We start from the raw sequence: 144,179 nt of genomic DNA, 5'->3' as shown, positions 1-144,179 counted from the left end.
ACCTCAAGAGGAGGACAAGGATCAAGGGGGAGATGAAGTTGATCAAGACAAGGAAGATGATAAAGAAATTCAGGCTCAAAGATCGCCACACCCAAGAGTCCATCAAGCGATTCAAAGAGATCACCCAACTCCATCCTCGGTGATATTTAAAAGGGGGTAACAACTCGATCTCGAGTCGCTCATTTTTGTGAACATTACTCTTTTGTGTCCTCTATTGAGCCATACAGGGTGGAGGATGCACTAAGAGGTTCGGATTGGGTGCTGGCAATGCAAGAGGAGCTCAACAACTTCACAAGGAATGAGGTATGACATCTTGCTCCACATACTAATCAAAATGTTGTAGGTACCAAATGGGTATTCCGCAACAAGCAAGATGAGCATGGTGTGGTGACAAGGAACGAAGCCCGACTTGTGGCCAAGGGATATTCACAAGTCAAAGGTTTGGATTTTGGTGAAACCTATGCACTCGTAGCTAGGTGTCGGGGACCATAATTAGGGGTACCCCCAAGACTCCTAATCTCAGCTGGTAACCCCCATCAGCACAAAGCTGCAAAGGCCTGATGGGTGCGATTAAGTCAAGGCTCGGTCCACTCAAGGGACACGACCTCGCCTCGCTCGAGCCCAGCCTCAGGCAAGGGCAGCCGACCCCGGAGGATTCACATCTCGCCCAAGGGCCCCCCTCAAGCAACGGACACACCTTCGGCTCGCCCGAGGCCCAGTCTTCGCCGAGAAGCAACCTTGGCCAGATCGCCACGCCGACCGACCGTATCGCAGGAGCATTTAATGCAAGGATCGCCTGACACCTTATCCTGACGAGTGCTCTTCAGTCGACAGAGCCGAAGTGACCGCAGTCACTTCGCTGCTCCACGAATCGACCTGACAAGAAGATAGCGCCGCCTCCGTCGCTCCGACTGCTGTGCCACTCGACAGAGTGAGGCTGACAGCAGCCAAGTCTGGCCTCGGGCGCCATAGGAAGCTCCGCCTCGCCCGACCCCAGGGCTCGGCCCCTGTCTCGGCCTCGGATGATGGACTCCGCCTCGCCCGACCCCAGGGCTCGAACTCAGCCTCGGCTCCGGAAGACGACAAACTCCGCCTCGCCCGACCCCAGGGCTCGGACTCAGCCTCGGCTCCGGAAGATGACGAACTCCGCCTCGCCCGACCCCAGGGCTCGGACTCAGCCTCGGCTCCGGAAGACAATGAACTCCGCCTCGCCCAACCCCAGGGCTCGGACTCAGCCTCGACTCCGGAAGACGACGAACTCCGCCTCACTCGACCCCAGGGCTCGGACTCAGCCTTGGCCTCGGACGACGGTCTCCGCCTCGCCCGACCCGGGGCTCGGACTCGACCTCGACCTCGAAAGACGGACTCGACCTCGACCTCGGAGGAGCCTCCGCTTCGCCCGACCCAGGGCTCGGACCAACCACGTCACAGGGGGGCCATCATTACCCTACCCCTAGCTAGCTCAGGCTACGGGGAACAAGACCGGCGTCCCATCTGGCTCGCCCCGATAAACAAATAATGATGGCGCCCCGCGTGCTCCATGACGACGGCGGCTCTCAGCCCCTTACGGAAGCAAGGAGACGTCAGCAAGGACCCGACAGCCCCGACAGCTGTCCTTCTGCAAGGCTCCAGCGCTCCTCCGACGGCCACGACATCACATGAACAGGGTGCCAAAACCTCTCCGGCTGCCACGACGGCATGTACTTAGGGCTCTAGCTCCTCTCTGCTAGACACACTAGCACACTGCTACATCCCCCATTGTACACCTGGGCCCTCTCCTTACGCCTATAAAAGGAAGGACCAGGGCTCTCGTACGAGAAGGTTGGCCGCGCGGGAGGACGGGCCGACGCGTAAAGTCCCTCGCTCTCTCCCACGCGGACGCTTGTAACCCCCTATTGCAAGCGCACCCGACCTGGTCGCAGGACAACACGAAGGTCGCGGGTTTCCCCTTTTGCCTGCCTCCTTTTTCCCCCCTTCGTGCTCCGTCTCGCGCCGACCCATCTGGGCTGGGACACGCGACGACAATTCCCTCGTCGGTCCAGGGACCCCCCGGGGTCGAAACGCCGACAGTTGGCGCGCCAGGTAGGGGCCTGCTGCGTGTTGACAAACAGCTTCCCGTCAAGCTCCAGATGGGTAGTCTCCAGCAACCTTTCCAACCCGGGACGGTGCTCCGTTTCGGAAGTCTTGAGTTCATGTCCCTCGACGGTGGCTACGACATGATACTCCTTCCTCCGTCGCGCGACAGCGACAATGGCGGCCGACAGCCTGCCCGCCGGCGGCGGAATCAACGACGTCTTCCCCACGTGGCGGAAGAACAACATTCGGGTTTGTCCCGTCGCCTCCCCCGCCGACGGAGGAGGAGGCGGGGCAACCGTGGCCAAGCAGGAGGCGGCTCCTCGTCGGCTGTCGAGCAAGTCGGCGGCACCGGCGCCCCAACGGGGGACACGTCGGGCTTCGACCTTGCGTCTGAGACGAAGACGAGCGTCGTTTCCCCGCAACACGCCAACTCCAAGCAGACGGGCGACGCCAGCACGCTCGCGAGGGACTTGCTGGGCGTCACCCTCGTACCTGAGACGACGGTGCAGTCCATCCCTGGCGCGACTCCGTCACCGCCTGTCGACCAAGAGGTACAGACCGATTCCCATCTCGTGCCTTTTGGATTCAGCTTCGACCCACCAAGCGATCTCGCTTCGGTGGAAGCCTTCATAGAGGCATGTACCAACCCTCCGGGGTACCATATGCGGTCGCCCTGGGATAGACCGACGGCCGTCTCGACCTACGGGCCCTCGGGTTCCGAGGAAGATGACGAGCCCGACTTTTGTTGGGATTTCTCTGGGCTCGGTAACCCCAGTGCCATGCGGGACTTCATGACCGCATGCGACTACTGCCTTTCCGATTGTTCTGACGGTAGCCGCAGCTTCGGCGACGAGGACTGCGGCCCAAGTCGTGAATGTTTCCACGTCGATCTAGGGGGTCCCGGCGAAGGCAACCATCTTGGTATACCGGAAAACGGTGATCCCCCTAGGCCTGCGCCTCGCGTTGACATCCTTCGAGAGCTAGCTGTGGTCCCAGTCCCTGTGGGGGGTCAGGACGCACAACTCGAGCAAATCCGCGAGATGCAGGCCAGGCTCGACGAGGGAGCAGGAACACTTGAGCCGTTCCGGCGAAACATCAGGCCGGGATGGGCAGACCGAGCTCCGGCTGGAGAAGCGCGTCATCTACCCCAGGGCATCCAGCACCGCATTGCCGACGACGTCAGGGCAAGGCCGCCACCGGCTTCCAGTGGGGTCGGCCAGAACCTGGCTGCGGCATCAATACTACTCCGCGCAATGCCGGAACCATCGACCCCCGAAGGGCGGCGTATCCAGGGAGAGCTCAAGAATCTCCTGGAGGATGCCGCGGTCCGACGGGCCGAAAGCTCTGCCTCCCGAAGGCAGGGATACCCCTCGGAGCATCACGCCGCGACTTCCCGATTCATGCGGGAAGCCTCGGTCCACACCGGGCGCACGCGCAATATGGCGCCTACAGCCCCGGGTCGCCTTGGCAACGAGCACCACCACCGCAACCGTCGAGCCCACCTCGACGAGAGGGTGCGCCGACGCTACCACCCCAGGCGTGGGGGACACTACGACAGCGGGGAGGATCAGAGCCCCTCGCCCGAACCACCTGGTCCGCAGGCTTTCAGCCGGGCCATACGACGGGCGCTATCCCCGACCCGGTTCCGAACCCCGACTACTATCACAAAGTACTCGGGGGAGACGAGGCCGGAACTGTGGCTCGCGGACTACCGACTGGCCTGCCAGCTGGGTGGAACGAACGATGACAACCTCATCATCCGCAACCTCCCCCTGTTCCTCTCCGACACCGCTCGAGCCTGGCTGGAGCATCTGCCTCCGGGGCAGATCTCCAACTGGGACGACCTGGTCCAAGCCTTCGTCGGCAACTTCCAGGGCACGTACGTGCGCCCTGGGAACTCCTGGGATCTCCGAAGCTGCCGCCAGCAGCCGGGAGAGTCTCTCCGGGACTACATCCGGTGATTCTCAAAGCAGCGCACCGAGCTGCCCAACGTCACCGACTCGGATGTCATCGGCGCGTTCCTCACCGGCACCACTTGCCGCGACCTGGTGAGCAAGCTGGGTCGCAAGACCCCCACCAGGGCGAGCGAGTTGATGGACATCGCCACCAAGTTCGCCTCTGGCCAGGAGGCGGTTGAGGCTATCTTCCGGAAGGACAAGCAGCCCCAGGGCCGCCAGCCGGAAGACGTCCCCGAGGCGTCCACTCAGCGCGGCGCCAAGAAGAAGGGCAAGAAGAAGTCACAAGCGAAACGCGACGCCGCCGACGCGGACCTTGTCGCCGCCGCTGAGTACAAGAACCCTCAGAAATCTTCCGGAGGTGCTAATCTCTTCGACAAGATGCTCAAGGAGCCATGCCCCTATCATCAGGGGCCCGTCAAGCACACCCTTGAGGAGTGCGTCATGCTTCGGCACCACTTTCACAAGGCCGGGCCACCTGCGAAAGGTGGCAGGGCCCACAACAACGACAAGAAGGAGGATCACAAGGCAGAGGAGTTCCCCGAGGTCCACGACTGCTTCATGATCTACGGTGGGCCAGTGGCGAACGCCTCGGCTCGGCACCGCAAACAAGAGCGTCGGGAGGTCTGCTCGGTAAAGGTGGCGGCACCAGTCTACCTAGATTGGTCCGACAAGCCCATCACCTTCGACCAGGGCGACCACCCCGACCGCGTGCCGAGCCCGGGGAAGTATCCGCTCGTTGTCGACCCCGTCATCGGCAACGTCAGGCTCACTAAGGTCCTCATGGACGGAGGCAGCAACCTCAATATCATCTACGCCGAGACCCTCGGGCTCCTGCAGATCGATCTGTCCTCGATCCGGGCAGGCACGACGCCTTTTCAGGGGATCATCCCTGGAAAACGTGTCCAGCTTCGGGACTCCCTCCAACTTCCGAAGGGAAACCCTCATGTTCGAGGTGGTCGGGTTCCGAGGAACCTACCACGCGGTGCTGGGGAGGCCGTGCTACGCCAAGTTCATGGCCGTCCCCAACTACACCTACCTCAAGCTCAAGATGTCGGGCCCCAACGGGGTCATCACCATCGGCCCCACGTACCGACACGCGTACGAATGCGACGTGGAGTGCGTGGAGTACGCCGAGGCCCTCGCCGAATCCGAGGCCCTCATCGCCGACCTGGAGAGCCTCTCCAAGGAGGCGCCAGACATGAAGCGCCATGCCTGCAACTTCGAGCCAGCAGAGACGGTTAAGTCCGTCCCTCTCGACCCCAGCAACGACGCCTCCAAGCAGATCCGAATCAGCTCCGAGCTCGACCCCAAATAGGAAGAAGTGCTCGTTGACTTTCCCCGTGCAAACGCCGAAGTCTTTGCGTGGAGTCCCTCGGACATGCCTGGCATACCGAGGGATGTCGTCGAGCACTCGCTGGATATCCGAGCTAGAGCCCGACCCGTGAAGCAGCCTCTGCGCCGATTCGACGAAGAAAAGCGCAGAGCCATAGGCGAGGAGATCCACAAGCTGATGGCTGCAGGGTTCATCAAAGAGGTATTCCATCCCGAATGGCTTGCCAACCCTGTGCTTGTGAGAAAGAAAGGAGGGAAATGGCGGATGTGTGTAGACTACACTGGTCTAAACAAAGCATGTCCAAAGGTTCCCTACCCTCTGCCTCGCATCGATCAAATCGTGGATTCTACTGCTGGGTGCGAAACCCTGTCTTTCCTCGATGCCTACTCAGGGTATCACCAAATCAGGATGAAAGAGTCCGACCAGCTCGCGACTTCTTTCATCACACCTTTTGGCATGTACTGCTGCATTACTATGCCATTTGGTTTGAGGAATGCGGGTGCGACGTACCAAAGGTGCATGAACCACGTGTTTGGCGAACACATTGGTCGAACGATCGAGGCTTACGTCGATGACATCGTAGTCAAGACGAGGAAAGCCTCCGACCTCCTTTCCGACCTTGAAATGACATTCCGGTGTCTCAAGGCGAAGGGCGTGAAACTCAATCCCGAGAAGTGTGTCTTCGGAGTCCCCCGAGGCATGCTCTTGGGGTTCATCGTCTCCGAGCGGGGCATCGAGGCCAACCCAGAGAAAATTGCGGCTATCACCAACATGGGCCCATCAAAGACTTGAAAGGCGTACAGAGGGTCATGGGATGCCTTGCGGCTCTGAGCCGCTTCATCTCGCGCCTCGGCGAAAGAGGCCTACCTCTGTACCGTCTCTTAAGAAAGGCCGAGTGCTTCACTTGGACCCCTGAGGCCGAGGAAGCCCTCGGGAACCTGAAGGCGCTCCTCACGAACGCGCCCATCTTGGTGCCCCCCCGCTGTCGGAGAAGCCCTCTTGATCTACGTCGGAAGAGGGGCATGCATTGCCCGTCCAGAGGCCAGTCTACTTCATCAGCGAGGTACTGTCCGAGACCAAGATCCGCTACCCACAAATTCAGAAGCTGCTGTACACGGTGATTCTAACGCGGCGGAAGTTGCGACACTACTTCGAGTCTCATCCGGTGACTGTGGTGTCATCCTTCCCCCTGGGGGAGATCATCCAGTGCCGAGAGGCCTCGGGTAGGATTGCGAAGTGGGCGGTGGAAATCATGGGCGAGACAATCTCGTTCGCCCCTCAGAAGGCCATCAAGTCCCAAGTCTTGGCGGACTTTGTGGCTGAATGGGTCGACACCCAGCTTCCAGCAGCTCTGATCCAACCGGAACTCTGGACCATGTTTTTTGACGGGTCGCTGATGAAAACAGGGGCAGGCGCGGTCCTGCTCTTCATCTCGCCCCTCGGGAAGCACCTCCGCTACGTGCTGCGCCTCCATTTCCCGGCGTCCAACAACGTGGCTGAGTATGAGGCTCTGGTCAACGGGTTGCGCATCGCCATCGAGCTAGGGGTCCGACGCCTCGACGCTCGCGGTGACTCGCAGCTTGTCATCGACCAAGTCATGAAGAACTCCCACTACCGCGACCCGAAGATGGAAGCCTATTGCGACGAGGTTCGGCGCCTGGAGGACAAGTTCTACGGGCTCGAACTCAACCACGTCGCCCGATGATACAACGAGACTGCGGACGAGCTGGCTAAGATAGCCTCGGGGCGGACAACGGTTCCCTGAATGTCTTCTCCCGAGACCTACATTAACCCTCAGTCAAGACCGAAGACACGCCCGAGCCCGTGAAGGCCTCGGCCCAGCCCGAGGCACCCTCGGCTTAGCCCGAGGCACCCTCGGCCCCCGAGGATGAGGCTCTGCGCGTCGAGGAAGAGCGGAGCGGGGTCACGCCTAATCGAAACTGACAGACCCCGTACCTGCAATATCTCCACCGAGGAGAGCTGCCCCTCGACCGAGCCGAAGCTCGGCGACTGGCGCGGCGCGCCAAGTCGTTCATCTTGCTGGGGGACGGGAAGGAGCTCTACCACCGCAGCCCCTCAGGCATCCTCCAGCGATGCATATCCATCGCCGAAGGCCAAGAGCTCTTACAAGAAATACACTCGGGGGCTTGCGGTCATCACGCAGCGCCTCGAGCCCTTGTTGGAAACGCTTCCCGACAAGGTTTCTACTGGCCAACCGCGGTGGCCAACGCCACTAGAATTGTCCGCACCTGCCAAGGGTGTCAATTCTACGCAAGGCAGACCCACCTGCCCGCTCAGGCTCTGCAGACAATACCCATCACCTGGTCGTTTGCTGTGTGGGGTCTGGACCTCGTTGGTCCTTTGCAGAAGGCACCCGGGGGCTACACGCACCTGCTGGTCGCCATCGACAAATTCTCCAAGTGGATCGAGGTCCGACCCCTAAACAGCATCAGGTCCGAACAGGCGGTGGCGTTCTTCACCAACATCATCCATCGCTTTGGGGTCCCGAACTCGATCATCACCGACAACGGCACCCAGTTCACCGGCAGAAAGTTCCTGGACTTCTGCGAGGATCACCACAACCGGGTGGACTGGGCCGCCGTGGCTCACCCCATGACGAATGGGCAGATAGAACGTGCCAACAACATGATTCTGCAAGGACTCAAGCTGAGGATCTACAATGACCTCAACAAGTTCGGCAAGCGATGGATGAAGGAACTCCCCTCGGTGGTCTGGAGTCTGAGGACAACGCCGAGCCGAGCCACGGGCTTCACACCGTTCTTTCTAGTCTATGGGGCCGAGGCCATCTTGCCCACAGACTTAGAATACGGTTCCCCGAGGGCGAGGGCCTACGACGACCAAAGCAATCAAACCAACCGAGAAGACTCACTGGACCAGCTGGAAGAGGCTCAGGACATGGCCTTACTACACTCGGCGCGGTATCAGCAGTCCCTGCGACGCTACCACGCCCGTGGGGTTCGGTCCCGAGACCTCCAGGTGGGCGACTTGGTGCTTCGGCTGCGACAAGACGCCCAAGGGCAGCACAAGCTCACGCCTCCTTGGGAAGGGTCGTTCGTCATCGCCAAGGTTTTGAAGCCCAGGACATACAAGCTGGCCAACAGTCAAGGCGAGGTCTACAGCAACGCTTGGAACATCCGACAGCTACGTCGCTTCTACCCTTAAGATGCTTTCAAGTTGTTCGTACACCTCATTCGCATACAAAGTCTAACCATCAAGGAAGGGTCAGCCTTGCCTCGGCAAAGCCCAACCCTCCCTCGGGGGCTAGAAGGGGCGAACCCCCTCTGCGTCAAAATTTTCCTCAGAAAAGGTCTTTCTGCCAGAACGTCTTTCGTGCTTTTCGACTACTTCGAAAGTGGGATCCTGAAAATGACAGAGTACACGTAAGCAGCCAAGGCCGACCGAGCCGAGGGACTCCTACGCCTCTGGGATACGGATACCTCACTCATCACCTTCTGCGATAAGTAACTCACGCTCGGATAAGCGATTCCGCTGACCGAACAAGTCTTAATGTTCGGAAACTTTTCTGCCGAAACGATTCTTTGGGCCTTCTCGACTATATCGATAACAGAATCCTACGGACGAGTAAGAGTACACATAAGCGGCAAGGCCGACCGAGCCGAGGGACTCCTATGCCTCCGGGATACGGATACTGTCGGTGTTTTGGGTCCGACTGCACACCCGGGGTTGCCCCTCAAGGTGTTTTAGGAGTAGGACGGTGTCGCCAACTGTAGCTAAATGGTTCGTGCCCGATGCACGAGGAGCAATGGACAATGTTTACAGGTTCGGGCCGCTTTGAGATGTGTAACACCCTACGTCCTGGCGAGTATGCTTTGTGTAATGGGTTACAAGGTAGCTCTCATAAAGAGTTGAGGTGGGTGGCAGAGTAATGGGATCGATCGTTCTGAAGGGGTGCCCCCTAGGCCTTATATACTCGACCGTGAGGCAATACATGTGGATATGCACCTAAAAGATAGTGAACCGTTTTTGTCTATCTTCCTATGATTCTGCCGACTTATCCTCGCCTGGTTACGTCGTACGGGGCTCCAGCGCGGGAAAGTCGGATCTTCTGTTGCGGTCGTTTGCTCAACGCTGTGGGGCCATCCGGGCTTGCACCAACCCGGCCTTATGTCGATCTGCTTCTCTGGTCACTCCTCCCCAGGCCCATGAAGGAGTGACCTTACGATTTATTGGGCCCTTGGGCCTTTCGTGAGGTCTTTTATCCTTCTAGTGGACCCGAGGGATATCTGTCCCCCACAAGCCCCCGATCTTCGGGCTGATTTTGAGATAATCAGCCCAAAGATCCTAGGTCCAGCTTGCAGTCTTTGTTTATGATGAGAAATGCTTTCCAAGCAGTTTGGCAAAAACGATTTTTTACCATCTCCTCCTGCTTTGATCACTCGTGGACTGGAGCCTTGTTTCATGCTTGTGCCTTAGAAGTCGGCATTTCATATTGTAGGACCCTGAACTTCATTGGGTGTAGCCCCCGAGCTTCGAGTGGATTTTGGAAAATAATCCACTCGAAGGTCTTCATCAGAAATCTTGCCTTCAGTTTTGTCTTATGCCTTGGAAACTGGCGTTGCTTTCTCTCGAAATGGTGATTTATTGGGTGCACCGGAGGTGCACCCAATGGGTGTAGCCCCCGAGTTCGAGTGGGTTTTTGAGGATAATCCGCTCGAAGGTCTTCATTTCGTGTCTTTTTGCTGAGAGTAACCCTTTCTTTTTCCGAATGCCTTAGAGGTCAGCATTATGTCATCAATATTATGCTTTAGAGGTCAGCATACATTTTGTCTTTTGCAGCCGAGTTCGCGATCCGCCCATATCTTGCTAGGTGGTGTAATTTACTTGCTCTGCGACTGATTGGACATTTGATGGACGTTCTCTGGCTAGTCTTCACGTCGCTTCTGTCGGTCAGATTTTGTACTTCACTGGCTATATTTGGCTTTCCTCTGATCCTTACTGATATCTCATTTTTGTCTTGAGGTATTCATTGCATGCCCTGCACGGATGTGACAGTTTTGAAAAATATACTGATAATTCCTGGGCGTCCCGCCCCCAATGGGTGTGGGCAAGGGACGGCTTGGTACGCTGAGTGTTTTAGCCGGCTACTTCTGAGTAGTAATGTGATGTGACGGCGGGTGTAATCATATCATTCGCGTTGTTGACTGGAGTCCCAATGGGTGTTGCGTTGCGTGAAACGGCGTCAGCCGCCTGACGTGTCTTCAGACGGGTTGAATTGTGTATTGAATGCTTCGCGACTGTTCAGTGACCATGGTTGGAGGTGAGCGGTTGCCTTCTTCTTCTATAAATAGTGTCTTTGCCTCTCTGGTTTTTTCACATCTCTTGCTGTTCTCCGCTGCTTGCTTTCTTCCTCTCCTTGCATTTCCACCATGGGCAAGAACAATGTAACACCCTGAATTTGGGGGTATAAAATTTCTTTGCTCATATTCACAAATTCAGGTGTTACTTCCCTTTCTCATCCTTCCTAATTCTTTTCTCTCTCATTTCTATAGGAGCTAAGTGCTTATTTTACTTGTAGTTATAGTTTATTATGTTAAACCCTAAGGGAGTATGAATTGTTGCATCATGTTGAACCCTAGATTTCACTTTTGTTTGGTGCATAATTCTCAAAAAGTCTAATTTGGATTTGGGGCTCATTTGAATTTGAATCAAATAGAATAAGTAAAAAGAAAAGGGGAAAAACAATTCAGAATAAAAGAAAAAGGCAAAGCAGCCCACTTACCCGCCCTCCTCGGCCTTTCGGCCCAGTCGGCCCACCTCGCGCGCGCACCTCTCCCGCCTCCCTCTCTCACTGCTCGCCCGGCCCCACCTGTCGGCGCTGCCGCTTCCCCGCGCGTGCCCGCTCCCTCCTCTCTCTCTGCCCGTGGGCCCAACCCGTCAGCCCCGCTTCTCTCGCGCCCGCACCCGCTTTCTTCTCTCTCTCTGCGTTGCGGGCCCGGCTTGTCAGCCCCGTCGTCCCCGCGTAACCGCCGCCGAGCTGCTCGCGCCCGCCTTCCCCGCGCCCACGTCGCGCGTGGGACTCGCCCCACCTCGCCCTCGGCCACTTATGCCCCGAGCCCCCACTCGCCCTCACCCTCTCCCCCCATTTGCGCCCCAGTAGACCCTCTTTCCCCCTCGCTGCGCGCACGCAGAGCGCCGCCGCCATAACCCCGCCGTCCCGAGCTCGGTTCCTCGTCGCCGTTGGAGCTCCGCCGCGCCCTTAGCCCCGGTGAGCTCCGCCCTGACGTCCGCAACCCGGAACGCGCCCCAATTCCCTCTCCCCCTCCCTATTTCTCTCTGCCCGCGCTCACCCGTCGTCCGCCGTGCAGCCGCCACCGTCGCCCCGGGCCACCGTCGCGCCATTCCCGCCGCCGAGGAGTCCCCGGAGCCCGCCTTGAGGTAAGGGACCTCTCCCGCCCCTATCGCCCTTTGTTTCGCTCTCTGTTGCGTTTGATTGCTCGCCGGAGTAGAGTAACCCCGCCGTCGAGCCGCCCCGCCGTGAACCGCCCCCCTCCGGTGCCTCTGCCCCGACCCAGACCCCACCAATGGAGTCCCCGTGCCCTCCCCGACCTCCCCGACCACTCGGATTGCCCCAGAGCCCCGCCAGTCGCCCGTGCCCCTCGTCTCCGGCGAGCCCTTCGCCGCGGGGACGAGCGCCGCCGCCCCAGCTAGCCGTAGGGAAGACCCAGGCCGCCCATCCGATCTCCGCCGTTCAACCCAGATCGGGCGGCCCTGATTCAACTCGCCCGGACCTAATCCTGGCCGTCCGCCAGCGATCCAGCGGCCCAGGCCCACTACCCCCTCACCCCGTCTCTCTGCCCGCTAGGCCCCACTTGTCAGTCCGCCCGCGCGCGCTGCCCGCCCGGTCCCGCCTGCCAGTCGCCCGCGCCCGCGCTGTCCGCCCGGTCCCGCCTGCCAGTCGCCCGCGCCCGCGCTGTCCGCCCGGCCCCGCCTGTCAGCCCCGCGCCCGCGCTGTCCGCCCGGCCCCGCCTGTCAGCCGCTCACGCCGCCGCGCGCCCGCGCGCCCGCCGCGGGATCTAATCCTAGCCGTCGATCTGAGATCCAACGGCTGTAGGCGCCCGATACCCCTTCGCCCGCGCATTTCTTAAAGAGCCCCCCTGTTTTCTGGAAATTGCGCCCGCCGTCCCTGGTTTCTCGCAGTTAAGCCCCTGGCCCTTTTATTTAATTCAAAATAAGTCCTTAGGGTATAATTTTAACCCCTAAACTTGTAAAATTCATAACTTTGCCATATGAACTCCAAATTAGGTGCTTCAAATTGCAAAATGTTCATAATATTATTATCTATCTGTTTATGCAATGTTTCCCTGCTGTTTCCATGTATTAATTAATAGCTAATCACTAGGATAGGATTAAGGCTATTGAAACCTTATTTAAGATAATTGGAAATGAGTAGACTTTAATAAAAGTTGGATTACTTAAGTTTATGGACTTAAACACTTAAGTTTAGAAACTTAAACCAGATAATTATTTAATCCCACCACTAACTTAGACCTGACTAGTAGATAGTGAATCACTTTGTGTAGCCCTCTACCCCAGACCTAGGGAACACTAGAGTGCCTATCCCTTTTCTGTTATGAACTTGTGACCCCTCTCTGCTGCATATGTTTGGTATATTGTTTTTGTTTGTTATTTTCCCAAGTGCATAGTGTGAATGATTGCTTTGCGTAGACAGCGAGCAGTCTGTGTTTCCCGAGGCAGTTGCAGAGGAAGTCCCTGAGCAGCAGTTTGGTGAAGGCAAGTGTCCTCTGTCCCACTATGTCCTATTCATTTATAACTTACTACCCCGCATTACTTACTTGAAACCTAAGGATTGACTAGCTTTACACTTTACTTTGTCCTTGATGACCTTATGGGCTATTATGGTTAGCACTTTGCTATTGCTTTAACTTAATCAATGAACATGATGTGGCTATTTATGATACTGTTATCCTGTTGATGTTGATGATCTTGTGATACTCTAGGGGGCTCAGGCTGTTTCCTGAGTACCTCTCCGTAAGGACTGGTTCGTTGAGAGACCACCCGGGATAACAGTGCAACCATGAGGGTGAAATGGGATGCCCTTAGCTGATTAATTGGATGAACTAGAGGTGTAGTTGCTTAGCCGTCGTGCCGTCAATGGGGTCCAGGCACAGTGCTTGCTCTGCCGAGGCTGAGTGCCGAGGTTCTTTCGTTTTGCTCTTTGTTAGTCACTCTCCTGCGGGGAGGGGTACTGTGTTTATCAAACTGGAGAAACCTAACGGGCAGCTATGATCTCTAGGGAATCTTTGTAAAAGCTACGTAGTGATGCCCTGCCGGACCACCTAGGTAGTGGTCAATGGGGATTAGCTCTCCCCGGGTAGAAAGGGAATCATGACTCATGGGTAAAGTGTGCAACCTCTGCAGAGGGTAGTGAAACTGGTATATCAGCCGTGCTCACGGTTAAGAGCAGCCTTGGGATCCTCTTTGATTAGAGATACAGATGGTTCGAGATTCAATGGTTATGATATGGTTTTGGTTCGACTATGATGATGATGTTCCTCGATGAGGAAATGGTTTACGGATTGGTTAATGCTAAAATCTGGCTTCTACTAATGATAAATACTTGACCAACTAAAAGCAACTGCTGGAGCCTAACCCCACATAAAGCTAGTCCACCTCAGCCAAACGGGACATTTGCTGAGTACGTTGATGTGTACTCATCCTTGCTTTACCACAAAACACCAGGTTGTCTGCATTGTAACCACTGCTCAGGAGAAGGCGAAGCCGTGGAAGGAGACTTCCAGGAGTTCCAAGACTACGATGAATTCTAGGTGTGGGTTGGCGGCAACCCCCAGTCAGCTGCCTGTGAAGGCCTTATCTTTACTGCGTTTCGTTTAGCACTTTGATTTACTTGTTAAGACAATGACTATGTGGATGTCTATGACTCTATGATGTAATAAGTACTCTTTTATGTTATTATTCGAGCATTGTGTGATGATGTTCATTTATGTAATCGCTGTGTACGTGAGTTCTGATCCTGGCACGTACATAGTTCGCATTCGGTTTGCCTTCTAAAACCGGGTGTGACATAAGTGGTATCAGAGCCCATGCTGACTGTAGGACCGCTGACCTAGAGTAGCACTGGTCGTACTAAGGACTATTGACCCTTCCCCTCACCTTGACATCTGATGTTACTTCAAAAAGTCGGTCACCTCGACCAACCCTATAATTTACTATCTATCTATACAATGCCTTGTTAAAATTTTTATCTTATTCTGTCTTTGGTTTATTCACTTGTCATATTAGTTCTGCTCTTACTCTTATGCTTACGGTGTCTTTTGTAGATGGCTCGTCTTAGACACACTGCACGTAAGTCGGTGATTCCTTTCCTGCCGTCTCGACTTGCGGAGCGTCCTCTGCACCGCACCGTGTCCGGACAGTCGAGTCACCTGGAGAGGCTGCACCACCGCCTGCGTGAGGAGCAGGAACGCCGGCGCCAGCACGGAGAGCAGCAGGGCTCTTCCTCCTCACCCCAGCAGGAGGTGGAGACCGTGAGGCCCCGTTCCTCTGTTGCCCAGCTGGAGGCGCCCCTTGTTCCACCGCGGGACGTCCCGGCTGTTGGAGGAGCTGTTGGAGGAGCTACTGGAGGAGACCCCGACGACGACGACTCAGACCACAGCACGGAGTCCTCTGAGCCGCAGGAGGCGGAAGGATGGGTCGCCCGACCCATCACCCGTGACGCCGCTCGCGGTTGTCACTTCCACGACACACTCGACACCTTGCTGCGCCAGGCTTTCGACCGGCACTCCTGGTCGATCGAGTATCGTTGTGTGGTCTACCAGCACAGTCGCGGGAGGTACCCGGACCGCTGGGAGGCTACCTGCCTAGTTCGCCGTCCGGAGGATGACCTCCGGGGTGCGGAGGCCGTTTCGGAGCACTATTCCATCTCCGAGAGGGACACTGCAGAGGCAGCTATGCAGGATGCAGCACGACGTGCACTCTCTCAGTACTGTTCTTTGTTCGGTGGCATGGCCGACGGTCTTAACCTTCGGTACTACCCCCGCCGCCCTACTGGTGTAACACCCGGTTTTAAAGGGACAAAACCGGGTGCATCTCATACATGCGCCAAGAAGACAACATATATAATAACAGAGTGTATAGAGATAAATGTCATAAAACATCAGAGTACTTATTACATAGCGGAAGTCTTATTACAAAATAAAATAATAAAGATAAAGCGAACTAAGGATCGCCGGCGCCAATGTCGACCGAGACACACCACCTAGATCAGATCGAACTCCTCAGTGTTAGGCGGCTCCTCTTCGACCACCTGCTCTTCTCCTGTGGGGGGGGTGTGAGACAGCAAGAGTGAGCTCACATACGTTCATAGCTCAACAAGTCGTGGGGAATAATGTGGCATGAACTCACCAAAGGTGGGAGTTCATGTAGTGTAAGGCTAATCAATGGAATAAAGGCTGAGGCTGAGCATTGCTTTTATAAGTTGGTCAAAATTTTATTAGCAATTACTAAGTGTAAGTAAATACCAAACCTTAATAATAATAAAGAAAAGTAATAGTAAAATAATCCCAAATGCGATGCAAATGTCAAATTGAATTTAAGTTCCATAATTAATCATGTGAGGGTCCGAGCCGCTCATGACCGTGAGCACGGCTAGTATACTAGTTTTACACTCTGCAGAGGTTGCGCATCTTTACCCACAAGTCGTGTATCCCATGTTGCCTGGGTTTGCAAGGCCCTTAGACACTACCGAGGTGAATGGCTAGGGATCCACTACGAGGCCTTTACAAAGTTCCACTAGCTTCCGAAAACCCGCTACAGTTTATAGGAAGATCCAGTACAGGGTTCCTGGCTGACAGCCATCGCAGCAAAATCAACCAGGGACCTCCCCGCACTGACCTCTCCCCTACTGCCCTTGCCCCTTTCGGGTAAGGTAGTCTTCCACTAGCTTTCCTAATTAGTCAGCCAAGGGCGTCCCATTATACCCTTGTGGTAGCACTGTTTTCCCGGGTGGTCGCTCCATGTTCCCATTAATTTAATGATCTTAACATGAACAATAATAATAACAAGTTAATAACAGAATAATCATGAATAGTGTATCTCCATACCCAATCCACATAAAGCAATAGCAAGTACTACCCAAAAATATTTCAGGGGTGAACAAGGTATAGAGGTAATCAAAACTGGGGTAACATAAAGGCTCCCATCAAAATTATCCTATGCAGATCATTAAAATTAATAAGAACATGGCTGGGAAAGTAAGTGATCAAGGGCACAACTTGCCTTCAATGAGCTCCTGCTCAGCTATCTCTACCTGCTGCTCACCAGGATCCTCAGCAACGGGCTCTTCTACTCGCCACAATACAAACAAGCACAGGATATAGGGAAAATTAACATTACACCAAGCATGTAAACAAAATATACAGAAATATTCTACATATTAAAATAAAATCCTAGGAACAGGAATCATAATTTTTGGAGTTATAGATTTTAAGTTATGGATTTTCAAAGGCTTTATGTGTTTAAAATAGGATTAAGTGTGAAATAAATTTTCTTACTATTTTCATGACATAACAGAGGCTCTAGGTGATAGATAATTAAATTACAAAAATTTAGAAAGTGGAATGGCTCAATTTGGAGTTAGTATGAATTTTCTATGAATTTATAAAGTTCTAGCAATTATTTTTCTATTAAAAATCTATTTAATAATCATTTTCTCTGGTTTTATTATGCTCTGGACTGGGCCTCAATTAATGTGAAACGCAGGGGGCTCGGGGTAAGAATCCAGAGACCCAGCGCATAGTGCCAGAGGATGGCGGGTTCTAATTCTGGCAAGTGGAGGGACTCTTTAGCTAAATGGCACCGCAAAGGGGGTACGGGTGGCCCAGGTCCGCCCGATCAACATCCGACGGCAGAGATTAGACTTAGGATTCATCGAATCGGTACGCACTGGCAGCCATTGGATCAAAGTTGAACGGGCCCGATTTTAAAGTCCCGCGATTGCTTTTCACCCGTCCGATCTGGATGGATGGTCCGGATCCAATCCACCGAAACGTTATCACCCCATCTAATCTACACCGTTGGGCATGAATCCAACGGCACACCCCACATCACCCTCCCCCGCACAAATGGCACGGCGACGCAGCCGGTCTACCGCGGCGGCGGCGGAATTACAGGGTCCCATCCCCCACCCGATGCCCTAACACGCGCAACGACGATAGGAATACCTACGGGACGAAGCGGTGAATCAATTAGGATAGGTATTACCTGTTGATTGGGTCGCGAAGGGGGCCGGCCACGGCGTGGGGCGGACGGTCGCCGCCGAACGAAGTCCGGTGAGAAATTCCAAGGCGTCGGAGCACGATTCGTCCACGGAAAGTAGTTGACCACCCTTCCCGAGACCGGGCGAACCCAATTGGACACTCTACGTGAGTACGGTCGCGTAGAGCTCGAGATTCTAGTGCGGCGGCAACTATGGGTTCCTCACTGGCGGCGGCACTCTCTCCTACAATGGCGGCGCAGGTTCTCCGCGCAATTCGAGGTAGCGTTGGCTTTTGGTATTGACTGCGGATGCTAGGGTAGCACGACCGGGCACCCAGAAGGTTTTTATGCCACGGTCGCAAGGTCCGCTCCCGTTTTTCTCGCGAGGTGGGCGCAACGACCAGCCGAGGAAGGAGGCGATCCTGGCATGCGGGGCCCACCTAACAGCGTAACACTTCGCGCGAGTCACAGGGAACGGCTGGGCGAGATACAGGCTGACCAAGCGGGTCCACAACTCAGTGAGTCGCGCGCGCCCCTTCCTGGCATCAAGCGACTGATCAACGGGGCCCGCACGTCTGTGTAACAGAGAGGTGCGCAGGCGCGTGGGAGGCCGACGGGCAGGGCCCACTTGTCGGCGCCATAACCTAGTTGGGCTGCGCGGAAGTTGGTCATATGGGCCGATTTGGTGGCCGCCGGCCCAGTGATGGTTAGGTCTCTTTTTCTTTTTCTTATTTTTCCTTTTTGCCTTCTTTCCTATTCAAAATTCAAATCATCTTCTAAGTTTAAATTCAAATTTCTTTGTGACAAATACTATTTCACATTAGTTGTTTGTTTTGAACATATCAACTGTGATGAAGTAATTTTAATGATAATTTTATTTGTATTGAATAATATTCCTTTCTCTTCTCTATTTTCAAGAATTTCTTTTAGGATTTAATTTTCCCCTTTTTGGTCTTTATTATTTTCTTGTTACAAAATGCACACAAAAATAAAATATTCAGCATGATGCAAGGATTTAGTAGCATATCTTTTTATTAATTGTTTTTGGGCATGGTGTTCACATATGATGATGCACAAAGATCAAACCCACATAAAGAGAAGTTGTTCCTCTACTGGTAATATTCCTAGCAATTACAAAGTGGGTGTTACAAATCCTACCCCCCTTACAAATAATCTCGTCCTCGAGATTTAAGAAGATCTAGAGAAAAGGTGGGGAAAATCTATACGAAGCTCTTCTTCTCTTTCCCAAGTTGCTTCATCTTCACCGTGGTGACTCCATTGAACTTTGCACATCTTTATAACCTTATTTCTCGTAACTCGAGTCAAAGTATCTAAAATCTTGACGGGGTACTCAGCATAAGTCAAATCCTCTTGAACACTAAGGTCCTCCATTGGTAACTGTTCTTCAGGCACCCTGAGACATTTCTTCAGCTGAGATACATGAAAGACATCGTGAACATCCACGAGATGATCCGGTAACTCCAATTGGTATGCAACCTCTCCCACTCGCTTTAAGATTAAGAAGGGTCCAATAAAGCGAGGGGACAACTTTCCTTTGACTTTGAACCTTCTCATGCCCCGGAGTGGTGACACCTTCAAATAGACATAATCTCCCTCTTTAAACTCAAGCAGTCTTCTCCGGGTATCAGCATAACTTTTCTGCCTGGATTGTGCAGTTCTCAAATTCTCCCTTATTTGCTGAACTTGTTCCTCTGCTTCTTGTATAATCTCAGGTCCAAACAACTGCCTTTCACCAGTTTGATTCCAATACAAGGGAGTCCTGCACTTTCTGCCATACAAAGCCTCAAACGGTGACATCTTCAAGCTGGCCTGATAGCTATTATTATATGAGAACTCCGCATACGGTAGACTCTTATCCCAACTACCACCATGCTTAAGAGCACAAGCTCTTAACATATCTTCCAGTACTTGGTTAGTCCTCTCAGTCTGCCCATCAGTCTGTGGATGGTAAGCCGAACTAAAATTCAATCTCGTATCCAATGACTCGTGCAACTTCTTCCAATATCGAGAGGTAAACTGTGGTCCCCGGTCTGACACAATCTTCTTTGGCACACCATGTAGGCAGACAATCCGTGCCATGTACAACTCTGCTAACTTGGCTCCTGAATACGTGGTCTTTACTGGAATAAAGTGGGCTACCTTGGTTAGCCTGTCCACAATCACCCATATAGAATCATAACCAGCAGACGTGCGGGGTAATCCAACAATGAAGTCCATGCCAATCTCTTCCCATTTCCACTCAGGTATCTTTAGTGGGTGCAGTAGTCCGGCTGGCCTCTGGTGTTCAGCCTTAACTCTTCGACACACATCGCACATAGCCACATGTGCAGCCACATCTCTCTTTAGTCCATACCACCAATACTTTTGCTTTAAATCCTGATACATCTTAGTGCTCCCAGGGTGGATAGAATAAACTGAATCATGTGCCTCCTTCAATATGGTTTCCCGAAGACTATCGATATCGGGAACACAGATCCGATTCTTGAACCATATCGTGCCTTGCTCATCCTCTGTGAACTCTGGGCCTCTACCCTCTGTTATCAGATCCTTGATCTCCTGGATTTTGGCATCACCAACCTGACCTTTACGAATTTCTTGCTCCAAGGTAGGTTCCAATTCAATAGTAACTCCTTCCGTATGTGTAACAATTCCCAGGTTGAGCCTCTCAAAATCCTTTGCTAATTCATCAGGTAGCTGGACAACGAAAGCGGAGTGAACATGCTCCTTCCGACTCAAGGCATCTGCAACCAAATTCGCCTTGCCTGGGTGATAGTGAATCTCCAAGTCATAATCCTTAATGAGCTCCAACCAACGGCGTTGCCTCAGGTTGAGATCCTTCTGAGTGAATATATACTTCAAACTCTTATGGTCCGTGTATACTTGGCACTTAGTTCCCATAATGTAGTGTCTCCAAATCTTAAGTGCATGCACAACTGCTGCCAGCTCTAAGTCATGAGTGGGGTAGTTCAATTCATGCTTCCGCAACTGACGAGATGCATAGGCAATCACATGACCATCTTGCATAAGCACACATCCAAGTCCTTGGCCACATGCATCACAGTAAATATCAAATCCCTTCTGCAGATCTGGCATAATCAATACTGGAGGTGACATCAATCTCTCCTTCAATTGATCAAAACTCTCTTGGCATTTCTCATCCCACTTGAATTCTTTCCCTTTCTCCAAAAGCGATGTCATGGGCTTAGCAATCTTAGAAAATCCTTCAATAAATCTCCGATAATATCCTGCGAGTCCCAAGAAACTCCGAATCTCAGTAACTGTAGTGGGCACTCTCCACTCCATAATCTCCTTTACTTTAGCAGGATCCACAGCTATTCCTCCATTAGAAATAATATGACCAAGGAATGGCACCTTGTCAATCCAAAACTCGCACTTGCTGAACTTAGCATAGAGTTGATTATCTCGTAACTTCTGTAGCACCAACCTTAGATGTAGCTCATGATCACTTTCATTCTTAGAATAGATAAGAATATCGTCGATGAATACCACGACGAATCTGTCCAAATACTCCATAAACACCTTATTCATCAAATTCATGAAGTAAGCTGGTGCATTGGTTAGTCCAAATGACATAACAGTAAACTCATATAATCCATATCGAGTCGAGAAAGCCGTCTTGGGGATATCCGATGGTCTAATCCTCATCTGATGGTAACCGGATCGGAGATCAATCTTCGAGAATACTCTAGCACCTCGCATCTGATCAAATAAATCCTCAATATGGGGCAACGGATACTTGTTCTTCACCGTAACATCATTAAGAGATCTATAATCCACGCACATCCGTTGCGATCCATCCTTCTTCTGCACAAATAATACCGGCGCTCCCCAAGGTGAGGAACTCGGGCGAATGTAACTGGCCTCTTGTAACTCCGTCAACTGCTTCTTCAGTTCCTTCAACTCCTCTACGGACATTCTATATGGCCGTTTAGAAATAGGGGCGGTTCCAGGTAAGAGATCAATAACAAACTCAACTTCTCTATCAGGTGGCATCCCTGGTAACTCCTCTGGAAAGACATCCGGAAAATCTCTAACCACCCGGATGTTATCACCAACAAACTCCTCAGGCATAAAGAACATTGCACGCATGGATGAGGAGGTTACTGCAATATTAACTTGAAATCTTTCTCCTTTAGTGGTAGTAAGTTCTATGGTACCTCTACCACATGCTATAACGGCCTTTGCCTTTCTTAGCCACGACATACCAAGGATCAGATCTATACTGCTTGACTCTAATATTATAGCAGTAGCTCCAAAATCTCTACCCATAATGGTTAATGTCAATCTACGTGTCATTTGATTCGCCTCAACAGGCCCTTTAGGTGTAATTACTATCAGGGGTTTTCTCATATTTAGCAGTGGTATTTCATTTGTGTTGGCATATCGAGCAGACATGAATGAATGTGTAGCACCAGAATCAAATAATATGGTTGCAGGAATTGTATTAACATAAAACATACCAATTACGAGGTCCCCACCATCAGGAGTATCATCAACGCTGACTTGATTCACCCTGGCTATAGAATATCCCTTGCTAGGGGTCTGTTGCTTGTTCTGAGCTGGAGTAGTAGCAATCCTCTGTGGGCAGACATTTGCATAATGACCAATCTTCCCACACTTGAAACATTGAGTGCCCGGACTCTGTCCTGCAAACTTTGTCGGGGTGCCCGTGGGAGTAGCCTGTCGAGGAGGTGGAGTCCTCAGTGGTGATTGCTGAACTGGGCGTGGTCCTCCGGGTCGAGTCGGTGTACCCTGTGGTGAACTGTAGCGAGGACGAACACTGCTGCTACCCTGTCCCTGTGAGATAGCCTTCCTCTTCAAATCACCCAGTTGAACACGCTTGTGTTCAATAGCAAGAGCCTTATCCAGTAGCCTCTGAAATGATGGAAAAGTGTGTGCCACTAGAGCATACTGCAGCGGTCCATTAAGTCCTTCAATAAAATGCTCCTGCTTTCTCTCATCCTCAGCAACTTCCTCTGGAGCATATCTCGACAGCTGAATAAATTTATCTCTGTATTCGCTGACTGACATACTTCCTTGCTTCAGCGACAGAAATTCCTTCTTCTTGATCTTTATCATCCCAGCTGGAATATGGTAGTTCCTGAACTGCGTACTGAACTCTGCCCAGGTAATAGTATCCGCAGCATCATGGGCAGCAGTATAAGAATCCCACCAGTCAGCAGCAGGACCAGTCAGACGTCCAGAAGCATATAAGACCTTCTCCCGATCAGTGCATTGTGCAATATTCAGCATCTTCTCAATTGACTTCAGCCAATCATCCGCGTCCAGTGGATCAGGTGAGCTAGCGAATGTAGGTGGCTTATGACTCATAAACTCCCGGTGCTTATCACGAGGTGGAACCGGTGGTGGTGGTGGAGGCAGTGGCACTTGTTGCTGTTGTTGCTGCTGTTGCATTTGTTGCTGCAGTTGCTGTTGTTGCGCCCTCCTTTCTTGGCGTATCTCATCTCTCTCCTGGCGCAACTCCTGGCGTATGTCTTCTCTTTCCTGACGCATCTCTTGGCGTTCTTGCTGCATCTGGGCACGCATATCAGCCATAGTGTCCGCCATTTGCTGCATCACCACCATCTGAGCAGCAACCAGTGGGTCAACTCCGCCTGGTGGAGGATTAGGGGGATTCATCTCTGCAGGCTGCGGCTGAGGTTGTCTATAAATTCTTCGAGTGTGTCGGTTAGGAGGCAAATCAATTCCACCACCCCTCCTGGTATTGACCATCTGAGTTAGATACATATGGTAAGAAAGAGCAGTAGACAAGGCAGTAATTACAATCATGTTACTTTGGGGGATTTATTAGCTAAGTAGATTAGTGTGTCACCTACTAAAGCTAATACAATACCTTATAGTGGTACATGCTAAGATGTCCATTTATACTATTTCAATCAATCAAAGAAGCAAATCAGGCATTGATCATCAGAACAATCAACCAACATTCTTAAATATAGAAAATAGTTTTGATTTGGTCTTAGGCCTCCTATCTCTTAAAATATCATAGGGGTAGGGATTCCAAGGTGTGAAATCCATCTTGTCTAAGAGTAGAAAAGATAAGAGTAATCAGAGTATGACAGCAAAAGGTGAGACAGGATCAAGATAAGATAAGTATAGAAAGAATCAGAGTAAGATAAGTAGGTAAGGGTTTGTCCATTTCTATCTAGGTTTCGTCCTACAGTCAACATTTCCTCTAATACCACTTCTGTAACACCCGGTTTTAAAGGGACAAAACCGGGTGCATCTCATACATGCGCCAAGAAGACAACATATATAATAACAGAGTGTATAGAGATAAATGTCATAAAACATCAGAGTACTTATTACATAGCGGAAGTCTTATTACAAAATAAAATAATAAAGATAAAGCGAACTAAGGATCGCCGACGCCAATGTCGACCGAGACACGCCACCTAGATCAGATCGAACTCCTCAGTGTTAGGCGGCTCCTCTTCGACCACCTGCTCTTCTCCTGTGGGGGGGGGTGTGAGACAGCAAGAGTGAGCTCACATACGTTCATAGCTCAACAAGTCGTGGGGAATAATGTGGCATGAACTCACCAAAGGTGGGAGTTCATGTAGTGTAAGGCTAATCAATGGAATAAAGGCTGAGGCTGAGCATTGCTTTTATAAGTTGGTCAAAATTTTATTAGCAATTACTAAGTGTAAGTAAATACCAAACCTTAATAATAATAAAGAAAAGTAATAGTAAAATAATCCCAAATGCGATGCAAATGTCAAATTGAATTTAAGTTCCATAATTAATCATGTGAGGGTCCGAGCCGCTCATGACCGTGAGCACGGCTAGTATACTAGTTTTACACTCTGCAGAGGTTGCGCATCTTTACCCACAAGTCGTGTATCCCATGTTGCCTGGGTTTGCAAGGCCCTTAGACACTACCGAGGTGAATGGCTAGGGATCCACTACGAGGCCTTTACAAAGTTCCACTAGCTTCCGAAAACCCGCTACAGTTTATAGGAAGATCCAGTACAGGGTTCCTGGCTGACAGCCATCGCAGCAAAATCAACCAGGGACCTCCCCGCACTGACCTCTCCCCTACTGCCCTTGCCCCTTTCGGGTAAGGTAGTCTTCCACTAGCTTTCCTAATTAGTCAGCCAAGGGCGTCCCATTATACCCTTGTGGTAGCACTGTTTTCCCGGGTGGTCGCTCCATGTTCCCATTAATTTAATGATCTTAACATGAACAATAATAATAACAAGTTAATAACAGAATAATCATGAATAGTGTATCTCCATACCCAATCCACATAAAGCAATAGCAAGTACTACCCAAAAATATTTCAGGGGTGAACAAGGTATAGAGGTAATCAAAACTGGGGTAACATAAAGGCTCCCATCAAAATTATCCTATGCAGATCATTAAAATTAATAAGAACATGGCTGGGAAAGTAAGTGATCAAGGGCACAACTTGCCTTCAATGAGCTCCTGCTCAGCTATCTCTACCTGCTGCTCACCAGGATCCTCAGCAACGGGCTCTTCTACTCGCCACAATACAAACAAGCACAGGATATAGGGAAAATTAACATTACACCAAGCATGTAAACAAAATATACAGAAATATTCTACATATTAAAATAAAATCCTAGGAACAGGAATCATAATTTTTGGAGTTATAGATTTTAAGTTATGGATTTTCAAAGGCTTTATGTGTTTAAAATAGGATTAAGTGTGAAATAAATTTTCTTACTATTTTCATGACATAACAGAGGCTCTAGGTGATAGATAATTAAATTACAAAAATTTAGAAAGTGGAATGGCTCAATTTGGAGTTAGTATGAATTTTCTATGAATTTATAAAGTTCTAGCAATTATTTTTCTATTAAAAATCTATTTAATAATCATTTTCTCTGGTTTTATTATGCTCTGGACTGGGCCTCAATTAATGTGAAACACAGGGGGCTCGGGGTAAGAATCCAGAGACCCAGCGCATAGTGCCAGAGGATGGCGGGTTCTAATTCTGGCAAGTGGAGGGACTCTTTAGCTAAATGGCACCGCAAAGGGGGTACGGGTGGCCCAGGTCCGCCCGATCAACATCCGACGGCAGAGATTAGACTTAGGATTCATCGAATCGGTACGCACTGGCAGCCATTGGACCAAGTTGAACGGGCCCGATTTTAAAGTCCCGCGATTGCTTTTCACCCGTCCGATCTGGATGGATGGTCCGGATCCAATCCACCGAAACGTTATCACCCCATCTAATCTACACCGTTGGGCATGAATCCAACGGCACACCCCACATCACCCTCCCCCGCACAAATGGCACGGCGACGCAGCCGGTCTACCGCGGCGGCGGCGGAATTACAGGGTCCCATCCCCCACCCGATGCCCTAACACGCGCAACGACGATAGGAATACCTACGGGACGAAGCGGTGAATCAATTAGGATAGGTATTACCTGTTGATTGGGTCGCGAAGGGGGCCGGCCACGGCGTGGGGCGGACGGTCGCCGCCGAACGAAGTCCGGTGAGAAATTCCGAGGCGTCGGAGCACGATTCGTCCACGGAAAGTAGTTGACCACCCTTCCCGAGACCGGGCGAACCCAATTGGACACTCTACGTGAGTACGGTCGCGTAGAGCTCGAGATTCTAGTGCGGCGGCAACTATGGGTTCCTCACTGGCGGCGGCACTCTCTCCTACAATGGCGGCGCAGGTTCTCCGCGCAATTCGAGGTAGCGTTGGCTTTTGGTATTGACTGCGGATGCTAGGGTAGCACGACCGGGCACCCAGAAGGTTTTTATGCCACGGTCGCAAGGTCCGCTCCCGTTTTTCTCGCGAGGTGGGCGCAACGACCAGCCGAGGAAGGAGGCGATCCTGGCATGCGGGGCCCACCTAACAGCGTAACACTTCGCGCGAGTCACAGGGAACGGCTGGGCGAGATACAGGCTGACCAAGCGGGTCCACAACTCAGTGAGTCGCGCGCGCCCCTTCCTGGCATCAAGCGACTGATCAACGGGGCCCGCACGTCTGTGTAACGGAGAGGTGCGCAGGCGCGTGGGAGGCCGACGGGCAGGGCCCACTTGTCGGCGCCATAACCTAGTTGGGCTGCGCGGAAGTTGGTCATATGGGCCGATTTGGTGGCCGCCGGCCCAGTGATGGTTAGGTCTCTTTTTCTTTTTCTTATTTTTCCTTTTTGCCTTCTTTCCTATTCAAAATTCAAATCATCTTCTAAGTTTAAATTCAAATTTCTTTGTGACAAATACTATTTCACATTAGTTGTTTGTTTTGAACATATCAACTGTGATGAAGTAATTTTAATGATAATTTTATTTGTATTGAATAATATTCCTTTCTCTTCTCTATTTTCAAGAATTTCTTTTAGGATTTAATTTTCCCCTTTTTGGTCTTTATTATTTTCTTGTTACAAAATGCACACAAAAATAAAATATTCAGCATGATGCAAGGATTTAGTAGCATATCTTTTTATTAATTGTTTTTGGGCATGGTGTTCACATATGATGATGCACAAAGATCAAACCCACATAAAGAGAAGTTGTTCCTCTACTGGTAATATTCCTAGCAATTACAAAGTGGGTGTTACAACTGGCAGCACGGAGAGTGTGGTTGTCTCACCTGTTGGTGAGGCTAACCCTAGGTTGAGCAGCACAGTCAACCTAGTCGCAGTGCTTAACACGGAGCTGGATCACTCTCTGGACGAGCTAAGCAGGGCTCGAACGGAGATTGCGGAGTTGCGTGCTGAGTTGGCAGAGCGCCATCACCAGGAGGGTGGTTCTCCCGCTCCTGTTGGGACTCAGCACCCATACCGCTCACCGCCACGTGGTCACCACACTTATGGTTCCCCTGTCTGTAAGACCAGGATAGATTTGGATCCTTAGGTCGTTAGCGTCGAAGTTTGCAATAATTCTTAAGTCAGATGTCTCAGTCTTAGGTGGTCAGTTTAGTTTGCTTATCAGCTGCTTCTGTTTAGTTTAGTTTGCTTATCAGTTGCTTTCATGCTTGTTATGATGAACTTGTGCTGGATTTGGATCTTTGTAATGACTGTAGCCAATATGTGGGTTTCCCCTGCAGTTTGGCTTAGCTAGTAATGTTAATGAAGTCAGTTGTTTAGTTGGGAAACCATTTACTCTTACTTTCCTTTCTTATCTGAGGAGCTGTGTTGAGTCATGAATGAGGATCAGTGAAGCTCTTTGTTCACTCAGTGTCATGAAGAGTTCTGCTTTCTCTTTTCTTATGCTGAAGGATTGTAAGATCAATGCTGATGTATGAATGTCTTCCACAGATGTCTGACAACAGGCGCCGATGCAACAGACGTGCTCAGCTAGAGCAGCATGACCAGCAGGAGGAAAATCAGAGGCAGCCTCCCCCACCACCCCCGATGTCAGTGGAGCAGATGTTCTTGATGCAGACCCAGGCAGTGCAGGCCATTGGGCAGACTCTGGCAGCCATGCAGCAGGCTCAACAGCAGCCCCAACCCCAATTGCAAGTGCAGATGCCCTAGATGCCACGGGATAAGCGTGGTGAGTTCATGAGAGGGCACCCTCCTACCTTCGCCCATTCTGCTGACCCCATGGATGCAGAAGACTGGTTGCGCGCAGTGGAGAGGGAGCTGCGCACCGCCCAATGCGACGACAGGGAGAAGGTTCTGTATGGTCCCCGCCAGCTGAGGGGAGCAGCCCAGTCCTGGTGGGAGTCCTACCTCGCCACCCATGCTAACCCTGAAGCCATCACCTGGGAGGAATTTAGCGAGAGTTTCCGTCGGTACCATGTGCCAGAGGGACTGGTGATCGTGAAGAAGGAGGAGTTTCTGGCTCTGAAGCAGGGACCCATGTCTGTTAGTGAGTACAGAGACAAGTTTCTGCAGCTATCTCGGTATGCACCTGAAGACGTCAACACTGATGCTAAGAGGCAGTACAGGTTCATGAGAGGTTTGGTGGATCCCCTGCATTACCAGCTGATGAATCACACCTTCCCCACCTTCCAGCACCTGATCGACAGGGCAGTTATGACTGAGAAGAAGCGTAAGGACATGGAAGATCGGAAGCGCAAGATGAGTGGACCCCAGTCCGGAGGCATCAGCCGTCCACGTTTCTCAGGCAGTTCATCTCAGCAAGGCAGACCTGGTCACCCACAGGGATATCAGAATCAGAATCAGCGTCCGCATCAGCAGCAGTTTCAGAGGCAGTACCCGCAGCAGCAGCAGTATCGTCAGAACAGCCAGCAGGGAGGTAATCAGTATCAGAAGCAGAACAACCAGGCACCTCGCCTTCCTGCCCCAGCAGCGAATCAGAGCAACCAAGCAGCCCCAGCACAAGGAGGAGGCAGAGGATGTTTCCACTGTGGAGATCAAGGCCACTGGGCGATGCAGTGCCCAAAGAAGACGGCTCAGCAGCAGACCAACCCCAATGCTCCAGCAAGGCAAGGTGTACTGCAGCCGGCAGTAGGCAACCGTAACCAAGCGTACAACCGTGGAAAGGTGAACCACTTGGAGGCCGAAGCAATCCAGGATGCACCAGATGTGGCAGTAGGTATGTTCTCAGTCGAATCTCATCCCGCGAAAGTGCTATTTGATACTGGTGCAACTCATTCTTTTGTCACTGCAACATGGGTAGAATTGCATAACATCTCAGTAGAGGCAATGATGCCACCCATGAGGATTAATTCGGTTGGTGGCAAGGTGCAAACAGATAAAATATGTTCAAACATAATGGTGGAAATAAGGGGGATAGGATTCCCCAGTGACTTAATAGTAATAAACACCCCTGGGATAGATGTCATTCTAGGGATGAACTGGTTGATGAAGTATGAAGCAAATGTTAGTTGTGACAAGAGGACCATAACATTGAAATCCCCGTCAGGAGAAGAGGTAGTGGCCGAGCTAAGGATGCCTAAGTCAGAAGAAGGAGTCTGTCATCAGATTTCAGTTGATAGTAAGGAGCCCAACCCGCTCGAGGCTATCAAGGTTGTGTCGGACTTTCCGGATGTGTTTCCCGAGGAGCTAACGGGCATGCCACCCGAGAGAAAGGTCGAGTTTGCCATAGAGCTTATCCCTGGTACCGCCCCCATTTCAAAGAGAGCCTATCGAGTGTCTGGACCAGAATTGGTGGAACTCAAGAAGCAGATAGACGAGATGTTAGAGAAGGGTTACATCAGGCCAAGTACCTCGCCTTGGGCCGCTCCAGTGTTGTTTGTAGAGAAGAAGGATGGTACCAAAAGGATGTGCATAGACTATAGAGCCTTGAATGAAGTCACTGTCAAGAACAAGTACCCCCTGCCAAGGATAGAAGATTTGTTCGACCAGCTCAGAGGTGCCAGCGTATTCTCGAAGATAGATCTGAGATCAGGTTACCATCAACTCAGAATCCGACCCTCGGACATACCGAAGACAGCATTCATCACCAAGTACGGGTTATATGAGTTCACAGTTATGTCCTTTGGTTTGACAAATGCGCCAGCCTTCTTCATGTACCTGATGAACAGTGTGTTCATGGATTATCTAGACAAGTTTGTGGTAGTGTTCATCGATGATATTCTCATATACTCTCAAAGTGAGGAAGATCATGTAGAGCATTTGAAAATGGTATTGCAAAGACTTCGAGAGCATCAGTTGTATGCCAAGTTGGGCAAATGCGAGTTCTGGATTCATGAAGTCTTATTTCTGGGTCACATCATAAACCAAGATGGGTTAGCAGTGGATCCAAAGAAAGTAGCAGACATCCTGAACTGGAAAGCACCGAAAGATGTTCGTGGGATCAAGAGCTTCATTGGAATGGCTGGGTATTATAGGCGTTTCATTGAAGGTTTCTCGAAGATTGCTAGACCAATGACAGCATTGCTAGCGAAGAAAGTTGAGTTTAAGTGGACCCAAAAGTGTCAGGAAGCATTTGAAGAACTGAAGAATAGATTGACTACAGCCCCTGTGTTAGTCCTGCCTGATGTTCACAAGTCATTCTCAGTGTATTGCGACGCTTCGTACACCGGATTGGGATGTGTGCTAATGCAAGAAGGAAGAGTGGTAGCATACTCATCTCGACAGCTGAAGATCCATGAGAAGAATTACCCCACACATGACCTGGAATTGGCAGCAGTGGTTCATGCTTTGAAGACCTGGAGACATTACCTGTATGGGCAGAAGTGCGACATCTACACAGATCATAAGAGTCTGAAGTACATATTCACCCAGTCAGAGTTAAACATGAGACTAGAGATGGCAACGGGTACCCGAAACCCGCAAACCCGATGGGTTTTACCCGGTATAGAGGCGGGTGTGGAAGCATTTTATCACCCGCGGGTACGTTATTGGACAAAATCATATACCCATCGGGTATATCGGGTACGGGTTCGGCTGCGTAGTACCCATACCCGTCTACCCGTGGGTAATTTCTACCCGTCAATTCATATACACAGGCGGACAGGCCAATATACACATGCAAGCAGGCTAAGTGGCTGACAAGTGGGCCTCAACTCAAGTTGTGCGTGACGTTGGATTCCTGGCCTAAAACGCACGCGACTACTTCAGCCTTTGGAGTGCCCATGTGCCTGTCAGCCTGTGCTACGCCGCTTCCGTCTGCGGACCAGTCAAGGCGTCAAGCAAACTGCAAACAGGCAAACAGCAAACCCTAGCTCGCTCTCCCCAAGCCCCAACCCACGCCGCCGCCGCTGGCTCTCCGCTCGGAGCCTCGGACGCTCGGTCGGCAGCTCGGTGCTCGCTCTCCCAAAACCCCAAGCGCCAGTCGCCCAATCCCCAACTCCCCATGCTGATTGCTGAGTCGCTGAGCGCCTGAACGGCGGAGGCATCCTGCTCCTGCATCCATGGCGGTGACCAATGACACCACAAACGACGACGGCCGGTGATGCTTCTTCTTGAACCTCGTTCCTCTTCCTCGTCTTAACCTTGTAGCTCCGCATGACCGCATCTTCGTCTCGCCCTTTGCTGACGCCCCGCCGTCCCAAAGGGACGCCGCTGCCACTTCGACCGAGCACCACCTGCCGGATCCGAAGGACAAGAGCAGCAACGGCGACGGAGACCCAAAAGCACCTGCTATTTCTTCTTCGTCTCCTGCGCTTCCTACTCCGGCAAAGGACGGCGCGGGTGTGGGCAAGCCAAAGGGTGTCACATTCGCTCCTGGAGGTCGACACAACGTAAAGGCTGGTGCTAGTCGGCCTCATCGGTAAGAATATTTATGTGTTGTTAGTATTTTTTTGATTGATGGAGGTCGACAGATTTGTATGATATTTAGTTGTTAATTTCTACAGACTGAGAAAAATGTCTACAACTAGTGGGAGTGATGGAAGCAACCAGAGTCAGTGTCCAGCATCTGAAGCACCTATGCAAGAGTCACCATCTGTCACTGATTCTATCAACGATTCAGAGCCAATTGATATAGACGATGAGGATGAAGAGGACGAAGATGTTGTAGCTGGGTCCAAGAGGAAACGAACTTCAGCAGTTTGGAAAGAGTTCACAGAAGTGCGGATTGGAGGCAATGTACATGCAAAATGCAACTATTGCTCCAAGAAGCTTTCAGGATCATCAAAGAATGGGACTAACCACCTTCGTCTCCATTTAAAGTCTTGTGTGCAAAAGAAGATCAAGGTTAATGGAAAGACCATGGCACAGGCTTCTTTGAGGTTTGGAAAAACAGATGCTGGGACAGTTTCAGTTGAGAATTACACCTTTGATCAAGACATAGCTAGACAAGAACTTAGTGCAATGATAGTACTTCATGAGTACCCCTTAAGCATGGTTGACCATGTAGGTTTCCGAAGGTTTGTTGGTGCACTTCAGCCACTTTTTAGGATTGGGACAAGGAACACTATAAGGTATTAGAGTTGTGACTTCTAGTTGTACTTCTAGCTAAAATGTATTTCCTAATGATTTTGCTTTTGTTCTAGATCTGATATTATGGCACAATATGAGTTGGAGAGAAAGAAAGCAATTGAGTATATGGCTGGAATTCAATCAAGAGTTGCTATCACCACTGACTTATGGACCTCTGATAATCAAAAAAGAGGTTACATGGCTATTACTGCTCACTTCATTGATGAATCTTGGACCCTTAGAAACATTATCATGAGGTGATAATAGTCTTATAGATTTGATTGCTTGTCATATTTTCCTTATTTTGCTTGTTTCTCATATGTTTTCTTATTTTGTAGGTTCATTTATGTACCTGCTCCTCACACCGCTGCAGTCATTGGTGATGAATTATATGAATCCTTGGTTGATTGGAATCTTGATGAAAAGATATCCTCAATTACTCTAGACAACTGCACCACAAATGATGCGGTAATCCCTATACTTGTGAGGAACATTGGAAAGCATAAGTTGTTAAATGATGGTAAATTATTACACATGCGCTGTTCTGCGCATATTCTTAACTTGATAGTAAAGGATGGGTTAGAGGAGTTGAAAGATGCAATTGAGAACATCCGTGACAGCGTAGCTTATTGGACAGCCACACCTAAAAGGGTTGAAAAGTTTGAGGAAATAGCTAAGTTTGTCAAGGTTGTTGGCAAGAAAAAGATTGGACTTGACTGTAGGACTAGGTGGAATTCTACCTTTAGCATGCTAGAAAGTGCATTGCCCTACAAGGTTGTTTTTGTTAGAGCAAGCCGTGTAGATAGACAGTACACATCTTTGCCAACTGAGGAGGAGTGGAAATTTGCAGAGGATGTTGTGGAAAGGCTTAGGTTGTTCTATAATATCACTGAACTTTTTTCTGGGACAGATTATGTCACAGCTAACATCTACTTCACTAAAATTGCTGAGATTAGAAAGAAAATTAGGCAATGGTCGACTTGTGGCAACCCATTAGTGGAAGCCATGTCAGCTAATATGGTAACCAAGTTTGATAAGTATTGGACTGACATACAAGGGTTAATGGGCATTGCAACTCTTCTTGATCCCCGATTCAAGACCACAGTGTTGTTGATTTGTTATGAGGATTTACTTGGAATATCGGGTCAAGCATGTGAGGACAGTGTTAATGATGTTAAGAACTTGTTAGCTGACTTGATGCGTGAGTACCATGTAGAAGAGGATTTAGAGGGCAGCCAAACATCAACTCCTATAGTTAGCAACAATGATGACTACTTAGCTTCCATTAGTGCACGTGTTGCAAGTAGGAAGCCAGCAAACATGGGGTTTAAATCAGAATTGGACCGCTACTTGGATGAAGAGATGTTGAGCATGCAAACAAAAAACTTTAATGTGTTGGATTGGTGGAAGGTGGCGGGAACTCGATATCCCACTTTGAGGATGATTGCAAGGGATATATATGCTATCCCTGTTACAACTGTTGCTTCGGAGTCAGCTTTCAGCACCGGGGGTAGAGTTCTTAGTGAGCATCGTAGCAGGCTCACTTCTAAGATGTTGGAGGCTCTCATGTGTTCCCAAAACTGGCTTCGGAACAAGTACAAAGGTATACAGTTGGTTTGTTGTAGTCTGTAGAATTCATATTTTATTTATACTCATGCCTGAAAACTTATACATTTGTGTTTCTAGTTGATGATACGAGCAAGAAACCTGCTACCTTTTGGTCTTGTCTCCAAGACATACAAGAGGGCCTTCAGGTTATTCTTTCTAACTTGTCCTTGTTTGATTAATTTTGTGCCTTCACTGCTAACTAATTCTAAATTTGTTCATGTAGGAGCTTGCCCTTTGAATCAATAAAGTCAAGTCTAAACTCTAACAGCCTATTGCCTGCTTGCTGCAACGTCGATGATGTGATTGGTGTCATGGTCACATGTTTTTTGGTGCATGAAAAACTAGTTCTTTTGGTAGCCTGGTAGGCTGGTAGTGGTAAAGTAACTTTTTTGGTGCATGAAAAACTAGTTCTTTTGGTAGCCTGGTAGGCTGGTACTGAACTACTGATGCCTGTAATGAAATATCTGTGATGCACTGATGCCTGTAAGCTGCAACTTTTGAACTTATGGCTTGTAATCATGTGACTATGTGAGGCAATGGCGTGGCAGTGATTTGAACTGATGTCTTATACTTTTGCTACTGTTTTTTACCTAACTTAATTAATCTGAATCGGGTGGCTGCCGGGTATGGGTTACCCGTCGGGTAACAATACCCACTCGGGTACGGGTATGGGTAAACATTTCTACCCGCAACCGGGTATGGGTATTGTGTCGGGTATATTTTTTTGTCGCGGGTGCGGGTATGGAAAGACAATACCCGGCGGGTACGTACCCGTTGCCATCTCTACATGAGACAGCGAAGATGGTTGGAACTGATCAAAGACTATGAGTTGGAGATACATTACCATCCGGGCAAAGCCAATGTTGTTGCAGATGCTCTGAGCAGGAAAAGTCAAGTCAATATGTTGGCCTCGCACCCAATGCCGTATGAGTTAGCCAAGGAGTTTGACAGACTGAGCCTCGGTTTCCTGAATAGTACGCAAGGAGTGACAGTGGAATTAGAGCCCACCCTAGAGCGGGAGATCAAAGAAGGGCAGAAGGATGATGAAAACATCAACAAGATCCGGCAGCTGATCCTAGAAGGAAGAGGCAAAGACTTTCGAGAGGATGAAGAGGGAGTAATCTGGTTCAAGGACCGATTGTGTGTTCCCGACCTCAAACTTATTCGGGAACTAATCCTCAAGGAAGCTCATGAGACAGCTTACTCCATACACCCTGGAAGTGAGAAGATGTACCAGGATTTGAAAAGAAGGTTTTGGTGGTATGGTATGAAAAGGGAGATCGCAGAATATGTCGTCATCTGTGATAGCTGTCAGAGAACCAAGGCAGAGCATCAGAGACCCGCCGGATTGTTGCAGCCATTGCGGATTCCTCAGTGGAAGTGGGATGAGATCGGGATGGATTTCATAGTTGGCCTACCTCGTACCCGGGCCGGCTACGATTCCATCTGGGTGGTTGTGGACCGCTTAACAAAGGTGGCCCACTTCATACCTGTGAAGACGACATACACCGGAGCAACGTTAGGTGAGTTATACATGTCACGGATAGTCTGCCTTCATGGTGTGCCGAAGAAGATAGTGTCAGATCGAGGAACGCAGTTCACCTCTCATTTTTGGCAGCAGCTACAAGAAGCTTTGGGCACGCATTTGAACTTCAGCTCAGCTTATCACCCGCAGACAGACGGTCAGACTGAAAGAACTAACCAGATCCTTGAAGATATGTTGAGAGCCTGTGCGTTGCAAGACAAGTCAGGATGGGACAAAAGGTTACCTTATGCAGAATTCTCCTACAACAATAGTTACCAGGCCAGCTTGAAGATGTCACCGTTTCAGGCGCTCTATGGACGGAGTTGTAGGACTCCGCTGCATTGGGACCAGCCTGGAGAGAGACAGGTGTTTGGCCCCGACATCTTGCTGGAAGCCGAAGAGAATATCAAAATGGTTCGGGAGAACCTGAAGACAGCCCAGTCAAGACAGCGAAGCTATGCGGACAGAAGGAGGAGAGAACTGAGTTTTGAAGTGGGAGACTACGTCTATCTGAAGGTGTCACCTATCAGGGGAGTCAGAAGGTTCGGAGTCAAAGGCAAGCTAGCACCCCGGTACGTCGGACCATATCAGATTCAAGCCAAGCGTGGAGAAGTGGCCTACCAGCTCGACCTACCAGAGAGTTTGTCAGCAGTGCACAATGTGTTCCATGTATCGCAATTGAAGAAGTGTCTGCGAGTACCAGAAGAACAGTTGCCAGTGGAGGGTTTGGAAGTCCAGGAGGATCTGACATACATAGAGAAGCCAACGCAGATTCTGGAGTTTGCAGACAGAGTCACCCGGAGGAACACCATCAGAATGTGCAAAGTCAGATGGGGTCACCACTCGGAGGATGAAGCAACCTGGGAACGAGAAGATGACCTGAAGGCCAAATACCCTGAACTCTTTGCTGACCAACCTTGAATCTCGGGGCGAGATTCTTTTAAGGGGGATAGGTTTGTAACACCCTGAATTTGGGGGTATAAAATTTCTTTGCTCATATTCACAAATTCAGGTGTTACTTCCCTTTCTCATCCTTCCTAATTCTTTTCTCTCTCATTTCTATAGGAGCTAAGTGCTTATTTTACTTGTAGTTATAGTTTATTATGTTAAACCCTAAGGGAGTATGAATTGTTGCATCATGTTGAACCCTAGATTTCACTTTTGTTTGGTGCATAATTCTCAAAAAGTCTAATTTGGATTTGGGGCTCATTTGAATTTGAATCAAATAGAATAAGTAAAAAGAAAAGGGGAAAAACAATTCAGAATAAAAGAAAAAGGCAAAGCAGCCCACTTACCCGCCCTCCTCGGCCTTTCGGCCCAGTCGGCCCACCTCGCGCGCGCACCTCTCCCGCCTCCCTCTCTCACTGCTCGCCCGGCCCCACCTGTCGGCGCTGCCGCTTCCCCGCGCGCGCCCGCTCCCTCCTCTCTCTCTGCCCGTGGGCCCAACCCGTCAGCCCCGCTTCTCTCGCGCCCGCACCCGCTTTCTTCTCTCTCTCTGCGTTGCGGGCCCGGCTTGTCAGCCCCGTCGTCCCCGCGTAACCGCCGCCGAGCTGCTCGCGCCCGCCTTCCCCGCGCCCACGTCGCGCGTGGGACTCGCCCCACCTCGCCCTCGGCCACTTGTGCCCCGAGCCCCCACTCGCCCTCACCCTCTCCCCCCATTTGCGCCCCAGTAGACCCTCTTTCCCCCTCGCTGCGCGCACGCAGAGCGCCGCCGCCATAACCCCGTCGTCCCGAGCTCGGTTCCTCGTCGCCGTTGGAGCTCCGCCGCGCCCTTAGCCCCGGTGAGCTCCGCCCCGACGTCCGCAACCCGGAACGCGCCCCAATTCCCTCTCCCCCTCCCTATTTCTCTCTGCCCGCGCTCACCCGTCGTCCGCCGTGCAGCCGCCACCGTCGCCCCGGGCCACCGTCGCGCCATTCCCGCCGCCGAGGAGTCCCCGGAGCCCGCCTTGAGGTAAGGGACCTCTCCCGCCCCTATCGCCCTTTGTTTCGCTCTCTGTTGCGTTTGATTGCTCGCCGGAGTAGAGTAACCCCGCCGCCGAGCCGCCCCGCCGTGAACCGCCCCCCTCCGGTGCCTCTGCCCCGACCCAGACCCCACCAATGGAGTCCCCGTGCCCTCCCCGACCTCCCCGACCACTCGGATTGCCCCAGAGCCCCGCCAGTCGCCCGTGCCCCTCGTCTCCGGCGAGCCCTTCGCCGCGGGGACGAGCGCCGCCGCCCCAGCTAGCCGTAGGGAAGACCCAGGCCGCCCATCCGATCTCCGCCGTTCAACCCAGATCGGGCGGCCCTGATTCAACTCGCCCGGACCTAATCCTGGCCGTCCGCCAGCGATCCAGCGGCCCAGGCCCACTACCCCCTCACCCCGTCTCTCTGCCCGCTAGGCCCCACTTGTCAGTCCGCCCGCGCGCGCTGCCCGCCCTGTCCCGCCTGCCAGTCGCCCGCGCCCGCGCTGTCCGCCCGGTCCCGCCTGCCAGTCGCCCGCGCCCGCGCTGTCCGCCCGGCCCCGCCTGTCAGCCCCGCGCCCGCGCTGTCCGCCCGGCCCCGCCTGTCAGCCGCTCACGCCGCCGCGCGCCCGCGCGCCCGCCGCGGGATCTAATCCTAGCCGTCGATCTGAGATCCAACGGCTGTAGGCGCCCGATACCCCTTCGCCCGCGCATTTCTTAAAGAGCCCCCCTGTTTTCTGGAAATTGCGCCCGCCGTCCCTGGTTTCTCGCAGTTAAGCCCCTGGCCCTTTTATTTAATTCAAAATAAGTCCTTAGGGTATAATTTTAACCCCTAAACTTGTAAAATTCATAACTTTGCCATATGAACTCCAAATTAGGTGCTTCAAATTGCAAAATGTTCATAATATTATTATCTATCTGTTTATGCAATGTTTCCCTGCTGTTTCCATGTATTAATTAATAGCTAATCACTAGGATAGGATTAAGGCTATTGAAACCTTATTTAAGATAATTGGAAATGAGTAGACTTTAATAAAAGTTGGATTACTTAAGTTTATGGACTTAAACACTTAAGTTTAGAAACTTAAACCAGATAATTATTTAATCCCACCACTAACTTAGACCTGACTAGTAGATAGTGAATCACTTTGTGTAGCCCTCTACCCCAGACCTAGGGAACACTAGAGTGCCTATCCCTTTTCTGTTATGAACTTGTGACCCCTCTCTGCTGCATATGTTTGGTATATTGTTTTTGTTTGTTATTTTCCCAAGTGCATAGTGTGAATGATTGCTTTGCGTAGACAGCGAGCAGTCTGTGTTTCCCGAGGCAGTTGCAGAGGAAGTCCCTGAGCAGCAGTTTGGTGAAGGCAAGTGTCCTCTGTCCCACTATGTCCTATTCATTTATAACTTACTACCCCGCATTACTTACTTGAAACCTAAGGATTGACTAGCTTTACACTTTACTTTGTCCTTGATGACCTTATGGGCTATTATGGTTAGCACTTTGCTATTGCTTTAACTTAATCAATGAACATGATGTGGCTATTTATGATACTGTTATCCTGTTGATGTTGATGATCTTGTGATACTCTAGGGGGCTCAGGCTGTTTCCTGAGTACCTCTCCGTAAGGACTGGTTCGTTGAGAGACCACCCGGGATAACAGTGCAACCATGAGGGTGAAATGGGATGCCCTTAGCTGATTAATTGGATGAACTAGAGGTGTAGTTGCTTAGCCGTCGTGCCGTCAATGGGGTCCAGGCACAGTGCTTGCTCTGCCGAGGCTGAGTGCCGAGGTTCTTTCGTTTTGCTCTTTGTTAGTCACTCTCCTGCGGGGAGGGGTACTGTGTTTATCAAACTGGAGAAACCTAACAGACAGCTATGATCTCTAGGGAATCTTTGTAAAAGCTACGTAGTGATGCCCTGCCGGACCACCTAGGTAGTGGTCAATGGGGATTAGCTCTCCCCGGGTAGAAAGGGAATCATGACTCATGGGTAAAGTGTGCAACCTCTGCAGAGGGTAGTGAAACTGGTATATCAGCCGTGCTCAGGGTTAAGAGCAGCCTTGGGATCCTCTTTGATTAGAGATACAGATGGTTCGAGATTCAATGGTTATGATATGGTTTTGGTTCGACTATGATGATGATGTTCCTCGATGAGGAAATGGTTTACGGATTGGTTAATGCTAAAATCTGGCTTCTACTAATGATAAATACTTGACCAACTAAAAGCAACTGCTGGAGCCTAACCCCACATAAAGCTAGTCCACCTCAGCCAAACGGGACATTTGCTGAGTACGTTGATGTGTACTCATCCTTGCTTTACCACAAAACACCAGGTTGTCCGCATTGTAACCACTGCTCAGGAGAAGGCGAAGCCGTGGAAGGAGACTTCCAGGAGTTCCAAGACTACGATGAATTCTAGGTGTGGGTTGGCGGCAACCCCCAGTCAGCTGCCTGTGAAGGCCTTATCTTTACTGCGTTTCGTTTAGCACTTTGATTTACTTGTTAAGACAATGACTATGTGGATGTCTATGACTCTATGATGTAATAAGTACTCTTTTATGTTGTTATTCGAGCATTGTGTGATGATGTTCATTTATGTAATCGCTGTGTACGTGAGTTCTGATCCTGGCACGTACATAGTTCGCATTCGGTTTGCCTTCTAAAACCGGGTGTGACAAACAACAAACGCAAGCGCGAGCCGACTCCTCCATCAGAGGACTTTGGCGACTCGGAATACTCAGAGGAGGAGTTCTCCTCTGAGTCCGAGGGGTCTCCGGCTCCTGTCTCTCCCCCAGCATCGTCCGATGACTCGGACGACTCTCAGGGGATTGCCACGGAGGTCTGGACTTACATCCGGGCCGTCGAGCGCTCCGGGCTCGAGGGCTCGGATGAGTCGGAGTACTCCTCGGACGAGGAGGACTCGTCCGAGGAGGACGGCGAAGGTGACGACGACGACGACGACGACGGAGGCGACGACAGCGACGACGGTGACGGCGGCAGCAGGGGCAGCAACGGCGGCAGCAGGGGCGGCGACGGCGGCAGCAGCAGGGGCAGCGGCGGCGGCGGCAGCAGCAAGGGCAGCAACAAGGCCAGTGGCTAAATGCCACTGGTTTTTAGATATTAGAATAGATTAGAAGTAGTATAATGAAATAATGTAGTAGTATTAGTAGTGTAGAGTAGTATAGTGTAGCGTAATAGTAGTAGTAGGGGAGTATCAACTCATAATGAGTTGATTTGTAAGTATTGTTACTTCCCTTAATGAAGAATGACTTTGTCTCCTCCTGCGCCAATTACTTTGCTTCATAGTAAATTGTCTCTTATTTTGTGAAGTTGATTCATTCGGAATAGTATCTAAATAACTCGGGCATCATATCGCCGCCTCAGGGGTGATGGCCGAGCTATTATTGTCGACCTTTATGCATTTGAAATAGAGTCCGAGTGACGACGAAATCATGTCAGCGCCGGAATGACTGTTGACCACGTCGGCGATCTTAGAGGTGATAGCCGAGTGACTTGTGATGACGCCAGCGTTTTTTAGAGATAACCGCCGAGCGACTGAGGACATCGTCGGCGTTTTAGAGATAGCCGCCGAGCGACTGAAGACATCGTCGACACTTTAGAGATAAATGCCGAGCGACTGGCGGCATTATCGGCACTTTAGAGATAAATGTCAGGCGACTGGTGATAACGTCGGCGTTTTAGAAATTGCCGCCGAGCAACTGAAGACATCGTCGGCGCTTTAGAGATAAATGCCGAGCGACTGGTGATAACGTCGGCGTTTGTTGGGGACTTGTTCTCAAGTGCTATGAGTTAAGAACAAGGCAACACAGAAAATGTTAATCGTTAAAGTCCTTCGTCCTTCGAAGCATTATTTCCCCTCAGGATATAATGGCTTATGGACGAAGGTTATGAAGGACGTACCTTCATAAATTCATTAAACAATGACGAAGGATGAAATATAAAGAATATAAAAGACAACATGAACAATTATATATTATTATCAGGCTTAAACAGAAATATCATTGAATTACAAGTGTACCTTCAATTGGAAGGAGTTGACAGTACAAGCGTGACACAAAAAGCAAATGCCAAGTCAGCCTGAACAGTACGGGGGTACTGTTCTCCTATTTATAGGCACGGGACACAACCCATACAAAATTACATTCATGCCCTTTACACTTGATAATAATTCTATAGTAATCTGTCGAGGTTTAAATAGCCTTTTCATCTTTAAGTCGGTTTCACTTGTTGCTACCACGCCGAAGCTTTCTTGCTCACACCTTCGGCTCTGTATCAACCTTCGTATTACTCTGGTCTACTGTGATGCTGACTTGAATCCGAAGATACCTGTTCACACATCATACTCCAGAAATACTGTTAAATCATGTTTTTGAGGACCTTCGGATGCCGAAGGTCCCCAACAGTAGCCCCTCGCAATATTAATTTGTTTTAAAATAATAAATTTAGATTGCGACATGGACGAAGGCTTTACGCCGAAGGTCCGAAAAAACACCTTCCCTTTGCTAGAATAGCAACATTCACTGACAAGCGGGGTCTTTCAATTTTCAACGCTCTTGGCGTATAAATACGGCCATACCGCAAACTCATTTGATACGCTCTCTGGCCAACTGCTCCCACTCACTCAATTTTTAGCTCTTGTGAACTAAGATTTGCTAAGCTTTTAGTTTTGAAGCTTCGGCTTTGAAAATAGTTTTTTAGCATCTCCGAAGATGTCCGAAGATAAGAAGACTGCTGCTGAGACGAAGCTGAGCCTCGATGAAGAGAAAAATTTGGGGTTTCTTATAGCGATGTCAAAGACCAACACAGAAAAAATCACCAAGGAGATTCTGGAAGGTTTGTCTGAGGATACTGGTGACAGCGACAGCTATGATGTGGATAGTGGTGGTGAAGACTCCGAAGATCGTCCCTGGCGACCAAGCCATTCAGTTTATGGTAAATCAACTATCAAAGAAAGTCATCTTGTCAATATGAGAGGAAGGTATTTCCGGGATTTGTCCATTGTGAGGGCGGACGAAGGGGAAAAAACTTGCCCACATCCCGAAGAGAATGAAGTCGTAGTGTACCGAAGCTTTTTGAAAGCTGGACTGCGATTTCCCTTGAGCAGCTTCGTTGTGGAGGTACTGAAAATATTCGAAATCTATCTGCATCAACTTACCCCCGAGGCAATTATAAAGCTGAATATCTTCGTGTGGGCCGTGAGAAGCCAAGGTCTGAAGCCTGATGCAAAAAGCTTCTGTAATATACACGAATTATCATACGAGACAAAACCTTGGGGTAAGGAACAGTATCACAATAATTTTGGCTGCTACAGTTTCGTTTCCCGGTCCGGGTCAAGTTGCCCCGTGCCAACCTTTCGGAAGAGATGGCCCGGCGACTGGATGACAGAATGGTTTTATGTGAAGAATGATCTGACAATACGAGAAGATATCAAGGGTATAATTATGCGCCCTATTTGGCAAAGCTTCGGCCTTCGGAGGCCGAAGGTTGAAATGAATGAAGCTGCCGAAGAATGCCAGAGGGCCTTCGGCGCAGTCTGCTCTTTCATTGGAACAAGAGACTTAGTACAAGAGCATATTGCCTTCAGGGTATGGCCGCTCGCGGAGAAATGGGAAATGCCACAAGAAACCGTAAAAGAGGCCGACGAAGGTGGACTTATCAGGTTGAAGTACACTTTTAAATTTGGAGATAAATTCGTTGAGCCAGATGATGACTGGTTAAAAAGTATTGAAAATTTAAGTGATGAGCTGCTTGGGGCTTATTCGAAGGCCGAAGACACTGCAATGTCAGCAGCTTTCGGAGGCCGAAAAAAGAAGAGGCTGAATCGGGTATTTGATGCAATCGGGTTTGTCTACCCTGACTATTGCTATCCCATCCGAAGGCAGAAGAGAAAAAACACAACCTCTGCAAAAGAAGAAGCTGCAACTGCTCCCAGCGAGCCAGAACCGAAGAGAAAGAAGATAAAGGTCCTTACACATCGGCCGCGTTATATTGAACCAGCTTCGGTGCCTGAGTTTACCGGAGAAACTTCTTCGGCCACCGAAGCTGAAAAACCAGCCGAGCCAACCTTGCTGCCAGAAGTCGCAGAAACGGCCGAAGTGCCAACAAAGATAGAATTGGAACAATCGAAGATTTTGTTATCAGAAACGAAAGAGAAGGCTGAAGCGCCGTCCACAGAAAAAATGGAAGAGGTAAAAGAAGCAACTGAGGGATCCAAAACATCAGAAGTTTTGAGTCCCGCAGCAAACATTGATACAGTAAAAAATCAAAAAGTGCCAGCAGTGACTCCAAAAAGAAAGAGAATGGCTAATGTGCTAGATGTACTGGAAACGATCAAATCTTCAAGCACACCTCCGAAAAGGGCTGCTGTCATTCCTGAAACAACAACTGAAATTTCTGGTTCTAAAGCTCCAGGGCAAGAGATTGAAGCCGAAGCTGGGCCCTCAGAGCCTGTAAAGATAAAATCCTTGGAAAGTGAGGCAGAAAAAATAACAAAGCCAACTTTTGTTGAAGAAACCGGTGTCATTGCCCCCGAAGCATCCTCGAAAGTTCGTGATTATATTTTTCGTCATGCTTCGGGGAAAAAACTATCAGAAAAAGAAGAGCAAGAGTCCCAGCACTACGCCCAAAAACTGAAATATCCAAAGGGGGCGTTAATATTCAATGGCAGTGGAGAAGAAGACTTCTTGTATTGTCTCCCCGACAGCAAGGAAATTTCTGTCTGTCGGGAGATGAGCAGGAGCTTCGGATTCCCAACTTTAGAAGACGGGCTCTCGGTGCTGTCAAAGAACGATCTGGCCGACAGCCTAGCTTACAATAGCTTAAAGGTGCGACAAATGAAATCCTTGTATTTTTTGTTGAGTCCAAAATTTTTCGTTTGTTTAAACCTATTGACGCAGACATATTTCTCTTTGCAGGGCCTGATACTTAGCAATGCCCTCAGGGCACAGAAAGATGCTGAAGACGAAGGGTGTTCTATAGCCCTGAGCAACCTTCATTCCGAAGTTATTGAACTGAGGAACGAAGGTCTCGAAAAAGATAAAATGTTGTACTCATTGATAAATAAAATAAAGGAGGACGAAGCTGCTTTTAAAGGTCAAGCTGAAGCTCAGAAGCGGGAAATTGAAGATCTTCGGAAACAACTGGCCAGAGCCAAGGAAGAACGCATACTTGAAGAAACAAAGCGAGAACTCAGCGACCAATGGGCCGATCACCTAGAAATAACTGTTGAAGAGCTTCGTTCGTCCAGAAAGAGATGCTATAACAAATCTATAGATTGTGTTAAAAAGTTAAAAGCTAGCTTCGCCAAGGTTGGCGCCTTCTCAAGCGAAGAAAACTTTACGAGAGGCAATCCCGAAGGTCCCATCGAATGGATCGACCACGAAGCTGAGGCCTTTGAAGAAATTTTAAATAGCCGAGGAGATATATGTGCCTTCTCTGGTGCCAGAGGGATTGCCACCATCTTAGAGAAGAAGGGCTGTGAACATGTAAAAATTTTAGCACAGTCCGAAGCTGCTTTGTCCTTTGAAGATGCAAGAGATCCTTCGGCCGAAGCTAGTATAATTGGTGGAAAATTTTTTACTGATATCTGGGATAATGGTGGCCGAGAAATGGCCGGAGAAATTATTCGAAGAAGTGAAAAGGGCATTCACGATGCTAGAGAAGTAGCTGAGGCTGCTGAAAAGAGCGCAGAGGCCGAAGGTCAATTAGGTATTAACTAATAGTTTTTATTGTGTTGTAATCTTTAGGCTTTAAGATTTGTTTGCGATTTGTAATAGCAATGTAGCCGTATCCTGTCTTACTTCAGATCCTGCTAAAACGTCTTCGGGCCCTCAGCCGAAAGGAGACGACGAAATTAAAAAGATGGCTGAAGATATTATGGACGAAGTCATCAATCGGCTCCTGAACGAGGCTGCAGAAGTCGTTTTGAGAGAGGATTAAGTATTTTTGTGAAAACTTCTGAAATGTAATATACTGTAACATTTTGTAACCCTAAATGTAATATACCTATTTTTGTTAGTCAATTCTTTACGATGCATGAAACTTTACACGTACCGCTTTTGAGTCTTTGACGAAAAAACACCTTCCCTTCTTTTCATGCTTCGTGAAGAAGAATTTTTCTTTGTCACAACAATATCCAATATTCTGATGAATAATATCCAGGCTTCGTGAAAATATTTTCCGAAGCTATACTTCCGAAGATCAATGATGTATCCTTTTGTGACTATGATTTCTCCCTTTTTTCAAAGCGTTCTTCTGTAAATTGATAATGTGTCCACCTCTTGTGCCATGTGCAAAATGATGTATGATGCTTATGTTATGTGAAATGATGCGATGATGTTATGTCATGTGAGATGATGTTTATTCCGAAGATACATACGCATCCCTGCAATAACACACAATCTTTTATAAGCCTCCCTTAGGAGCTTCTTCGCCTTTTACTTCAGCGGAATCAGCGTTTATTTTTCGCTGTAAGCCTCCCTTAGGAGCTTCTTCGCCTTTTACTTTCAGCGGTATTCGCGTTGACTTTTCGCGCTTCGCCTTTTACTTAGGCGGTATCAACGTTGACTTTTCGCTGTATGCTCTGCATTCCCTTTGGAACGACTTTGGAGCAGAAAACTTACACTGCGCTCCCTTTGGAACGACTTTTTTGTGACTTCGGCAAACTTACTCTGCGTTCCTTAGAACGACTTTTCGTTGCTTCGAAGAATTTTCGATAGTTCGAAGGTCCTCTTTGTTATCACAAGTCTTTGAACTTTAATCAATATAAGCCTGTGAAGAAAATATATTTTCCTTGTAGGATTCAACGAAACTAATTACATGAAGTCTAAACAATGTCCTTTATTACAGAAAATAAAACTGAATGAAAAAGATTGCTATTAAGGTAGGATATTTGTCAATAGATGTGCTTTGACTCTAGCACAGTGCTATTGACTGTACGAGCTTCGGACTGCTCTCTGAAGTCCCTCTGGTGTGGGGCATACTGGCTCCCTTCTGGCTGCTGGCCTTGTTGCAACGGAGGTGGAGGCGGAGGCTGTTGCCAAGAAGCTTGAGGCTGACTCGCCGAAGCAACAGAAACTGCAGGATGATTGCCCACATATTCTGGAATGTAGGGCGAATGATACGAAGCTGTATGCATGACCTGCTTCGGCTGAGCTTGTTGTGCTGTTGCTTCAGCTATTTCCTTTTGCTTCTGAATAGTAACATGGCACATCCTGGTAGTATGGCCTTTGTTCTCACCGCAGAATAAGCAAAAGATTCTTCTCGGTTGATCGCCAAATCTTCCTCCAAAGCCCCTGGCGCCTCTGCCTCTTGGAGCTGGTGGTCGGAAGGAGCTTTGCTGTTGCCCCGAAGCCTGTGAGGAGCATTGTGGCCTTTGCTATTGGCTTCCTCTATCATCATTTTGTGTAGAGTTATGAATTGATCTCACATGCCTCGGGTAGAACCTCCCTCCGAAGCCCCTGGTCATTTCAGAAAACCTGAAAGCCTCCTCCCTTCTTTGGCGAAAATCATTATCGGCCCGAATGTACTCGTCCATCTTCTGGAGCAGCTTCTCCAAAGTTTGAGGAGGCTTCCTGGCGAAGTACTGAGCTGACGGTCCTGGCCGAAGCCCCTTGATCATGGCCTCGATGACAATTTCATTGGGCACTGTTGGTGCCTGTGCCCTCAAACGCAAGAACCTTCGGACATACGCCTGAAGATATTCTTCGTGATCCTGGGTGCACTGGAACAGAGCCTGAGCAGTGACCGGCTTCGTCTGAAATCCTTGAAAGCTAGTTAACAACAAATCCTTCAGCTTCTGCCATGAAGTGATCGTTCCTGGTCGAAGGGAGGAATACCAGGTTTGAGCAACACTTCTGACAGCCATAACGAAAGATTTGGCCATGACTGAAGCATTGCCACCATACGAAGATACTGTTGCTTTGTAGCTCATCAAAAACTGCTTCGGGTCTGAATGGCCATCGAATACGGGAAGCTGAGGCGGCTTGTAGGACGGAGGCCAAGGTGTAGCCTGCAGCTCAGCGGACAGAGGAGAAGCATCATCAAAAACAAAATTTCCATGATGGAAATTGTCATACCAGTCATCCTCGTTGGGAAAACCCTCCTGATGAAGGTCTTGGTGCTGAGGCCTTCGGTGTTGCTCATCCTGAGCAAGATGACGAACTTCTTCAGAGGCTTCATCTATCTGCCTCTGCAGTTCAGCTAGCCTGGCCATCTTTTCTTTCTTCCTCTGTACTTGTTGATGAAGCATCTCCATATCTCTGATTTCTTGATCTATCTCGTCCTCTGGTGGTGTCGGGCTGACAGCCTTCCTTTTCTGGCTTCGGGCCTCCCGCAGGGAGACTGTCTCCTGATTGTGATCCAGTGGTTGCAGAGCTGCAGCCCCAGTCGCTGAAGCCTTCTTCGGCGCCATAACGAAGGTTTATGATCGCCGAAGGTGTTCAAAAAACTCAGAGTGGAAGTAAGTTCACCGGAGGTGGGCGCCAATGTTGGGGACTTGTTCTCAAGTGCTATGAGTTAAGAACAAGGCAACACAGAAAATGTTAATCGTTAAAGTCCTTCGTCCTTCGAAGCATTATTTCCCCTCAGGATATAATGGCTTATGGACGAAGGTTATGAAGGACGTACCTTCATAAATTCATTAAACAATGACGAAGGATGAAATATAAAGAATATAAAAGACAACATGAACAATTATATATTATTATCAGGCTTAAACAGAAATATCATTGAATTACAAGTGTACCTTCAATTGGAAGGAGTTGACAGTACAAGCGTGACACAAAAAGCAAATGCCAAGTCAGCCTGAACAGTACGGGGGTACTGTTCTCCTATTTATAGGCACGGGACACAACCCATACAAAATTACATTCATGCCCTTTACACTTGATAATAATTCTATAGTAATCTGTCGAGGTTTAAATAGCCTTTTCATCTTTAAGTCGGTTTCACTTGTTGCTACCGCGCCGAAGCTTTCTTGCTCACACCTTCGGCTCTGTATCAACCTTCGTATTACTCTGGTCTACTGTGATGCTGACTTGAATCCGAAGATACCTGTTCACACATCATACTCCAGAAATACTGTTAAATCATGTTTTTGAGGACCTTCGGATGCCGAAGGTCCCCAACAGCGTTTTAGAAATAACAGCCGAGTTAGAACGGGTTGTGTCGACCACTTTGAGGATAATAGCCGAGTGATGATGTGGCCCGCCGGGGTTTTAGAAGTAACCGCCGAGCGACTGAGGACATCGTTGGCGCTTTAGAGATAGCCGCCGAGCGACTGAAGACATCGTCGGCACTTTAGAGATAAATGCCGAGCGACTGGAGGCATCATCGGCACTTTAGAGATAAATGCCAGGCGACTGGTGATAACGTTGGCGTTTTAGAAATTGCCGAGTTAGAACGGGTTGTGTCGGCCACTTTGAGGATAATAGCCGAGTGATGATGTGGCCCACCGGGGTTTTAGAAGTAACCGCCGAGTGACAACGTGGCCCACCGGTGTTTTTAGAAGTAACTGCCGGGTGCTGACTGGGCGCTTTTGGAAACGGTATCTGACTCGGGAATATCCCGTATGCACTGCGCTTTTCAGCCGCCTCCGCTTTCCGTGCCCTAGTTCTTGCTTTCCTGCCTCCAGATCCTATCTACAATTCGGCTCCCGCTCTGTTCGCCAGTAGAGTTGAGATGGCGCCCAAGCGAAAGGCCTCGAGTTCATCCGCTGTGGTGATTCTCCCCATCGATCCCAACAGCCAGTTGCCTTTCGCAGGTAACCATATGTCTGTTGTCTCCGAGCCTGACCTTCTCCACCTCATATCCATCGAGGTCCTTCCCCCGAGGGAGCTTTGTTCTTGGCGTATTTGCCATGGGGTCGCTGTCCCGACAGAGGATACCCACGAATCCGTAATTTATGTTCCTTTTCTTCTTCGCGGTCTCGGTCTTCCCATTTCTCCCTTTTTCCGCGGCCTCCTTGATTTCTATCGTCTTAATTTGACCCATCTGAATCCCAATTCCATTCTGCAAGTTTCCATTTATGTTCATCTGTGCAAAGCTTTTCTTGGCGTCCTGCCACATTTTGGATTGTGGAAGTATTTGTATCACTATCGCCCTGGAATGGCCGGGGGGCAGCATCAGCTGGTTGGGGGTGCTAGTTTAGAGATGCGCCGTGGGAGGAAGTCTGATTATCTTGAAATCCCTCTCAAGGACAGTATTAAGGGATGGCGCTTGGAGTGGTTTATCGTTGAAAACCACGGAAATTCTCTCCCCCCTCTCTCGGGGAGACAGTCGAACGTTCGTACTCCGAGTTGGACCGAGTCCCCCACAGATCAGGAGGTGGCTGAGGCTGGGGCTTTGCTAGCTGAAGTTGGATTGCTGAAGGAGAGGGGTCTGACTGCAGAGGTTGTGGTTGCTGATTTTGTTTTCAAGAACATTCAGCCGTTGAAGGACAGGGCTTACCCGGCTTATCTGTACCGAGGCCTAGCTGACTCAACTCAGGTTACCAACAGAAAAATTCCCTCCGTAGACTTGGTGAACCGACTTGAAATGATTCTTAGAGGCAAGGTATTAAACGTTGGTGCTCCAGTGGCATACTCAGCCTGGAACCTGCCTCCTTCCAAAGCCTTCACTCATTTTGTTTCGAATCCACCTGTTGTTGATGGCAGTTTGGGCCTTAGAGTGCGACCCTCTGCTGAAGAAGTTAACGCTTTGGTTGCCTCGCTCGGGGAAATTCCTGATGAAGAGCGGCAAGTCCATTTTGAGGTACCTTTGGATCCTAGTGACGCAGAAATAAGTGCTATGCTTGATTTGCTGGCTGAGGACTCTTCTGATGCTGCTCCTGCTGGGACGTTGGTGGTGGCACCTCCCCCAGAAACTGATACAACCTTCGATATTCAGAAGCCTGTCAGTGCTCGCTCGAGACGCCCTTCCCGAGCCAATCAACTTGATCCTCCTGCTGACGAGCAGAAAAAGAAAAAGAGACATCTCCGGCGAGTATCTAGTTTGGATCGGGATGTTGGTCCTTCGGTTCCTGCTGCTGAAGAAGTGCCTATTCCTGAATTTACTGATGCTGACCTCAATGGGGGTGCTCCACCTGCTGCTGACCCCAATGGGTGTGCTCCACCTGCTGCTGACCCCAATGGGGGTGCTCCATCTGCTGCTGACCCCAATGGGTGTGTTGTCTGTGTTGCTGATGAAAACGACGGGGAGGAAGAAGATGAGGTCCCTTTGACTCGAAAGAACAGTCGGCAGTATGTCGCCAGCGGGGAAAGTAGTGGAGTTCCTTCTCCTGCTCTGTCTGCTCTCAATGGTCTACAAGAGTTGTCCCTGGCAAACTTTGATCAGACTCTTGAAGATATGGTTCCAGAAGACCTGCTATCAGAGCCAGCGGATGATGGTGTGATGGAGGTTTGTGCTGATGTGCTCGACGCCGGGTTGGGATCATCCCGGGCAGCGTCCCGCGCCTCGTCGACCTTAGAGCGCGGTCTCGAGGGTCAGGAAACTGACTTGGATCGTCTTGCTCCCATGGAAGTAATTGAGGGACCCTCAGCCTTAGAGGCGGCTACTGCGGAGAACTTGGTCCTCAAGGATGGTGTTGACACTTGCCCAGCCCCCGAGGATGTTGCCGGGGATGACTAGGCTCGGGTGGGAAACACAAGCCACTGCCCAGCCCCCGAGGGTACTGTCGGAGATGATCCGGCTCAAGTGGGTAGCGCAAACTATAGCCCAGCCCCCGAGGGTGTCCGAGCGGGGTCTCCCTCTTGTACTTCCATGGATGTTCACGCAGGATCTTCTCCGCGCTCCGATTGCATGGTGGTAGCCCAAGCTTTGGGCCAGGGAGTCGCTTTAGAGGCTAGCGCTCCCGCTGACCATGTTTTGGGCTCTGTTGATGGTACCGAGTTGGTCCCTGCTGGTTCATTGCAAGCTGCTTTGGGTGGCGACCTTACGCCAGGTCATCAATTGATTTCTCACGATTTGGGAGTCCCTTCGTTCTTCTCCAATCTCCAGGTACTGTGGTATATTCTGGCCTGACTTTTACACCATACGAACTGCTGCCAACACGCTCATATGTTCTCCATACCAGGCATTGGTGGACGGAATGGCTAGTCAGCTGAGGTTGCAAGGTGCTTCTGTTCCAGAAGGAGCTTCATCTCTGGCACGTTGGAATCCAGTGTTGCTCCAACATCGTGTCTCTGACTTGGAGGCGACGAATGCTGGTTAATACTCTTTTGCTTCTCTTTGTCTACCTTGTTGAACTGCTTTACATTTTGACTCTTTTTGCTTGATTGTCTCTTGCTAGATATGGCTCGGCAGATTTCCATTCTTGAAGAAAAACATTCTCAAGGTCAGGCTGAACTGGTCCAGCGGTGTTCTGATTTTGAGGAAAAGTATTCTCAAAGCCAGACTGAACTGGCCCAGGTCTCTGCTGCTCTAAATGACGCTAAAACGCTGAACTCTGCTCTTCGTGCTCAGCTTGATTCTGAAAAGGTGACTTATGAAACTGTGCCTTGTATTATTGTGTTCTTATTGCCCGCTTGATGTTTGAAGGAGTTGATTCTTGTTTGCAGGAAGAAAAAAGTGCCCTTGTCGCTTCTCACGACAATCTTGACAGACTGTATCGTGATTCTAGCAACTCGTTGACCATCCTGGAGAGAAGTCATCGCTTTACCATGGAGGAGTTAGACAATCATCGTTGCAAGCTGCAGGAATCCACGGATGATGTGATCCGGCTCAGGCAGTTGATATCGGCTAAGGATGCTGCTATCAAAGAACTCCGCGCTTCCAAGAAATCCATCGCCCAAGAGCTAGAGACTGCTCAATTGGCTGCCAAAGTTGCTGAAGAAACTTCCATTACTCTGAGAGCTCAGTGCGACAGAGCCATGGATAAAGCCATTCGCGCAGGGCGAATTTTGATGAGGAGACCCGGCGTGGTTGTTCCTGAAGACATAAGGGCTGACGTGAACGCTGCTCCTGATTCCTCAAGTCGCCCTTCTTCGTCGGTTGCTCCTGAGAAAGATATTGCAAAATAGAGAAACATTTTGCATGCTTTGAGCACGCGGTTAGCATGATCGAATATTTGTTAGAAGACACCGGTTCAGCATTTGAATGATATTGTTACTCCCCTATTGTTTCGGAATTCGACAGTACGTAAATTTGCAGTAGTAAAGTGCTATGTGATGGTTTTGGAACTTGTTTATGGGATATAGAAGTCACCCCTATATGAGTATTCGTAAGCATGCAAAATCGTCTTAAGTCGTTGCTGACTTGAATCGATCGCTTTTGTTAGTAGGGCATAGTGGTCACCCCGAGTTAAGTAAGCGCGAGCATGTTGCACCGCCTTAAGTCGTTGCCGACTTAAGCCGATTGCTCCGTTAGCAGGGCATAGTGGTCACCCCGAGTTAAGTAAGCGCGAGCATGTTGCACTGCCTTAAGCCATTGCCGACTTTAAGCCGATTGCTCTGTTAGCAGGGCATAGTGGTCACCCCGAGTTAAGTAAGCGCGAGCATGTTGCACCGCCTTAAGTCGTTGCTGACTTAAGCCGATTGCTCCGTTAGGTAGGGCATAGTGGTCGCCCTGAGTTAAGTAAGCGCGAGCATGTTGCACCGTCTTAAGTCGTTGCCGACTTAAGCCGATTGCTCCGTTAGGTAGGGCATAGTGGTCACCCCGAGTTAAGTAAGCGCGAGCATGTTGCACCGCCTTAAGTCGTTGCCGACTTAAGCCGATTGCTCCGTTAGCAGGGCATAGTGGTCACCCCGAGTTAAGTAAGCGCGAGCATGTTGCACCGCCTTAAGTCGTCGCCGACTTAAGCTGATTGCTCCGTTAGCAGGGCATAGTGGTCACCCCGAGCTAAGTAAGAATGCAAGTCAATCATGAACAAACTGAGTATCTTTGAAGCCTTTTTTTATTGATGACACGTTTCCTGTTTTACAGAGTACATCGTTGTCCCGATAGCTTTTGAAATACGGCTAAGGATAAAACTTCCTGAGGTGTTCTATGTTCCAGGAGTTCCCAATTTCTGTGCCGTCCATTTGAGTGAGACGATATGATCACGGCCGAGTGACTTCTGCTACTATGAATGGTCCTTCCCATAAGGGCGATAACTTGTGCCGTCCCTCCCCCGTTAGAATTCGGTGAAGGACGAGATCTCCTACTGAAAAGGATCACTGTCGCACGACCTTGTCGTGATAGCGTCTCAGAGTCTGCTGGTACTGTGCTGCTTGAATTATTGCATTCAGCCGCTCTTCTTCGAGTACATCGACATCTTCCAGCCTGGTCGCTTCGGCCTCTGTTATGCTTTCAAAGATCAACCTTGGCGCCCCAAACTTGAGATCAGCAGGCAGTACTGCCTCTGACCCGTAGACCATGAAGAAAGGAGTGTTTCCATGCAGGGCTCGACTAGGTTGAGTTCTTAGGCTCCAAACGACGTAAGGCAATTCCCTTATCCACTTTCCTGCGAACTTCTCATTTTTATCGAAGACCTTTTTTTTGAGTGCCTCCAATATCATCTCGTTAGCTCGTTCAACCTGCCCGTTGGCTCTCGGGTGTGCTACCGAAGCATACTTGACCTGAATGCTTTTTTGCTCGCAGAAATCAAAGAACTCTGAACTTGTGAAGTTGGACCCCAAGTCGGTTATGATACTGTTCGGTATTCCAAACCTGAATATTATGTCTTGTATGAATTCCACGGCTTTAGCTGAGGTTAAAGAAGCAATGGGTTTGAACTCTATCCATTTAGTGAATTTGTTGATTGCTACCAACACGTGAGTGTATCCTCCTTGAGCTTTCTTGAAAGGTCCAATCATATCTAGCCCCCAGCATGCAAAGGGCCAAGTCACCGGTATGGTCTGCAGTTGCTGTGCTGGTAGATGTTGTTGTTTCGACAAGTACTGGCAAGCTTCGCACCTCTGAACTAACTCGGCGGCATCACTTTTTGCCGTTGGCCAATAGAATCCCGACCTAAAGACCTTCCCAACTAGTGTCTTGGACGCTGCGTGTATTCCACATTGTCCAGCATGAACCTCCTCCAGAAGTTGCTTCCCAGTAGACGATAGAATGCATTTCATGAAGATGCCTAATGCGCCCCTTCTGTATAGTGTCTCCCCAATGAGTGTGTAGTGAGCCGACTGTCTGGCGATACGCTCGGCTGCATTTTTATCATCTGGCTCCTCTTCGTTCTTTATATATCTGATGATCGGCCTTCTCCAGTCATCAGAGCTTGACTCTGGTTGATTCACGATATTACACTCTTCTGCCTGGTCCATTGAGATGCTTGGTTGTGGTATTTCTTGTACAAAGACTCCGGGTGGGACCTGAGTTCGACTAGATCCTAGCTTGGACAATACATCGGCTGCCGTGTTTCGATCTCTTTCTACATGATGAAATTCCAGGCCTTCAAATTTATCTTCTAGTTTTCGGACGGCAGTGCAATATTTTCCCATTGAATCATTCGAACAGTGCGAGGTCGAAATTCGATGTCATGAGATCCCAATTCGCAGGCCCACTTGGCTATTCGACCAATGGCTTCCTTGTTGTGAAGGATGTCCCCTATCGGAAAACCAGTGACTACTATGACTTTGTGGTCGTCAAAGTAGTGACGTAGCTTGCAGGCAGTTAGAAGTACTGCGTATAATAGCTTCTGAACTTGAGGATACTTTTTCTTCGAGGGACCCAGAACTTCACTAATGAAATAAACAGGATGCTGCACTGGGTAGGCATGTCCTTCTTCTGCTCGCTCGACTACCAACGCGGTGCTTACCACGTGAGTCGTGCAAGAGATATACAGCAGCAGGTCTTCAGCTAGTTGAGTTAATGTGGCTCGCCTCGGTGGTTTCAGTACTGGTGGGGTTGTCAAGAATTTCTTCAGCGCATCTAGGGCTTCCTGTGCTTCTGAAGTCCACTGAAACTTGACCACCTTCTTGAGTAGCTTGTAAAATGGTAAACCTTTTTCTCCCAGCCTGGATATAAATCTGCTCAGGGCTGCCATACATCCAGTAAGTCGCTGAACCTTCTTTTGTGATCATGGAGCTTCCATTTTCATGATAGCTTCAATCTTATCCAGGTTAGCTTCAATTCCCCGGTGGCTGACAATAAATCCGAGTAGCTTCCCTGCCGGTACCCCAAAGACACATTTTTCAGGATTAAGCTTCCATCGATATCGCCGCAGACTATTGAAAACCAGCTGTAAGTCTTCGATGAAGTTTTCCGAGTTCTCTGTTTTGATTACTACGTCATCCACGTAGGCTTCCACACGCTTGCCTCAGTGATTGGCTAAGCATGTTTGAATGGCTCTCTGATAAGTCGCTCCAGCGTTTTTGAGGCCAAACGGCATGGAGGTATAGCAGAAAGCACCGAATGGAGTGATGAACGCTGTTTTTTCCTCGTCTTCCTTTGCCAAACTGATCTGATGATATCCAGAATAGCAATCCAGAAAAGACAGCACAGAACATCCAGCAGTTGAGTCTACCACCTGATCTATCCTAGGGAGCCCGAAGGGATCCTTTGGACAATGTTTGTTGAGATCTGTATAGTCGACGCACATGCGCCAATCCACTTTATTCTTTTTGAGTACAAGAACAGGGTTGGCTAACCACTCGGGATGTAACACCTCTCTAATAAATCCGGCCGCGACCAAGCGAGCCAACTCAGCGTGAATGACCTCTCTTTTGTCGGGCGTGAAGCGACGTAGTTTTTGACGGATCGGCCTTGCCTGGGGGTAGACCTTCAGTTTGTGCTCGGCCAGTTCTCTCGGGACTCCCGGCATATCCGCAGGTTGCCATGCGAATACGTCCTGGTTGTCTTGCAGAAACCGGACGAGCGCGCCTTCCTATTTATCGTTCAGGCTGGAGCTGATGATGGCAGTCTTGCGTTCATCAGCAAACCCCAGGTTGATCCTTTTAGTTTCTTCAGTCGGTCGCATAGAGGTCGCGGCTTGAGCTTCGTTCGTCGGTGCCGTAAGGTCTTCCTCAGGCTTAGAGTTCGCCTGCGCTGAAGAAGTCGCCGATGGTTTGGTGGTGAGGGCTGCTTGGATGGCCACTCGGAAACATTCTGCGGCGCCTTGGAAGTCAGCACGCACAGTTATGATTCCTTGTGGCCCTGGCATCTTCAGTATCATGTATGTGTAATGCGGGATGGCCATGAATTTTGCCAATCCCGGCCTCCCGATGATGGCGTTGTACCCGCAGTCGAAGTTTGCTACTTCGAACCTCAGGAACTCGGTTCTGTAATTCTCCGGAGTTCCGAAGGTGACGGGCATGTAGATGTGGCCCAGCGGGTATTCTCCTTCGGTCGGCACGATGCCAAAGAAAGGAGTGTCCAACTCGCGGAGTTCTTTGAGGTGAACTCCCAAGCCTTGGAGTGTCCGGGGGAAGGTGACGTTGATGCTGCTTCCCCCGTCCACTAACACCTTCTTCACCCTGCTCTCTCGGATCACCAGATCGACGAGGAGCAGGTACTTGCCTGGGTGGTCGAAGTTGAGCCATTGATTTGCCCGAGTGAAGGTAATCGGGTGCTCCGAGCATCGGTACGGAGCGGGAGGACCGGTGGTCGCCACCAATATCTGGCGATCGTTGAGCTTTTGTTGTCTTCTGTTCTCCAGCGATCCGTGTCCGCCGAAGATGATGTTGACCTCCCTATCAACGCGTGGGAAGGCTCCTCCTTCCCCCTCCTCCTGCTGCTGGGGTTGTCGTGGTTCTTCTGGTCCTCCCCGCGGCGGAGGAGGAGGTAGAGGTTGGAAGGGTCGGCCGTGTCCGATGGAGTGCTTGAAGTCCCTGCAGTTCCGCAGGGTGTGGCGCATGTCCTTGTGGTACGGGCACTGGGCGTCGAGGATGTCGTCCAGCGTGCGCTCGTCTCCGCGAGGTCCTCCCCGGGCACGAGAGGCAGGTGGTCCAGCGGCGTGCACCTCTTCGCGAGGTCTTTTCTCCCAGCGTTTGTCGGGTTGCTGGTTCGCGTCGCGTCGTGGCGCTGCTGGTGCGGGCTTCGCTCCCCCGATGAGGTCCTGAGCTCGCTCGTTGGCGGTGATGTAGAGGTCGGCTTCCCGGAACAGCTGCTCGGAGGTAGTCGGCGCTTTCTGCAGTATGGCTCGGACGAAGGCTGAGTCGTTGGATCCTCTGTAGAAGTCCTCAATCACGGCCGCTTCCATGACCTCGGGGATACGATTTCTCATGGTCTGGAACCTTTTGAGGTACGACCGGAGAGTTTCGTCCCCCCGGCGCTTGATGGATTTGAGGTCCCATGGTTGCGCTGGTTTGTCGGAGAGGGACTAAAAGTTGGCGGTGAAGCATCGACTAAAGTCGCTCCAGTCGTCGACGCAGTGTCGAGGTAGATGTCATAGCCATTGTAGTGCGTCTTGCCCGAGGACAATGGGAAAGTATGCAGCCATCACGTCCTCGGATGCTCCGGCGGCTCGGGTGGCAGTGGTGTAGACGGCCAGCCAGCCTCCTGGATCCTGCTTAGGTTCATATTTGTCGACATTGGATACCTTGAAGTTAGGGGGCCACTGAATGGCCCTAAGGTGTGGAGTAAGGGCTGTCACTCCACACGTGTCCTCCTGTCGTCAGGGATGATGTCTGTCCCGGGGAGGGGAGTAGTCGTTGTGATTCCTCGACCGACCCCGGGTTGTACCGCCAGTCGAGGCCGTTGCTGACTTGGTTCTGGTTGCCTGACTCCGAGCTGGGATGCCATGATCCCTGTCGTACTCCTCCCGGCGGTGGATCTCGTTCTCATGCCGTCGTTCACGCGAAGCGTTGATGGAGCTTCGCGCGTCCTGGCGACTGTTGATGGCGTGTCGTAGATCGTTCGGCGGGTGAGCGAGCGGTAGAAGATGGTTGGCTGCCTGGGTGAACAGTCGTCGATAGCCCTCGGCGTCGGGAGTCCGAGGGAGTCCATCAGCTATCCGAGCTAGTATCCCTCCGACTTCACTCGGTGTGTTCATGGCTCGGGCGAAGTTGGGATTCAGGTTGCGCCCGAAGAGTGGATTTTCCCGGCGCTGCCTTGCGTCCTGCTCGGCTTGTTACTAAGCTCGTCGGCGATCACGTCGGCGGGAATTCCTTCGTTCTCTGAAGACGCGTTCCTCCAGAGTTTCTCCTATCTCCGAGACCTCGTCCCGCGAAACAGGTTGCTCCGGATCCCGTTCTCCGGCCTCATGATGCCGCCGAATGTTCCGGCGCCGGTTTCTCCGCCGGCGGGATTCCCGCTGAGGTGGTTCTTCTCCAGGTGCGGTCGCCTCGTCGTCGGAGACGGGGGGCGACTCCACTCTTCCGATGAAGAGGATGTCGGGGGTAGAATGGTGTGGCGGTCGTGGCGATCTTCTTCCTGTTCTCCTTTGAGGGCGGAGGAACGGAAAGAACGACTTGCTTCCTCCCGGTCTCTTTCTTCCTTGCGATCTGTGTCCATTCTTTCGTCGGGGAAGTAGACAATGGAGTTCTCCGGGTCAGTGGGCTCTCGGCCCCTGGCTTGCCGAGGGCGATCTTTTTTCGGAGCGCTGGAGGTTGCGCTTTTTCCTTCCTCACCCCGATATTCTCGGAGCGTGTTGGAGTGGACTTCTTTTTTGGCGGATCAGTGATGCGGTGTAGAGTTCCCTCTTCATCTGCTATGGATGAGATCGTTCCAAAGCAGAATATGGATCCGGGACGGAGGGTGATCTTACGGTGGAAGGTGACAGCCATTGAGCTAGCTTGGATCGGCGACACACCCCCTACCTAGCGCACCAGCTGTCGGTGTTTTGGGTCCGACCACACACCCGGGGTTGCCCCTCAAGGTGTTTTAGGAGTAGGACGGTGTCGCCGACTGTAGCTAAATGGTTCGTGCCCGATGCATGAGGAGCAATGGACAATGTTTACAGGTTCGGGTCGCTTTGAGATGCGTAACACCCTACGTCCTGGCGAGTATGCTTTGTGTAATGGGTTACAAGGTAGCTCTCATAAAGAGTTGAGGTGGGTGACAGAGTAATGGGATCGATCGTTCTGAAGGGGTGCCCCCTAGGCCTTATATACTCGACCGTGAGGCAATACATGTGGATATGCACCTAAAAGATAGTGAACCGTTTTTGTCTATCTTCCTATGATTCTGCCGACTTATCCTCGCCTGGTTACGTTGTACGGGGCTCCAGCGCGGGAAAGTCGGATCTTCTGTTGCGGTCGTTTGCTCAACGCTATGGGGCCATCCGGGCTTGCATTAACCCGGCCTTATGTCGATCTGCTTCTCTGGTCGCTCCTCCCCAGGCCCATGAAGGAGTGACCTTACGATTTATTGGGCCCTTGGGCCTTTCGTGAGGTCTTTTATCCTTCCAGTGGACCCGGGGGATATCTGTCCCCCACAGATACCTCACTCATCACCTTCCGTGAAAAGTAACTCTCGCTCGGACAAACAATTCTGTTACCGACAAATAAGTCCAGATACTCAAAACGAGGGGAAAAGAAACACAGCTTTACAACACAACGACGATATGTTTGGGCCTCGGCGGCCGCAGAAAACATACGCACACTACAAGATAAACCGATCCTGCAGGCTCGGACCTTGACGGAGAGGGAGCAGCAGCACCCTCGGCGTCAACTCCACCTTCGGCGAAGTCCGACCGAGCCTCGGACGGCAACGCGGTCGGAGGATCTCCGCTCTGAAGGACGACGTCAGCACCACGCCCGGGCCATCGCCGCCAGGGTCTCCTCCAGGAATCCGGCTCGAGCAGACGGCTCGGCCGGCCTCCCCGAAGCCTCAGCCAGCTGTCCCCCGAGGACATCAGCCCGACTCTTGGCCTCGGCAACTCGACTCCGGCGCTGGTCCCGCCAGTGGACGACCCGACCAGGCTCCGGCCGACGAAGTCCTCTTTTCGAGCCAACTCTGCCTCTGTCCACACTGACACCGCTGCCTCCGGCTTCGGCTCATCACAGAGCGACTGAGGGTTCCTTTAACTAAGCAAGAGAAGCCTCGAGCGGCAAGGCCGACCGAGCCGAGGGACTCCTACGCCTCCGGGATACGGATACCTCACTCGTCACCTTCGCACGAGGCAACTCACACTTGGTGAAGCGGTTCAGTTAGCCGACAGGCGAGTCCTAGTGCTCGAAATGAGGAAAAAACACGACTTCATGCCAAAAATACATACATGTTCAGGCCCCGACAGCCATAATGAACAGACACCGGCACTCAAGGTGCCATTACAAACGGAACTCCAGTTCCACCTCCGCAGGTACGAACAACCCCCCACGTTGGAGGGCCTGCGGAGCAACAGAACGCCGACGAGACTCCAGGTGGCTCACCGCCGCCAGCTCCGGCAGTAGCAACAACGACTTCCGCCCCAGGCAGCCAAACAGCAGCGGCGATGACCTCAGGGCAGACGCTGCTGCGACAAGGCCCTCGCCTGCGTCCCCGCCCAAGGGGCGAGGACGTGCAGAAGGCCGTAGATTTGGAGGTCAGTCCGCGGGTGGCACCGGCTATCTCGTCGGCGGAGAAACCTCTTCCGGCTGACTCGGTGGGAGGTGGCACCGGAAGCAGCGCCGAAGCCGTTCAGGCCGGAGAGCCGGACACGCGGCAGCTGCCAGCGCCACGAACGGCGAACGCCCTTCCCCCCGATCACTGAGGGAAGGAGCGGGCCGCTGCCCGCGCGGAGACAGGCCCCAACTCGGCGCACTCCCCTCCCCAGCACTGATGATGAACATCCTTGAAGCTGAGGGAGGGGCAGAGGCCGCAGCCCGGCTTGCTTCTCCCCACCCTGGAACTGGTGGTCACCGTCTTGGGTGACCACCGTTGAGGGGATGCAGCCGGGCTGCCTGATGAAAATCCTTGAAGTCGAACGATGGCTGAAAGGTACCAACTTCCGCGAAGTTGCGTTCCTCCAACGACGACAAGGCGGAAGAACCGCGGGCGCTCCCCATCCGGGGGCTCGGAAGGTGGAAGGACGCGAGGCATGAAGGGAGTGCGAAGACATGGTTGCCTTCCAAGGGGGGCACCCTCCTTTTAAAGGCGACTCTCCCCACTTGCGTCCTCAGCCGTCGCAGACTGAGTCTTCTCCAACACGCTCCAAGGTCTTCCCCCTACGACACGGGGGCTGGGCCCCACGCGTCATGCATGCTGGTCCAGGACAGAAGGAGCCAAAACCGCCGTGCGCGGTGCGCGCAACTACCCAGCGGTTACAAGCGCTCCTCCACTTTCGCCCAGACCAGCGGGTGAAAGGGCGGACCGCCATGCAGGCGGCATGCAACCACACCAAGGGGGCACACCCTTTCGACTTCGACGCGTCCAGCATGCAGGCCCAGGCCCACACGTCATGTAACCGGCGCGCCAGTTACTACGTGCAAGAAACTGCACCGCCACTCACGCCAGTACCGCGCCTTCTCAACTACGGAACCAGTGTCGCGACTCGAGGCAACCCTGCGCATGACCCGACAGTGCCAACCGAGCACATCGGTCATGGGCCAGTCAGCCGCGGGAGAAGGCGCGACGGTCGATACGACCAGAAGTGGGCCGACAGTAATGGCGGTGGCAGGCGGGCGGAAGCAGCAGTCAAGTCGTCAGCAAGCTCACGTCCCCTCCTGGGACAGCGAGAGAACCCTCTCCCACGGCATGAAGACGACGCGCCCGTGTTCCGTTCCTCGAATGGCTCGCGCACGCACAACGGCTACCCCGCGAACCACTCGTCTCGTCGCATTAACTCTGTGGCAGGGCATGCGGCACCTTTGGCAGGCGAAGCAGGCGACGCTTCACCTCCGCCATGATGACCGCGTCAAAAAAGGTGCGCCACGTCGTTCGATTTCATATCCTTTTCCACTTCCTCTTTCTCTCTCTTGCTACAGGGACCGGGAAAGGGGATACTCCGAAAGGGATCCTTCTCCGCGAAGGAAGCGGGCCCCGAGCCCCCCTACTGATCAGAGGTTCGAAGGCTGGCCCCTCGGAAGGGTTCAATAGCCGCCTCAGAGCACTTGGGCTCCGCGCCCACTACTGGTCAGAGGTTCGAAGGCTGGCCCCTCGGAAGGGTTCAACAGCCGCCTCAGGCCACTCGGGCTCCGCGCCCACTATTGATCAGGGGTTCATAGGCTGGCCCCCGAAGGGTTCGACAGCCGCCTCAGACGCAGAGCGAGGGATGACCCTGGGTACGTTCGATACATAACCAAGGCTCGGGCTACGCTCCCGAGGTACCCTAGGACATTTCCGAGACCAATGGGAACGATTTTGTAACGGAATTCCACCAGAGGGAGGCATCGAGCCCTCGGACCCCGTCAAAAGGGGACCGGGTCCGGCAAATCACCCGCATGTACTTTTGGAGCGCGCCTCCAGGCCACTAGCCGACCCCTAACGAATGGGGCACAGGCGTCCACTCGGATCACCCGTTAGCAACTCACTGGAGACACCATGTTCGGCGCCCTCCGAGGGCAACATGGCGCTTTCCCCCTCCTCCTTGCGAAAAGGCGACGCAGGGGCGTATGTAAAAAAGTCGAGTCTGTCCTTGACCGTCCTCTCGCTCTGTGCGGAGGCACGGGGGCTGCTCTCGCAAACCTGGCTCCGGCCAAACCGTTGACAGCGTCAACATACCAGCCCGAGAACTTGGGACTCGACCGTGCACCCGGGCTACGACCAGTTCGCATGAGGGAACAACCAGACCGGCCGAAGCATCACGAAACGCGCTAAGACCTCGAAGGAGTCAAATCACTCCTCCGAGGCCTCAGGGGCTACACCCGGCGGGTGCGCTCGCGCGCACCCACTGGAACGAAATGCAACCGAGAAAGGTCGGTCCCCTTGCAAAAAAGTGCGACAAAAGCCTCCAAGCGAGTATTAACACTCCCTTCGAGGCTCGGGGGCTACTGTCGGGGACCATAATTAGGGGTACCCCCAAGACTCCTAATCTCAGCTGGTAACCCCCATCAGCACAAAGCTGCAAAGGCCTGATGGGTGCGCTTAAGTCAAGGCTCGATCCACTCAAGGGACACGACCTCGCCTCGCCCGAGCCCAGCCTCGGGCAAGGGCAGCCGACCCCGAAGGATTCACGTCTCGCCCAAGGGCCCCCTCAAGCAACGGACACACCTTCGGCTCGCCCGAGGCCCAGTCTTCGCCGAGAAGCAACCTTGGCCAGATCGCCACGCCGACCGACCGTATCGCAGGAGCATTTAATGCAAGGATCACCTGACACCTTATCCTGACGAGCGCTCTTCAGTCGATAGAGCCGAACTGATCGCAGTCACTTCGCTGCTCCACTGACCGACCTGACAAGAAGACAGCGCCGCCTGCGTCGCTCCGACTGCTGTGCCACTCGACAGAGTGAGGCTGACAGCAGCCAAGTCCGGCCTCGGGCGCCATAGGAAGCTCCACCAAGCTCCGCCTCGCCCGACCCCAGGGCTCGGCCCCCGTCTCGGCCTCGGATGATGGACTCCGCCTCGCCCGACCCCAGGGCTCGGACTCAGCCTCGGCTCCGGAAGACGACGAACTCCGCCTCGCCCGACCCCAGGGCTCGGACTCAGCCTCGGCTCCGGAAGACGACGAACTCCGCCTCGCCCGACCCCAGGGCTCGGACTCAGCCTCGACTCCGGAAGACGACGAACTCCGCCTTGCCCAACCCCAGGGCTCGGACTCAGCCTCGTCTCCGGAAGACGACGAACTCCGCCTCGCCCGACCCCAGGGCTCGGACTCAGCCTTGGCCTCGGACGACGGTCTCCACCTCGCCCGACCCGGGGCTCGGACTCGACCTCGACCTCGGAAGACGGACTCGACCTCGACCTCGGAGGAGCCTCCGCCTTGCTCGACCCAGGGCTCGGACCGACCACGTCACAGGGGGGCCATCATTACCCTACCCCTAGCTAGCTCAGGCTACGGAGAACAAGACCGGCGTCCCATCTGGCTCACCCCGGTAAACAAATAATGATGGCGCCCCGCGTGCTCCATGACGACGGCGGCTCTCAGCCCCTTACGGAAGTAAGGAGACGTCAGCAAGGACCCGACAGCCCCGACAGCTGTCCTTCTGCAAGGCTCCAGCACTCCTCCGACGGCCACGACATCACATGAACAGGGTGCCAAAACCTCTCTGGCTGCCATGACGACATGTACTTAGGGCTCTAGCTCCTCTCTGTTAGACACGTTAGCACACTGCTACATCCCCCATTGTACACCTGGGCCCTCTCCTTACGCCTATAAAAGGAAGGACCAGGGTCTCGTACGAGAAGGTTGGCCGCGCGGGAGGACGGGCCGACGCGTAAAGTCCCTCGCTCTCTCCCACGCGGACGCTTGTAACCCCCTACTGCAAGCGCACCCGACCTGGGCGCAGGACAACACGAAGGCCACATGTTTCCCCTTTTGCCTGCCTCCTTTTCCCCCCTTCGTGCTCCGTCTCGCGCCGACCCATCTGGGCTGGGACACGCGGCGACAATTCACTCGTCGGTCCAGGGACCCCCCGGGGTCGAAACGCCGACACTAGGCTTGAGTCAATTTGCATATTACTTGCCTATGCTACTTACCATGGCTTTAAGCTTTATCAAATGGACGTGAAAAGTGCCTTCCTCAATGGACCAATCAAGGAAGAGGTCTATGTTGAGCAACCTCCCGGCTTTGAAGATAGTGAGTACCCTAATCAAGTTTACAAACTCTCAAAGGCGCTTTATGGGCTCAAGCAAGCCCCAAGAGCATAGTATGAATGCCTCCGAGATTTTCTTATCACTAATGACTTCAAAGTCGGAAAAGCCGATCCTACTTTATTTACTAAGACTATTGCAAAAGATTTGTTTGTATGCCAAATTTATGTTGATGATATTATATTTGGGTCTACTAATAAATCTACTTGTGAAGAGTTTAGTAGGATCATGATACAGAAATTCGAGATGTCTATGATGGGGGAGTTGAAGTATTTCCTAGGATTTCAAGTCAAGCAACTCCAAGAGGGCACCTTCATCAGCAAAACAAAGTACATTCAAGACATACTTACCAAGTTTGGAATGAAGGATGCCAAGCCCATCAAGACACCCATGGGAACTAATGGGCATCTGGACCTCGACACGGGAGGTAAATTCGTAGATCAAAAGGTATACCGGTCGATGATAGGATCTTTACTCTATTTATGTGCATCTCGACCGGATATTATGCTTTCCGTATGCATGTGTGCAAGGTTCCAAGCCGATCCTAAGGAAGTTCACCTTAGGATCGTAAAAAGAATCATGAAATATTTAGTTTATACACCTAAATTTGGTCTTTGGTACCCCAAGGGATCCACTTTTGATTTAATAGGATATTCAGATGCCGATTGGATAGGGTGTAAAATTGATAGAAAGAGCACATCAGGGACTTGTCAGTTTCTGGGGAGATCCCTGGTGTCTTGGGCTTCAAAGAAACAAAACTCAGTAGCTCTTTCTACCGCTGAAGCCGAGTATATTGTCGTAGGCCATTGTTGTGCGCAATTACTTTGGATGAGGCAAACCCTCAGGGACTATGGCTACAAATTGAGCAAAGTCCCTGTCCTATGTGATAATGAGAGTGCAATCCACATGGCGGATAATCTCGTTGAACACAGCCGCACTAAGCACATAGACATTCGGTATCACTTTTTGTGGGATCACCAACAAAGGGGGGATATCGAGATAGCTTATGTTAGCACCAAAGAACAATTAGCCGATATCTTTACCAAACCATTAGATGAGAAAACCTTTACCAAACTTAGGAATGAGCTAAACATTCTTGATTCTCGAAATTTTGATTGAAACACTGCACACATAGCATATTTATATACCTTTGATCATATCTCTTTCACTTTGGTACAAATGCATAACTCTCATTATTTATGTACCAAGGCTATGACTAATGTGTTTTCAAGTGTATTTCTACTAAGTCATAGATTGAAAGGGAAATGGAGTCTTCGGCGAAGACAAGGCTTCCACTCCACTCTATCGGTATCATTTACCCTTCGCCGTCACTCCACTCCAAATTGGTATAATCTTCACTCATATTTCATTTACCAATGGGGAGAAAGTTTACCAAAGGGCTCTCAAAAGACTCTGTTTTGGCGATTAATGCCAAAGGGGGAGAAATATTAAGCCCAAAGCAAAAGGACCGCACCACCACAAAATTCAAATTTTCAAGAATTTATCAAATTGACATCAAATGAATTTGATCTCTTTCAATTGATATATTTTGGTATGCCTACTTTCAAAATTGGTATCTAAAACCCTCTTGGAAACTAAGAGGAGAATTTTATTCAGGGGGAGTTTTGTTTAAATCAAAGGAAAAGCATTTGAAACAGGGGGAGAAAATTCAAATCTTGAAAATGCTTCTCGAAATCATATTCATATACCTTTGACTATTTGCAAAAAAAGACTTTGAAAAGATTTTCCAAAATAATTTGCAAAAACAAAACAAGTGGTGCAAATGTGGTCCAAAATGTTAATTAAAAGAAAGCAACCATGCATATCTAGTAGAAGTAAAATATTGGTTTAATTCCAAAGCAACCTATGCACTTACCTTATGCAAACTAGTTCAATTCTGCACTTATTTATTTGCTTTGGTTTGTGTTGGCATCAATCACCAAAAAGGGGAAGATTGAAAGGGAAATAGGGTTAAACCTTTTTCTAAATGATTTTGGTGGTTGAATGCCCAACACAAATAATTGGACTAACTAGTTTGCTCTAGATTATACATTCTACAGGTGCTAAAGGTTCAACAAAAACCAATAAAAAGAACAAGTTAGGGTTCAAAAAGAAAGGAGCAAAAGAAACCGAACTGAACCCTGGTCTGGCGCACCGGACTATCCGGTGCACCATCGAACAGTGTCCGGTGCCGAGGGCCGTACGACTTCAAACTTGCCACCTTCGGGTTTCAGGAGAGCCGCTCCACTATAATTCACCGGACTGTCCGATGTGCCACTGGACTGTCTGGTGCACCAGCGGAGCAACGGCTAGACAGCGCAACGGTCGCCTGCAACGTGAACAGTGCGCGAACAATTCGCGCAGAAGTCAGAGCAGCCGCCAGAGGCGCACCGGACAGTGCACAGTACCTGTTCGGTGCGGCACTGGACTGTCCGGTGCCACATGAAGACAAAGCTCCAACAGTCGAAACCGTCAGAACCCTAACGGTTGGGTGACGTGGCTGGCGCACCGGACACTGTCCGGTGCGCCCAACGACAGCAGCCTGCCCCAACGGTTGAATTGGTGGTTGGGGGCTATAAATACCCCACAACCACCACCACTCCAAGCATCCAAGTTTTTCAGACATCTCATTTAATACAAGAGCTAGTGCAATCAATACAAGACACAATTCAAAAGAATCAAAGCCTCTCCAAGTCCCAAATTCACTCCAAACTTCTAGTGACTAGAGAGAGTTTTTGCTCGTGTTCTTTGAGCTCTTGTTCTTTGATCACTTTCTTCTTCCTCATTCTTGTTCTCTAAGTGACTTGTAATCAAGGCAAGAGACACTAAGTGTTTAGTGGTTCTTGCGGGGTCTAAGTGACCCATTTGATTAAAGAGAAAGCTCACTCGGTCTAGGTGACCGTTTGAGAGAGGGAAAGAGTTGAAAGAGACCTGGTCTTTGTGACCACCTCAACGGGGACTAGGTTCTTTGGAACCGAACCACGATAAAACAAATCACCGTGTCATCCGCTTTGCTCTTGGTTGATTTGTTTTCCGTCTCTTCCAGACTTGATATCCGTTTTAACGCTAACCACGGCTTGTAGTTTGTGGATTAAATTATAAATTTCAGATTTCGCCTATCCAACCCTCTCTAGGCGACTTTCAACTCAAATATAACTATTGGTTATTTCTAAACAATAAGCTATGTGTGGTCTGGTGGTTAACCCCAAATTTCTAAAGCAGGGAGCGTGTGTTTGAGTGCTCGATGTATACTATTTTTTGCGCGGTGTGGTCGAGGATGAAGTCGCGGTATCACCAGGTGTCCACGTTAGCTTTTTAATAGATTAGTATATATATATACTTAAAGCACAAGTTTCAACGGTCGTTCCATGTCATTTTTTACAAATAACCCCTCACATCTATTTAAAGTTAACCTACCGATCCCCTATGCGTTGCCAACCTTCATGTCCTAGGCTGCTGACCGTGCCGGGTCAGCCCGTTGGGCCATTTGGTTAAATCAACGTAAAATGTTAAAAAATGGTCTCCTCTGCGCAGCCAACCTCCACGTCCCAAACCACACCTCTGCATATAGAGGCCCAAACGACGACCCGGCACGGGCCCGCTAGGCCAGGCACGGCACACTGGCCTGTTGACCGTGCCGGGCCAGCCTGTCGGGCCATTTGGTTAAATCAGCGTAAAATGTTAAAAAGCGGTGCAGGAGGTGGGAGACACTGGGTGAAGTTGTCTAACCAATAGAACATCATGCTCATGTGTTTATAATATTGAATATAAATTGTACATATATATATGATTTTTTGTAAAATAAAAAAATAATTGTGCCGGACCAGCACTACGGGCCGAGGCTACGACCCAAGGACCACACGACGCTCGTGCCGGGTTGGCCCAGGCACTATTAAATGGGTCGTGCCTTGGGCCGGCTCGCTAGACACGACCCATTTGGCCATATATACCTCCGCACCATAATGATGGTCCTCGTCTCAGTTGCCACCACCTCGTTCACCATCTTGCTTCTTTTCTCTCTCCTCTCATGCCTCCACCTCCGCACCACCACATTCTCGACAGAGGGCGTAGGAGCAGGCGCCTACTCCCCGTATTCGTCCGACACCAGTCCTGATATCGACTCGCGTAGTGGCTATTGCATGTCCACGATGACGTTTCATATCATGCGCGCACCATCGTTTTTGCCATCGTCAGACATCCCATTCGTCTTCTCGGCCTTAATCCTGTTCTTCCTCCCCAACCTGCTGCCCCCGCCCACGGTCGCAGCCGTGAGCCGACCGACGCTCGTCGATGTGGGTATGGGGCAAGTTGGTCATGCTCCTGGCCATTCTCCGTGCGTGTCGTCGAGGAGGGCATGGTGGCGTCTGCCACATTTAGGTTATCTTGGCAATGAGGAGTCTGGGTCTAAGATATTGGACAACCAAGGCCCGTAGCGTGACAGCAGTCAGCATATGCTGTGGAGTTGGTGATGGTGTTGTGTCGCTTCGACGGGTCCAGGGTTGGGAAGACACTCGCATTCTCTCGCCCTTCTCGGACTGATGCCTGGTGCGGGTGCCTCTCGGTTTGGAGCTGCTCCGGCTGGGTTTCTTTCCCCGCTTGCATGCTCTCTCCTTATATGTATCTAGCGATATACTACCTATGTCGCCTCTAGATGCTCAGGTCTTCGTCGTGTCCTTCTCTAGCAACAAACAAGTATGCCCGCCTCTTTCCTTCCCCTCCTACTCTACGAAACCTTGGAAGTGGGGGAGACGATGGATGGGGTCTCTGATTTGCTGCCTATGGTACCCGTGCGTTCATAAAAAATATTATGCGAAGAGCAGAGACAATTAATAAAAAAATTGAGATCTTTTTGGTGGATAATTTATGTGGGTATTATTGTGAGCCGTCGTAACGCACGGGCAACCGACTAGTATATATATATATACTACTTAAAAAGATAGTGTAGGTGTCCACACCTGTGTGGTGCACGGTTCTGCCTCCCACTCCCACCCCGCGACATCATCTGCTTCGCTCATTCCCACCGCTCCCCTGACATCGTGCCCCCTTAATCCCACTCTCCCCTCCCTCAGTCCTCTCGTCCCTCCTCCCGTCCTTCGATAGCACGCCACCGACGGCTGGGAGTGATTGGTGAAAGTCGCCTAGAGGGGGTGAATAGGCAAATCTGAAATTTATAAACTTTAAGCACAACTACAAGCCGGAGTTAGCGTTAGAAATAAAGTCGAGTCCGAAAGAGAGGGCGAAAACAAATCACAAGCAAATGAAGAGTGTGACACGGTGATTTGTTTTACCGAGGTTCGGTTCTTGCAAACCTACTCCCCGTTGAGGTGGTCACAAAGACCGGGTCTCTTTCAACCCTTTCCCTCTCTCAAACGGTCACTTAGACCGAGTGAGCTTTTCTCCTCAATCAATTGGGACACTTAGTCCCCACAAGGACCACCACATAATTGGTGTCTCTTGCCTTGATTACAAATAACTTGGGAACAAGAAATGGAAAGAAGAAAAGCGATCCAAGCGCAAGAGCTCAAAGAACACGGGCAAAACGCTCTCTTCTAGTCACTAATTGCTCTGAGTGGAATTGGGACTTGGCGAGGCTTTGATTCAATCTAATTGTGTCTTGTATTGAATGCACTAGCTTTTGTATTGAATGTGTTGGCTGAAAACTTGGATGCCTTGAAGTGTGGTGGTTGGGGGTATTTATAGCCCCAACCACCAAAGTGGTCATTGGGAGGGGCTGTTGTCGATGGGCGCACTGGACAATCCGGTGCGCCACCGGACACTGTCCGGTGCGCCAGCCACGTCACCCAACCGTTAGGGTTCGACCGTTGGAGCTTCTGACAGCTGGGCCACCGGATAGTCCGGTGGTGCACTGGACAATCCCTGTTCACTGTCCGGTGCGCCTTCTGGCGCCTGCTCTGACTCTGCGCGCGCTGTCCGCTCACTGTTCACGCACTGTTCACTTTTGCAGACGACCGTTGGCGCTGTTAGTCGTTGCTCCGCATGGCACACCGGACAGTCCGATAAATTATAGCGGAGTGGCATTTCCAGAAACCCGAAGGTGGCGAGTTCGGAGTTGATCTCCCTGGTGCACCAAACACTGTCCGGTGCGCCAGACCAGGGCAGCCTTCGGTTGGTTTTTCTCCTTTTTATTTGAACCCTTTCTTGGACTTTTTTATTGGTTTGTGTTGAACCTTTGGCACCTGTAGAACTGACATTCTAAAGCAAACTAGTTAGTCCAATTATTTGTGTTGGGCAATTCAACCACCAAAATCATTTAGGATAAGGTTTGACCCTATTTCCCTTTCAATCTCCTACTTTTTGGTGATTGATACCAACACAAACCAAAGCAAATATATAAGTGCAGAATTGAACTAGTTTGCATAAGGTAGGTGCAAAGGTTACTTGGAATTAAACCAATTAATACTTTCATAAGATATGCATGGATTGCTTTCTTTCTTTTAATATTTTGGACCACGCTTGCACCACTTGTTTTGTTTTTGCAAATGTTTTTGGAAATTCTTTTTCAAAGTATTTTGCAAATAGTCAAAGGTAAATGATTAAGATTTCGAGAAGCATTTTCAAGATTTTGAAATTTTCTCCCCCTGTTTCAAATGCTTTTCCTTTGACTAAACAAAACTCCCCCTTAATGAAATCCTCCTCTTAGTGTTCAAGAGGGTTTTACCAATTGAGATAGAATTTCTTAGAGGAATACTAATTTCAAAGATACCAATTAAAAAACATTTAAAAACTTAAACTTGTTTCAAAAAGATTTTCAAATTGGCGTGGTGGTGTGGTCCTTTTGCTTTGGGCTAATACTTTCTCCCCCTTTGGCATGAATCGCCAAAAACGGATACTTTGTGAGTGAAATATGAGCCCTTTTTAAATTCTCTCCCCCTTTGGCAAACAATATATGAGTGAAGGACTATACCAAAGAGAAGAGCGATGCGGAGTGACGGTGAAGGGTAAATAATACGATGGAGTGGAGTGGAAGCCTTATCTTCGCCGAGGACTCCATTTCCCTTTCAATCTATGACTTAACATGAAATACACTTGATAACCACATTAGTCATAGCACATGAAAGAGATATGATCAAAGGTACATAAATGAGCTATGTGTGCAAAGTATTAATCAAAATTCCTAGAATCAAGAATGTTGAGCTCATGCCTAAGTTTGGTAAAAGTTTTCTCATCTAGTGGTTTGGTAAAGATATCGGAAAATTGTTCTTTGGTGCTAACATAAGCAATCTCGATATCCCCTCTTTGTTGGTGATCCCTCAAAAAGTGATACCGAATGGCTATGTGCTTAGTAAGGCTATGCTCAACGGGATTATCCGCCATGCGGATTGCACTCTCATTATCACATAGGAGAGAGACTTTGGTTAATTTGTAGCCATAGTCCCTAAGGGTTTGCCTCATCCAAAGCAATTGCGCGCAAGAATGGCCTGCGACAATGTACTAGACTTCGGCGGTAGAAAGAGCTACTGAATTTTGCTTCTTTGAAGCCCAAGACACCAGGGATCTTCCCAATAACTGACAAGTCCCTGATGTGCTCTTTCTATCAATTTTACACCCTGCCTAATCAGCATCTGAATAACCTATTAAATCAAAAGTGGATCCCTTGGGGTACCAAAGACCAAACTTAGGTGTATGAACTAAATATCTCAAGATTTGTTTTACGGCCCTAAGGTGAACTTCCTTAGGATCGGCTTGGAATCTTGCACACATGCATACGGAAAGCATAATATCCGGTCGAGATGCACATAAATAGAGTAGAGATCCTATCATCGACCGGTATACCTTTTGATCTACGGATTTACCTCCCGTGTCGAGGTCGAGATGCCCATTAGTTCCCATGGGTGTCTTGATGGGCTTGGCATCCTTCATTCCAAAGTTGGTGAGTATGTATTGAATGTACTTAGTTTGGCTGATGAAGGTGCCCTCTTGGAGTTGCTTGACTTGAAATTCTAGAAAGTACTTCAACTCCCCCATCATTGACATCTCGAATTTTTGAATCATGATCCTACTAAACTCTTCACAAGTAGATTTGTTAGTAGACCCAAATATGATATCATCAACATAAATTTGGCATACAAATAAATCATTTGCAATTGTTTTAGTAAAGAGAGTAGGATCGGCTTTGCCGACTTTGAAGCCATTAGCGATAAGAAAATCTCTTAGGCATTCATACCATGCTCTTGGGGCTTGCTTGAGCCCATAAAGCGCCTTAGAGAGTTTATACACATGGTTAGGGTACTCACTATCTTCAAAGCCGGGAGGTTGCTCAACATAGACCTCCTCCTTGATTGGTCCATTGAGGAAGGCACTTTTCACATCCATTTGATAGAGCTTAAAGCCATGGTAAGTAGCATAGGCAAGTAATATACGAATTGACTCAAGCCTAGCTACGGGTGCATAGGTTTCACCGAAATCCAAACCTTCGACTTGTGAATAGCCCTTGGCCACAAGTCGGGCTTTGTTCCTTGTCACCACACCATGCTCATCTTGCTTGTTGCGGAAGACCCACTTGGTTCCTACAACATTTTGATTAGGACGTGGAACAAGATGCCATACCTCATTCCTCGTGAAGTTGTTGAGTTCCTCTTGCATTGCCAACACCCAATCCAAATCCCTTAATGCGTCTTCCACCCTGTATGGCTCAATAGAAGACACAAAGGAGTAATGTTCACAAAAATGAGCGACACAAGATCGAGTGGTTACCCCCTTATGAATATCACCGAGGATGGAGTTCACAGGGTGATCTCGTTGTATCGCTTGGTTGACTCTTGGGTGAGGCGGTCTTGGACCCTGATCTTCTTCCTTGTCTTGATCATTGGTATCTCCCCCTTGATCATTGTCCTCCTCTTGAGGTGGCTCTTCTTGCTCTTCATTTTCGTCATCTTGAGCTTGATCCTCATCTTGGGTTGGTAGAGATGCTTGCATGGAAGATGAAGGTTGATCTTGTGCTTGTGGAGGCTCTTCGGATTCCTTAGGACACACATCCCCAATGGACATGTTCCTTAGCGCGACGCACGGAGCCTCTTCATCATCTAGCTCATCAAGATCAACTTGTTCTACTTGAGAGCCGTTAGTCTCATCAAACACAATGTCACAAGAAACTTCAACTAGTCCAGTGGACTTGTTAAAGACTCTATATGCCCTTGTGTTTGAGTCATAACCAAGTAAAAAACCTTCTACAGCTTTAGGAGCAAATTTAGATTTTCTACCTCTTTTAACAAGAATAAAACATTTGCTACCAAAGACTATAAAATATGAAACATTGGGCTTTTTACCGGTGAGGAGTTCATATGATGTCTTCTTGAGGATTCGGTGAAGGTAGAGCCGGTTGATGGAGTAGCAGGCGGTGTTAATCGCCTCGGCCCAAAACCGGTCCGATGTCTTGTACTCATCAAGAATGGTGCTCGCCATGTCAAGTAGAGTTCTATTCTTCCTCTCCACTACACCATTTTGTTGTGGTGTGTAGGGAGAAGAGAACTCATGCTTGATGCCTTCCTTCTCAAGAAAGCCTTCTATTTGAGAGTTCTTGAACTCCGTTCCATTGTCGCTTCTAATCTTTTTTATCCTTAAGCCGAACTCATTTTGAGACCGTCTCAAGAATCCCTTTAAGGTCTCTTGGGTTTGTGATTTTTCCTGCAAAAAGAACACCCAAGTGAAGCGAGAATAGTCATCCACAATTACAAGACAATACTTACTCCCGACGATGCTTATGTAAGCTATCGGGCTGAATAGGTCCATGTGGAGTAGCTCAAGCGGCCTGTCGGTCGTCATGATGTTCTTGTGTGGATGATGAACACCAGCTTGATTCCCTCCTTGACATGCGCTACAAATCTTGTCTTTCTCAAAATGAACATTTGTTAGTCCTAAAATGTGATCTCCCTTTAGAAGCTTATGAAGATTCTTCATCCCAACGTGGGCTAGTCGGCGATGCCAGAGCCAACCCATATTAGTCTTAGCAATTAAGCAAGTGTCGAGTTCAGCTCTATTAAAATCAACTAAGTATAGCTGACCCTCTAGTACTCCCTTAAATGCTACTGAATCATCACTTCTTCTAAAGACAGTAACACCTATATCCGTAAGAAGACAATTGTAACCCATTTTGCATAATTGAGAAACAGAAAGCAAGTTATAATCTAAGGAATCTACAAGAAAAACATTGGAAATAGAATGGTCAGGTGATATAGCAATTTTACCAAGTCCTTTGACCAAACCTTGATTTCCATCCCCGAATGTGATAGCTCTTTAGGGATCATGGTTTTTCTCATAGGAGGAGAACATCCTTTTCTCCCCAGTCATGTGGTTTGTGCACCCGCTATCCATGATCTAACTTGAGCCCCCGGATGCATAAACCTACAAAACAAGTTTAGGCCTTGTTCTTAGGTACCCAAACGGTCTTGGGTCCTTTGACATTAGAAACAAGCACCTTGGGTACCCAAACACAAGTCTTTGAGCCCTTGTGTTTGGCCCCAACATATTTGGCAACTACTTTGCCTGATTTGTTAGTTAAAACATATGAGGCATCAAAAGTCTTAAATGAAACAATAGGCTCACTTGATGCAATAGGAGATTTCTTTTTAGGCAATTTGACATGAGTGAATTGCCTAGAACTAGATGCCTCACTCTTATACATAAAAGCATGATGAGAGACAGAGTGAGACTTTCTAGAGTGAATTCTCCTAATTTTGTGCTCGGTATAACTAGCAGGATATAAAATGTAACCCTCGTTATCCTGAGCCATGGGAGCTTTGCCCTTAACAAAATTAGACAATCTTTTAGGGGCGTTAAGCTTGACATTGTCTCCCTTTTGGAAGCCAATGCCATCCTTAATGCTTGGGCGTCTCCCATTATAGAGCATGCTTCTAGCAAATTTAAATTTTTCATTTTCTAAGTCATGCTCATTAATTTTAGCACTAAGTTGAGCTATGTGATCATTTTGTTGTTTAATTAAAGCTAGGTGATCATGAATAGCATCAACATTAATGTCTCTACATCTAGTACAAATAGTAACATGCTCAATGGTAGATATAGAGGGTTTGCAAACATTTAATTCATCAATCTTAGCATGTAACATGACATTTTTATTTCTAAGATTGGAAACAATATCATTGCAAACATTTAAATCTTTAGCCTTAGCAATTAATTTTCATTCTCAATTTTAAGGCTAGAGAGTGATGCATTCAATTTGTCAATCTTAGTAATCAAACTAGCATTATCATTTCTAAGACTAACAATTGAATCATCACAAACATATAACTTCTCAACCTTAGCAATTAATTTAACATTCTCATTTCTAAGGTTGGAGATTGTGTCATGGCAAGTGCTAAGCTCACTAGTTAATTTTTCACATTTTTCTACTTCCTGAGCATAAGCATTTTTAACCTTAACATGCCTTTTGTTTTCCTTAATAAGGAAGTCCTCTTGGCTATCCAAGAGTTCATCCTTCTCATGAATAGCTCCTATCAATTCATTTAATTTTTCTTTTTGTTGCATGTTGAGGTTGGCAAAAAGGGCAAGCAAATTATCTTCATCATCACTAGAGTTATCCTCATCACTAGATATTGCATATTTAGTGGAGGCTCTAGATTTTACCTTCTTTTTGCCGTCCTTTGCCATGAGGCACTTGTGGCTGACGTTGGGGAAGAGGAGACCCTTGTTTATGGCGATGTTTGCGGTGTCTTCGTCGGAGCAGGAGCCGGTGGAGCTCTCATCGGAGTCCCACTCCCGGCATACATGGGCATCGCCGCCCTTCTTCTTGTAGTATCTCTTCTTTTCCCTCCCCTTTCCCTTCTTGTCGTCGCCCCTATCACTATCACTAGATAATGGACATTTAGCAATAAAATGATCAAGATTACCACACTTGTAGCAAACCTTTTTGGAACAGGGTTTGTAGTCTCTCCCCTTCCGTTGCTTGAGGATTTGACGGAAACTCTTGATGATGAGCGCCATCTCCTCATTATCGAGCTTGGAGGCGTCGATGGGAAGCCTACTCGACGTAGACTCTTCCTTCTTCTCCTCCGTCGCTTTGAAGGCGACGGGTTGCACCTCGGGTGCGGAGGTGGCGCCTCGCTCGATGATTTGTTTGGAGCCTTTGATCATTAATTCAAAGCTCACGAACTTTCCTATAACCTCCTCGGGAGACATTAGCTTGTATCTAGGATCACCACGAATTAATTGCACTTGTGTAGGATTAAGAAAAACAAGTGATCTTAGAATAACCTTGACCATTTCATGGTCATCCCATTTTGTGCTCCCGAGGTTGCGCACTTGGTTCACCAAGGTCTTGAGCCGGTCGTACATGGCTTGTGGCTCCTCTCCTTGGTTAAGCATGAACCGATCGAGCTCCCCCTCGATCGTTTCCCGCTTGGTGATCTTGGTCACCTCGTCTCCTTCGTGCGCGGTTTTGAGTACGTCCCAAATGTCCTTGGCACTCTTCAACCCTTGCACCTTATTATACTCCTCTCGACTTAGAGAGGTGAGGAGTATAGTAGTTGCTTGGGAATTGAGATGTCGGATTTGGGCGACCTCGTCCGCATCATAATCTTCATCCCCTATGGATGGTTCCTGTGCTCCAAATTTAACAATGTCCCATATGCTTGAGTGGAGTGAGGTTAGGTAATACTTCATCATTTCACTCCACCTACTATAATCTTCACCATTAAAAGTCAGTGGTTTGCCTAATGGGACGGAAAGTAAAGGAGTATGTTTAGAAATGCGAGGGTAGCGTAGGGGAATCTTACTAAACTTCTTGTGCTCATGGCGCTTAGAAGTGACGGACGGTGTGTCGGAGTCGGATGGAGAAGGTGATGAAGAATTGGTCTCGTAGTAGACCACCTTCTTCATTTTCTTTTTCTTCTCGCCGCTCCGATGCGACTTGTTGTGTGAAGGGGATCCCTTCATCTTGTTGCCGGACTCTCCTAATGGAGCCTTCCCGTGGCTTGTAGCGGGCTTCTCGCCGGTCACCATTTCCTTCTTGGCGTGATCTCCTGACATCACTTCGAGCGGTTAGGCTCTAATGAAGTACCGGCTCTGATACCAATTGAAAGTCGCCTAGAGGGGGTGAATAGGCAAATCTGAAATTTATAAACTTTAAGCACAACTACAAGCCGGGGTTAGCGTTAGAAATATCGTCGAGTCCGAAAGAGAGGGCGAAAACAAATCACAAGCAAATGAAGAGTGTGACACGATGATTTGTTTTACCGAGGTTCGGTTCTTGCAAACCTACTCCCCGTTGAGGTGGTCACAAAGACCGGGTCTCTTCAATCCTTTCCCTCTCTCAAACGGTCACTTAGACCGAGTGAGCTTTTCTCCTCAATCAATTGGGACACTTAGTCTCCACAAGGACCACCACACAATTGGTGTCTCTTGCCTTGGTTACAAATGACTTGGGAACAATAAATGGAAAGAAGAAAAGCGATCCAAGCGCAAGAGCTCAAAGAACACGGGCAAAACACTCTCTTTTAGTCACTAATTGCTTTGAGTGGAATTGGGACTTGGAGAGGCTTTGATTCAATCTAATTGTGTCATGTATCGAATGCACTAGCTCTTGTATTGAATGTGTTGGCTGAAAACTTGGATGCCTTGAAGTGTGGTGGTTGGGGGTATTTATAGCCCCAACCACCAAAGTGGCTGTTGGGAGGGGCTGTTGTCGATGGGTGCACCGGACAGTCTGGTGCGCCAGCCACGTCACCCAACCGTTAGGGTTCGACCGTTGGAGCTTCTGACAGTTGGGCCACCGGACAGTCCGGTGCACACCGGACAGTCCCTGTTCACTGTCCGGTGCGCCTTCTGGCGCCTGCTCTGACTCTACGCGCGCTGTCCGCTCACTGTGCACGCACTGTTCACTTTTGCAGACGATCGTTGGCGCTGTTAACCGTTGCTCCGCATGGCACACCGGACAGTCCGGTGAATTATAGCGGAGTGACATTTCCAGAAACTCGAAGGTGGCGAGTTCGGAGCTGATCTCCCTGGTGCACCGGACAGTCCGGTGCGCCAGACCAGGGCAACCTTTGGTTGGTTTTTCTCCTTTTTATTTGAACCCTTTCTTAGACTTTTTTATTGCTTTGTGTTGAACCTTTGGCACCTGCAGAACTGACATTCTAGAGCAAACTAGTTAGTACAATTATTTGTGTTGGGCAATTCAACCACCAAATTCATTTAGAAAAAGGTTTGACCCTATTTCCCTTTCAGTTGGCCTTCGCGGCCTCCGCCGGCGCGGAGAGCTTCTCCGCCGGCGGCGTGACGGGGAGTCCTTGATTGGCAACAACGTCGTTCGTTGGCACGGGGGTGCTGTTTGTGCGCAAGCAAGCCACCTGGCCAGCCGCCTCGTTCAGAACATCCCAGGGATTCATCGGCGGGCGCTCTAGTGGTGGCCGCACAAAATCGACTGCGATGAGCCGACCAACACCTCCGCCTATCACACGATGCGACAAGGGGGATGACGATCAGAGCTCAGCGAAATCAAAAACGGAAACCTGCAAACACGGCACCAAATCAGAAAAGGTGACCCACATTTGCAAGGGAACCATCCCCCTTCCCATTGCCGACGACGAGCCCAACCAGGCGACGCGGGAGGTCGTCCGCCCCTTCCTCCTCCTCGTTGCTCTCGCTCCTGGTGGCGACCGCCGCCTTCTCCTCCTCGGAGAAGAAGTCGTTGTCCAGGAACTCGTCTGGAAGCCAGAGCTCCGCGCCGCCACCAGTGGGCGGGTGTGGGGGATAGATATCCCCCGGGTCCACTAAAGGAGTAAAAGACCTCACGAAAGGCCCAAGGGCCCAATAAATCATGAGGTCATTCCTTCGTGGGCCTGGGGAAAAACAACCAACAAGGCAGAGCGACGTGATACCAGATTGGTGCAAGCCCGGATGGCCCACAACGTCGAGCGAGTAAATCGCAACAGAGACTCGACTTTCCCGCACTGAAGCCCCCATGCAACGGAGCCATGCGAGGATAAGTCGGCGAGGGTTACGTAGGGATAAACTCAAGAGGTTCACTACCTTTTAGCTACTTGTTGTTATCATATCCACATGTACTGCCCCACGGTCGAGTATATAAGGCCTAGGGGGCACCCCTTCAGAACGATCGACTCTATCTTACTTAGCCACCCACAACAACTCTCTGTGTCTTCAATCCAGAGAGCCCTCTTGTAACCACGCTCACATACTCACCAGGACGTAGGGTGTTACGCATCTCTAAGCGGCCCGAACCTGTAAATCTTGTCCACTGTCCCTCGTGTGATCGGCACGAACCATTTTGCTACAGTCGTCGACACCGTCCTACTCCTAGAAACACCTTGAGGGGCAACCCCGGGTGTGCGGTCGGACCCAAAACACCGACAGCTGGCGCACCAGGTAGGGGGTGTGTCGACGATCCAAGCTAGCTCAATGGCCGTCACCTTCTACAGCAAGATCACCATGCGTCCCGGATCCGTATTCTGCTTCGGGACAATCTCATCTGTAGCGGATGAAGAGGGAATTCTACACCGTATCGTGGATCCGCCGGAAAAGAAGTCTCCTCCAACGAACTCCAAAAATGCCGGAAAGGCGCCACCTCCAGCTCTTCGGAAAAAGATCGTCTCCGGAAAGTCAGGGGCCGAGGGCTCGCTGACCCGGAAAACTCCGCTGTCTACTTCCTCGACAAAAGAATGGACACGGATCACGAGGAAGAAGGAGACCAGGGAAAATCAAGTCGTTCTTTCCGTTCCTCCGGCCTCAAAGGAGAACAGAAAGAAAGTCGCCACAACAGCAGCACCATTCTACCCCGACGTCCTCTTCATCGGGAGAGTGGAGTCGCCCACTGTCTCTGACGATGAACCGACCGCGCCCGGAGAAGAGCCACCTCAACGAGAATCCCGCCGACGGAGGAACCGACGCAGGAACGTTCGACGACATCACGCGGCCGGAGAACGGGATCCGGAGCAGCCTGTCTCGCGAGACGAGGTCTCGGAGATATGAGAAACTCCGGAAGAACGCGTCTTCAGAGAACGAAGGAACTCCCGACGACGTGATCGCCGGCGGGCTCAGGAACAGGCCGAGCAAGACGCAAGGCAACGCCGGGAGAATCCGCTCTTCGGGCGCAACCTGAATCCCGACTTCGCCCGAGCTATGAACACGCCAAGCGAAGTCGGAGGGGTACTAGCTCGGATAGCTGATGGACTTCCTCGGACTCCCGACGCCGAGGGATACCGACGCCTGTTCACCCAGGCAGCCAACCATCTTCTACCGCTCGCTCACCCGCCGAACGATCTACGACACGCCATCAACAGTCGTCGAGACGCACGAAGCTCCATCAATGCTTCGTGCGAACGGCGGCATGAAAACGAGATTCGCCGTCGGGAGGAGTACGACCGAGATCATGGCATCCCGACTCAGAGCCAGGCCACCAGGACTGAGTCGGCAACGGCCTCAACTGGCGGAACCACCCGGGGACGGTCGAGGAACCACAATCACAACTCCCCTCCCCAGGACAGACATCGTCCCCGACGACAGGAGGACACGTGCGGAGTGTCCGCTCTTACTCCGCGCCTTAGGGCCATCCAATGGCCTCCCAACTTCAAGGTATCCAATGTCGACAAATATGAGCCTAAGCAGGATCCAAAGGGTTGGCTAGCCGTCTACACCACCGCTGCTCGGGCTACCGGAGCATCTGAGGACGTTATGACCGCGTATCTGCCCATCGTCCTTGGGCAAGATGCGCTACAGTGGCTACGACATCTACCCCGACACTGCATCGACGACTGGGGAGACTTCAGTCGACGTTTCACCGCCAACTTTCAGTCCCTCTCCGACAAGCCAGCGCAACCGTGGGACCTCAAATCCATCAAGCGTCGGGGGGATGAGACTCTCCGGTCGTACCTCAAAAGGTTCCAGACCATGAGAAATCGCATCCCCGAGGTCACGGAGGCGGCCGTGATTGAGGACTTCTACAGAGGATCCAACGACTCGGCTTTCGTCCGAGCCATACTACAGAAGGCGCCGACTACTTCCGAGGAGCTGTTCCGGGAAGCCGACCTCTACATCACCGCCGACGAGCGAGCTCAGGACCTCATCGGAGGAGCAAAGCCTACACCGGCAGCACCACGACGCGACGCGAACCAGCCACCCGACAAACGCTGGGAGAAGAGGCCTCGCGAAGAAGTACACGCCGCCGGACCGCCTGCCTCTCGCGCCCGAGGAGGACCTCGCGGAGGCAAGCGCACGCTGGACGACATCCTCGACGCCCAGTGCCCATACCACAAGGACATGCGCCACACTCTTCGCAACTGTCGGGACTTCAAGCACTCCGTTGGGCATGGCCGACCCTTCCAACCTCTACCTCCTCCTCCGCCGAGGGGAGGACCGGATGAACCGCGACAACCTCATCAGCCGGAGGAGGGAGGAGGAGGAGCTTTCCCACACGTCGACAGGGAGGTCAACGTCATCTTCGGCGGACATGGGTCGCAGGAGAACAAGAGACAACAAAAGCTCAACGACCGCCAGATACTGGTAGCGACCACCGGTCCTCCCGCCCCATACCGGTGGTCAGAACATCCGATCACCTTCACTCGGGAAGATCAATGGCTCAACTTCGACCATCCAGGCAAATACCCGCTCCTCGTCGATCCGGTGATCCGAGAGAGCCGGGTGAAGAAGGTGCTAGTGGACGGGGGGAGCAGCATCAACGTCACCTTCCCCCGGACGCTCCAAGGCTTGGGGGCTCACCTCAAAGAGCTCCACAAGTCGGACACTCCTTTCTTTGGCATCGTGCCGACGGAGGGAGAATACCCGCTGGGGCACATCTACATGCCAGTCACCTTCGGAACTCCGGAGAACTACAGAACCGAGTTCCTGAGGTTTGAAGTGGCGAACTTCGACTGCGGGTACAACGCCATCATCGGAAGACCGGGATTGGCCAAATTCATGGCCATTCCGCACTATACATACATGATACTAAAGATGCCAGGACCGCAAGGGATCATAACTGTGCGCGCCGACTTCCAAGGCGCCGCAGAATGCTTCTGAGTGGCCATCCAAGCAGCACTCACCACCAAGCCGTTAACGGTCCCCTCCACACTGGCGAACTCCAAGCCTGAGGAGGACCTCGCAGTACCGGCAAACGAAGCTCAGGCCACGACCTCTATGCGGCCGACCGAAGAAACCAAGCGAATTAACCTAGGGTTCGCTGATGAGCGCAAGACAGCCATCATCAGCTCCAGCTTGGACGACAAATAGGAAAGCGCGCTCGTCCAGTTCCTGCAAGATAACCGAGATGTATTCGCATGGCAACCTGCGGATATGCCGGGAGTCCCAAGAGAACTGGCCGAGCACAAGTTGAAGGTTTATCCCCAGGCAAGGCCGATCCGGCAAAAGCTACGTCGTTTCACGCCCGACAAGAGAGAGGCCATTCGCGCCGAGTTAGCTCGCTTGGTTGCGGCTGGATTTATTAGAGAAGTATTACACCCCGAGTGGTTAGCTAACCCTGTTCTTGTACTCAAAAAGAATAAAGTGGATTGGCGCATGTGCGTCGACTATACTGATCTCAACAAACACTGTCCGAAGGATCCCTTCGGGCTCCCGAGGATAGATCAGGTGGTGGACTCTACCGCCGGATGTTCTATGTTGTCTTTCTTAGATTGCTATTCCGGGTATCATCAGATTAGTTTGGCAAAAGAAGAAAAGGAGAAAACGGCGTTCATCACTCCGTTTGGTGCTTTCTGTTATACCTCCATGCCGTTCGGCCTCAAAAACGCTGGAGCGACCTATCAGAGAGCCATTCAAACATGCTTAGCCGATCACTGGGGCAAGCGTGTGGAGGCTTACGTAGATGATGTGGTGATCAAAACAGAGAGTTCAGAAAACTTCATCGAAGATTTACAGCTGGTTTTCAACAGCCTGAGAAGATATAGATGGAAGCTCAATCCTGAAAAATGTGTTTTCGGGGTACCAGCAGGAAAGTTGCTCGGGTTTATCGTCAGCCACCGGGGAATTGAGGCTAATCCAGATAAGATTGAAGCTATCATGAAGATGGAAGCTCCTCGGTCACAAAAGAAGGTTCAGCGACTTACTGGATGTATGGCAGCTCTGAGCAGATTTATATCCAGGCTGGGAGAAAAAGGTTTGCCATTTTACAAGCTACTCAAGAAGGTGGATAAGTTTCAATGGACTTCAGAAGCACAAGAAGCTCTAGACGCACTGAAGAAATTCTTGACAACACCACCAGTACTGAAACCACCCCGGCGAGCTATGTCGACTCAACCGGCCGAAGATTTGCTATTGTATATCTCTTGCACGACTCACGTGGTAAGCACCGCGTTGGTAGTCGAGCAAGTGGAAGAAGGACATGCCTATCTAGTACAACATCCCGTCTACTTCATCAGTGAAGTTCTAGGCCCCTCGAAGAAAAAGTATCCTCAAGTTCAGAAGCTATTATACGCAGTACTTCTAACTGCCCGCAAGTTGCGTCACTACTTTGACGACCACAAAGTCATAGTAGTCACTGGTTTTCCAATAGGGGATATTCTTCACAACAAGGAAGCCATTGGTCGAATAGCCAAGTGGGCTTGCGAGCTGGGATCCCACGACATCGAGTTCCGACCTCGCACTGCCATCAAAACTCAAGCACTAGTTGATTTCGTATCAGAGTGGACAGAAAAGCAAGTACCGGATAATCCAGAAACCGCAGAAGTATGGCGAATGTATTTTGATGGCTCGTTGAAGCTGCAAGGAGCAGGAGCAGGGATTCTCTTCACCGCACCTGGAGGCAAACACCTCAAGTACGCCCTCCAGTTGCTATTCCCGGCCTCTAACAATGCAGCCGAGTATGAAGCTTTGATACACGGATTGAACATCGCCATATCACTGGGCGTCAAGAGATTGATGGTATACGGAGATTCTCTGGTAGTCATCAGCCAGATAAACAAGGAATGGGATTGTTCAAGTGATTCAATGGGAAAATACTGCGCTGCCGTCCGAAAGCTGGAAGATAAATTCGAGGGTCTAAAATTTCATCATATAGAAAGAGATCGGAACACAGCAGCCGATGTACTGTCCAAGCTCGGATCCAGTCGAACTCAGGTCCCACCCGGAGTCTTCGTGCAAGAAATTCTGCAGCCGAGTATCTCAATGGATCAAACAGAAGAGTGCAACATCATAAATCAACCCGAGTCAGACTCTGATGACTGGAGAAGGCTGATTATTAAGTACATAAAGAATGAAGAAGAACCAGACGACAAGAACTCGGCAGAGCGCATTGCCAGGCAGTCGGCTCACTATACACTCATTGGGGAGGAATTGTACAGAAGGGGCGCATCAGGCATCCTCATGAAGTGCGTTCTCCCGTCCACTGGGAAGCAACTTCTGGAGGAGGTCCATGCAGGGCAATGTGGAATACATGCAGCATCCAGAACACTAGTCGGAAAGGTTTTCAGGTCAGGATTCTATTGGCCGACGGCGAAGAACGATGCAGCCGAGTTAGTTCAGAGATGCGAAGCTTGCCAATACTTGTCAAAGCAACAGCACATGCCAGCACAGCAACTACAGACCATACCAGTAACCTGGCCTTTCGCATGCTGGGGACTGGATATGATTGGACCTTTCAAGAAAGCTCAAGGGGGATACACTCATGTATTGGTGGCGATTGACAAATTCACTAAATGGATAGAGTTCAAGCCCATTGCTTCTTTAACCTCTGCTAAAGCCGTGGAATTCATACAAGACATAATATTCAGATTCGGGATACCAAACAGTATTATCACTGACTTAGGATCCAACTTCACCAGTTCAGAATTCTTCGACTTCTGCGAGCAAAAGAGCATTCAGATCAAGTACGCATCTGTAGCACATCCAAGAGCCAACGGGCAGGTTGAGCGAGCCAACGGAATGATATTGGAGGCACTCAGGAAAAGGGTCTTCGATAAGAATGAAAAATTCGCAGGAAAGTGGATAAGAGAGTTGCCTTATGTTGTTTGGAGCCTAAGAACCCAACCTAGCCGAGCCCTGCATGGAAACACTCCTTTCTTCATGGTCTATGGGTCGGAGGCAGTGCTACCTGCTGATCTCAAGTTTGGGGCGCCAAGGTTGATTTTCGAGATCATAGCAGAAGCTGAGGCCACCAGGCTGGAGGACATTGATGTACTTGAGGAAGAACGGCTGAATGCGGTAATCCAATCAGCACGATACCAGCAGACTCTAAGGCGCTATCACGACAAGGCTGTGCGGCAACGGTTCTTTTCAGTAAGAGACCTCGTCCTCCGCTGAATTCTAACGGGGGAGGGACGGCACAAGTTATCACCTTTATGGGAAGGACCCTTCATAGTAGCAGAAGTCACTCGGCCCGGATCGTATCGCCTCACTCAGATGGATGGCACAGAAGTTGGGAACTCCTGGAACATAGAGCACCTCAGAAAATTTTATCCCTAGCTGTATTTCAAAACTGCTGGGGCGACAATGTATTCTGTAAAGTGGAAATATGTCATCAATAAAGAGAGATTTCAAAGATACTCGGCTCGTTTACGATTGACTTGCATTCTTACTTAACCCAGGGTGACCACTATGCCCTACAAACGGAGCAATCGGCTTAAGTCGGCAACGACTTAAGGCGGTGCAACATGCTCACGCTTACTTAACCCGGGGTGGCCACTATGCCCTACAAACGGAGCAATCAGCTTAAGTCGGCAACGACTTAAGGCGGTGCAACATGCTCACGCTTACTTAACTCGGGGTGACCACTATGCCCTACAAACGGAGCAATCGGCTTAAGTCGGCAACGACTTAAGGCGGTGCAACATGCTCACGCTTACTTAACTTGGGGTGACCACTATGCCCTACAAACAGAGCAATCGACTTAAGTCGGCAACGACTTAAGGCGGTGCAACATGCTCACGCTTACTTAACCCGGGGTGGCCACTATGCCCTACAAACGGAGCAATCGACTTAAGTCGGCAACGACTTAAGGCGGTGCAACATGCTCACGCTTACTTAACTCGGGGTGACCACTATGCCCTACAAACGGAGCAATCGGCTTAAGTCGGCAACGACTTAAGTCGGTGCAACATGCTCACGCTTACTTAACTTGGGGTGACCACTATACCCTATAAACGGAGCAATCGACTTAAGTCGGCAACGACTTAAGGCGGTGCAACATGCTCACGCTTACTTAACCCGGGGTGGCCACTATGCCCTACAAACGGAGCAATCGACTTAAGTCGGCAACGACTTAAGGCGGTGCAACATGCTCACGCTTACTTAACTCGGGGTGACCACTATGCCCTACAAACGGAGCAATCGGCTTAAGTCGGCAACGACTTAAGGCGGTGCAACATGCTCACGCTTACTTAACTTGGGGTGACCACTATGCCCTACAAACGGAGCAATCGACTTAAGTCGGCAACGACTTAAGGCGGTGCAACATGCCCACGCTTACTTAACCCGGGGTGGCCACTATGCCCTACAAACGGAGCAATCGACTTAAGTCGGTAACGACTTAAGGCGGTGCAACATGCTCACGCTTACTTAACTTGGGGTGACCACTATACCCTACTAACGGAGCTATCGGCTAAAGTCAGTGGTGGCTTAAGCCGGCGCAACATACTCGCGCCTATGTAATTCAGGGGATGACTTCCATATCCCGCCAACAAATTTCATAATCATTATGCGTCATTACCACAAATTTACGAACCAATAAATTCTGATACAATAAGAGAGTAATTATGTCATTCGAATGATAAATTGATGTCTTCTAACAAATACTCGATCATGCTAAATGCGCGCTCGGAGCACGCAAAATGTTTCCCTATTTCGCAATGTCTTTTTCAGGAGCGACCGACGAAGTAGGACGACTCGAGGAATCGGGGGCAGCATTCACGTCAGCCTTTATGTCTTCAGGAACAACCACGCCGGGTCTCCTCATTAAGATTCGTCCAGCACGAATAGCCTTGTCCATGGCTTTATCGCGCTGGGCTTTGAGAGTAGCCGCAGTTTCTTCGGCAACTTTAGCAGCCAGCCGAGCAGCCTCTAACTCCTGGGCAACGGATTTCTTGGAAGCTCGGAGTTCTTTGATGGTGGCATCCTTCGCTGATATCAATTGCTTAAGGCGGGTCACTTCGTCCGCAGATTCTTGCAGCCTACAACGCTGATTGTCCAGTTCCTCCATTGTAAAGCGGTGACTCCTCTCCAAGATTGACAGCGAGCTGCTAGAATCACGATACAATATGTCTAGATTGTCACGAGAAGCAGCAAGGATACATTTTTCTTACTGCAAACAAAAAATCAACTCCTTCAGAAACCAAGCGAGTAATAAGAGCATAGCAAGGCAAGGCACGGTTTTGTAAGTTACCTTTCCAGAGTCAAGCCGAGCATGAAGAGAAGAACTCAGGGCATTGGCGTCATCCAAGGCAGCGGAGACCTGATTTAATTCAGTTTGGCTCTGAGAGTACTTCTCCTCGAAGTCAGCGCACCGTTGAACCATTTCAGCCTGATCTCGGGAATGTTTTTCCTCAAGAATTGCAATCTGCCGAGCCATTCCTAGCAAGAGGTAATCAAACAAAACGAGGTCAGAAGGTAAAACAGTCCACAACAAAGGCGAAGAGAAGAAAAAGGGCACTAACCAGCGTTAGTTGCCTCCAGCTCGGATACACGACGATGAAGTGACACTGGATTCCAACACGCAAGAGACGAAGCCACTTCTGGGACGGAAGCACCCTGCAATCTCAGCTGGCTGGCCATCCCATCTACCAAAGCCTGATGAGAAGAACAAATGAACATCATGACAAAAGTTCATGCAACATAAAGAACAAGCTAAAATACAGCACAGTATCTGGAGGTTGGAAAAGAACGAAGGGATCCCCAAATCAGGAGAAATCAGCTGATAACCAGGCGCAAGGCCACCACCCGAAGCAGCTTGTAACGGACCAGCAGGAATCAGTTCAGTGCCTTCAACAGAGCCAAACGCCCGATCAGTGGGGACGCTGCCCTCTAAAGCGCCTCCCTGGTCCAAAGTTTGGGCTACCACCATGCAGCCAGAGTGTGGAGGTGATCCCGCGTGAACGTCCATGGAAGTGCAGGAAGGAGACCCTGCTTGGGCACCCTCGGGGGCTGGGTCATAGTTGGCACTGCCCACTTGAGCCGGATCATCCCCGGCAACACCCTCGGGGGCTGGGCAGTGGCTTACACTCTTCACCCAAGCTAAGTCATCCCCGGCGACATCCTCGGGGGCTGGGCATGTGTCAGCACCATTCTTGAGGTCCAGGCTCTCTGCAGTAACCACCTCTAAGGTTGACGGGCCTTCAGCCACTTCCATGGGACCAGGACAATCCAAGTCAGCATCCCGACCCTCGAGATCGCGCTCTAAGGTCGACGAGGCACGGGATGACCTCAACCCAGCATCAGGCACGGCAGTGCAAGTCTCTGTTGCATCATCATCCACTGGCTCTGATAACAAGTCCTCTGGGACCATATCCTCAAGAGTTTGATCAAAGTTGGCCAGGGACAATTCTTGCAGACCAATGAGGGCAGACAAAGCAGGAGAAGGAACTCCACTACTTCCACCGCTGGCGATGAACTGCCGACTGTTTTTCCGAGTTAAAGGAGCTTCATTTTCTTCCTCCTCATCTTCCACAGTGACAACACAAGTAGCACCCCCATTGGGATCAGCAACAGACGGAGCACCCACATTGGGATCAGCAGCAGTTTGGGTACACCCATTGGGGTCGGCGTCGGTAAGTCCAGTCGCAGGCACTCCTTCAGTAGCAGGAACTGAGGTACCAGCGTCCTCATCAAAACTGGATACTCGCCGGAGGCGTCTTCTTTTCTTCTTTTGCTCATCAGCAGAAGGCTCAGGCTGATTGGTTCGGCTAGGACGCCTCGGGCGAGTACTGACAGGTTTCGGGACATCCAAAGTTGTATCAACCTCTGGAAGGGGCACCACTGCCAACGTACCAACAGGAGCAGCGTCGGAGGAATCCTCAGCTAACAGATCAAGCATGTCATTTATGTCCGCATCACTAGGGTTCAGGGGCACTTCAAAATGAACCTGCCGTTCATCATCAGGAATCTCCCCAAGTGAAGCAACCAAGGTACTGACTTCTTCAGCAGAGGGTCGCACTCTAAGGCCCAAATTGCCATCAGTCACAGGCGGATTTGACACAAAAAGGGTGAAGGCTTTGAGAGGAGGCAGGTTCCAGGCCGAGTATGCCGCTGGAGCACCAACATTTGACACCTTACCCCTGAGGATCATTTCAAGTCGGCTTACCAAGTCTACAGAAGGAATTCTCCTATTGGTAACCCGAGTTGAGTCGGCCAGCCCTCGATACAGATATGCTGGATAGGCCCTATCTTTCAGTGGCTGAATGTTCTTGAAGACAAAGTCAGCGACCACAGCTTCAGCAGTTAGACCTCTCTCTTTCAGCAGTCCAACTTCAGTTAGCAACACACCTGCTTCAGCCACTTCCTGATCTGTGGGAGACTCGGTCCAGCTCGGAGTGCGAACGTCTGGCTGTCTTCCCGACCGGGAGGGGAGAGAATTTCCATAATTATCAACTATGAACCACTCTAGACGCCATCCCTTAATACTGTCCTTAAGGGGAATCTCAAGATACTCAGTTTTCCGCCCGCGGCGCATCTCCAAACTGGCACCTCCGACCAACTGATGCTGTCCCCCGGCCATCCCAGGGCGACAATGATACAAATACTTCCATAAGCCGAAATGCGGCAGCACGCCAAGAAAGGCTTCGCATAAGTGAACGAAAATGGAGATTTGCAGAATGGAATTAGGGTTCAAATGGGTCAAGTTAATGTGGTAGAAATCAAGGAGGCCGCGGAAAAAGGGAGAGATGGGAAGACCGAGGCCGCGGAGAAGAAAAGGAGCGTAAACTACAGACTCGTGGGTATCCTCTGTCGGGACAGTAGTCCCGTGGCAAATCCGCCAAGAACAGAGTTCTCGCGGAGGAAGAACCCCGATGGATACGAGGTGGAGAAGTTCAGCTTCGGAAATGATGGACATATGGTTACCTGCGAAGGGCAACTGGCTGTTGGGGTCGATTGGAGGGATCACCGCAGCAGACGAGCTCGCAGTTTTCCTCTTGGGCGCCATCTCGATTTTTACCAGCAAACAGAGTAGGAGGCGAATGGCAGAGAGGATTCAGAAGCGGGAATGCAAGAACTAGGGCACGGAAAGCAAAGGCGGCTAAAAGCGCAGCTCTTATGGGATATTCTCGAGCCAGATACCGTTTCAATAGTGCCCAGTCATCACCCGGCGGTTATTTCCGAAACCCCAGCAAGCCACGTGGTCATCCGGCATTTATTTCCAAAAAGCCGACGCGTCACCTCATCACTCGGTTATCATCCTCAAAATAACTCATGCGGCCGGCTATCACTCGGCGTTGACTCTAAAACGCTGATTTCATATTCAGTTGCTCGGCATTACTTCTAAAATGCCGACGTCGACCTTCAATCACTCGGCGTTGACTCTAAAACGCAGATTTCATATTCAGTTGCTCGGCATTACTTCTAAAATGCCGACGTCGACCTTCAATCACTCGGCGTTGCCTCTAAAACGCTGATTTCATATTCAGTTGCTCGGCATTACTTCTAAAATGCCGACGTCGACCTTCAATCACTCGGCGTTGCCTCTAAAACGCTGATCTCGTGTTCAATCGCTCGACATTACTTCTAAAATGCCGACGTCGACCTTCAGTCACTCGGTGTTGCCTCTAAAACGCTGATCTCGTGTTCAATTGCTCGGCATTACTTCCAAAATGCCGACGTCGACCTTCACTCACTCGGCGTTGCCTCTAAAACGCTGACCTCGTGTTCGATTGCTCGGTACTACTTCTAAAATGCTGACGTCGACCTTCAATCGCTCGGCGTTGCTTCTAAAACGCCGATACTGACTACAAGATTACTCGGCAGCTACTTCTGGAAGCGTCAATGTGATGCACAAGTTATTCATCTACTGTCTCAAAAGAATCGGTTCTATAATCAAGGAAAGCGAGTCATCAAGAAGAGGCCAACGTCATTCTTTCATTAAGGGAAGACAATGAGCTTACAAATCAACTCTTTGCGAGTTGATGCTTCCCTACTATTACTACATTACATTACTACTACGACTATACTACACTATACTACTCTACATTACTACTACTACTATACTACACTATACTACTCTACATTACTACTACATTATTCTAACTACACTATACTAATATCTAAAGACCAGTGGCGTTTAGCCACTGGCCTTGCTGCTGCTGCCACCGCCACCGCCCTTGGTGCTGCCCTTGCTGCTGCTGCCTCTGGTGCTGCCCGTGCTGCTGCCGCCTCTGGTGCTGCCCTTGCTCCCGTCGCCGCCGCCGCTGCCCCCGCCGCTGCCGCTGCCGTCGCCGTCGCCACCGTCGTCGTCGTCACCGTCGTCGTCGTCGTCATCCTCGTCCTCGCCGCCGTCCGAGTCCTCCTCATCCGAGGAGTACTCCGACCCATCCGAGCCCTCGAGCCCGGAGCGCTCGATGGCCCGGATGTACGTCCAGACTTCCGCGGCAATCCCCTGGGAGTCGTCTGAATCATCAGACGACGCCGGGGGAGAGACGGGAGCTGGAGACCCCTCGGACTCGGAGGAGAACTCCTCCTCCGAGTATTCCGAGTCGCCGAAGTCCTCCGACGGAGGAGTCGGCTCGCGCTTGCGTTTGTTACTCTTGCCCATGGCGGAAGCAGACAGGAGAGAAGAGAAGGATGCAGTAAAGAACAGCGAAGATGTGTGAAAAAACCAGAGGAGCAACGACGCTATTTATAGAAGGGAAAGGCAACCGCTCACCTCCAACCGTGGTCACCGAACAGTCGCAAAGCATTCAATAAGCGCTTCCACCAGTCTGAAGACACGTCAGGTGGCTGACGCCATTTCACGCAACACTACACCCATTGGGACTCCAGTCAATAGCGTAAAGGATATGATTACACTCGCCGTCCCATCACATTACTACTCAGAAGCAGTCGGCTAAAACACTCAGCGTACCAAGCCGTCCCTTGCCCACACCCATTGGGGGGACGCCCAGGAATTATCAGTATATTTTTCAAAACGGTCACATCTGTGCAGGGCACGCAGTGAATACCTCAAGACAAAAATGAGATATCAGTAAGGATTAGAGGAAAGCCAAATATAGCCAGCAAAGTACAAAATATGGCCGACAGAAGCGACGTGAAGACTAGACAGAGAACGTCCATCAAACGTCCAATCAGTCGCAGAAGCAAATAAATTGCACTACCTAGCAAGATATGGATGGATTGCAAACTCGGCTGCTAAAGACAAAATATATGCTGACCTCTGCAGCAAAATATTGATGACATAATGCTGACCTCCAAAGCATAATGCAAATAACTTCATGCCAATTTCTACAAACGAAAGGGATGAATTTCAGCAAAGAGGCACGAAAGGAAGACCTTCGAATGGATTATCCTTAAAAAATCCATTTGAAGGTCGGGGGCTACACCCATTGGGTGCACCTCCGGTGCACCCCATGGATTATCATTTCAAGCCAAGATAGTGTCGACTTCTAAGGCGAGGGACAAGATTAAAAAACCAACTCTCAACCAAGATGCAGGAGCACAAATGGAGATAATTTCTGGGGAAGACCTTTGAGTAGATTGTTTTCTAAAATCTACTCAAAGCTCGGGGGCTACACCCATTGAGTAGATTGTTTTCTAAAATCTACTCAAAGCTCCGGTGCACCCAATGAAGTTCAGAATCTTACAAAATTGAAATACCGACCTCTAAGGCACAAGCATGAAACCAAGCTTCGGTCAAATGAGTGATCGGAGCAAGAGAAGACAGCAGGAAGACTTCTTTCTTCAAAAACACCCGCAAGTTGGACCTAGGATCTTTGGGCTGATTACTTCTAAATTAACCCAAAGATCGGGGGCTTGTGGGGGATAGATATCCCCCGGGTCCACTAAAGGAGTAAAAGACCTCACGAAAGGCCCAAGGGCCCAATAAATCATGAGGTCATTCCTTCGTGGGCCTGGGGAAAAACAACCAACAAGGCAGAGCGACGTGATACCAGATTGGTGCAAGCCCGGACGGCCCACAACGTTGAGCGAGTAAATCGCAACAGAGACTCAACTTTCCTGCACTGAAGCCCCCATGCAACGGAGCCATGCGAGGATAAGTCGGCGAGGGTTACGTAGGGATAAACTCAAGAGGTTCACTACCTTTTAGCTACTTGTTGTTATCATATCCACATGTACTGCCCCACGGTCGAGTATATAAGGCCTAGGGGGCACCCCTTCAGAACGATCGACTCTATCTTACTTAGCCACCCACAACAACTCTCTGTGTCTTCAATCCAGAGAGCCCTCTTGTAACCACGCTCACATACTCACCAGGACGTAGGGTGTTACGCATCTCTAAGCGGCCCGAACCTGTAAATCTTGTCCATTGTCCCTCGTGTGATCGGCACGAACCATTTTGCTACAGTCGTGGACACCGTCCTACTCCTAGAAACACCTTGAGGGGCAACCCCGGGTGTGCGGTCGGACCCAAAACACCGACAGCGGGCACTCCTCCGCCATGAACGACACGCCGCTCTGCATGCTCGGACGGACTGGGACCGGCCACGAACCTATGAGTAATTTAGCGCCCGCTACTGTGGCCAGAAATTGCCACTGGAAGAAGAAACAATAATGGGCACACGGACGGACACGATGATGGCTCCTCCTACCACCTCCTAAAACTCCTCCCCCTTCTGCTTTGCGTGAGGTGAGAAGGTAGGGGACCCGGGCGGTGAAACCCCAGGGATATCAGATTTTGTTATCTGCCCCGACCAAAGCTGACGGATGGAGAGGGGGACAGGCGGCCAGCGCAGCGATAATGTCGAAGGAGAAGGACGGCGAGAGGCCTTGCGGAGTGGAGGGAGGTGAGGTGGTCAAACTGCTTCTACCGGCTCTAGACTCTAGAGATATGCAGGTGGATTATAAAGCACAGCGAGGGGAGAGATGTGATATCCTGGCCCCTGGGATGGCGATTTCCTGGCCCAAGGCTTAATATAATTAATAGTGTAATCATATCAACAAGGTGCATCTTCTTTTTCAGAAGACTATCTCAAAAGAACCTCCAAGTTAAGCGTGCTTGGCTTGGAGCAATTCGGGATGGGTGACCGACCGAGAAGTTTTCTCGGGTGCGCATGAGTGAGGACAAAGTGCGCACAAAAAAGACTTGTGTTGGTCTTTGAGGATGATATATGATCCTAGAGAGCTGCCAGGAGTAAGTACCGTTGGTCCAGAGATTGGATGGGGTGTTACAAGTGGTATCAGAGCCGAATCTCGAGGTTTCACGGGCGTGTGTGGGCTAGGGGGTTCGGGTATATGGCACATGGCGCATGTGGGCCCGGATTGGTCACATGGCATGACATATGACGACACTAGACACACATACGTGGCTAAGAGGGGAGGTTCCTGGATTGGGGATGATCGACGAGGACGTCGGTCTTCTAAAGGGGGTGGATTGTGATATCCTGGCCCCTGGGATGGTGATTCCTGGCCCAAGGCTTAATAGAATTAACAGTGTAATCATATCAACAAGGTGCATCTTCTTTTTTGGAAGACTATCTCGAAAGAACCTCCAAGTTAAGCGTGCTTGGCTTGGAGCAATTTGAGTTGGGTGACCGTCCGGGAAGTTTTCTCGGGTGCGTATGAGTGGGGACAAAGTGCGCACAAAAGACTTGTGTTGGTCTATGAGGATGTTATATGATCTTAGAGAGCTGTCAGGAGTAAGTACCGCCGGTCCAGGGATTGAACGGAGTGTTACAAGAGAAACACGAGATAGGATTAGCGGCGGGGCGTGTTTTCGTGCTCCTCGCGGCGTTTTAACTCGTGTGGCTAAGTAAATCGGGGACGCCAGGCTTCCATTTCGTGAAACGAGGAAGCGGGGAAATTTCACCTCCTCTGCCGGTCTCTCTTTGCACGGTTGTTATTCCTATTTGGCTATATGAGGATTTGGCATCGTTTTCGTATTTGAGGAGTGCCCTTTTCATATTGGTTGACGCCCACCAACAGCTCCCACCGCTCGAGTCCTCGACATAAAAATGGTTGTTCAACGAATGTTGACAACAACACCATTGGTTAATAATGGAAAGTTCGACACCCAATCATAGCCTAATCAATTGCTCACCCCATGTCTATGTTATAAGTCGTTTAGAACAACGACACAATATTCAAAATATAGACTTCACACTTTTTATAAATTTTTCAAAAAAGAAATCTTAGTTTATTTATACTTTTGTAAAATTATTTTAAAGACAAATTGGTGCAAATGGCTCCTAGAGTTGAAAACTAAATAACAAAATAGTTATTTGCGTTAAAAGTTTTATAAATTTAACTTAAATTTTGTTCAAAACGATGTAGCCTTACAACATTTCAGAGCTTACGATAAGAAACAAAGATTTAGATTTTTTTGCACCTCGTTATCCTAATAAGTTTTACTTAAATAGTCCTAGCTCGTTTTAGTTATACTAAAAGCAACATGTAAACAAAGCTTCCAAACGTCCGTGTGATATGCAAGTATAAATAATTGAAAATTAACATGTGCCTGATTGAATGCCGTCGTATTGCACGGGCATCGTACTAGTATATATATTAGTATAAATATGAGTGTTCGTCGACCTACGTTTCTATCTGACTCTGAATTCTCTAGTATTCTTGGAGTCTGTTTGGTTGGGCTGTGGCTGTGAAAAAAGTTGCTGTGGGCTGTGAGCTGTGGAAAAAGCTGCTGTAGGCTGTAAACTGTTAAACAGCTAAAAACCGTTTGGTGGAAACCAATAAAAGTCGTCAAAAATTCTTCGATATATGTTTTCACAGTTTCATCCGAAAAGCCACTAAAAGCAGGTCCAGGGGTGCTTTCAGATTTGCACTACGAGAAAGTCGGCTTTTAAAAAAAGCTGCTTCTTAGATCCAGCCCTTTGGTTGGCTTTTGGCTTTTAGAGGGCAAAAGCCAAAGCCAAAAGTCAAACCAAACACACCCTTGGTACTTCGGCGTAGTGATGATTCTTTTATAGGTGAAATTTATTATCAAATTTATTAGCAGCGTAAATAATCTCCCCACGGTCTGCCTTCGTGGTCTTTTACGACTTCACGGAACGTTTCTGAGTTGTATACACGCCAAAGCAACTTCCAATCTCCAAAGGATAGTCTTCCTCCGAACCCGGGGGGCAAACTAGAAAATAAAAACTAGAAACGAAGTGTAGCGCCGCTCGCCTTGCCGGCGGAGGGAAGACGGAAGACGAGAGGTATGGCGGGTGCCGGTGCGATGGGCTTCCCACGGGAGCTGATGGTTCAGCGTATACAGAGCTTAGTGGAGGAGGGGTTCTGGGACGCGCTCCGCCGCCACAAGCTCGACGTCCTCGGCACCGACGACTCCCCCATCCCAATCACCGGTCCGCTCGCCCACAACCCCCTCTCCTCGCTGTTTGTTGGTAGAATTCGCGATTTATGGCAGGGAATGAAAGCTGATCCCATACATTTCCGCGCCCCGCTTACGTAATTCCGTAGAGCCCAACCCGCCTCAGTTGCTTGCCGGTCACGAACTCACGATCCAAGTTTGTTTGGTTGTTGAGTGGGTTCGCCAGAGCATGATTGCTAATTACTCTTTGCGCTCTGCTGTGTATACTCTTAAAATGATTTTTTTACTCGAAAGATGAACTGTTGAGATTCATCTGAAGAAATTCCCAACACAGAATTTCAGTTTTTGTGTTTTTCTTTAATTTTATAGACAGTGAGCTAGACTAGAGATCTATGGATGAGCTAGACAGTTTCTTTTGAAATATCAGGTTATTATACTCCGCGCCAGCGTCGCCCGATGGCAAGCTTCTTCAACCTACGGTCCGGATCATTGGTGCCACCATCTCACAGTTCTGTTGGCGACAGGAACAATTGCCCAGTTCCAGGGACCCTCATAAACACTAATAACATGAGGGGATTTGAAAACCTAGATAGAGAACAACTTCTGAAAGCAGAAGCAAAGAAGGTATGGTTGCCATGGATTTTGCTATTTTTTACACATTTCCTTTTACTTGTCTGGTTCTGATTTGTATGTGGGCCCAGATCTTGCATGACATTGTGTCTGGTAAAGTAGAAGAGGATCCTTCTGTTCTACTTAGATTCCTTGTGACATCATTTGCTGATTTGAAGAATTGGAAGGTCTATTACAATGTTGCATTCCCCTCATTGGTTTTCAACTCAAGAATCACCTTGCTCAGCCTGCAACCTGCCTCAAAAGTGCTCACCAAAGAAGAGGTCATGTTCATGTGCACCTAGTATTCAACAACACTAGTTCCCTTGTTTGATTTACTCAGTTGGTTCTGAAATCTGTTGATTTGTTCCTGCAGGCAGCATCCATGTATACATCATTGCAAAAGTGGCGTACTTCTAGTGAAACAACAGGTTTGAGAACCATGCTTAACAGCAAGTGCATATGGTTGACACATTAGTTTGTTCTGTTGATCTGATTTTCTAATTCATTGTTGCAATGGATTAACATCTCTGCAGTTATTCCATTCTTTCTGGTTAGTATATCCTCAGATTCCTCTGCCTCTATAAGACAACTTAAGGAATGGAAAGCTTGCCAGGGGAACTATCAAAAGGTATGTTTGTGCCATCCATTTGGTCATCTAGACTAGCTGAAGTTTGATAAATCGTTTAGAAGAATATCCGTTTTTTACCCTTCTTCATGTCTATCTTTGTGTGGAGTAAATTCATTGCTTTTTTGTTGCAGCTGCTATTTGGATTTTATGACCATGGATGCCGCTCAGATTGCCCTGGCTGGGTTCTTAGAAACTATGTTGCCTTTCTGAGCATCCGATGGAAGATTGAGAAAGCCCAGATTTTCTGCTACCGTGAATATAAAGGGAACCCTGATCTAGAACAGTCCCTCATTGGTGAAGCATCATTTCCATCACCTTATGGTATAAATATGGTGGATTTAAATGTCAGTCTGCACTTCCATTTATGATTTGTCCATTTGTAACACTGGCTGTTATTACAGGTTGGGATAACCCTGAATTTCTACCTGATGCTATTGGATGGGAAGGAGTAAAGCCAGGGAAGGGAACAAAAGAAATGAAACCAAAAGAAATAGATCTTCAATCAATGAATCCAGCAAGGTGGTTTTAATATGTATTTTGCTTTCGAGTTTTGATATAATCAACAGTGCGTAGAAAACTATCTTGATTGTTTATTTCATGCACAGTCAGGATGAAGAAAAACAATTGATGCACTTAAAGCTTATGGGGTGGCGCCACTTTCCTGTGAATATAGACAGGTTATCACATGTTCGAGTTCTTCTCTTGGGTGCTGGAACTCTTGGATGCGAAGTTGCTCGCCTTCTTATGGTTAGTGCTTTGAGCTTATACTAGATTCCTATTCGTTACAAATCCAACAGATAATGTATTTATATCCTGCTTTTAACTTATGGTGGCAACCATTTCTCTTTTTTCAGACCTGGGGTGTACGGAAACTAACGGTTGTTGATAGTGGTAGTGTTGTTATGTCTGACCTTGCCAAGCAATCACTCTACATAGATAAGGATTGTGGAGTTCCAAGAGTATCTGCAATAGCTCCACATCTGAAAGAAAGATGTCCTGCAGTGGTGAGGACAGTCTTTTCCTTGAAACATATGCTTATAAATTTCTACTGTATATGAATGGTGGTGATTTCTGTCATGAAGGAGGTTGAAAGCATCCAACTGGAAATACCGATGCCTGGGCATCCTGTTTCTTCCAGCAAAATGGCAAGTGTGCTTGATGACTGCAAGCATCTGCAAACCTTAGTGGCTGCCAATGATGCAATCTTCTTGTTAACTGACACATGGGAGAGCAGGTGGCTTCCAACTCTTCTCTGTTCAAGTGAAAACAAGGTAATGCTTGAACACGGTATCTATTGGCTAAGGACCTTTTCAGCTGTTCTTGTACAGCAATGTCTAAGTTCTTAGGCTTTCTCCAATGGGATACTCTATATGCTTGTCTACTCTAAATATAGAGAAAATTCCTTTATCTACACCCTCCAACAATATCCTCTAAAGCGTCCTTTAAATATAGAGGACACTCTTTCATCCTCTCTATATAGAGACTCTCTCTCCTCTATCCATTTTTATGCTTTAGACAACGGAGTAAAAATATATAAGACATTTGAGGGTATGACAAATATGTTTGGACAAAAAATTGGAGCAAAATACGTCTCATACTCTAATATGAGTCTGTCATATAGAGAACGAAATATAGATGACGTTGTTGCCTTGTTGGAGAGGAATGAGATATAGAGGAGGGAAGCTTTTAGAAGAGTCTGTAAATGACATATAGAGAAGGGATATAAAGGATACCGCTGAAGATAGCCTTAGCCTATGGCTGGAGGAGGGAATCCAAATAGATAACCACACATATGTTAGTTACAAAAAATTACTCTTAATATCTACTTTTTCATTGTGTATAGCACTTCTAGTTACTAATGATATGTTATACTTGCACTGCAGATTGCTATTAGTGCATTATTAGGACATGACAGTTACCTTGTCATGCGACATGGTGCTGGACCAGGAACAAGTGGGGGTACAGATGAAGTGACTACTCAGAAATTGTCCACAGAAAATGCTCTTGGTCATCAAAGATTGGGCTGTTGTTTCTGCAATGATACCGCTTCCCTTATTAATGTACATTAGATAAAAGTTTGGTTTGGTGGACATGTTCTCCTGTTGTTTCTGTTTTATACTTTATTATGGGCCCTTCATGTTCAGTTTTATTCTTTTTCAGCCAATTTCTTATGAAACACTACCTGGACTTACCTCAGTTGCATCTGGCAAAGCAGTGGAGCTCTTTGCTAGGATGTTACATCATCCTGACGAGTAAGATACCTTAAAGATTATTGCTGAGTCCAACTTATGTTTATGAAGTCCACCATGTGGTGCCATAAGTATCATACCCTTTTTCAGGATACGGGCCCCAGGCGATACTGCTGGTACAGAAACAGAACATCAACTTGGTCTATTGCCACATCAGCTACGAGGATCACTCCCCAAGTGTGATTTATTTGTGGAGCTCAACAATTCCTCAGTCAACTGTACTGCATGTTCTGTTGCTGTAAGTAAATTCTACTACATGGCAATACATTCTCACAATTTTATGGCTTCTAATGTTACTCCGTGCTAAACATTCCAGGTATTGTCGGAGTATAGAAGAAGAGGATTGGATTTTGTCATGCAGGCTATCAACTATCCAGCATATCTGAAAGATTTTACAGGCATTTCTGATTCGAAAAGACCAGATACTTGTCCTAAAATACCGCCCAACATCTCTGTAAATTCAGACAAGATTTCTGATGTCCGATGTCTACTATTGGGTGCTGGAACTCTTGGATGTGATGTCGCTCGCATTCTTATGGTCAGTGACTCGGTATTGCAAATGACATTACCTTTATGTTAAAATACAACATCTACTCATACACTCTGGTGGTGGAAACCAACTTTGCAGGACTGTGGTGTACGGAAGATAACAGTAGTTGATAGTGGTCATGTAGTTGTGTCAAATTTAGCGAGACAATCACTCTATACTTCTGATGACCGTGGTGCTCCAAAAGCAACTGCAATACTTAGGCATCTAGTGGAGAGATGTCCTTCAGTGGTGAGCCTTCACTTCATCGCCCTTAAAATTATACTACTTCCTTTTTTCGTTCACTTTCACTGTTTTCTCATCTTAATCAATGTGTCATGTAGGATGCACAAGGCATTAAAATGGAAATACCTATGCCTGGGCATCCTGTGTCTCCTGGTGAAGCAGCGGGTGTGCTCCAAGATTGCGAGCGCCTTAAGGAATTGGTGTTGTCCCACGATGCTATCTTCTTGTTGACCGACACAAGAGAAAGCAGGTGGCTTCCAACTCTCCTATGCACTAACGAAAACAAGGTGAACCCTCTAGGCATCCTTGAATAATGTAGACCTTGGAATGTGTTACATGCTAATGCCCCTCTGCACTGCAGATTGCTATCACTGCAGCATTAGGGTATGATAGTTACCTTGTCATGCGACATGGGGCTGGCCCTGGCATAAGCTGTGAAGCTTCCAGTGTGGTCACTGCCATAGACAAGATGTCCACGGAGGATGCCCTTGGGCGTCAAAGGCTGGGGTGTTATTTCTGCAATGACGTCATTGCTCCTGTCGACGTAATGTTCCATGCTTTTGGAAATTGTACTTGTTTTTGCTTTTAATATGTTACCGACTACAATCATGGCGTTATGTTTGGTGCAGTCAGTTTCCAATCGGACACTGGATCAACAATGTACAGTGACACGACCGGGGTTGGCCTCTATTGCATCAGGACGCGCTGCAGACCTCTTCAGAAGAATGTTACACCATCCTGATGGGTAAGCAACTGGCACCTGCTGGAAGCTGGAACGATACCATGACTTCCTGTGTTACCTTTTTTTTAAAAAAAAAATCCAGGCTGGACATTAAAACAGAGTAGGACCCCCAAAGGACCACACCAACAACAAGCAACAAACATCAATATTGCAACTAAAACAACTACATAGAGACTGCTTGGATTGGGACCTCAACTTAAATTGCTTCAGAACTCTAAACCGCTGCACTACTCAATAACAGAGATCGAAACAACTATACAACCACGACTGCTCCAAGCCATAACAGCACCTGCCAATTGCCACATTGCATCATCAGCTGGAAATATAAAGCATGCCATAGTCCGCTGCAAGCCATCAATCCAAAAATATGATGCCATAGTCCAAAAATATGAATAGCTCCATTGTATCGTCACCAGCTAGCTGTGTCCTTGGAGACCTGAATGCAGGTATCGTAGCTCTCAGCAATCTAGTCACTTCATTGAAGATAACATAAATATCAAGCGGGGTATCCAACTGCAGGATGAAGACTTCCTGCACCGAAACAGCCAACTAGTATGTGGGGCCGCTCGTCGCCTCACCTATGCATTTCTGGTGTCCACCACATCCTGGCACTCATGTCAAACCAACGCAGATCTCCCTCGGTGCACCGGTACACCTGCCAGCTCCATATGCCATCGTGCCACTGCTCACTGCAATCGCAACCATCCCAAGCTGCCGTCCTCGCTTGAAGCCACCCTACCCAACTTGGGCAGCTAAAGCCATGCTCACCCACCCGCGTTTGGACCTTCCGAGCCGTCGTTGCCTCCTACATGCACAGGTAGCTGAAGCCACCATCGAATCGCTTGTGCAAGGGCAGCCGGAGCCACCCATGTGTGCGAGCCTCGCGTACCCGCGCACGAGCAGCCAGAGTAGAGCGTCCCACGCGCTTGGGATGAGTCAACAGCAGACTAGGGGAGCATCAGCTCGCGCGGTGGTCGTTGGGAATGCCAAATCCGGTTATGGACTCCACAAATCTGGCGATAAGCTTGCTAAATCGAGTTCCGGTGATCTCAATGCTGAGGCGATGACCTGTCCCAAAAACACGAGCGCAGGGAGGAAGGGATACAAGGGAGAAGAGAAGAGGGAGCCTCACCGCCGAGGTCCTTGCAGGGTTAAATAAACTGGCGGGAAACAACCTGATTTCCTGAAATCGGCGGGGCTCGGGAATGATTTCCCACCCGATTTTTTTTCTTCAAAATTCGTTTAAAATTTAAAAAATGAAAATATAAAAATTAGAAAAATGTGACAAAATATTAAATATTTTCCTGGTATATCTCATACATATTTTAATTTAATCATCATTTTTATTAAAAACAACGAAAACAGGTGAAAATTACCGGTTTCTCGTTGAGAAATCTCCGAAAACATTTTATTTGAATTTGAAATATAATCCGGTCGAAAAATTGAAAAACCTACGAAAACTGGGTTCTCAGTGAAATATTGCGTTTCACCGGTTTACTACCGGTTTTTGTCGGGAAACCTGGTTTTTGAATTTTTAGAATTTAAAATGTCAAACCGGTTGGTTTTAGCGGTTTTTTGGCGAAAAACCGAAATCGACACGGGCAGTATTTGAATTAAAAGGTATGGTGAACTCTGGGTCCTTGCGCTGCATGGGGCCGCTCGTGTGGTTGTGTTGCTGTTAGCTGTCGCCTGAGAGGAGAGACGTGGGAGCGTGAGGAAAATGCACCAGCGGCCCTATACTTGGCAAAGTTATCTAGGTTCCCAAACTTTTAATAAGATACACATGATAGGTCACATCTCCAAAGGGGACATTTGCGGATGTGATGGTCCACGCTGTCAACCTTAAATTGCAGGGTATCGTCTAGTTCCCTAAAGGGCCTAAACTTTCAAAATTCATGTCCACATACATAGTTTTAAATCTATAAAAATATAGCATACATAATAAACATTTCAATAACTAAATATATGAAAATCAATAAAACTATTGTTTAAAACAAATAGTTTAAATATGTATAAATAATTACACGAATATGTGAATAATCAAAGTACATAAAATTAATGTTAGTATGGTTAGCCATATTAAAACTAACCTTTAAATAGTTTGAATGGTGCATATTTTTTGTTATATTAAAGTTGATATTATTTACATTACTAATTAATCATAGACATAAGTCTTAGATGAAAAAAAAACTCGACCTGTGGGGGTATAAGTCTTAGATGACTTTATAGGGTACTTTGTTATCTGTGGATATGGAAATTGTCGGGTATTTTAATATTTTTTAATGATGGGTCGGATAAAGAAAAATTATAGAAACCATATACAGATACATCTGCTTAGTATGCAGATTAAATTCGGGTATGATGTATCACACTAGATAAATACGGATACCGGACCCGTGACATGTGTGGTCCTACTTCATGTATGCATATGTGCATTTTGAAAGTTTGGGGACCTTGATGACACACACTGCCAAATTTAGGTGGTTGGTTTGGTATTGCTGGTGCCAGCGTAAACCGCCACATCATCAAATGGGTCTAATTTGGACTCGTGATGTACGATGTGCCAAATTTAAGGATCTGAATCTATATTTTAGGAGTTTGGGGTCCCCTATATGACACCCTCTACCAACTTTAAGGGCCGCTCTTGCATTTTACTCTGAGGCTTTGCGCGAGCTATCATTTCCAAAGAACATGCTAACTGTATCCAGTGAACAAAAAAGAACCAAGTCTGATAAATACTTGTACGTGTTGCAGGATACATGCTCCAGGAGAGATTGCTGGTACAGGCAGTGGTCATGAGCACGGCCTTTTACCTCACCAGATGCGTGGATCACTATCGCAGTACAACATATTAACCCTGTTGGGCTATTCCTCGAGTAATTGCACGGCATGCTCCCATGCGGTATGTACACTCTCTACTCTTGCATAAGCCTAGTGCAGCAAGTAGTTAACTGCTTGCATGGTTTAGCTGGCATGTTATGCAGCAAGTAGTTTTGAGAGCGCTCGGGTTTGACTGTTTGAGTGTCATCCTTTTCCGGTTCCAACAAATGCAAACGATACTAAATTTAGCTGGCATCTTACATCACAGGTATTGTATCAATATCGGAGGAGAGGGATGGATTTCGTGATGCAAGTAATCAATGAACCAACCTATTTGGAAGACCTGACCGGCCTCACGGAGTTGATGAAATCCGCGTCTTGCTCACAGGTCGAGTGGGTAGATGAAATTGATGAAGACGATTTCGTCGAGGTCTGATATGTTACATGGTTTTGACGACTGGTAGATAGTATCATTCTTTACAACATGGTAAAGAGATGACGAAGCAATCAAAGCAACCACCCTATATATTTGTAACTCGCTGCTAGCTTTTTACTCTGTCCGTCTTAAAATGTAATTCGTTTTAGGCTAAACCTACATTCATTAATCTGCTCCGTCTCAAAATGTAATTCATTTTAGGCTAAACCTACATTCATTAATCAGGTACTCGTGAATGTAGCTTGAATGTATGTCTACATTTATAATCATTCAAATAATTTGAATGTGGACTTAAAAAAAAGAGGGATATATATTTTGATACGGGGTGATTATATATTTGTAACGTACAAAAACAAGTCTAGCAAAATACTGTTTATTTTCTGCTTGGCTTGATGTTTAGTTCTGTTGGTTCCATAGATGTTTAATTCTGCTTGACTCGGTGTTAATGATGCTTGGCTCGGTGTTAATGAGAGTTGGAGATTCATAACACTGTAGCGCGTTTGTCTTTGTCGATCTCCAACAATAGCTGAGATAATGTTGATATGTGAATTTCTATACCTCCATGTAGGGATGGATTCGGATATTTATTTGGATATTAATTTTTTGGTCTTCTTTCTAAGATTGCAAACAAATAGAATATATAATTTGTTATGTAAATTTATATTCCTATTTATAGCATTAAGCTTATTAAGATTCTTAAAAAGTAAATTTCAAATTTGTTCTATATATTTTTAAATAACCGATATAAAAATTCGGATAAGGATACTATTTGGATTCGTATGTTTTTTCACCTTTTTCATTGTAGGGAAGAAATAATGCACAAAGAACTATACAAAGGTTATTATTGTCTTTAATAATATGCTTAACTAAAAATTAGCACCAAATTATATACATATATGTTAAAATATTAGATTTTTCGTATAATTCGGATGTTTTAGTAACATCTCTACCTCCATGTCCCGAATTTGACATGCTACGTCAAAAGAAAAGAAGATAGATAAAAAGAACTATATTTTAAGACGGATGGAGTATATATTTGTAACGCGCAAAAACAAGTCTAGCAAAATATTGTTTTTCCGCTTGGTTCGATGTTTAGTTCTGTTGGTTCCATAGATGTTCATATCTGTTTCTGCTTGGCAGCACGGTGTTAACGAGAGTTGAAGATTCATAACATTGTAGGGCTGGTGAATTGGAGGGATCCATGGGAGGAATCCCCTTGCTCTCCCATGGCCACGTGATTGGATGCCTGCTCCTCGGCAACCAACCTCTATGTGTGCGTTGATTGCACAACATCTGATTGAATGTCTGCTTATGTATGGCCGCGCCTGGATGTGGGGATGTAGGGTAGGCTAAACCAAGTGTCTTAGGTCGCATACGTGGAGACGTAGAGAAGTCGCGCTTGTAGCAATCCGGGCGAGCTATACGCCAGTTGCCCAGACAACCAATCATGCGATAAATCTGCCCATAGAGACCAGAGGTAGCTCCCTTGCTTTCTCTCCTTGCTGCCCTGACACCGTCTTCGTTAATCTCCAAGAATACCTGAGATAATTGATCTACGAATTTATATACCTCCATGTATATATCCTCTTTATGTATCTTCTTTATTAAGAGGTTTGGTTTACATGAACTAATTTTTAGTCTTTAAATACTAAATACTTAAACTAAAATTTTATTTTAATTTCTGTATTTAACAATTTAGTGACTAAAATAAAATAAAGAAACTAAAAATTAGTTTATATAAACCAAACACCCGAAAAAAATGCTCCGGTCTTATGCACAACGATTTGAGGCCGACAAGTTACCAGTGCTGCAGCTCGTCTACTTCCACGGCCGCGGGGTCTGCCTCGGCACAATCCACGCGTGCTGCCTGTGCGTCGCCACCGAGCTCCCCGCGGTCGTGCTCTCTGCCGACTACCGTCTTGCCCCCAAGCACCGCCTACCAGAAGCCATCGACGACAGTGCGGCAGCCCTCTCCTGCTGGCTCCGTGGCCCCGCCCGGCCTATCCCGCGCTGACCACCGACGCCGAGCCGTGAGTCGCAGAATCGGCGCCGCCGGACTGTGCCCGCGTGTTCGTGTCCGGCGCCAACGTGGCGCACCACGTCGCGATGCGGTGCGGCTCCGACCGCTACCAGCCAGCCCTCGCGCCCACGCTTCATGTCGCCGGGCGCGTCCTGCTGACGCCGTTCTTCGGTGGAGCTGAGCGCACGACGACCGAGTCCGAGCCACCGGCCGGCGTGCTCCCGACCAGTTCTGGCGTCCGTCGCTGCCGGTGGGCGCGTGCTACGACCCGGCGGTGACCGCGGGCGGGCCACCATATAAGCTAATGTCTGTCGCGCGCCGCTCATGCTGCCGCCAGTACTTGTTGTGGCAGCCGGGCGCGACCTGCTCCGGGACCGCGTTCTGGGACATCCTTCAACTGACTTGCCGACGGCTTGAACGTCATTAATCGGTGAACACGAACCTCTTGTCAACAGCAGAACTGAAGCTGCTAGCTTGTCATTGCCACCACCGTCTCGTGCTCAAAGAAATTCCTACTTCTCTCACAAGGTAGACAGGTTATATATGAAAAAGACAAGCAGCATGCTAGCATCAAGCTACTAACGGATTAACACAATCATTCATTTGCGTTGGTTGACCACACAAGCGCTACATCGTATAGGTGAGCACACCACCAAAACTAAGGTCTAAGAGCACCAATTTAAAAGACCCATACTATATATATTTAGCTGATGACGTACGAGCCTACCTGATGATATATAATAATCTTATCTCGTAAACATCTGAGCAAATGATGTCCAAAAACGATCAAGCAGCTTAACATTTTATTTAGAGGCTACGGAGACTGATGACGGCCCATACATTCATTCAGGATCACAAATCCCACGCTAGCTTGTCATGCAACAAGCAGCTAGCTTGCTAACAAGTCTAGCAAGATTTATCTACTTTTTGCCTCCTCCCTGGTGGAGGCCCTGGAAGAACTCTTTCGGGTTGGCCTCGAAGTCGGAGCGGAGGATGTAGCCGCCGCCGCCGGGAGCCTTCATCATGCCGTCGCGGCCGGAGCCCGACTTCTCAGCACCATCACCATGCCCCGCAACTCCGACACCTGAGTTGCCCGAGCCCGCGCCTCCCCCGGAGTAGGAGCCTCCTCCCTTGACAGCGCTGCCGCCGGTCTTGCCATCGCCGCTCTTGCCATCATTGCCACCAATCCCGCTCCCCTTGCCGCCGTCCATCTGTCTCAATCGATCAGTCCTCTTCTTGGTAGAGGATTGTCTTCGTCGCCGTTTGCTGGTATCTCCCGCAGTGGAGAGTGGAGGCCTTCCCTCTATATATAGAGTGCGGAGCGTGGTCGATGGCGTTCTAGCTAGTGTCAAGCGCTGAAATGGAACGAACGGTCCAGTGGAGTGCATGCATTCATTCCCCTGTGCTGTGGTTGTGGGTGGCTGTGCCCCTTCGTTTTCCTCACACAGATAATTAATAACACGAGAGTAACAGCGGCTAAATTCATCCATTGTTCATTCCCAAGCCCGTGACCGTGACTGTGTGTGCATCCGTGCAATCGACTTTGACTGATTAGCTAGCTAGTGTGTTGTAGTACGTATATAGGTTATGAGAAGAGGAAGCTTACAGGAAGGGCCTATTTAGGAACTTTATTTCTTAAAACCACATCTTATAATACCACAGTTTAATGTATGTCATGATATAGCTGCGCGCAAACAAAAAACTTTGGTCTAGACCAAAGATTTTTTAACCCCAAAATACCGTGGTATTGGCAAAACAATAGTTTAAAATTCAGAGTTCGATCTTGTATGTGTTCTCAAACACCATTTGATCTAAAATATCATAGTACCTGAGAGCCGCTAGAAGATAGACAAAAAATGAAAATGTCTTCTCAGTAACATTCGGTATGTACAAGATACACGGTATATCAATTGAGGAGCCTGGAAGTCCCCCAAGTCATCATCTCTGGTTTCCTACTCCATCTTCTCTGCGACAGCTAGGGTAACTCCAAAACATGTTCACCTTTGGAAGGGAAAAGCCCTCATTCTGCTGTTGGTTTCAGCGGTTGGTTGTTCTTGGGGAAGAAATTCTACTCTGATAGGCGACGCCGTCACTCCAGAATCCATTGGAGAGACATGCAAAGGTAGGATGAAAACAGTTTCGGAATTTCTTAGAATTTCGAAAACCGTTTTCGATTTTTCTCGATCGGATTCATGAGTAACAATATTATTAGGAAACAGAATCAGTATCGAAATCAGTGTATCATTTTTACGACCGTTTTGTTCGGTTACCGATTTTAATCGGAATTTACTGATTTTTTATCGGAATTTTACCAGAACAAAAAATAAGACCATGAAGTCGACCGAGAAGTTTTGAATGAGCAACACTAGACAAATGCTATAGAAGTGACAGGAAGGGGATATTAAAGTGTCAAATGTTATAAATATATACTAGCTAGTTGTCCGTGTTTTGCTACAATTGTTATATATCATATAAATAGGTTTGAAACTACATGAACTAAAAGTTCTTACCTCAAAATCACATTCAACAAAGAGGTTCGGGTCATGCTCGTTAATCAATATGTATGTACATGACAGTAACTTTGTTGGCGTCCCTTGCAAACACATTCCATCTTGTTTCAGTTAACCACCTTGTATCCAGACATCAGGAGATGAACATGATAAAATATCTAGTTTCAGTTAACCATCTCTCGTATCTAGGCACAAGGAGCTGAACAGGATAAATTAATGCAAAATTTCAGCGACACCACCATTCTCTTGAGCATGACCTGACATCATAGGATCGTGTTACCTAATGTATTTTGTTTTGGTTCAAACAAGACGACATAAGCAAAAAAAGACATTGCTGGTATCATGCACCAACATTTTCATGCTCCCAGGTCCCAGCTTACATGAGACATCAGATAGGAAGTAGTCCATCCTGTCACTAATTCTATGTACCTCTTAGAAGATAGCCAAAACTTACAAATCTATCGAGGTTGCATCAGAAAATCAGTACATACTTAACATCATGTATTCCCTACAACTAATGCACACGCGTAGCAGAGACTTGAGAAGGGAGGAGCAATGAGGACTTACCAGCAATGGGTGACGCACATGAGTAGCCCTCACCTGGCGGCGCGTCGTGAGGCCTTGCACTCCTCCTTGCTCTCCGGCACGCGCACACTTCGCCGGTAAGGTCGCCGGCAAGGTTGCGAGTGAGGAGCAGTGAATAGGAGATGCATGCAACAATGATGTGGTGGACTGGTGGGAGAGGATCAGTATAGAGTATTTCAGTAGAACCATCAAAAGTTAATCCACAAAAAAATGGCAGTTACCATAGTACCATTCACACGAATAATCTAATGAAGATTGCCCACACCACATAAAACATTAGACAATTCGAAGCTTTGATATGTTAACTTACCCTGAATCTCTTCCTATAATCTGATTCAATTCGTGAACTGTGATGTTTCCTCTGGACATTAACCAATGCTGATGAATCCCTCTCCTCTAAATTGTTACGAGCTGACTCATATTGAGAGATGTGAAAGAAACCTTCACAATCCTAGGTCGCGTCATAGTCTACTTTCAACCGTGATCCTTCCTTCAGAAACAAAATAATGTCAGATATCATTATCGGCGATGGGTGACATGCACGAGCAGACTAGACTTTTGTATGGAGGTCGGAGATTGCGTCCGCGGGGAAGAGGTCAATCTCGCGGATGCTCTGCAGGGAGCGGTAGCTGCTGCGCCCGTCGACGGAGGACGACACAGAGCCGTCGTCTTCCTCCACAGCGGTCGCTTCTGTGGCGTTAGAGTTACTCCGGTCGCTGGCCATCGAAAGCGAGCTGAGACCGGCGAGCGCCGACAGCACGTGGCGGAACTCGTCCTCGAGCCGAGTCATGGAGACCTCCACAGCGGTGCAGACGCCGCCCGCGGACAAGGTGCGGCGCAGGCTCCCGACAGAGGGCGACGATGCCGGTGCTAGGCGGCGGAGGTCGTCCACCACCCGGGGGAACAAGGTATTGGCGGGCGGGGTTTCTGGAACTCCATGGAAAGTGGATCGGCGCGTCGCCCCGAAGCGAGAATGGCGGCTGGGGCGGGCTTGGGATGGCGCCAATCAGGGGGAGGCAGATTGCCGTGGGGGCCTAGAACTCGATGGAAAGTGGATCGGCGTGGACGTGGTGCACGGGGGAGGGCGAGCTTGGGGCCCCGCGGAGTGAGCGAGCGAGGGCGCCCGAGATTGGCGGGCGAGGTTTCTAGAAGCGAGAATGACAGGCGGGGTTTCTAGAAGCGAGAATGGAAGGCGCCATGAATGGTGGCTGAGGGCTCGCCGAGATTGCCGCGGAGGAGAGGGGAGCACTTGCCGAGGGAGATTGCCATGGTGGGAGAGGGCGCTTGTCGAGGCGGAGGCGTGGTGAAGCCGTGGTGGACGCCCACGCTACACACATATAGAGTAGTAGAGATATACATTATATACATACGCTATGTATAGTCATTCAAATCAACATTAAGTCATTCTAGTAAACATATAGTCATTTTTAGAAAATGTTAAGTTATTTATTGTTTTCAGCCATTTTTGTCGGTTTTCTCAAACGTTTCTTATGTTATTAGTTCAGTCATTACATAAAATATTAAGGCATTCTAGCGTCTAGACAATATTTAAGTCATTCTAATGTTTATGTAACATAAATATTAAATCATTTTTCAGAAAACATTAAGTTAGTATTGTTTCAACCATTTTTTCTAGGTTTCTCAGACATTTCTTATGTTATTGGTTCAGTGATTCCAGAAAATATTAAGTCATTCTCGTGTACAAACAACATTTAAGTCATTGTATTTAACTTTAAGTCATTCCAAAGTCTAGTTAACATTTAAGTCATTTTAGGCTACATTTAGTCATCCAAAAATATTAAGTAATTTTAGGCTACATTTAGTCATTCAAAAACATTAAGTTATTTTAGGCGGACGTGGGGGCGGCTTGGTCAGCTAGTTGGATAGGCTGGCTGGGTCGGCTTGCTGAGGGGGCATGGGGAGCTATGCGGCGGGCAGAGCTACGCGTGGGCGCGCTAGGGTGGTCTAGGGGTCCATCACCTAGGGTGATGAATAGATCTGCCCTATATACTGGGAAGGTATATTGGGAGCCTTGGGCTTCCAAATGTTAGAGGAAGCACTGGCCAAACAACGCCGACATGGCTAGACCGCACCTGCGCGCCCACCTACACCCCACGCGAGGCTGTTAGGTGCGTCCCCCGCCCATGCACCAGGTCAACCTCTCCCACATGTGTCAGTCAAACTCTCGGTCCAACAACCAACCCCCTGTATGGGACGCAAGCCATAAATTGCGGTTCTGTTTTTATTGCGCAAATAGCGAATAGTCCAGAGAACTAGCGTAAATAGTTCACAGAGATAGCATAAAAATCCCGCCGAGCCACTGGACCACGTCCACATGCGTTGGTGCATGCATGCAAATCCTATTTTTATGGTCGATCCGATAATTATGACAGATCGTGTGAGTTTTTATTGTCATCTACACAAATTTTAGATGACATTTTCATTTCCATTGCATGCACGTAAAAATTGGATGATTCCATAAATGTAGGATTTCTCCAACAGTCATGCAACTATGCTCATTAAGATCAATTTAGGATATTAGCTGATACTAATTATGCTACACGGTGTAGTTATTTATGCAATTCGGTATATTACGTAAAAATTTGTTTCCTACTGCATGTGCATAAATTTAGGATGACAGGAATATGCGATAAAAGAATATTGATTGACATGCATGGAAACAACTTATTTTAAATGTTGCATTTCATCCATAAATATAGAATCGCTCTAACAGCAATGCAGCTAGGCTCATTACAACTAGTTTATGATATATACTGATACTAATTGTGCTACACGGTATTAGTATTTATGCAATATGAAACGCTCCATAAAAACTACCACGTCGTACACTGGTAGACACATCTTCAGATTCGAGTGTAAAAACCGTATGTTTTGAGCATAAACCCCCTCAGTTATGTGCACAAATACCGAGCCATGTGAAAGAGGTTGATAACTCTGGTGTGTTGTATTCATGATCATATTTTTATGGTAAATCAAAAAATTATCGGAGTCAAATGCATGTGGTTTCTATTTTTATGCAGATCCAAAAATTATGGCAAATCATGTGAGTTTCCAATGCATGCGCACAAATTTTGAATGATATTTCCGTTTCCACTGCACGCATGCAAAAAATAGGATGACATGATTCACACAGAGCATAAAATATTATACAAAATTGCATGTAGCATAATTGAAAAAAACCTAATATCGGTTCAACTAATAGCCCTTGCGGGAATTAGGGACGGTTTTATGGCAGACGTAAAAATCCTATTCATCATCGTAAAAATCATCACTGGAATGCATAAATAGTTTATGTAGCAGGCATAAAACATAATCACCGATGGCATAAACATGAATCGGATAGTTCGTCACCGGAGGACAATCCCAAGGCCGCCAGATCAAAGGACGCCTCAGAGGCCAACGAGTCGAACGTGGTCATCGAAGGAGGACGCCCTCTGATGCGCCGCATCGGAGGAGATTGTTCTTTTCGGATGCCACCACAGACGGTACCGGAACCATCACCGCTCGCGCCTCGGAAGGTCGTCACCACCGCTAGGTCGTGGTCCCCGCAACCTCTCGCGCCTCGGACAGACGTGGCCATCGCCTCTCGCGTCTCGAGACGCCACTCGCCGACATCGCCTGGGGTTGCCGCTCACCGACGTCGTCTAGGTCCGCCGCTCGCGCCTCACAACACTGCTCGCGTCTCGCGCCACCGGGAGTCGTCATCGACGTCCGGCCGTCACTCGCCCTGCTTGCACCTCACGCAGTTGCAACCGCCGCCAGGCCCCCGAAACCCTAATACCTAAGGTTTTAGGGTGTTTTTATAGACGCCTAAACCTGGTCTGGCTCAACCGAATATCACTTTTGGTCTGGGCTTCAAAATAGTGACAGGAAGCCCAGTCATACCCTCTGTACTGTGTCCAACCAGGGTTCCAATGCATGCTTGCATGGGCCACGCGTCCCGTCCCACGAGTTCCTATTTTTACGGAGCACATGCATGCGATTTCTATATTTATGTAAATCCAAAAATTATGGCAGGTGTGGGAGTTTTCATTGCATGCACGCAAATTTTGAATGACATTTTCATTCACACTATATGCACGCAAAAAATGGCTCGTAGATATCGCGCAAAGCATAAATCGTTTTAAAAAGTAGCATAAATGTTGACACCGAACATCATAATTGATGAAAAAGTCATAATATAGACCCAATCAACAACCCTATGGAAATTGGGGTGTTTTTATGGTAGGCGTAAAAATCTGGCATGCGGTACACTAGTGAACACATCTATAGATTTGAGCATAAAAACCTTTAGTTTTGAACATAAAAACCCTCAGCTATGAGTGTAAATACCGAGCCAACATGAGAGATGTTGATAACAATGATATGTTATATTCATGATCATAAAAATCCCTAAGTTTGAGCATAAAAATAGTGTTGATACAACGTAAAATGTTGGTTTACTCCGAATCATCAACCCCATGTCCATGTGTCCCCCCATAAATCAAGGGATTTGATTAAATGAGTTGACTAGGTGATTTAATAAGGTGAGTTTATTAGGGAATTTATTATTTTATGGCAGTAATGAACACCATAAAATTAAGGGACTCCATACGCGAAATTTTATGGAATTATGACAAATTACCTTCTTTTCCGGGAGCAGTTACCTTTTTTGTGAATTTTTATTTCATTGTGTAAATGTGTATGAAGTAAATATCTTATATATATGGCGTAAATGGTAGAAACCCCATATACCCATTGAGTTAGGTAACAAGATAATGCATAAAATCAATAAATGTTTGCGTAAAACGTGAATAAAAATATCATTAAGAGACAATAGATGAAAGGGGAGCCATGAACTGAAATATATGTCGTAAACACCTATTGAAGTTGGCATAAATATGCATACAAAATAGCATAAAAACAGGGTCGTCGCTCGCACCTAGTGGAGCCGTTGTCGGCGCACGCGCCTCTCGGAGACTGGGATCCACCGCCGCTCGTGCCTAGGGGAGGCCGCTCGCGCCAAGGGAATTCCGCCATCGCCGCTCCTACTCAAATGTGTCGTCGTTGTGCGCGTCTCAGGGGACCGCGCGTCGCGCACGTGCCCTCAGGATTTGTCGCGCTGCCACAACCGCTCCCACCTCAGGTGCGTTGCTTGTGACGGGCCAGATCTCGACGACGATGATGCCCCGATTGATGGTCCTCGTCGACCATCCATTCGCGGAGGACCACCAATTCCGCGTCCATTTGCCCAACACGAACTTCTCGTCCGTGGACCCCTTCTGTCAGTGCTAGACCCGCCCAGTTGTGCGGCAAGCGTCGCGCCCGTTCGTGGTGGACCCGCCTGACCGATCGTCCACACATTGGCCATCGCTGCGCCCGGACGCATCGGATCCGCCCGCCCATGCCATCTTTGTCCGCCTGTTAGCCAACGCCGCCCACCCGCATGTTCCACCATCGCGCAACCGCTGCCAGCTCTGAAAGTCTAATTCGTGGTGATCTCGGGTAGATTTTATAGGGCATGTTTGGTTCTATTTCTGAGGAGATTTTTTGAGAATCTGGTTGTGGAGAGAATCTGACTATAGAGAGAATTTGAGTATCATGGAGATTATATGCGGAGCAAGATAAAAGAGATAGGATGTAGAAAGTGATGGTTTCCTACTATCGCAACGACTCGACCAATTCTGTGTTCACATTGATTTTAGACAGTTTTGACTAAATTGATTTTCATAGAAGTGGGCTGAAAAGCTAGGCGTTTGGCAGTCTGTAGCAGCTTCTGGTGGCCAGAAGCTGGAAAAAGTTGAAACAAACAGGGCCATAGAGACGCCCCGAGGACTGGTGTGCTTGAGCTGGTGCGGCTAAACCGAAAGGTACCGTTGGGTCAGGGCTTCCCCCTAGCTATTTGAAAGCCCAGGGCTCCAAATATACAAACTATATATATATATATTGTGAATTGTGAACTTGTTATCTTTGGTAGTTTTATAATATTATGAATTTCTTATATCGAGATAATTTTTATATTCATATGTTTACCGATCATATTTTAGATTTCGACAGTTACTAGTGTATTTTCTGCACCAATCTTTCATTTTCGATATTTCCGAAATACGGATATCGTTTCTGTCCCCGAAATTACTGTTTCCGATAAAAAAAATATGAAAATAGAAATGATTTTAACGTTTACCGACCATTTTCGACTGTTTTCATCCCTAAGCGAAGGCGCTGGAGGGGGCAGTTTAGAACTGATTTGGTAGCTAGAGAATTAGAAGTGGCCATAAGGATGATTTCTTTTCCATGAATCCCGTCCAATTTTTTGGTCACCAAACTAGCCCTTAAGGCCTCACTAGTCGGTTGCCCGTGCGTTGCGACGACTTACAACAATACCCATGTAAACTATCCACCAAAAAATCTATTTTTTTATTAATTGTCTCCGCTCTCCGTATAATATTTTTTTTGATTTGGCTAATTAATGTTATTATTTACTCCATCCAATATATCTTGGTACAACACGACCAATGAAGTGAGCCATTAGAAGAAAGTTCACAACGACTGACCGAACGAACAAAGATTATAAAATGACATAATTCCACCATACAGAGACCAAATAAGAGAAAGTTTGTGAGCTCAAGTTTCTAAAATAAGTCACATGAACTCAGACTTATAAAAAAGATAGATTAAAATATGGAGTGATTGCTAAAATTAGGCATCACATAAAAATTGGATGTGCTCCATATAAATTATGCTATTTTGTATCAATTACTAACGTTTAAAACTAACAAATAACCTTTCATTTTACTGTTAGTGTGATAAATCATTGTTGCTCCATCCAATTCAGCAACCTCAAACACCATGGAGTCTATTGTGCCAATGTGGTCTCAGAAATAACCTAATATTTGCACGAGCCAAAAACGTCGTGCCGTGCTTGGCCTGTAGCCTCGGCCCGTAGTGCTGATCCAACCCGACACGATTATATTTTTTTATTTTACAAAAAACATATATACACATATATATAATTTATATTCAATATTAAAAACATCTGAGCATGATGTTCTGGTTAGATAGCTTTACCCAGTGTCTCATGTCCTTCTTCCATCAGGCTATCTAACCACCTGCACCGTTTTTTAACATTTTACGCTGATTTAATCAAATGGGCCGACAGACTAACGGGCTGGTCCGGCACAGTCAGTAGGCCGGCATGACGTGCCTGGGCCAGAGTTGTGGCCCGCGGGCGTCTGACCCGTGCTGGGCCGCCGTTTAGCCATCTATAAGCGTGCAGCGGGTTAATTTGAAATAACTGTAAGTGGTTATTTGTAAAAAAAAATGACGCAGGACGACCGTTGAAACTGATGCTTTAAGTATAGTATAGATTTGGCATCATGGGGCTAATAGCCCACGGAAGGGAAGCCCTCCATGAGGATTTAATTGGCTTTTCCCCCTCCCCTATCGTTGTTTGGGACCCTTTTCCCCTCCCCTGTCGCAGTTTGGAAGCAGACGATTGTTGTTCAGGCAACATGTTTTCACTGCTGTTGTTTGGACTAAAAATCAAACACTGATTAACCAAATATTCAAATCAGCGCCACCGGTCGACCACATATTCTAAACATCAGCCCATATATGTTCCAAGCAACTTACAAAATCACACATTTACTCTGATCTTAACTTACATATAATCAACCCATATAAAGATTCATACAGAAATTATGCATTATTCACTCTTGAATAGCACGAGACCCAAGAACACAGAAACTAGATGAGTATAAGAATAAGAACTATCCTTCTTACACAATGAGATATTTTTGTGATATCAAACACCTGCATTATCAAAACAATGGTGAAATCAGTTATAAACTTCTACAAGCCATCAGTTATTTTTTGTGAACACAAGCCATCAGTTATAAACACCAATTATGGTCGAGGTGGAAAAAAGAACAAGTTTTCCAATGATGTCGGTAATAGTATTAAATAACAGTAGCAGTACTATATAAGAAAAATGAACCTTATACTCAAATGTCATTCACTTAAAAAAGACAATTCAATTAACATCACATGTCATTCAGATCATTTGCCTTTTAGAATAGAAGTGTCACTCAGTTAACACGACATGTCTTTCAAGATCATTCAGTTAACAACACATTATATATAATTTCGAAACAATTAGCTGCATTGATTTTCTGTTTATGGAACTAAAACAACAGTAGTTGGGTCAGATTGGATTGTAGCTGTTCGATACTACATATCACTGAAATGTTGAGAATCAGGCATTACAAGGTGAGCTATACAAGATGCCTATAAGAAAATCAATCAGGACAACGGGATGAAATTGAAAGTATTATTTCCATATGTATATGGCCAGCATCAAAACCGGGAAATAAAATGTGGTTAATGAGAGCTTTTTTGATCTCAGCCTAAAGGAACACATCTCAACATTATTGCATGTTCTCCTACACTGGTTTCTCATCAATAAACTGATTAACTGAGCAAACGAGACATATGTACATGCACTAGGCCATCCACTAACCCAACTCAATGAGCTTCTAGTAGCTGAATTATCAGATAAGAAAACAATGGCGGTAAGATTTTTTTTTCTGGAACTAACTCAATCGAACCATTGTTTTAAATAGCGAGATAAGAGATTTATCCCTAGGATTCTCCAAAAGTGCAAATATTGGGATATATATGGATATAACAGGATATATCGAAATATATCGGGTAAATAGCTGATGACGTACGAGCCTGCCTAATGACATATAATAAACTTCTATCGTAAACATGCGAGCAAATGATACCCAGAAACGATCGAGCAGCTTAACATTTTATTTAGAGGCTACGGAGACTGACGACGGTCCATACATTCATTCAGGATCACAAATCCCACGCTAGATTGCCATGCAACAAGCAGCTAGCTTGCTAGCAGTCTAGCTCGATGGATCTACTTTTTGCCTCCTCCTCCCTGCTGGTGGAGGCCCTGGAAGAACTCCTTCGGGTTGGCTTCGAAGTAGGAGCGGGGGATGTAGCCGCCGCCGCCGGGAGCCTTCATCATGCCGTCGCCGCCGGAGCCCGACTTCCCTGCACCATCACCATGTCCCGCAACGCCGCCACCTGAGTTGCCAGAGCCCGCGCCTCCCATGGAGTTGGAGCCTCCTCCCTTGACAGCGCCGACGCCGCTCTTGCCATCACCGCCTCCTCCTTCGACATTGCCACCAATCCCGCTGCTCTTGCCGCCGTCCATATCTCTCCCACTCGATCAGTCCTCTTCTTGGTAGAGAATTGTCTTCGTCGCCGTTTACTGGTATCTCCCGCAGAGGAGAGTGGAGGCCTTCCCTCTATTTATAGAGTGCGGAGCGTGGTCGATGGCGTTCTACCTAGTGTCAAACTGTCAAGCGCTGGATTGGAACGAACGGTCAAGTGGAATGCATCCATTCATTCCCCTGTGTTGCGGTGGGTGGCTGTGTCCCTTCGTTTTCCTCACACAGATAATTAATAACATGAGAGTAACAGCTGCTGCCTGCTAAGGTCATCCATCGTTCATTCTCAAGCCCGTGACCGTGACTGCGTGTGCATCCGTGCAATCGACTTTGACTGACTAGCTAGCTAGTGTGTTGTAGTACTAGTACGTACTGTATATAGAATATGAGAAGAGGAGGCTTACAGGAACACTGAGGGCCTATTTAGGAACTTTATTTCTTAAAACAACATCTTATAATACCGCAGTTTAATGTATATCATGATATAGCTGCGCGCAAACAAAAAAACTTTGGTCTAGACCAAAGATTTTTTAACCCCAAAATACCGTGGTATTGGCAAAACAATAGTTTAAAATTCAGAGTTCGATCTTGTATGTGTTCTCAAACACCATTTGATCTAAAAAATCATAGTACCTGAGAGCCGCTAGAAGATAGACCAAAAATGAAAATGTCGTCTCAGTAACATTCGGTATGTACAAGATACACGGTATATCAATTGAGCAGCCTGGAAGTCCCCCAAGTCATCATCTCTGGTTTCGTACTCCATCTTCTCTGCGACAGCTAGGGTAACTCCGAAACATGTTCACCTTTGGAAGGGAAAAGCCCTCATTCTGCTGTTGGTTCAGCGGTTGGTTGTTCTTGGGGAAGAAATTCTACTCTGATAGGCGATGCCGCCACTCCAGAATCCATTGGAGAGACAGGCAAAGGTATGATGAAAACAGTTTCGGAATTTCTTAGAATTTCGAAAACCGTTTTCGATTTTTCTCGATCGGATTCACGGGTAACAATATTATTAGGAAACGAAATCAGTATCGAAATCAGTGTATCATTTTTACGATCGTTTTGTTCGGTTACCGATTTTAATCGGAATTTACTGATTTTTATCGGAATTTTACCAGAACAAAAAATAAGACCATGAAGTCGACCGAGAAGTTTTGAATGAGCAACACTAGACAAATGCTATAGAAGTGACAGGAAGGGGATATTAAAGTGTCAAATGTTATAAATATATACTAGCTAGTTGTCCGTGTTTTGCTACAATTGTTATATATCATATAAATAGGTTTGAAACCACATGAACTAAAAGTTCTTACGTCAAAATCACATTCAACAAAGAGGTTCGTGTCATGCTCGTTAATCAATATGTATGTACATGACAGTAACCTTGTTGGTGTCCCTTGCAAACACATTCCATCTTGTTTCAGTTAACCACCTTGTATCCAGACATCAGGAGATGAACATGGTAAAATATCTAGTTTCAGTTAACCATCTCTCGTATCTAGGCACAAGGAGCTGAACATGATAAATTAATGCAAAATTTCAGCGACAGCACCATTCTCTTGAGCATGACCCGACATCATAGGATCGTGTTACCTAATGTATTTTGTTTTGGTTCAAACAAGATGACATAAGCAAAAAAAAAAGACATTGCTGGTATCATGCACCAACATTTTCATGCTCCCAGGTCCCAGCTTACATGAGACATCAGATAGGAAGTAGTCCATCCTGTCACTAATTCTATGTACCTCTTAGAAGATAGCCAAAACTTACAAATCTATTGAGGTTGCATCAGAAAATCAGTACATACTTAACATCATGTATTCCCTACAACTAATGCACACGCGTAGCAGAGACTTGAGAAGGGAGGAGCAATGAGGACTTACCAGCAATGGGTGACGCACATGAGTAGCCCTCACCTGGCGCCGCGTCGTGAGGCCTTGCACTCCTCCTTGCTCTCCGGCATGCGCACACATCGCCGGTAAGGTCGCCGGCAAGGTTGCGAGGGAGGAGCAGTGAGTAGGAGATGCATGCAACAATGATGTGGTGGACTGGTGGGAGAGGATCTGTATAGAGTATTTCAGTAGAACCATCAAAAGTTAATCCACAAAAAAATGGCAGCTACCATAGTACCATTCACACGAATAATCTAATGAAGATTGCCCACACCACTTAAAACAGTAGACAATTCGAAGCTTTGATATGTTAACTTACCCTGAATCTCTTCCTATAATCTGATTCAATTCGTGAACTTTGATGTTTCCTCTGGACATTAACCAATGCTGATGAATCCCTCTCCTCTAAATTGTTACGAGCTGGCTCATATTGAGAGATGTGAAAGAAACCTTCACAGTCCTAGGTCACGTCATAGTCTACTTTCAACCGTGATCCTTCCTTCAGAAACAAAATAATGTCAGATCTCATTATCGGTGATGGGTGACATGCATGAGCAGACCGGACTTTTGTATGGAGGTCGGAGATTGCGTCCACGGGGAAGAGGTCAATCTCGCGGATGCTCTGCAGGGAGCGGTAGCTGCTGCGCCCGTCGACGGAGGACGACACGGAGCCGTCGTCTTCCTCCCCAGCGGCCGCTTCTGTGGCGTCAGAGTTACTCCGGTCGTTGGCCATCGAAAGCGAGCTGAGACCGGCGAGCGCCTCGATCTCGAGGTCGAGCACGCGCGCCAACAGCATGTGGCGGAACTCGTCCTCGAGCCGAGTCATGGCGACCTCCACAACGGTGCAGACGCCGCCCGCGGACAAGGCGCGGCGCAGGCTCCCGACAGAGGCCGGTGACGCCGGTGCTAGGCGGCGGAGGTCGTCCACCGCTCGGGGGAACAGGGTATTGGTGGGCGGGGTTTCTGGAACTCAATGGAAAGTGGATCGGCGCGTCGCCCCGAAGCGAGAATGGTGGCTGGGGCGGGCTTGGGATGGCGCCAATCAGGGAGAGGCAGATTGCCGTGGGGGCCTAGAACTCGATGGAAAGTGGATCGGCGTGGACGCGGTGCGCGGGGGAGGGAGAGCTTGGGGGCCCCGCGGAGTGAGCGAGCGAGGGCGCCCGAGATTGGCGGGCGGGGTTTCTAGAAGCGAGAATGACAGGCGGGGTTTCTAGAAGCGAGAATGGAAGGTGCCATGAATGGTGGCTGAGGGCTCGTCGAGATTGCCGCGGAGGAGAGGGGAGCGCTTGCCGAGGGAGATTGCCATGGTGGGAGAGGGCGCTTGTCGAGGCGGAGGCGTGGTGAAGCCGTGGTGGACGCCCACGCTACAAACATATAGAGTAGTAGAGATATAGATTATATACATACGCTATGTATAGTCATTCAAATCAACATTAAGTCATTCTAGTAAACATATAGTCATTTTTTAGAAAATTTCAAGTTATTTATTGTTTTCAGCCATTTTTGTCGGTTTTCTCAAACGTTTCTTATGTTATTAGTTCAGTCATTACAGAAAATATTAAGGCATTCTAGCGTCTAGACAATATTTAAGTCATTCTAATGTTTAGGTAACATAAATATTAAATCATTTTTTAGAAAACATTAAGTTAGTATTGTTTCAACCATTTTTTCTAGGTTTCTCAGACATTTCTTATGTTATTGGTTCAGTGATTCCATAAAATATTAAGTCATTCTCGCGTACAAACAACATTTAAGTCATTGTATTTAACTTTAAGTCATTCCAAAGTCTAGTTAACATTTAAGTCATTTTAGGCTACATTTAGTCATCCAAAAATATTACGTCATTTTTAGGCTACATTTAGTCATTCAAAAACATTAAGTTATTTTAGGCGAACGTGGGGGCGGCTTGGTCGGCCAGTTGGATAGGCTGGCTGGGTCGGCTTGCTGAGGGGGCGTGGGGAGCTGTGCGGCGGGCAGAGCTACGCATGGGCGCGCTAGGGTGGTCTAGGGGTCCATCACCTAGGGTGATGAATAGATCTGCCCTATATATATTGGGAAGGTATATTGGGAGCCTTGGGCTTCCAAATGTTAGATGAAGCACTGGCCAAACAATGCCGACCTGGCTAGACCGCACCGGCGCGCCCACCTACACCCCACGCGAGGCTGTTAGGTGCGTCCCCCGCCCATGCACCAGGTCAACCTCTCCCACATGTGTCAGTCAAACTCTCGGTCCAACAACCAACCCCCTGTATGGGACGCAAGCCATAAATTGCGGTTTTGTTTTTATTGCGCAAATAGCGAATAGTCCAGAGAACTAGCGTAAATAGTTCACAGAGATAGCATAAAAATCCCGCCGAGCCACTGGACCACGTCCACATGCACTGGTGCCTGCATGCATATCCTATTTTTATGGTCGATCCGATAATTATGACAGATCGTGTGAGTTTTTATTGCCATCTACACAAATTTTAGATGACATTTTCATTTCCATTGCATGCGCGTAAAAATTGGATGATTCCATAAATGTAGGATTTATCCAACAGTCATGCAACTATGCTCATTAAGATCAATTTAGGATATTAGCTGATACTAATTATGCTACACGGTGTAGTTATTTATGCAATTCGGTATATTACGTAAAAATTTGTTTCCTACTGCATGCGCATAAATTTAGGATGACATGAATATGCGATGAAAGAATATTGATTGACATGCATGGAAACAACTTATTTTAAATGTTGCATTTCGTCCATAAATATAGGATCGCTCTAACAGCAATGCAGCTAGGCTCATTACAACTAGTTTATGATATATACTGATACTAATTGTGCTACACTGTATTAGTATTTATGCAATACGAAACGCTCCATAAAAACTACCACGTGGTACACTGGTAGACACATCTTCAGATTCGAGTGTAAAAACCTTATGTTTTGAGCATAAACCCCCTCAGTTATGTGCATAAATACCGAGCCATGTGAAAGAGGTTGATAACTCTGGTGTGTTGTATTCATGATCCTAATTTTATGGTAAATCCAAAAATTATCGGAGTCAAATGCATGTGGTTTCTATTTTTATGCAGATCCAAAAATTATGGCAAATCATGTGAGTTTCTAATGCATGCGCGCAAATTTTGAATGATATTTTTGTTTCCACTGCACGCATGCAAAAAATAGGATGACATGATTCACACAGAGCATAAATTATTATACAAAATTGCATGTAGCATAATTGAAAAAAAACCTAATATCGGTTCAACTAACCGCCCTTGCGGGAATTAGGGACAGTTTTATGGCAGACGTAAAAATCCTATTCATCATCGTAAAAATCATCACTGGAATGCATAAATAGTTTATGTAGCAGGCATAAAACATAATCACCGATGGCATAAACATGAATCAGATAGTTCGTCACCGGAGGACGATCCCAAGGCTGCCAGATCAAAGGACGCCTCAGAGGCCATCGAGTCAAACGTGGTCATCGAAGGAGGACGCCCTCTGATGCGCCACATCGGAGGAGATTGTTCTTTTCGGATGCCACCACGGACGGTTACCGCAGCCATCACCGCTCGCGCCTCGGAAGGTCGTCACCACCGCTAGGTCGTGGTCCCCGCAACCGCTCGCGCCTAGGACAGACGTGGCCACCGCCTCTCGCGTCTCGAGCCGCCACTCGCCGACATCGCCTGGGGTTGCCGCTCACCGACGTCGTCTAGGTCCGCCGCTCGCACCTCACAACACTGCTCGCGTCTCGCGCCACCGGGAGTCGTCGTCGACGTCCGGCCGTCACTCGCCCTGCTTGCACCTCACGCAGTTGCAACCGCCGCCAGGCCCCCGAAACCCTAATACCTAGGGTTTAAGGGTCTTTTTATAGACGCCTAGACCTGGTCCAGCTCAACCGAATATCACGTTTGGCCTAGGCTTCAAAATAGTGACAGGAAGCCCTAGTCATACCCTCTGTACTGTGTCCAACCAGGGTTCCAATGCATGCTTGCATGGGCCACGCGTCCCGTCCCACGAGTTCCTATTTTTACGGTGCACATGCATGCGATTTCTATATTTATGTAAATCCAAAAAATTATGGCAGGTGTGGGAGTTTCCATTGCATGCACGCAAATTTTGAATGACATTTTTGTTCACACTATATGCACGCAAAAAATGACTGGTAGATATCGCGCAAAGCGTAAATCGTTTTAAAAAGTAGCATAAATGTTGACACTGAACATCATAATTGATGAAAAAGTCCTAATATAGACCCAATCAACAACCCTATGGAAATTGGGGTGTTTTTATGGTAGGCGTAAAAATCTGGCATGCGGTACACTAGTGAACACATCTATAGATTTGAGCATAAAAACCTTTAGTTTTGAACGTAAAAACCCTCAGCTATGAGTGTAAATACCGAGCCAACATGAGAGATGTTGATAACAATGATATGTTATATTCATGATCATAAAAATCCCTAAGTTTGAGCATAAAAATAGTGTTGATACAACGTAAAATGTTGGTTTACTCCGAATCATCAACCCCATGTCCATGCGTCCCCCCATAAATCAAGGGATTTGATTAGATGAGTTGACTAGGTGATTTAATAAGGTGAGTTTATTAGGGAATTTATTTTTTTTTATGGCAGTAATGAACACCATAAAATTAAGGGACTCCATACGCGAAATTTTATGGAATTATGACAAATTACCTTCTTTTCCGGGAGCAGTTACCTTTTTGTGAATTTTTATTTCATTGTGTAAATGTGTATGAAGTAAATATCTTATATATATGGTGTAAATTGTAGAAACCCCATATACCCATTGAGTTAGGTAACAAGATAATGCATAAAATCAATAAATGTTTGCGTAAAACGTGAATAAAAATATCATTAAGAGACAATAGATGAAAGGAGAGCCATGAACTGAAATATATGTCGTAAACACCTATTGAAGTTGGCATAAATATGCATACAAAATAGCATAAAAACAGGGTCGTCGCTCGCACCTAGTGGAGCCGTTGTCGGCGCACGCGCCTCTCGGAGACTGGGATCCACCGCCGCTCGTGCCTAGGGGAGGCCACTCGCGCCAAGGGAATTCCGCCATCGCCGCTCCTACTCAAATGTGTCGTCGTTGTGCGCATCCCAGGGGACCGCGCGTCGCGCACGTGCCCTCAGGATTTGTCGCGCTGCCACAACCGCTCCCACCTCAGGTGCGTTGCTTGTGACGGGCCAGATCTCAACGACGATGATGCCCCGATTGATGGTCCTCGTCGACCATCCATTTGCGGTGGACCACCAATTCCACGTCCATTCACCCAACACAGACTTCTCGTCCGTGGAGCCCTTCTGTCATTGCTAGACCCGCCCAGTTGTGTGGCAAGCGTCGCGCCCGTTTGTGGTGGACCCGCCTGACCGAACGTCCACACATTGGCCATCGCTGCGCCCGGACGCATCGGATCCGCCCGCCCATGCCATCTTTGTCCGCCTGTCAGCCAACGCCGCCCACCCGCATGTTCCACCATCGCGCAACCGCTGCCAGCTCTGAAAGTCTAATTCGTGGTGATCTCAGGTAGATTTTATAGGGCATGTTTGGTTCTATTTCTGAGGAGATTTTTTGAGAATCTGGTTGTGGAGAGAATCTGACTATAGAGAGAATTTGAGTATCATGGAGATTATATGCGGAGCAAGATAAAAGAGATAGGATGTAGAAAGTGATGGTTTCCTACTATCGCAACGACTCGACCAATTCTGTGTTCACGTTGATTTTAGACAGTTTTGACTAAATTGATTTTCATAGAAGTGGGCTGAAAAGCTAGGCGTTTGGCAGTCTGTAGCAGCTTCTGGTGGCCAGAAGCTAGAAAAAGCTGAAACAAACAGGGCCATAGACGCCCCGAGGACTGGTGTGCTTGAGCTGGTGCGGCTAAACCGAAAGATACCGTTGGGTCAGGGCTTCCCCCTAGCTATTTGAAAGCCCAGGGCTCCAAATATACAAACTATATATATGTGTATTGTGAATTGTGAACTTGTTATCTTTGGTAGTTTTATTATATTATGAATTTCTTATATCGAGATAGTTTTTATATTGATATGTTTACCGATCATATTTTAGATTTCGACAGTTACCAGTCACTACAGGAAAACAGTTAATTCCCGTCGGCCAGGAACCGACGGGAATAAGCACTAAACCGACGGGAATACGTAATTCCCGTCGGTTTAGGGCTTATTCCCGTCGGTTGTCAGCCGCCAGGCGTCCCTTGTCGGGGATAAGGTTATTCCCGTCGGCCGCCGACGGGAATACGTAATCCCCGTCGGCCAATATCGAGCCGACAGGAATAAGGGCTAATTCCCGTCGGCCACCACAACCGACGGGAGTACCTAATTAATCCCCGTCGGCTGACCTGGCCGACGGGAGTTACTAATTAATTCCCGTCGGCCAGGTCAGCCGACGGGAATTAACTGGGCCGACGGGAGTTAATAGTCAATTCCCATCGGCTATGGTCAAACCGACGGGAATTAACTGGGCCGACGGGAGTTAACCTATATTTCTGCAACAGCAACACCAAATTAGATATTTCTCCACAATTGCACACATAACATACACAAAACATATATATCACAAACATATGACAAAACGTATCACATAAACATATAAATCACAAACGCATTGACATCACACATCACAAACACATTGATATAATTCACACATCACAAACATTTCAGATACGAGAGTGTTTACACAAACATAACGTCCAAGAGTTAAAAACATAACGAGCACGAGTTTAAGTGTTTAGAGATAACCACCACTTGGGTGGTTAGAGCTTTGACCGCTGCCGCCTTCACCACCAGGAGGAGGGAACGCGAAGAGCGAGTCAACAAATCCAGTCCCTGCTGCTGGATCAGACCCACTGCCACCCGCTTTAGGCGTAACCTATGCAAGTTAGCAAATATCAACACGTTAAATGGAAATATCAAAAAGTATACAAATGTATAAATTAATGGAGAGTTATCAAACGTACCCTATCTCCAGGTGCAGGTATATGTGTCGGAGGGGTGGTGAACTGTGGTGGTGGAACTGGTGTGTTTGCAAATTGGCTCCATTGTGGTGGCGGTGGAAAATTTGATGTCATGCCCTGTTGCTGCATTAACTGTTAAACACATATGTGTTACTACTGAAGATGTTGTATTGAAATATAATAATTTAGAGTTCGGATTATGTGTACTCACTTGATACATCGCTTGATTATGAGCATTGCAAGCCTCCATAAATTCGCGTTGTTGTCTCATCTCTTCACGCATCCTCATAATCTCCAACTCCTGCTCGTTCGGTCGACGAGAGCATGAGCTACGGGAAGATGAACCCGTCCTCTGAGATCTCACCGACGACGAGTCAATGAATCCGTCGAAGAGTGCGTATCTATAAGTGATTCAAAAAATGTTATTACTGCATAATCAATTTAGTGTCAACCATATAATTTCATAAGTTAGAGCTTACCGTCCATGCGCTTTGCCACCACCACTTGCGTACACCACCGAGGGATCCACCGGTTCATGGCGCCAGTCATAGTCAGGGCCATGGCGACGAACCATCTCCTCCCCATATGCCGCCTATACATCATTCACAACCTTACAAATGCAGGAATTTATATACTTTGAACGTTTGAACTTTTGAGCCAAAACTCACCAAGCGATCCGTGGCTGTCTGGCTGCAGAGCTGGTCAGGGTTGTTCGGGTCTGGTCCTTTGTGGCCCTCCTGGTACACCTCAATGTCACTAGGCTTTTGGCCACTCGTAGCTTCCTGTATAAACAAAAAACATTCATAAGCAATCGTATTATTTGTTGATCGACATAGAAAGATCAAACTTACCATTCTTTTAGCTTTTCGTATCATGTCGTCACCGCCAAACTTGTGGTTAGGATTGGTTCCTCGACATTGTCTGTGATGCGCTGACGCTTTCTGGAAGCCTTCGGAAGCCCAATATCGACACCAAGCATAGTACGCATCAGGCACGGGCGCCATCCATGGAACCATCACCTGCACACACACAATGTTACATATTATATCAATCACAACAATAAATATAAAGGGTAAAACAAATTGAATACTAACCTCACGATATTGATCCTCAGTCAAATATATCTTTGAGGACCCTTCCTTTTTATTCAAGGGGCCCGCTTCTTCCGGATGCTTTTGAAAATACAGGTTTGTAGCCTGAATTCTCGCATAGTATATGGCATCCTTCACCAGCTTCTTTGCATTGTTTTGCAAGACACGTTCAGCGTGCCCCATGTAATCCTCTCCGTCAGGCAACCGATATCGAAGCTACAACATAAAGAATACAAATACAATGGTATAAGTCATAGATTTACAATATTAAGAAACATAACAAAAATAATAAAGAATTCATACCCAAAAGTCATTACGCACAAGTCCCTGTCTGTCGGTGTGGTTTCGTTCCTTTTTAAACTTGTACTCATCCCAGGTACTGACGAGCACCTCATCCTCGGTATCACCGTTTGACACCTTCACTATACCAGGGTAGTGAAGGCGGCAAAGAGAACCCAACGTAAGGTTAACTTGAGTGTGGTGTCCCTTGCCGTCAAAGGACAGGTCCTCCCAATTCCTGCAGTACACAAAAACATTAACAATACACATAATAGTTATATTAGATAAGTTAATATATTACACTCACCGATCTCCATGTGGCATGATTAAAGTCCTATCAGCCTCTCGCTCTATCGCGTGACGAGGCTTTACTGAGTGGCTTTTTCTTGAGCGACGTGTGCGTGTCGCTGAAGAGCCTCCCGAGCCATCATCCATCGGGTTGTCAGCCGGTTCGCCCTGTTGGCCCCACTGGTCCCACGCTTGTTGCTGCTCTCTCTGGTGGTCCCACTGGTCCCATGGCTGGTGATGCTGTGCGGCCTGGTCCCATGTCACGTGGTCCACCTCCTCATTGTGCTCCACCTCCTCATTGTGCTGCTCAGCCTCATTGTGCTCCTCCTCCTCAATGTGTTGCTCCTCAGTGTGCTGCTCATCCTGGTACATACAACTCAAGATTTATTTGTAAATATGTAAACAAATTTATTTGTACAAGATATGTTACCTCATCTCCATGTACCACGCTCAACAGCTCTCGACGTCTGCTGCTGCTCGAAGAACTGCCCTGAAAAAGGCCCAGGCCCTTGAACAAGCCCTTCACTGACTTCTTTGATTTTGGCGGCATCCTGCATAAAAAATAAGAAATTATTCATTAGTGCATCAAAAATGACATAATACTTAAAATATAAACAAATAAAATAACAAAACAACTTTACTTGTTAAATATCATCAAAATCAGGATCTATTTGTTCTCTTCTATGCAGAGGTCGCCATGTAACTTTTCTCCTAACCGGTTGTCTTCTCCGTCTCTCGGGAAAAGTTAAGTCGTTAACGTCTGCAACTAGTGAATCTAATGCCGGTGCAGGATCAATATGAAAACTAGTTGGCAACTCTTCTTCTTGAAACACCTCATCAACCTGCTCAAGGTGACCAATTTGATATTCGTCCTCACCAGGAGTGTATAGGCGTTCGCGGGGATTTACATTGTACACAACCCTCCATTTAAACAACTTTTTGCATGGATATGTCGAGAAATAAACTTGGTCTGCTTGATGGGCAAGGATATACGTGTCGTGTCCTTGAAGCAATTTCTCAGGTTGGATCTGTGTCATCCCAAATTCGGTCATATAATACTTCGGGTCATACCATTTACACTCAAAGAAAACTAGCGCTAAAGGCTTATTTCCAGCAAATGTAATCTCGATTATATTTTTGATTTTCCCGTAATAGCAGGCTTCGTGTCCTTCCATGTCGGTTGCCCTAGTAACGACTCCACTATTTTGAGTGGCGGCCATAGGATGACTTGATTCGAAAATGCTTGAACGAAAGTGATATCCATTGACGTCGTAACGTCCATAGCTTTTGGCAGTTACGCTTCCAATAGATAACTGACGTAAGTCATCATTCAAATTCATTTCCTCCCCAAACTGTCAATCATGCCACAAAGCATTAGCAAATTCTGTAATATTAGTTAACTGAAATTAGCTCTCGGACCCACATAATTAAGACTTACATGGTCCCGAAGCCACATAATGAAATTAGGTCGCCCATGCATACCATCGCGTCGCAATTTGTCTATGTCTCTCGCTGTTGGCCTACCGAGACACCTCATGTTTTGTTCATCAAACTCGCTGTCAAATATTATTGTGTGACATGAGATATTTGATAACATAAACTAATTCACATATGAACAGTTTAAGAAAATAAGTCTTACACAAAGTATTTCTCCACCTCAGGCATATTCGTGAACATGTACAGTAAAGCAGACTTCCGTTCTTCCATACTGAGGTGATATGCCTTGGGTGGACCAACGGCTTTGCCGTTTGTCTGAAAAATCGAAAGATCACTACAAGGAGGCATCTCTCGTTCATCATCATGGTACCTTTTCTTTCGAGCAAATACATTATGTTCTTCTGCAAAGTAACAACTTGTGAAGTGTGCTACCTCCTTAAGTTTAAATTGTTCCGCAATACATCCTTCAACTCTTGCCTTATTGCCCACCATTGCTCTAAGCTTCTTTAAAGCTCTTTCTATATGAAACATCCACCTATACTGAACAGGACCACCGACCTTAGCCTCATATGGAAGATGTATAAAGAGATGCTGCATAGGATTGAAGAAACCCGGTGGAAATATTTTTTCCAATTTGCACAAAAGCACTGGTGCCTCTTTCTCCAGTTGTTCCATCACATCTCTTCTGATTTCTTTAGCACACAACTGTCTGTAGAAATAGCTAACTTCAGCTAACGTTTTCCACACAGCTTCTGAAATGTATCCACGAAACATTACAGGCATGAGCCTCTCCATAATTATGTGGAAGTCATGGCTCTTCAGTCCATTCATCTTCATTGTCTTCAAGTTCACAGATCTTCTAAAACCAGCGGCATAACCATCGGGGAATTTAATATCCTTCATCCACTTCATCACTTCTTTCCGTTGCTTAGATTTCAGACAATAGTCAGCTTTTGGTTTGCCTCCGTTTTCTCTAAGCACCAGGGTTGGACGATCACATATCACTGCTAAGTCCATGCGTGCCTTGTCATTGTCTTTCGTTTTATCAGGGAAATCCATGCATGTATTTATGAGGGCTTGGCAAAAGTTACTCTCTTGATGCATGACGTCGATGTTGTGCATCAAAATCAATGACTTAGCATAAGGAAGCTCCCACAAGCCACATATGTGAGTCCAGTTATGCTCCTCACCAAAACCTTGATACCTTTTCCCACTCTCGTCTAGGACAAGTTTCATATGCTCTTCTGTAATTTCTATCCCACTACGTCGCTTGGGCGGTCCCTTCGTGACGATGGTGCCCTTCCTAAATTCCTTTCTCTGCCTTCTGAAGGGGTGATTCAAGGGTAGAAAACATCTATGACAATCAAAGTAACATATCTTGCCACCAGCACTAAGACGAAAACAATCTGTATCTTTAGCACAATAAGGACACGTCAATCTACCATGCACGCTCCATCCAGAGAAAATACCATACGCCATAAAATCATGAACCGAGAACAGATATGCAACACGAAGATTGAATTTCTGCTTCTTGAAGCAGTCATAGGCTTCCACACCTTGCCATAGCTTCTTTAACTCTTCAATCAGTGGTTGAAGCATCACATTGAGGCGTACGCCAGGATGCTCAGGCCCAGGTATAACAAGACATAGGAACATAAACTCATATTTCATGCAAAGAGCAGGTGGAAGGTTGTACGGTATGGCAATGACAGGCCAACATGAATACGACGCAGCGGTCATATTGAACGGCGTGAAACCATCAGTTGCCAAGCCGATACGAACGTTTCTTGCATCGCTGGCAAAATCTGGATCAAATTTGTCAAGAGCCTTCCATGCATCACCATCTGACGGGTGCACCATTAACCCATCTTGTCTGTCCGTACAATCTTTATGCCACCTCATGTGCATAGCGGTCTTCCTCGAGAGAAACAAACGTTTCACTCTAGGAGTGAGAGGCATGTACCGAAGCTGTTTATGTGCAACCTTTGTCACCACCTTCTCCCCATCTTCATTTACAAGCTCCACGTACCTCGACTTCCCACATTTTAAGCATTTCTGTTCTCTGTCATGTTCCTTCCAAAAAAGCATACAGTTGTCTTGGCAAACATCAATCTTCTCATACTCCATACCAAGACCTTCAAGCAATTTCTTGGACTGGTACATGTCTTTGGGCATCTTGTGACCCGTAGGAAGAACCTCGCTAATCAAATCCACAAGCTCCTTGTAACAATTAATTGAGAATGCAAACTTGGACTTGATTGACATCAGCCGGGTCACGAATTCCAGTACGGTCACGTCAGTGTGCCCGTGAAGAGGCTCTTCTGACGCTTTGAGTAGGTCGAAGAACTTCTGAACCTCCGGTGTAGGTGAATCATGATGATCTGGTGCCAGTTTAGGCTGCAGATCCTCAAGCATCTGGTCCATCCTATCAACATCATCTTCACCGTCATCAACTTCTACTTCTACTGCTCGTTCAACATCTTCACCATGGAGATACCAGACCTTATAGCCTGGCACGAAACCATGCGAACACAGGTGTAGTGTGACCTGCCTCTTGGTGTGGCTCGTCATATTTCTACATTTATTGCATGGACACCTAATATTATCTATTTGTGACAAAGCAGCTGCATGGTCCAGAAACATCTGCGTCTTGGCAAACCATTCACTTGTGTGACATCCACCCTTCTTGAAACCTTCATACATCCAATCACGTCTATCACCCATTATTGCGGCTGTGTGTACGAGTAAAGAGTGCGTGTGAGACAATCATGTTTCTACACGTCACACATATATACATCTATAGGTAAGTAGTATATAAAACTATATATATACATAAATAACTATATATACACATAAATAACATCAAATTAACATGATATTCATCAATTAACAATATTTGCAAACATCCAATCCATCAAATTAAATTATAATTGCAGAACATCAAATTCATTACCTATAACATCAAATCTATCAAATTGATTAATGCTTGCATAACATCAATTTCATTAAATAATAACATCAAATACATCATATCATATTTACAAAATCAAGTTATAAATAACAAATATCATACATCAAATAATATTAGGTCAAACCATACTAACAAATAACAATATTAAACAAATTATAATCGCATTACAGCTAACTCCCGTCGGCCATAAAAACCGACGAAAATTAAAACATAAATCATTTGTTAAATCAACTATAATAATAGAATTAATATTTACCTAACATCAAGCCACACATAATATTAAAACTAGCAAGTATAATGCATAACTCCCGTCGGCCACAAAAAACCGACGAAAATAATCACATATTAATTCACATTTAGAAATAAGATTATACCTCGACGACTCGAACTTGAACGCGGACCGGATGGCGAGCCCTCGGTTTTGGTGGTTGACCGGTGCGTCGAGGCACTGGCGGACGGCGGACGACGGTGGGCTGGGGACGGCGACGCTTGTGGACGGCGGCGACTTGTTGAGGGCAGACGGCGGACGACGGGGGCTAGGGGGCGGCGCAGCTCGGGTGGGCCGGGGGCGGTGTGGGGACGCTTGAGGCGGGGGCGCGGGTCGGGGCGGCGTCGCGCGCTCGGCCGGGGGCGGTGGCCGCGTGGGGCAGCGGCGACGCAGCTCGGGCAGGGGCGGCGGCGCGACTAGGCGCGCGGGGCGTCGGGCAGGGGCGGCGGCGCAGCGCGGGCCGGGGCGGCGGCGTGGCTAGGCGCGCGGGCGTTGGGCAGGGGCGACGGCGCAGCGCGGGCCGGGGGCGGCCTCGACGGCGGCATCGGGCGGGGCGGGGGCGGCCTCGACGGCGGCTAGGCGCGCGGGCGTCGGGCAGGGGTGGCCTCGACGGCGGCCTCGGGCGGGGCGGCTCGGGGGCGGCCTCCGGCAGGGCGGCGCTCCGGCAGGGCGGCGGTCGGGCAGGGGCGGCGGCGCTCGGGTCGGGCAGGGGCGGTTTGATTGAACGAAGAAGAATGAGCCCGCGCGTCCGCGGCTGGGCTCTAAAAAGATTAATCCCCGTCGGCCAGAACACAGGGCCGACGGGGATTAGTTAATCCCCGTGGGCTTGGGATGTGGCCGTCGGGAATAAATGTAATGCCCGTCGGCTATTTTGTGGCCGACGGCAATTAGTCTATTCCCGTCGGCCAGAGCGAAAGCCGACGGGAATTACCCTGGCCGACGGGGATCAGTAGAATTCTTGTAGTGAGTGTATTTTCTGCACCAATCTTTCATTTTCGATATTTCCGAAATACTGATATCGTTTGTCCCCGAAATTACTGTTTCCGATAAAAAAATGAAAATAGAAATGATTTTAACGTTTACCGACCATTTTCGACCGTTTTCATCCCTAAGCGATGGTGCTGGAGGGGGCAGTTTAGAACTGATTTGGTAGCTAGAGAATTAGAAGTGGCCATAAGGATGATTTCTTTTCCATGAATCCCCTCCAATTTTTCGGTCACCAAACTAGCCCTTAAGGCCTCACTAGTCGGTTGCCCGTGCGTTGCGACGGCTTACAACAATACCCATGTAAACTATCCACCAAAAAATTAATATTTTTTATTAATAGTCTCCGCTCTCCGTATAATATTTTTTTGATTTGGCTAATTAATGTTTCTATTTACTCCATCCAATATGTCTTGGTACAACACGACCAATTAAGTGAGCTATTAGAAGAAAGTTCACAACGACTGACCGAACGAACAGAGATTATAAAATGACATAATTCCACCATACAGAGACCAAATAAGAGAAAGTTTGTGAGCTCAAGTTTCTAAAATAAGTCACATGAATTCAAACTTATAAAAAAGATAGATCAAAATATAAGTCACATGAACTCAAACTTATGCTAAAATTAGGCATCAATAAAAACTGGATATGCTCCATATAAATTATGCTACTCCGTAGCAATTACTAACGTTTAAAACCAACAAAGTCGGTTGCCCGTGCGTTGCGACGGCTTACAACTTACAACAATACCCATGTAAACTATCCACAAAAAAAATTCAAGATTTTTTATTAATTGTCTCCGCTCTCCGTATAATATTTTTTTATTTGGCTAATTGATGTTATTATTTAGTCCATCCAATATGTCTTGGTACAACACGACCAATGAAGTGAGCCATTAGAAGAAAGTTCACAACGACTGACCGAACGAACAGAGATTATAAAATGACATAATTCCACCATACAGAGACCAAATAAGAGAAAGTTTGTGAGCTCAAGTTTCTAAAATAAGTCACATGAACTCAAACTTATAAAAAAGATAGATTAAAATATGGAGTGATTGCTAAAATTAGGCATCACATAAAAATTGGATGTGCTCCATATAAATTATGTTGTTTTGTATCAATTACTAACGGTTAAAACCAACAAATAACCTTTCATTTTACTGTTAGTGTGATAAATCATTGTTGCTCCATCCAATTCAGCAACCTCAAACACCATGTAGTCTATTGTGCCAATGTGGTCTCAGAAATAACCTAATGTTTGCAAGAGCCAAAAACATCGTGTCGTGCTTGGCCTGTAGCCTCGGTCCGTAGTGCTGGTCCAACCCGACACGATTATATTTTTTTATTTTACAAAAAAACATATATACACATGTATAATTTATATTCAATATTAAAAACATCTAAGCATGATGTTCTACTGGTTAGATAGCTTTACCCAGTGTCTCCTGCCCTTCTTCCATCAGGCTATCTAACCACATGCACCGTTTTTTAACATTTTACGCTGATTTAATCAAATGGGCCGACAGACTAACGGGCTGGTCCGGCACAGTCAGTAGACCGGCATGACGTGCCTGAGCCAGAGTTGTGGCCCGTGGGCGTCTGGCCCGTGCTGGGCCGCCGTTTAGCCATCTATAAGCGTGCAGCGGGTTAATTTGAAATAACTGTAACGGGTTATCTGTAAAAAAAATGACGCACGACGACCGTTGAAACTGTTGCTTTAAGTATAGTATAGATTTGGCATCATGGGGCTAATAGCCCAGGGAAGGGAAGCCCTCCATGAGGATTTAATTGGCTTTTCCCCCTCTCCTATCGTTGTTTGGGACCCTTTTCCCCTCCCCTGTCGCAGTTTGGAAGTAGACGATTGTTGTTCAGGCAACATGTTCTCACTGCTGTTGTTTGGACTAAAAATCAAACACTGATTAACCAAATATTCAAATCAGCGCCACCGGCCGGTTGACCACATATTCTAAACATCAGTCCATATTTTCAAAACAACTTACAAAATCACACATTTACTCCGATCTTAACTTACATATAATCAACCCATATAAAGATTCATACAGAAATTATGCATTATTCACTCTTGAATAGCAGTAGACCCATATACACAGAAACTAGATGAGTATAAGAATAAGAACTATCCTTCTTACACCATGAGATATTTTTGTGATTTCAAACACCTGCATTATCAAAACAAATGGTGAAATCATTTATAAACTTCTAAAAGCTATCAGTTATTTTTTTTTGTGAATACAAGCCATCAGTTATAAACACCAATTATGGTCGAGGTGGAAAAAAGAACAAGTTTTCCAATGATGTCGGTAATAGTATTAAATAACAGTAGCAGTACTATATAAGAAAAACGAACCTTATACTGAAATGTCATTCACTTAAAAAAGACAATTCAATTAACATCACATATCATTCAGATCATTTGCTTTTTAGAATAAAAGGGTCACTCAGTTAACAGGACATGTCTTTCAAGATCATTCAGTTAACAACACATTATATATAATTTCGAAACAATTAGCTGCATTGATTTTCTGTGCATGGAACTAAAACAACAGTAGTTGGGTCAGATTGGATTGTAGCTGTTCGATACTTCGTATCACTGAAAAATAGAATCAGGCATTACAAGGTGAGCTATACAAAAGAAAATCAATCAGGACTGAAATATAAGGTATTATTTCCATATGTATATGGCCAGCATCAAAACCGGGAAATAAAATGTGGTTAATGACAGCTTTTTTTATCTCTGCCTAAAGGAACACATCTCAACATTCTTGCAGGTGTGCTAGTCTACGACACTGGTTTCTCATCACTTAAATAGCAGGATAAGAGATTTATCCTTAGGCTTCTCCAAAAGTGTTTTAAATGGCCTGATAATGATATATAATAAACTTGTATCGTAAACATGCGAGCAAATGATACCCAGAAACGATCGAGCAGCTTAACATTTTATTTAAAGGCTACGGAGACTGACTACGGTCCATACATTCATTCAGGATCACAAATCCCACGCTAGCTTGCCATGCAACAAGCAGCTAGCTAGCTAACATCTAGCTCGATGGATCTACTTTTTGCCTCCTCCTCCCTGCTGGTGGAGGCCCTGGAAGAATTCCTTCGGGTTGGCTTCGAAGTCGGAGCGGGGGATGTAGCCGCCGCCGCCGGGAGCCTTCATCATGCCGTCGGCGCCGGAGCCCGACTTCCCTGCACCATCACCATGCCCCGCAACGCCGCCACCTGAGTTGCCAGAGCCTGCGCCTCCCACGGAGTTGGAGCCTCCTCCCTTGACAGCGCCACCGCCGCTCTTGCCATCACCGCCTCCTCCTACGACATTGCCACCAATCCCGCTGCCTTTGCCGCCGTCCATCTCTCTCACTCGACCAGTCTTCTTCTTGGTAGAGGATTGTCTTCGTCGCCGTTTACTGGTATCTCCCGCAGAGGAGAGTGGAGGCCTTCCCTCTATATATAGAGTGCGGAGCGTGGTCGATGGCGTTCTAGCTAGTGTCAAGCGCTGGAATGGAACGAACGGTCAAGTGGAATGCATGCATTCATTCCCCTGTGTTGTGGGTGGCTGTATCCCTTCGTTTTCCTCACACAGATAATTAATAACACGAGAGTAACAGCGGCTAAATTCATCCATTGTTCATTCCCAAGCCCGTGACCGTGTGAATCTGTGCAATCGACTTTGACTGACTAGCTAGCTAGTGTGTTGTAGGATTTGAGAAGGAAGCTTGAACACGAAGGACCTATTTAGGAACTTTGATTCTTAAAACCACAGCTTATAATACCATGGTTTAATAACTATGGTATATTTAACCTCAGTCCAATTCAACACCTGTTGGAGACATAGTATTTTAGGTGTAGTGTAGTAGAATCGAAGACTGTAGCTATACGCAAACAAAAAACTTTTTTGATCCGAAAGATATTGTAGTATTGGCAAAACAATAGTTTAAAATACAGAATTCTTGTATGTGCTCTCAAACGTCGTTTGATCTAAAATATCATAGTATGCTCAAATGCTACGGTATTATAACTAAGAAAATATTGTGTTCCCATACAGGCCCTGAGTACCGACGGAAGATAGACCAAAAATGAAAATGTGGTCTAAGTAACATTCTGTATGTACAAGATACAGGGTATATCACCTAAGCAGCATGGAAGTCCCCGAAGTTGTCATCCCCGGTTTCCTACTCCATCTTCTCTGCGGCAGCTGGTAGCTCCGAAACATGTTCACCTTTGGAAGGGAAAAGCCCTCGTTCTGCTGTTGGGTTCAGCGGATGGTTGCTCTTAGGGAAGAAATTCTACTCTGATAGGCGACGCCGCCACTCCAGAATCCATTGGAGAGACAGGCGAAGGCAGGGATGAAAACGGTTTCAGAATTTCTTAAAATTTTGAAAATTGTTTTCGATTTTTCTCGATCGGAATCATTGGTAACAATATTATTAGGAAACAGAATCGCTATCGAAATCAGTGTATCATTTTTACGATCGTTTTGTTCAGTTACCGATTTTAATCGGAATTTACTGATTTTTTATCGGAATTCTACCAGAATAAAAAATAAGCCCATGAAGTCGACGGGGAAGTTTTGAATGGGGAACGCTAGAGAAATGCTATAAAAGTGATAGGAAGGGGATATAAAAGTGATAAATGTTATAAATATATACTAGTCAGTTGGTCGTGCTTTGCTACAATTGTTATAAATCATATAAATAGGAAGTGAAATATTTATTTAAATATAATTATTGTTTATTTCAAAACACAAAGGTATGTGTGGTCTAGTGTGGTTAGCTCCAAATTTTTAGAGTAGGGGGTGTGGGTTCGAGTGCTCGCTTTGCACTATTTTTTGCGCAGTGTGAAGGGTAGGGGTGAAAATGGAAACAATAATTTTCGGATATCGGGAATCATTTTCGAAGTTTTACCGAAATTTAGGTCTAAATGGAAACGGTTACCGAAAATACGGAAACTGAATCAGTAGAAAAACTCAGAAACGGAAACAGTTTGGGTCTCTTCCGTCCGTTTCCGGAAATTACTGTTTTATTCGTCATTTTACAGTTGGTAATAAATTCGGTAATTTTCAGAAAAATATTAAATCTGAACTAGTTTTTATAAATTCATCTTAGCTTAGAAAAATATGAAACTAATTTTATTATTTTCCTAAAATCAAGATCTATCTAATGGTATATAGTTTAGAATCGTTTGAAACTTTTATAAATCTTATTTATGTTTTCTTACCTGTTATTACCCTTGACAAATATATTCATAATTTGCATGAGAACTTAAGAAGTACTAAGAGGACAGTAATTATATTGATTATACCAAGTAGTAGGAGTACAAATAGAATGTAAGTGCCATATCATCATACACATCTTGATTCTACTTTATTTAAATACATAATAATGATTTTATTATTTTATGACTTCGTACTTTATATATTTATTGTGACCTCCTACCTTATATATTATTACTAATTTTATATAAATGTATGACTTGCGTGAATTTTTGAAGTCAACTGAGGGTACATGTTACAGTTTTTACCGGTCGAATTTTTAGATTCCGATCGTAACTGATGTAATTTTCGTACCGAACTTTTGTTTCCGAATTACCGATGTTGTTTTCGTTTCCAGAGTTACCGTTTTCGATATCGTTTCCGGAGTTACCGTTTTCGATCTCGTTTCCAAGGAAAAATATGAAAACAAAAATGATTTTTGTGTTTACCGATCGTTTTCGGCCGTTTTCACCCCTAGTGGAGGGTAAAGTCGTGGTTGCACTAGGTGCCCACATTAGGTTCTTAATAGAGTAAATATAAATTATATATATACACTATGTGTGTGTCTATATATATAGTCATTCCAATCAACATTAAGTCATTCTAGTAAACATTAAGTCAGTTTTTTCAAAAAACGTTAAGTTATTTATTTTTTCAGTCATTTTTGTCCGTTTTCTTAGTCATTTCTTATATTATTAGTTCAATCATTATAGAAAATATTATGTCATTCTAGCGTCTAGACAATATTTAAGTCATTCCAAATTTAGGTAACATAAATATTAAGTCATTTTTCAGAAAACATTAAGTTATTATTGTTTCAACCATTTTTTCTAGGTTTCGTAGACATTTCTTATATTATTGGTTCAGTCATTCCAGAAAACATCAAGTCATTCTAGCATACAAACAACATTTAAGTCATTGTATGTAACTTTAAGTCATTCCAAAGTTTAGTTAACATTTAAGTCATTTTAGACAACATTTAGTCATTCAAAAATATTAAGTCATTTTTAGGCTACATTTAGTTATTCAAAAATATTAAGTTATTTTAGACGGGCGTGGGGGCGGCTCGGTCGGCCAGTTGGACAGGCTGGTTGGGTCGGCTTGCTGAGGGGGCATGGGGGAGTCGTGCGGGGGAAGAGCCACGCGTGGGCGCTAGGATGGTCTAGGTGATGGACCGATGGATCCATCATCTAGGGTGATGAATAGATCTGACCTATATATATAGACACACATTTATAGGCAAGGTATATTGGAAGCCCTAGGCTTCCAAATGTTAGCGGAATCACTGGCCAACCAACACCGACCTAGCTAGACCACACCAACGCACCAACCTACACTCCAAGCGAGGCTGTTAGGTGCGTCCCCCCGCCCATGCACCAGGTCAACCTCCCCCACGCGCGCCAGTCAAACTCCCTGTCTAACAACCAACCCCCCGAGTGGGACACAAGCCATAAATTGTGGTTCTGTTTTTTGTACAAATAGCGTAAATTATCCAGAGAACTAGCGTAAATAGTTCATAGAGATAGCAAAAAAATTCCGCCTAGCCACTGGACCACGTGCACATGCGGTGGTGCATGCATGCAGATCCTATTTTTATGGTAGATCCGATAATTATGGTAGATCGTGTGAGTTTTCATTGCATCTACACAAATTTTAGATGACATTTTCGTTTCCATTGCATGCGCGTAAAATTGGATGACTCCATAAATATAGGATCGCTTCAACAGTCATGCAACTATGCTCGTTAAGACCAAATTATGATATTGGCTAATACTAATTATGTTACACGATATAGATATTTATGCAATTCGGTACACTGCATAAAAATTTGTTTCCTACTGCATACCCATAAATTTAGAATGACAGGAATGTGCAATGAAAAAAAATTGATTGACATGCATGGAAACAATAAAATCTTATTTTAAATGTTGCATTTCATCCATAAATATAGAATCGCTCTAACAGCCATGCAGCTAGGCTCGTTACAACTAGTTTATGATATGTATTGATACTAATTATGCTACACGGTCTTGGTATTTATACAATACGAAACGGTGCAAAAAAACTACCACGTGGTACACTGGTAGACGCATCTTCGAATTCGAGCGTAAAAACCTTATGTTTTGAGCATAAAACTCCTCAGTTATGTGCTTAAATACCGAGCCATGTGAAAGAGGTTGATAACTCTGGTGCGTTGTATTCACGATCCTATTTTTATGGTAGATCTAAAAATTATGGAAGTCGAATGCATGTGGTTTCTATTTTTATGCAGATCCAAAAAATATGGCAGATCATGTGAGTTTTTGTCGGTACCCTGAAACTAGGGTACCCCTTACTACAGTATGAAGACGCGGTACCCACGCGGCTATCTCTAGTCGCGTGGTAAACAGCACCCGACCCCACCACATGGGTGGCTCCGGGACCGCCACGTGGCCAGAAAAGATGATATACTCCAAGGTATCAACAGTGAGTCCGGACCCCCATGGGAAAGTGTCGGACCCCTGTATATATAGACCGGACCTCCGGGTAAGGTCCAGGACCTCCACGGGCGCAAACCAGACCCCTAGGATGGGTTCCGGACCCCTCTGTGAGGGGTCCGGGCCA

The 144,179-nt window shown here is 47.9% G+C and overlaps 4 protein-coding genes and 1 pseudogene across 4 annotated transcripts; 2 read left to right on the top strand and 3 right to left on the bottom strand.

Annotated features, from left to right (window-relative positions):
• Positions 1-41,027: 41,027 nt before the first annotated feature.
• On the top strand, positions 41,028-95,872 carry LOC109941913 (uncharacterized; annotated as a pseudogene).
• Positions 95,873-97,363: 1,491 nt separating this feature from the next.
• On the top strand, positions 97,364-105,733 carry LOC100233231 (uncharacterized). The gene is made up of 20 exons (NM_001143882.1): positions 97,364-97,508; positions 97,902-98,098; positions 98,176-98,367; positions 98,460-98,514; positions 98,620-98,714; positions 98,846-99,035; positions 99,116-99,233; positions 99,320-99,461; positions 99,569-99,718; positions 99,797-99,985; positions 100,598-100,774; positions 100,875-100,966; positions 101,054-101,201; positions 101,280-101,501; positions 101,592-101,741; positions 101,834-102,022; positions 102,097-102,279; positions 102,365-102,480; positions 105,232-105,379; positions 105,566-105,733. Exons 1-20 carry the CDS (start codon positions 97,364-97,366, stop codon positions 105,731-105,733), a joined length of 3,066 nt encoding a protein of 1,021 aa, NP_001137354.1.
• Positions 105,734-108,524: 2,791 nt separating this feature from the next.
• Positions 108,525-109,014, bottom strand: LOC100502119 (EAG1d). Its single transcript, NM_001196621.1, has one exon. It carries the CDS (start codon positions 108,962-108,964, stop codon positions 108,674-108,676), a length of 291 nt encoding a protein of 96 aa, NP_001183550.1. The 5' UTR covers positions 108,965-109,014; the 3' UTR covers positions 108,525-108,673.
• A 10,480-nt stretch (positions 109,015-119,494) lies between these two features.
• Positions 119,495-120,188, bottom strand: LOC103636067 (EAG1c). Its single transcript, XM_008658423.4, has one exon. The coding sequence runs from the start codon at positions 120,075-120,077 to the stop codon at positions 119,778-119,780; it is 300 nt and encodes a 99-aa protein (XP_008656645.1). The 5' UTR covers positions 120,078-120,188; the 3' UTR covers positions 119,495-119,777.
• Positions 120,189-139,179: 18,991 nt separating this feature from the next.
• LOC103636066 (EAG1a) lies at positions 139,180-139,821 on the bottom strand. Its single transcript, NM_001362520.1, has one exon. The coding sequence runs from the start codon at positions 139,674-139,676 to the stop codon at positions 139,377-139,379; it is 300 nt and encodes a 99-aa protein (NP_001349449.1). The 5' UTR covers positions 139,677-139,821; the 3' UTR covers positions 139,180-139,376.
• Positions 139,822-144,179: the final 4,358 nt, after the last annotated feature.

This window comes from Zea mays, chromosome 8 (assembly GCF_902167145.1).
Source record: "Zea mays cultivar B73 chromosome 8, Zm-B73-REFERENCE-NAM-5.0, whole genome shotgun sequence".
NCBI lineage: Eukaryota > Viridiplantae > Streptophyta > Magnoliopsida > Poales > Poaceae > Zea > Zea mays.
The sequence above is the reverse complement of the archived record's forward strand: the minus strand, read 5'-3'. Positions and strand labels throughout refer to the sequence as shown.

Excerpts from the sequence above, each read along its gene's own strand:
- LOC100233231 (NM_001143882.1), top strand. The coding sequence starts at position 97,364 with ATGGCGGGTGCCGGTGCGATGGGCTTCCCACGGGAGCTGATGGTTCAG. Across the intron at positions 99,234-99,319 it reads CAATCAATGAATCCAGCAAG|TCAGGATGAAGAAAAACAAT; the intron begins GTGGTTTTAATA and ends TTTCATGCACAG. Across the intron at positions 101,502-101,591 it reads ATGTCGCTCGCATTCTTATG|GACTGTGGTGTACGGAAGAT; the intron begins GTCAGTGACTCG and ends CCAACTTTGCAG.
- LOC100502119 (NM_001196621.1), bottom strand. The coding sequence starts at position 108,964 with ATGGACGGCGGCAAGGGGAGCGGGATTGGTGGCAATGATGGCAAGAGC.
- LOC103636067 (XM_008658423.4), bottom strand. The coding sequence starts at position 120,077 with ATGGACGGCGGCAAGAGCAGCGGGATTGGTGGCAATGTCGAAGGAGGA.
- LOC103636066 (NM_001362520.1), bottom strand. The coding sequence starts at position 139,676 with ATGGACGGCGGCAAAGGCAGCGGGATTGGTGGCAATGTCGTAGGAGGA.